The sequence below is a fragment of the Simochromis diagramma genome, unplaced genomic scaffold, assembly GCF_900408965.1.
Source record: "Simochromis diagramma unplaced genomic scaffold, fSimDia1.1 OVJJ01000646.1, whole genome shotgun sequence".
Classification (NCBI taxonomy): domain Eukaryota; kingdom Metazoa; phylum Chordata; class Actinopteri; order Cichliformes; family Cichlidae; genus Simochromis; species Simochromis diagramma.
The window spans coordinates 169,049-310,339 of NW_024387279.1; the positions used below are offsets into that span (position 1 = coordinate 169,049).

Sequence of the window (141,291 nt, forward strand, 5' to 3'; positions counted from 1 at the left end):
GCATCCACTTATTACTGGTCCCTCCTACTTCTGTCCCGCTGCCGAAACCAGTATCTTCCTACACTTGTACAGAAAAAAGTGGCCGTCACAACGAAAACAACGCTAGCCGTTGCTCAATAAATCCACTCCCGGGAGTTATATCCGAAAAATGAGCACCTTCTTTTTCTGTGATTTTAGCATTTATACAGAAGAACACTGAGACGCAGCCGAAGTATAACATTGTCGCCCAGCCTACTGCACACACTGGATATACAAAATCATCTAAGGGGATACATTTTCAAAAGATACAAGTACACGACGGATAATTTTGCCACATTTATAATCAAACTAGTCACGATGACGCCATTGGTTTGTTATCGTGTCATGAGACTCAGGAGCGACTTGGGATTGGCTACGGTGATAAATGCCAACGTCATTTGTTGCAGGGTCTGACGAACGACGAGATTAGACAGCAAGAATAACACAATTTGTACATTGTACTTTGGGGATTCTATAATAAAGTTAGCTCTTAGATACTCAGATAACAGAATCGAGAAAACAACCGACGTCAAAAGGATTTGACAGTTCTATTTTGGTTATATTTGACTGATTAGAGCAGTATACCACGCCCAGAAGTGCTTTAGAGGTACAACTTTGGGCTAAACTGGACATAAGAACTATGTTTTGTTCAAATACATCTGAAGGGTTAAAGTAAACGTCAAAGCCAGGGTTCCAAATTAGTATCAATCTACCTAAATACACAAATGTGTTTATGGTGAACAGGTACATAGCACAGTTGCAGTGTTTGATGTTTATCTGATTACTTAAGATAACATTCACATATCCCTCTTTGAACACTGAAATCATTTTTAAAAGCAGGTCTTGAGCTTATTAACAGATGGAAAACTACCAAGTTTCCCAGCCGCACTATGTTGGCAGGCTGTGGCCATACTTAACAGTACTGCTGTGAAAAAGCAGTGTCATGTGGCCCAGTCCAAACTATGCACTGCAACACTGCTGTGTTCAACCCTCCCCCACTGCCACAGCTTCAGTAAATCTTTCATCTGCTCACCGTCTCTGCGTGAGGTTCTGTAATGTGAAAACACAATGCACACCTTGTTACTTCATTTGGAGGTTGTCGTTGTTTTTTTTAATTGTCCTTATAATCTGAAGCACTTACACAAATCCATTTATAAGACAGGTGTTATCAAAGTGTGGACACATTACTAAAAATGACATAACCATAGGATCACAACAGTCTGTTCAATAAATATTAATACTGCATGCATGACACTACTTGCCCCCTCTATGATTGTTGTTACACAAGATCCTAAGTAATAAGCTCAGAACGGAACAGAAGGGACTTGCTCAAGATATATATATATATATATATATATTTTAGTGACAACATGGAAACATGACAGCTCACACAATTTTTTGTGTATTGATATTAATGTGCAGAAACTTATTACATGACAATTTGGCTTCACAGAACTATCATCAAACTCAAACAAGAAAATCCAAACCTAACTTTTTACCTCCTTTGCAAGAAGAAAAAAACAAAACATCAATGTCTAGTAACTGTGCATACTGTTTATGATGGCACACCACAGGTTCTAAGAATATGGCCCTAACAAGCAGGTGTATATAAAATATAGTTGTTTATCAATAAGTGGTTTTAGTGACTCTCTAGATCAGGGATCTTTGTGAGAAGTTGCATATAGACACAAAATCATTACATCATCAAAAAGAGTGTTCACATATTAGATAATAGATCACCCTCACTGAGGAACAGTGACTCGCCAGAAGTACTACATCTGATTAAGCTTTAACTTTAATGACATAAATGTGTGTGTCTGCATTAAAAGACCCTTTGAATAAGCATATTTACAATATTGGCTAACCAGGAAATGCACTGAAAGTGGCCAGATTAAGCATGTGTATACTGACTCTACTCTCTACTGAGACTATTCTTAGCAGGTTACTTTTTTTAGGTCATATTTCTTTTTCCTTTTTTTTGGGGGGGGGGGGGGGGGGGGGGGGGGGACAGGGACACTTTTTTCCTACTGTCTTTGTCCTATTCTTCAGTGAGGAACCAGTCTCTCTTCCTCTTGCTTTCTACTAAGCAGCTTATACAGAGAACAGAAAGGGAAACAAATGGCAGAGTGTTTGTTTTCTGGTGGGGAGGAACATGTTTCAGGGAGAGTCAAGTCCAAGACTCTCCCTACTGCTGGGAAATGCTGTCCTCTGCTGGCATCGTTGTGACACTGCAGAGCCATGCCTCTCCCGAGCTGTAGCTAGAAGCGGTTTAGAGCAGCTTCAGACTGCCAGTGACATTATTCACCATCTCTTCTTCCCCCATGATTGCCAGGACAGTGCGGGACCCAGACTCCACCTTCCAAAGACCAGAAGGGTTGGTTTAGAGCTCAGCTTTACACATCTTCATGCCAAGCCACTGTACAATACTGACAAAAACTGACTTTGTTTTTAAACCACAACTATTACTACTGATAATGTAACAATATGTTTGGAATGTCTACTTGCACCACCACAGATATTTGGATACAAGATAAAAATTCTTTTACCTGGGTAAGTCCCGCATCTTGGACAAGATATGTGGGCAGACTGAGGCTCATAGCCAGGGCTTGCAGTTCCAGCAGATGAGCCACATTGGTGCCCTGGACCACCACCTTCTTGGCCCTGTATCAGCAACATGAACATGTTTTTTTTCCCTCCGATTGTCAATGTAGATAGCAATCTGGAGCACTATTCTGACACAGGAGGACTTTTAATGAACAAAGAAATGCTGAAAAATATTTAAGAAGAGCTCCAAAATAAAGCATCAGGTCTTCTAGAAAATAATACTGTGGTCTTACCCACTGTGGTCCCACCTCCAGGCCATCTCCCTCCAGCTGTTCTTCTCTTGTAGAGCCTGGTACAAGCCCACAGCAGCATGACCAACCTGAGCAGCCACCTGCACACAAACAGTGTCGAGTTCAATCAATTCAGTGTTACATTTCTCACAAACTTAACATAAAATGACAAAAAACAAAAAAGCAACAACAATACTGTTTACAGTAACACAACATTAAATCTTATGTAACTTCAGCTGTCTCATGAGCTGACATGTGGAGAAGAAAAAGTACCTCAGCTGTAAGCGACAGCAGTATGTAGCAGCTTAATGACTCCCACTTTAACCCAAAATGAGACAAAAAAATATATACACTTTTTATTTTTTTTAGTGCAAAAACCAACAATGGATGAGTGATTCAGATGCGTGCAAGCAGACGTGCCAAGAAGACAGCTGCAGGTCTTTTGGAATTTTCCTTCCCCTTGTTTTTCCTCTTCCTATGGAAGGAAAGCTGTAAACCCTAATTTCATTCCCTTGTTTTCTTTGGTTTAGTAGCAGCTGTTAAAAATACAACATTTGTAATGACCACTCTTGAGTGCCTCCAATGTACATCACTGACCTCAACGTGCATTGTTCATGCAAAGTAATGATGGCTTCATTTGTCAGAATATGTGACAAAGACCAAAGAACTGATTTTGGATGTTAGGACGACCAGGAAACCTGTGGCCTCTGTTTCAATCCAGGGAGTGACAGTACGCAGTGCAACAGTTACACTCTTTTGCATATCCTCTAAGTAAAACCAACTAATAAGATTTTACAGTTTAGTGTAAAATTTCAATCATATATATGTAATCTCTGTAATATTCTAGATATTTGTAATTGAGCTATTTGCATATATTAAAGCTATTTGTTATATTTTGTAACTTTGTAATATATTCTTTCGTTTTATTTAATTCAGTCTGTTACTTTCCTTATCGTCTGGGCACAACTGTAACCACATCATTTCCTCAGGGACACACACACACACGCTGAAAAAATGGTCCCATTGAACTAACCTTCCCAATGCCCATGGCAAGGTCCATATTCACCACAAACACCATCTTGTAAATGAGGTCATCATCACCCTCCTCCTAAATAGCAGACACACAAAGAGACACTGAGATTTGGCTTTGGATAAACTCCACAAGGTCCAATGTACCAAGGTGTACCTGCAGGGATTAAGGCTAGCTTATGGGCACCTCATTCTCCAGCTTGTTGAAGTAGTACATGGCCGCTTCCTCGGCAGACACATTCCGAGTATGCAAGAGTGCCTACAGTGAAGAGGGACAGAAAAAAAAAAAAACGTGAAGTAAAAGTAGACTTTATTTTGGTAGCCAAGAAAATAAGTTTATAGAAATAATTGTCATCTTTTGCAGTTAGTTTCCTTATTGATTAGATATTATTAGGAATTATGTCCGCATATCTAATTATTGGTGAGTCCTTTTTGTTTTAGTTGAGACTGCAGAGCTGTATCCTCGATCAGTCCTTGAAGAAACTGTTCCTGAGGACAAAATAAATCAATAGTCCAAACACTGTAATCTTATTTGGAGCAATGAAGTTGCTATTGTGACTCATTACGATTTAGACAAAGTCAAAGTTAGCTTTATTGTCAAAACCATATGTACAGATCATACATAGGAATTTGAAATTAAAATGCTCCCATGACCCTCAGTGTACACTAAAACAATAACATAAAAAAAACATAAAAATAAAATAGGAGTCTTATGTACAATACATTTAGATTTAGAACAGACATTGGTAGACACATATACACAATGTGCAAGTATGGCTTTACGATTTCCAGTGTTTGTGACACAGCTGTGAGAAACATTCCTAAATTCAGACAAACATTATTTAACACAGTAAGTACCATCAACTTTTAAAGAAATGTGATGCTGTCACAGGATATAAGGTGCACACTGAGGTTATACAGCCCCACCTGTTTGGCCGCCTCCTCTGGGATGTCCAGCTCTCTGAGCTGCTGCAGAAACACTGGGTTGACATCCTGAGAACCTGAGTCTGGGCCTGATTGCTCCGATGGCTCCATTATATCTGCAAAAAGAAGCCGCGATGCTGAACAACCTCCACAGAACGAACCCTGTTGAATTAAGACCTCAGCCATAGCGGCTCACAGTGCATCTCATGATTATTTGCATACATACGAAAGAATGGCATTTGACAACAATTTGGACGGCTGAACCGAATGGCAACAATTAACGTCATGCGGTCTGTCACCTTTAAGAGTTAGGTCTGGTTTGAAAATGAATGAACTGTGATTTGAACATCCTCTATATGGAAGACTAGCGTATTAGGTTAACCAAAGCAGCGCTGTGCAGAACAGCAAAGTAGAATAGACAAGACAGGGGGTGTTAAGCTGTACGCTGGTGCAAACTACGTTGCACACCGTTCAGATTAGCAACCCTAGCCTTGCAGCGTGTGATGGAAAAAATAGCCTTATTCGGGATGTTGCAATGTGACAATAAATATGACTCGATAAATGTTTTATGTGAATATTTTGTGCCAAAGAAATCATGCTAAGATTTCTTTCTACTATTGTCGAGTTACAGGGATAGCTAGCTAAAATTAGCACTAGCCGCTAATGCTAACTTTGCTAGCAACCCAGCCAGTTCGCTGGAGTTACCTGTTCCTTGCAGAAAGCTTGACGACAGGAACAAAAATGGTGTCTGCGGTTTCTCAAAGTCTTAAATTTTCCTTGCGATGGAATAATGTCTGTTCGAATAATGAATTACATTACACGAATTCTCATCTAGTACTGCCTTCGGCACTACTCCATTTTGGTCGATTGTGTTGAGGTGGGGGGGTTAATATTTCTTCTGCCGCTTCTTTTTCTTATACTCTTTGGTTTAATGGCGGTTGTCAGACCAGCTAAAGGTACATTAGCGCCACCTACTGAATTGGAGTGTTACTTGACAAAAATAAATGGAAAAAAATTTTTTTTTTTAAAAAGCTTCTTTCTAATAAATCTATCCTTCTCATAACCACACCAGTTACCTATAGACCTGCAGCAGTGGCTTTCCAATGAGGTCTTCCAAAGTAAAACGAATCTTCAGCGCCTTAAAAGTTCCTATTATGATAATATACTTTTTCTTTCCTGATCAAAGGCCTGACGCTCCAAGTATACATGCTGGAGAGATTTGGGTTGCAGTGCATGCATAGACCAGTTGGATCCTTGTCTATTAAATACAATGTGTGCGCTACTCTGAAACAGGTATTTATTATTTCTTCCATTCAGATCCTGCCAATTTTTCTGAATATTGGCATATCTCATCAAATACTTAATTGAATATTAGATGTCTTCCTGGGTCATTGATGCTCCAGTGCTTCTGCCATACATTTAGGATCTTACCGTTTATCATCAACTAAAGTCAGTGCTTCCTAAATTCCATTAACATGTAGACTTTGTAACAAGGGGGGGATTTTACGCTGGATCTTGGTTTACACAAATATTCCCAGTGTGTACCGAGCGAAGCCCTGCCCTCGCCTCAGATACTCCGACTACTTGTCTGTTATGCCAATTCTGGCATACAGACCACATTAATCCACATCATCAAATTTGCCGATGACACGACTGTGGTGGGTCTCACCAGCAAGAACGAAGAGTCAACATACGGAGAGGAGGTGCAACAGCTAACAGACTGGTGTAGAGTCAACAACCTGTCTTTGAACGTGGACAAAACAAAAAAGCTGATTGTAGAATTCAGGAGAGCACATAAAGATCACTGTCCACTTGACATCGATGGATCCTCTGTGGAGGTTGTCAATAGCACCAAATTCCTTGGTTCATATGTAACATCTAGTCTGCATTGTTTACCTGGTGTAATAGGTGCTAATAAATTATCTGATCTAACAACTATATTCTTTTGACTCTTCTATTCAACCCATGGTGAACCTAACATCATGTCCACCAGGTCTACTGTACACTAATAGATTATCTAGCCTATAAGCTACAGAACAGTCAAGATCTCATTCAGGGCCAGTAACTGTTTTTCACTGACTGGCCAGATGCCCACCAAGAACAACCTGATAAACACTGCAAAAGATTGTTGATTTTATGTTTGGTTTTAATTTGATCTATTTAAGGTCTCAAAGTCAGCTTTCCATCAAATACACTACATGGAAATTGAACAATATGAACTTTCTCAAATGTTTGCCCATATAGTGTTGAGGAGAGTGGTTGATCTCATTTAGAGAATTGCTTGACTCTTTATTACAGACAATATTAATCCCCATTCATATGATGATTGTTACTTTACATTTATTGCTGTCTAGTGCTCCATGGCATGCATACAAAGAATTCCCTATTCCCTGCTCTTCATTTTATTAAATAACAGTGGACTACATATGCCTGTGGTGTATATGATTTAGAATAGTTACTGCTCTGACCTCTGTTGTTTCTCCAAACAGAAAAACAACCACCCAATTGTACAGTCTACCCCTTTGTTTACCCTACTTAGGCATAAAACAGTAATTGTACCTCTATAGAATCCAACTTGGGGAAGATGGGGAGGAGTCAAGGGTGAAGTCAGAGATGCTGGGTCCTCAACTTCTGCAACAAGGCACTCAAATTATACACAGCACCGAAAAGACAAAACAGAGGGAGATTCACAAACAAATATACAAGACCCAGGAGACGCCCACCATCCACGGCATCCAAGGGAGCTGAAGATCCGAGGCCACGCGTCCCGATGACAACCATGCGTCTAACCCAGCTGAGGGAAGAGGGAGGGCCCGGAGGGAGACCTTGGCCTTTTATATGGACTCAGGGACATCGCAAAGGGGAGAACAGTGATGACGATTCTAACAGTATAACTGTCAGTTTTTTGCTTTTTAACGAAAATTGTTAACCTTCAAGATTTGGTTTGGTCCAGGTTACCCACTCCTGGCTGATGCTGAGTGCGAGAGACTGTAGAATGGCTCAGTTAAAAGCCAAGTCTGACTATCCAAAAAAACAAAAACAAAACAAGCAAAAAAACCCCACAAGTGGCAATTAGACTCATAGCAAGGTCCACATGAAAGAAACTGCTTGACTTCCTAGTATTAGTTAGCTTACTTCATTTCTAGCAGAAAACAACATGTTTGAGTTATTTTAGCCAAGATGTAATCGGTGCAGGCAGACCCTTTCTTTCTACACAATACTAATATTGTAATAATAGTGATAATCCATTATCACTATAACCCACATAAAGACTGTTTTGGACAAGTGTGTATTGCTCTGCATATATTTTGCCTGTGACTGCTGCAGGTGACAGAGCTTTCAGTAAGCTAAACCCATCACTTGACTGGAGGCCTCTACAATGATGCTCCCACCTCCTTTCATGTTCTTGACTTGGTTAGACGTTGTGAAATTGCTTAACTATGGAAATAATTCTGTCATCATACATTTGAGGTCATCTGTTGCATTCCAGGCCTCTTGGTGTTGCTGAGCTACTCAGTGCATTTGTTCTTTATAAGAATATACTAGACCCACATCACCCCTACTTGTGGCCCGTATATCGATGTGAAAAATATACTGCAATTTGGCCCTTGAAGTTATTTGGCCCTCTTTGTTGCAGGGCTATGTTAGCTGGTAGCACAGCTGTTTTTAAGTCCTAACATGCCCGAGAGAGTTCATAGTGGTAGGTTTTTGAAATCAAGGAAAAAAGACAGCTTTCAGAATACTTTATTTCATTTGTGAGAATGTTCACCTTCTCTTATTAAACAGGTTAAATCACTACAGCTGCATCTTTAATCAGTATGTACAAAGATATTAACACACAAAATAAGAAACATCCTAAACCTGCTCCTTGCAGAGCCTGCTTTACATTGCCAAATTTATACAGCCTAGATTCCCCCCAATGGTTCTTTGTTCATCACTGAGCTCTCAGCTCAAGATGAACAGACTCCATGTGTTTGTAAAAGTCATTATTACCTGTGTTATGTAGTGTTGTAACAAATGGCCCACATTCTGACACACTGACCCTGGTAATTACACACTTCGGGCTCAAACTGATAAATCTTCATTTGAGTGGAGGGTGGGTAGAAAAAGTCTTTTCTACTGTCACCTTTTTTTGGGACTGGGTACTAGCATACTTCAGTAGTAGATACTCTAATTTACAACTTGTAGTACTTTGTGTATTAAAACATTAAACAACATCAGATTTGAGAAAACAAAAATCAAGTGCACTTTATAAAATATGCATGTAGACTACTCAAACTGTTATATCGTTTCTATAGTTGTGTCAAAATCTGTTTCCCCATTGATTTCCAATCCTACAATCACCTGAAACTAAACAAATTCCCACATAAAGAGCTGCTGTAAATATTAAAAGGAGAAAGAGAGTTCAACACAAAAAGCAGCATCAAAAAATATGTCCAACCATACCCAGCCCGGCTACGCTACAAGCAACATCTACTGAGCCTGGAGTAGTTTGATCACGTTGATCAAATGCCACACACAACTGCAGGACCATAAACTCTATATAGAAAGATAGATGCAGTCACTGGGCCATGGTGACTGCCTTTAAGTGCAAACCATTGATGCCAATACAAATGCAAACTGTATATAAAAGATGGACGTAGCCACTGGGGCTGCAAAATGAAGCCAATGGCACATGTCTCTTAAACCTATATTTTTTCTAATGGCCAGCAGGAGTTGACTGCTCTGGGTGCAAAAACACATCCAGTCGTATAAGAGTGTGAGAAAACACTTTCCTGGTGATGCCGTGGGCTCGTTTCAGGTCCAATTGAATAAAAAAAAGTTGAAGTTCATGAATCATTAGCCGATGAGCATATAGTGCTCCTAAGTGCACCAATCAAATCCAGCCCCTTGGTAAAAAAAGAAAAAGAAAAAAAAGAAAAAAAGGAAAAGAAAGAAAGAAAAGAAAAATGCTCAACTTGAGCTTTACAAAGCCAGAGGTGACGACATCTTTTATATACAGGATATGGCTACAAACCATCCTGTCTACAGACTCCCTTTCAAAAAACATCAACTATTATTTGGTTGTCATGTATCGCTGAGTACAGAATACAGTTTCCAACGCCAGCAATGATGTTTGAACCTTCTTTGTATCAGTTCTTTTTTAGTTTGCTTTGTTAATCAAGCAGTTAGATATTTCCAGCTAGTAGCTAGGCATCCAGCCTTTTTTGAAATCCACAAACAGCCACTTCCAGCTTCAAAGAGGCAACAACCTTATGACAAACTCAAGGCCTCAGGTTGTCAGTCTACCATCATCCATCTTTTATAAGGTCTATGTGGAACACACGAAACACTGTCCAGTTAAAGAACTGCACACAAAAAACATACCAGGAGTGTGATCTATACAATGTCCAAAGTCTAAAAAGGAATGTTAAAATGTACAAAATACAAAAACTATAAAAACTGTGGTTCACACGACACTGCACTTTAACAGTTTGAAGGCTTGTCTTTTAAACAGAGGGACTTTTTGCTTTCCTATTGACTTTCCAGTGACTTGTACACTAGAGACACATCCACACAAATATGAATAAAATCAAGAAACAAAAATGGGGTGAGGTTTAATGTGAGGTTTAAGTACCTTTAAAAAAAACAAAAAAAAAAACCACTTTCTGCTTCCAATCTCTCACATGGGTGTGTGTGTGTGTGTGTGTGTGTGTGTGTGTGTGTGTGTGTGTGTGTGTGTGTGTTTACAGCAGTCCAGTGGGTGTGTGCGATGCTGCAGTACTGGTAGATGGACCTGCCTGAAAGGTATACATGAGTGTTTTTGCTGCTGGGGCTGATAACCATATATCAGCTTGTGTTCCTACAGTACGGTATAGTTGGATTGCTAAGGGGGGAAAAAAATTAGGTCATTGTTTTTTTTAACCTTCCAGCAAAGTATTTGTCACACTAGTTAACAACTAAGTGTGAATCTGCAGCACCTCTGCTGTGCTGCAGCTCCGCTTAAAAAAAATCGTATTACAAATCACACAACATTTACATCAATACAGACAAATGTGTAACAGGCCAAGGTAAACTAAGCAGTAATTAGGCAGCTTCTACCAATGAAAATAAGAGCAGTTGATGAAAGACGGCAGGCTGAGGTAGAGCGTGGCAGCGACTTTAAAATGTTGCTTTGAGCAGTGACTACAAGTTCTAAAATGTGAAAAACATAACCTTAAAATTCAGGTCTCTCTTTTCAAAATACTCTTCATTCTTAGATCCAAAATATAAGAACCAGTTACTTCACCACTTTGTACTAGAAACATAAAACGTGGCAATACACGATGCAGTTTAACAGCCACGAGAATATGGACAACCACATGCACGCACACTCACACATCTATATATAAAGCACCAGACACACACCAAGAAATAACCATACAGCAGCAAAGTACACATGGCATAAGAGGTACCGCTTCATAAAACGGACTCCACAGTGATGGAAGGTTCCTACTTTCAGTCTGCAGACCCGGCTGTCCACCAGCTTTGCTGTACCTTTTGACTCCGGCACATATACTGTAGAGATAAAACACACACTGCTACCATCTCTTTTTCATGAAGTGAGCAGAGCGACAGCGGGTCAGACTGACTTTTTTTTTTTTTTAAAGCATCCACTGAGCTTTTCAATGTCCTGCACTACAGGAAGCTCACAGTGTCCGCACTGTAAAGCACTGTCAGCAGTCACCAAAACACAAAGGCTGCTGAGATGTGAGCTCTAATTTAAACAACAAAAAACATCCTCCTCAAGAGTCCATCTTCCCCTCTGTCCGTTAAAGTTAACTGCCAGCGTGCCCGAGCTGTTTCCTGTAACAGTGGCAGGTGTTACTGCAGTACAGCTGACACACTTCGCCTCCATCATAAGTCAGTGACTTTATTCTCCACAGCAGCAGCAATCTGCTGCAGTCTATAGCCGAGTTGCATCTTCTGGGCTGTGGTGTCCTCCTCCAGCGCCGTGATGATCTGATGGCAAAATAATGAAGAGGAAGAAAGACTGAGAATATAGAAATGACTAACATTAGCTGTTTCTCAGTGAAGATATTCTGTCATATCCATACGTTTTGGGGCAGTAATTCTGCCTGTGCGCACCACCGCAGTGAATTTGAACTCAAACAAACAAGATGTGACTGAAGTTTAGACTTTAGTTTTAATTCAGGGAGTTTAGCAAGACAATTTGTTTGAGTACATTTTCATAGGCTCTAAAGTAACATTGACAAATTTTCTCATCTATGAGAGAGACTGCAAACACTTCAGGAATGGCCAAATCAACAATTTGGTCCATTATTAAAAAGGAAGGCTCTGGCCAGCTTAGCACAACCAAAACACCTGGTAGACTTGACTAGATCCCCTAAAAAGCAGGTTCTTCAGATGAAGGCCAAAAAGAATCAGAAGTGGATGTTCTAATTCAATTCAATCTTTTAAATTTCATTTATGCAGTGCCAAATCACAACAACGGTCGTCTCAAGGCGCTTTATATTTTAAGGTAGACCCTACAATAATACATACAAAGAAAAGCCCAACAATCATATGACTCCCTATGAGCAAGCACTTTGGCGACAGCGGGAAGGAAAAACTCCCTTTGAGCCAAAAGCTCAGACTCCTCCCCGTTTCTAACACTTTCCCCACATTGCTTTTGTCCCCTGAATTAGTGCTGTTAACAGCAGTTTGGAGTAAGGCCTATAGTTACTGCTGTTAATTAGCCTCAACCTTACACTCAGCCACTTTATTGGGTGCACCTTGTTAACACTAGGCCCTCTTCAACCTTGAGAACTGCTTTCATTGTTCCCAGCACAGATCCACCACGGTGCAGGAAACCTTTCTCAGACATTTGGCTGGACTTGTTGTCAGAGCCATCTTGTCTCTCATTCCACTACACCCCAAAGATGCTCTATTAGACTGAGGTCTGCTAACTGTGGTGAGTACACTGAGCTCACGGCCATATTCAAGAAACCAGTTTAAATGATGTGAGCTTTGGAATATGGTGCATTATCTTGCTGGAAACATCAGACATCAGAAGATGGGTCACAAACAGATAGACATGGTAGATTTTGTCATTTTGCACCACCATTGCAAGCGTGAACACTGAAAGACATTAACCGCTGACCACCAAACGGTGACCCTAACTTGTTGGCGGAAGTTGCAGCAGAAATCAATACACATCACACCAGTGTTTTTTGTCATTGTCCAATTTTGTTGAGCTCGTTTCCTGTTCTTAGCTGACAGGACTGGCACCATGTGTGTTGGTTCTGCTTCAGTATCCAACATGTTCTGTAATAAAGCAATGCTCTGCTGCTGTCTGAGCTGCTGTTTCCTTCCGGTCAGTTCAAAGCTAAGGTGATCAAAGCAGGGTATGATCCCCTTAAGAACTGTCGCTCACTGGGTAATTTCTTCTTTCAAACCATTATCTGTAAACCCTAAAAAGATGGTTGTGTGGAAAGATCACAGCAGATCAACAATTTCCAAAATACTCTGGCACCAACCACCAGCAACCGTGCCACATCTAAAGTCACTTGAGTCACCTTTGAAATTCAGCAGCTTGCCCAGGCCCACATGACACAGTGTCAGCCATGTGATTGGCTGGTTAGATATGAACCTTGATCCGTTCACATCCCACAAAAAAGAAGCTGCTGAAACTAAGCAAGGGAAGGATTATTGCTTGGATGAAACGAAGCTCTGGAGTGAATCAGAGGCTCTTTTGTAATGAACATAATGGATTACTTCAGAAAAAGAACCGAATTTTATCAATGAAAAAAGACTTTTCAGAATTTTATGAAAATTTTCTTGATTAATTAAATTGTATTAAATGTGTTTTGCATTGTTAGACAGTCTCCACATTGTTGCATCATGGTGTACTGTTCCACCTCTAGTGGCTGGAAAGAGTAGAAACACACCTGGTCGTAGTATTTATTGATGTACTTGTAGAGCTCGTGCAGTGCCACCAGGTAGTTCAGTTCTCCCGAATAGTTCTGAAACACAAGGCATTGAAGTGAACGGCCACACTGTGTGTGTGTGTGTGTGTGTGTGTGTGTGTGTGTGTGTGTGTGTGTGTGTGTGTGTGTGTGTGTGTGTGTGTGTTCTGAGCCGTGGCTGCACTCACCCTGGACAGTTCAGCTAGAGCAGAGTTCATCTCCTGGTCACTGGCTGAGATGGTCTGCCTGATGTCAGCATAGTACCTGTAATAACATCACTGTAATCAACCTCAAACGTACAACTGATAAAATACGTTTATTTCACAAACACCTGTTCAGTGTTGTCTGAGCAGCTTAAGCAATCCAACCTTTCCACCATCTGTTTGTAGCGGGGGATATCTCTGGCATACAGCAACTTGTTGATGGGCGAATCCTGTTCAAAAAGAAGAAGAACGACATTCAAAGACACAAGAGTAACAGGAGGCTGCTGGAAAACTCGCGTTTTCAAACGTACTAACCCGGCCCAGCTTGTGCTCTGCAATCGTGCACGAGTCCATGAAGGTCTGGGCGATCACAGAGAGCACAGCATCCACGTGGTCAGATGCCTGGATGTCGAAGATAAACTGGGGATTCTTCACAATATTGATCCAGAAACGCAGAGGGAGACTGGAGAAACAGTACCGACAGTATTAGACATGACAGAGTCCCACTATCATCTGCCAGCAGCGGTCTCTATCAGACTATCGTCTACCTGTTGGTCTTCCAAATATGGATGGTCTCTGAGTCAGAGATGCCATGTTGTGCTGCCTGCTCATCCAACAGGTCGAAGAAGTACTTGACGGCGAGCGGGACAGGACGGCTCGTGCTCAGGATCACCGTGAAAAGATCGTCCACAAACTTCTGCAACGTCCCCTGACAAACACAGTAAAGTTCACATTAGAGCATAAGAAAGTGAAAGTGTCAGCACTCTGCTCTTGTCTAGCTAAAAGAATATGTGTGTGTGTCTGTTTAACTTTGTAGCGTTGTAGCTTACAAATTAGGAGAACAGCTGTGTGTAGTTTAAAAAACAGATTGATTTTTAGAAAGTGTGGTACTCCTGTACTCCTCATCTCCTTCCTACAGTCTCTACTCAATGGGACTAGACCCAGATGTGTGTGTTGTACCTTCATGGACAGCAGGCGGGTCAGGTAGATCTCAGGGATGGCCTTGGCCCTCTCTCTCTCCCTCAGGCTGCCTCTGCGGTGTTTGGGCAACTCTGGCTCCTCACTGGCTTTTACCAGATGCCACAGCCTCACTCCACCTTCATCTGCATCCTCCAGCATTGGCGTCTCTGCACACACACAGGTTTGATGCTTGCCTGTGACTCGCTCTCTGGTTTTGCTACTTTTGATTTCCTCCATCTGTCACTTCATGTTCCACATAAACACTCACACAATTTGAAGAACTGAGTAGGGAAATGATCGAATCGTTTTTACTGTCAGTGTAACAGTCAAATAAAGTCTAATGAAAGATGAACTGGCTGACAAGTTGATTTATCTTTTATTTTAACAAACTCACTCTCTCCTGCTATGTAGTCGTGGTTGTCATGGTGAATGTGTTTGGTATGACGAGGGACCAGTGCCACCGTTGCGCCATCTGGGACCTATGGAGGAACACAAACAGCCATAGGTGTTGGCCGTGTCCTATCCCAGGCTATGAAACAGTGTAGTTTGCTTTGTAAAGCATTCAGTGATAACTCTGACCTTGTAATGCTGAAGCGTGTTAAGGCGTTTCCAGTTACCCTGAACCACAGATGTCAAGTCCTCGTCTGACAGGATGAGATGACCGGCAACGCCCGACCTCCACTCTGCATGACAGAAGGCAGACGCACATCAGCACAGTGTTTGTGGGACATGCTCATCTTAGCAAACTCGAGCGACTTAACGATGTTTACAAATTCATTCAGGTGCTCCCATCATCAGCTCAGGCTGATGTTATCATGCAGGTACTGACAGTGCTGTAAAATTTAAATTTACCACGTTTTTCTCTCATCTTTGAGGAAAGTGTTGACAGACTGAGCAGTCAGTGAGCTTGGTTTGGATTTGTTTTTGTCACACTGTAGGGGGCGCTATAGGGCAACAATCATGAAAAGAAGGAACGCTAATTCATGAGCGCCAAATCACAACAGTCGCCTAAAGGCACTTTATATTGTAAGGTAGACCCTACATACAGAGAAAAACCCAACAATCATATGGTAGTCAAGGTCCGACCGATGTTTTCCACATCTGTCCTGCTCTCATGCCCCTAAACCCCAGTCTCTGAGAGCCTAGTCCACAGAAGCAAGAGATATTTATTCTTGTAACACTTTTCACGTACAAAGTTATTAAAACATGGTTGAGCTGTGGTTCAACTCTTGTCCAAGCCATCGACTCCTTGCAGAAAGCCTTTTCTGCTGTCCAGCACTCATTACTTCAGCTTAAACTTGTTCTCAACGCAGACAAAACAAAGCTCATGTTGTTTTCTAAATCAAGGAGACGAGCCCAAACAATCCCATCAGTAACCACTCTTGAAGGTAATAAAATAGAGTTGGTTCACACCTATAAATATCTGGGAATCTTAATTGATGACTCGCTTACCTTCAAACCACATGTAGAGAATCTTGTGAAAAACCTGAAGTTAAAACTGAGATTTTATTTTCAAAATAAGTTGTGTTTCTCTTTTAATACAAAGAAGCGGCTTGTTGCTGCAACATTCTTGCCTGTGCTGGATTATGGTGATATTCTATATATGAATGCTTCTGCTCAGTGTCTTCGAATGTTTGATTCTGTGTATCATGCTTCTCTGAGGTTCATCACTAACCATAAATCTCAGACTCACCACTGTGAGTTATACTCTCAGGTAGGACGGCCTGCTTTGGTGAGTCGGAGGAACTCTCATTTATACAGTTTTATATATAAGGCGATACTTGGGTTGCTGCCTTCTTATCTATGTTCCCTGCTTGTAATGAAACATGCTGGTCGGTATTCTCTTCGTCCGCGTGGCTACTTGTTGCTTTCTGTTCCATTTGCCCGAACTGAACTTGGTAAAAGAGCTTTTGTCCATTTAGCTCCCTCGGCCTGGAACAAACTGCAGAAGGAAAATGACTGAATTCATTTCATTAAGTGCTTTTAAATCTAAACTACGAATCCTTGAGGCCAAGTTCATAACATGCAACTGTTTCAATTAGATTGATTGTCATTTTAACTGACTTTTTTATTTTATTTGTATTCTTTCACTTATTGTTGCACGTGTGTTGTTGCTGCCTGTGTTTGAGTAATTTCTGTAACTGTGAGACATCTGCTGCTGCCCATCTTGGCCAGGTCTCCCTTGAAAAAGAGGTTTTTAATCTCAATGGGATCTTCCTGGTTAAATAAAGGTTAATAAATAAATAATAATAAATAAGATCATAGCAGGAATCAAACGACAGGCGTTCAATAAATTAAACATATCTGTCACAACCCTCAGAGGTGTCAGGCACCACAGCCAAAGCTGAGGCCCCTGAAGCCATCACACAAGTTTACTTGTGAGACACATTTGTGAATGACCTCCCTGATTCAGGTATTTCCTTTGTTGCGATGAACTCGTCCTTACAGCTCTGTGACTTCAGTTGGCTCGATGAAGCTGCACACCTGACTTCTCACGTCTGCTCCCAGTTTATGACTCCATATTTCTGCTGGTGTTTTAATGCAAATGAAGCCCTCTCTTTATAGCAGTCAGTGAAATGTCCTGCCTTTCCCCCCATTTTGTTTTATTGCTTTATTTAATTTGGAGCTATTCTGGTTGATCATACTGAACTTTCTAGTGTAAAGTAAAGTGTAAAGTGTGCGTGTTAGTCCCCGTAGGGAAATAGTTCCTCTGCATTTAACCCATTCACCCAGTGAAGCAGCGGGCAGCCACCAATGCAGCGCCCGGGGAGCAGTGTGTAGGGACGGTACCTTGCTCAGGGGTACCTCAGGGTAGCTGTTCAGTGGAGTCGAACCCCCAACCTTCCGATCATGGGGCCACCACTCTACCTACTGAGCTATCCCTGCCCCAATCCTGTGAAACTAAGCTCTCTCCTCTTCACTCATTTTACGTCGCTCAGCTAATTTGTTTGGTTATATTTTATCGAGCTGTTCCTTTATTTTATAAAGTTTTCAGAGTCTGGTGTGTCACGCAGTGTGTGTGGTTCTCACCCAAGTCCAGCGACTCTGCGTGCGGCCGGTGTGAGAAGGATGTGCCTTTGTACACCTGATCCAGTAGCTTCTCTTTCACCTGGGTAATGGTGTCGCAGTCCAGTACTTTGGAGGGCACAGGCTGGGTCTCATTGACCCCTCCACCCTGCACCAACACATTCAGTGTCTGCAGGGAAAAGAAGAGTGAAAGGAGGGGAAGACAATTAAAGAAAAATACAACCTCCTTGGGAATTTTTCATTAGAGCCAAAATGGTTATTTATTTCAGTCTAGACTCCCCTCACCAGGGTTTTGTACTCTACGTCCTCTCGCAGCAGGCGGTTGTCGTTCAGGGTGTACTTTGCTTTGCCAGTAACAGCATCCACCGGTCCTTTATCTACCTGGTGCTTTATGGCCCTGAACAGCATGTACAGAGGCTCCCCCGCTGAGTCCTACACACACACACACACACACACACAAATAATTAACACACTGCAATGCACCAATTCTTACACAGTGCTTCTCTACACACTTCATGTGTTAAAGAAATGTTCTGCTAAGGCAAACCTTGAGGAAAACCTGAGCTTCATATTTTCAGATTGGTGGAGCAGGTCTCCTGTGAATCAGGAGGTTGGTGGCTGCTACATTCGATAGAAAGCACGTAGGTGCAGAAATAAGTGCTTCTATGTATGAGTGTAAACAGATGAGACATAAAGGAGTAGAAAAGCGCTATATAAGAATCAGTACATGTACTAGAAATGTTTCCACTGTACTGGAGTGACTGGGAGGATTTTCATTCCCCTCTGTGTTTACTGCTGTGTTCAGCAGCGTGGGTAATTTTTCTATTTACATGTTATAGGATATCTAGTTGAGTCATTGGTGCAAATGTCAGCTTTATGCACTGAAATCCTTAACGCAACACAACATGCTCTGAGGGCTCTCTGAATAAACACAAGCACAAATATGTACTTTTCTATGAATGGTGTGATCACAAAAACAATAAATTAAGCATGTTTTTTGGGGGGTTTTGCTGTGGGAAATTAAAGCGTTTGCGCTTTAATGAACAAAAAGGACACAGGTCACAGCTTTAGTGGCTGCTTGTTGGAGCTTGGTCCTAATTTCAAAGTCACTATATTCCACTTTAAAATGCCCCCAAGTAAAATCTCAAAGTCTTAAATGTTTTATATCCCAATATTTTTTAAAAAGACTTATCCCTACTACTGTGCATCACTGCTTTTATGTTGACTCACCCTGAGGAAAGCATAGAGGCAGATAGACATCCAGTTGGTCAGCAGCTTCTCCACCACCGTCTCTGTTCTGCAGAGAATCACACACACTTGCAGCAGCATTGCAGCTTCTGAACATGCTAAAGACTGAATCTATGAGCAGCATCTTACCTTCGTAACATCAGTTTGGGGTTCTTGGCTACATACTGCTCCACCAGATCATTCAAGAGTGTCTTAAGGATGTCTGTGAAATACTCCAGCTTGCCATGAAGCGCCACCGTCAGCAGCGAAGCCACGTAGGCTCGGTCTCTGGGGGAGAAGGTCCGCTGGCTCTCCAGAGTATGGATGAACTGAGAGGAAAAGAGGAGATGAATCCTCGCTCTGCAAAGCTTCATTTTAGCTGTGATTGTGATAGCGACTACCTTGGTGAGGAACAGCTTGCTGTTGAGCAGGTTGGAAAGCTGCACCAGGCCCTGCTCCACCGTCTGCCGCCGACACTCCTGAACATCCAGGTCTCGTCTCAGAGGAGACTCTCGGTGGCCGGGGAAGAAAATGCGCTCGGCATACATACGGTAGTCCAGGAAGGGGATGCCTGAGCCGACCAGGTCACTGGACATATCCATCATCTCCGTCATCAAGTCTGGATCAAAGTGATTAAGAACACAAAGGTCAGAGGCTGCTGCTACAGGCCAGTGCCAGGAGGCACGAGCTTGTAAATAGCAGCTGGCAGAATAAAATCATCTGGGGGTTCTCTGCTCTCAGCCTATTGCAACTATAGAGGTGAAGAAAACTGATGAAACATGGGGAAAAGGCCCTCCTATCTCCCATCTTCATCTATATAGCCGCCGCTCTCTTTTTTCCTCATAATGCTGTACCTGTGAACTCTTTCTTGCAGCGGTCCCTCACACTGGTCTCCAGGTTCTCCAGTTGGATCTGGACCTTCTTATAGTCCCTAAGAGCCTGCTTACTCTTCCTCCTAACAGACGGGAAGAAGGTTTTACATACGATTAGTGGAAATCCAGTCAAATTGTGCAAGAAATTGATTCTGTGGACAGGTGTGTTTCAAATTCAGATTGGCAGTATCTGTAATTCATTCAGTTCATTTTATCGGCTATCTGCTACAGAATTCTGGCTCAGTTGTAGGGGATTAAATAATTATTTCACTCTGTGACATAAATCAATTTATAACTTTCATGTAACGTATCCGGGTATTCTGGGCTTTTGCCTTTATTTGATAGGATGGAGGAAAGTGGGGAGAGAGAAAGAGCAGGTCCAGGGTCAGACTCAAACCTGGGCGTGTGAACTGAGCCTTGAGACATGATTGCATGTCCAAGTGGGTGACCTAAACTGGGACCCAGTACTGCTCATTTCTTTATGTGTGAGCAAACATGAATTCAGCAGGTAGAGGACCACTGTAGCACTCATCTGCACACTAAACACACAAAAACACAGACTCTCAGTCCACCCACTGACCTGTAAATAAGCACAATTATGAGCACAATGAGGACCACTATGGAGGCTCCAACCCCAACTCCAATCTGAGCCTCTAGTGGGAAGGTGGACAGGCTCAGGTTGTCATACTGAACCTTGCCGAGATAAAAGTTCAGGTTGCCCATCTGGACCTGAAATACATGTTAAATAAAAAAAGTGAGGTGCTTTCAAACTTGAGTGGCCCATCAGGCGCTCACACGCTGGTGACACTCTCATATTCTCACAGTGAATTCGGGGAGATTGTCAGAGCCCTCTCGCTTTTTGCCGTTTGGTCCTGGTGCAGGCTGCTGTGGTGGTGGCTCACAGTACAGATGGTTGCTGGTCAGGGTTTTCACAGCACATACACCTTCTCCAATCAACACCACCACCTCCTCTTTAGTGATGGCTAGGTCCAGGTGTTCCCCCTGAGAACAGGCAATAAGACATAAGAGATATATGTTATGTCTGCTTATTTTGTCAGTAAATAAATAAAACTGAAACATCGCTGCTTCTCCTCTCACCTCCAGCTGGATGAAGCTGCCTGGGTTATAGCGATATGCCTTAAGAGGGTCCTGTTGGTTCAGGGGTTGCAGGGTGGGGTTACGCTCATAGCTGAATGGCTCAGAGTTCAAACTGCTGAAGTCAAAGCGCAGATTGTCTAGCAAGAACTCCACTGTGACCTGTGACCACCAGATGGTGGAGTCCACCATCGGAGAGCGGCACAGGATGAGGGAGGAGGAGTTTACCTCACAGCGCTCAACGAACTGATGAGAAAGGCAGATTTGGGTCATTTGGGTTAAAAGGTGTGAACGATCACTCGAATGAACTGCTCTGTGCTGAGCAGCACACACCGACCTGTTTGACGGAGCAGAATTGGTCTCCGGGACAAACGGGGTCAGGAACCATCCTAACAGACCTTCCCAGGGTTTTCTTCCATTGCTCTCCTTTGCTCCTCTTCCTCCGCCGTTTCCTCTTCTTGTTTTGGCCGACCGACTGGAAGCGGGAGAGAGTCACCACCATTCGGGGCTCCTGCACCACATCCAGGTTGGATCCAGACAGCTTGATCAGTCGACCGCCACTGTAACAATCCAATCAACCAGAGCAGGTTAAAATGTTGTGATGCATGCTCAATTGCCCAAGTAAGGAAATCCCAAAAAAGGTGATTCTGTTTATCTGGACGCAGCAAATTGTCATGTTGATCAATGGTCAAGGAACTGACCTCACAGCTCATTGTTCATTCAGTGGTGCTAGTTTCAGTCATTGTGCAAAAGTACTGTTTATAAGGTTGCAGTGCAGTCACAGTTACAACCCGCAGCCAGCTCAGACTGGATGAAAACGCTACGTCCAAGTGAACAGAATCAAGTTTTTAGAGCTTCAGAGGTATGAATACGTTTTGAAGGCTGAATATGTGAGGGCTTTCAGACTTACTGCAGGAAGCTCCTGGCTGGTTCGGCACGGGTGATGTTGGGGTTGTTGGTGTAGTGGTAGGCGGGGCTGCTGAGGTGACGCTGGATGCTGCCGTAATGCAGGGTGATCTGGTGGTCTCCTGTTTTATTACTGCTCCCCGTCACACACTGAACACTGTCACTCTGCACCTCTGACACACTGAGGGGGGAACAAAGAAATGATGAGATCCTAAGGTGACACGAGGAGGTCAAAGGTCAGTCTGACCTTACAACCTTAAATGAAGAAAAACAGTAGCACTGACTTTGCATTAACCACAAACAGGCCATTATACGTGTGTGTCTTACATGTTACAGGGGACGTCCCCGACAGTGATGGTAAGGTCAGCGGGGCGACCCGTTAGAAGGTTTTGGCCAGTGATGTTCAGCGATGTTCCCCCCGCCTTGGGGCCTCTTTCAGGTGACACTCCCCTCACAACTGGGTTCTAAGACGAAGGAGAGAGCAGCTGTATTTCACAGTGTAACACAGCTGTTTACTTCTTGTTGCATATTAAGAAAGTCTGTCGATAGTGAGAAACAAGGACTTTTGGACTGGCTTGTGTCCTTTCCCAGTTTGCCAAATCCAAGAACTTATTCTTACACTTGGATCCTCTCAGCCTTAATAAGACAGAGATCCAAGGAAATATATGGAAAGAAATTCCAGTGTTTATGTTAAACTATTATCTAATATAGGGAGATGTATTTACACAGATTTATTTAAAAATGTGGACTTGTTGAGAAATATTTGTGATTACTGATTGTGTGGTTAAAATCAATTCATCTTAAATGGTTTAAGAAAGGTAAAACTTGGCAAAGATTTCTTGTTTCTTAGATGTGCGACTTCTAATATTGTATGAAATATACTGTTAAAGAATGCAGCTCACATTATGTTATTATGGATATGTGGACCAAAGAGAACTAACAGAAATAATAGCAGATGTTCTCTGCTTCAAACACCTCCAGTGTTAGAACCACAATTTCATTATTTTATAAACAATTAATAAATAGAAAGAATATTATACTAAACTTTCACCTCTTAAAGTCACATTTTTCTCCCAGCATTGTAGGTTTTAGTGTCCTTTGATGCAACAAAAATGCCAAGTTTCACAGACAGGTCAACAAAATCTAATTTACTCTACCTGAATTTAATATACCTGGTAGCTGAATTTCTGTCTGGAGAGGCCAAATTCTCCTCCATTCACTCTCACAGACACATGGTTCGTCTTTAATCCGCTGGCTTTGGTCATGCACACGATTCTGGAAGACCAACATTGCTCTTCAGAAAACCAAGTCATGTTTCTGTAGTTTTCTGATCAGTACAAAACGAGTCTATGAGAAACTACAGTAGTGCATGCATACCTAGAGGAGACCTCATACAGGTTGGAAATCACTGTGCAGGGCACGTCAGCTACTAACACAGACTGGACGATGTCTTCAGCCTTCTGACCCAGGTTGGAGCCGGAGATGGTCACCATGGTGCCTCCTTCCAACAGGCCAGAGAGTGGGTCCACCTGATTGGAGGCAGGAACAAAAAATCCAAACAACCTTTCTAGTTTTTGACCAATGCAAAAGCATTCACAAAAGAAAAAACAGAGGTCTAACCAAGTGTTTTATTACAATAAATTCAAAGCAAGTGGTGAAGCCACAAATGCGAACACATATTTTTAACGCTGTAAGACCCAACCCATCAAAAATGTACCCATCAGAAAATTCTGATTATTTGGAACTGAGATGTTTATTAACCCTTATAACAAAATCCACAAACGGTCTTTTTGCTGTATCATGTTGTGAATGATATATTTTTATTGTATCACATTTGATACATTGGGAGTTTCTGGCAACTTTTTGTTAACAACAATGTTAATTTTAGACAAAAAAAAACCATTTTGTCTATAACATTTTGAAATTATGGCAAGTATTGATCACATTGATGAGAGAGGTCTCAGAAACTCGTGTATCAAATATGATACAAAGGGCATTATAGGGTTAAATTCAGTGCAACTTACACTCTCTGAGGGCATTATTATCACTGACGTTTAACACAAAGAAATACTCATCAACCAAAAACTTTTTCAGAGCAGGACTAACAGTATGATTTCCCTCAGAACCTTAAAGTACGTGAGCAACAGCTGTGTCACCATCTTTAACAGCTAATAATTCATTTTCCAAAATATAAACGGATGTAAACTCCCCATATCTTGCGTCTTGTTAAAGTTAACATCTGCTACACATATACTGCTTCACTGTTTCTGAAAAAACGTGGTCAGTCTGTGTCCAAGTAACCCCTGTGAGCCAAAAGCTCGAAAGAAAGCTTATTTTGAAGGCATAAAATCAGAATTGTGTTTGTACATTTAGCACTCAGATCATTGGGAAGCTTTATTTAAAGAGGATCTGCTGTTTTTCCTCATTTTCTATCAGACATACTGTTCCAGTTTTTACTTTTTTCTACTCTTGCCTCTGTATGATGTTAAAGAGAAGGGATATCCTCAATTTCGTTTTCCCATTTCCGACAGACAGCTCTGGCTTTGAGCAGAGAAGAGCCTTCCACCTGCTGTTCAAACTTGTGCTTCTGAGGGGCAGCCAATCAGTGGCAAGTTGGTGTAAAGCTTAAACAGATGAAGTGATGAGCTGATGAGGCCTAGTGTAAGATAAGGATGTATTACATCTTCGAATAATGACTCCACTAGAACACAAATGATCTCCAGTATTATAATATCTTCCACTGTCTCAAACCCAAAAGTATATCAACAACATGTTCCGTCTAACTGGTGATGGCTGATCATCATTTTTCTTGTAATTTTGGGACAATAAGTAGTAAGTGATAGTGATCAGAAGAAAAAGTGAAAACTTGACAATAAAGCCTCCAATTATGATTGTAAGCAGTTCAAATCTAAATCCCAGTGCACTGTATTATTTCCCACACTCTGAATACTCACAGAGTGTATGACGGGAGCAGGGCACGTCTGCTGCACAGGTTCACTGCACGAGTTTGAAAACAGGCAGCTGGCCTGGGGACCACCACACCACGCACAGCCGTATTTTGGGTCTGCTGTGTGGCAACGGCTGCAGTCAGATCGACCCACAGAGCAGTTGTACAGAGTCACTGAAAGCACAGCAGACATAGAGGAGCAGCAGACAGTTAACATGTGCTCATAATGAAAACTAACAGCAATATGTTTAAAGCACAACAAACAAACTTAATATGACCTTACCATAGAGATCACGAGAAGTGTCTACATGGAAGGTGTCCCTCCTCTTCACATACACCAATGCATTATACTCCTGCACTGGAGCAGAGTATGTGTACTGGACACAAGAAAAAGGTCCCATTTTTTAAGGTAACATTAAAACTAATTATTCATTATCAGTTACACTCCAGACAAGCGCTGCTTTACAAACACAGGTAGCAGAAGAAGGGAAATGTTCATCCTGCCCGGGGAGGGTGAACCGGCCTTCATTTAGTTTTACTTTTGCCTTTATTTAATACTGAAGGTAGCAATTTTATGAAGGTACTAATCCTTTATAAACAATATCAGACCTGGTGTAGCTGGCATGTGATGTCAAAGCTTGATGGGTTCATGTCATCTGGCTCCACGTAGGCGTCTACCACCACCGTCTGCCCTTCAATAACCAACACACACTCGTAGTCCAGCTCTGCATCCTGAACACACAAACACTGCATGAAAGAGTACACCGGGCAGGCAGCTAACAGGCTCGATGCTGTTGTGTGCTGTACCTGATACAGATGGAGGTTATGTGCCAGTAAAGTGATCTTTCTCTCCACTCTGACAGGGAGCAGTGACGAACCCTGGACCTTCTCAACACACGGACAAGCTGAGGAACCCCAGCTGACATACGAGCCCTCGTCCCCCTGCAGGAGAACAGATCACACGTGTTTATATTCACACACACGCAACATTTACAGTGAGGTGGATCGAACGAACCATTTAATATATTCATTCTTGTTCAGGGTCAGTTTTTACTTTCCCACAAGGGACTGCAATTGATTTCAGTCAGATGTAGGGAATCATGGGGGGGGATGTCGGGATGGGGGCGTGCTCAAGGTGGTGAAGATTTTTGTATAGAGATAATGCAATGAAAGAGAGAGTCTGGAAAAAGGAAAGGTGAAGATATTTAGACAAAAGAACAACTGCTGCAACTCAGGAGCAGCCGGGTTTCTTGAAGTCAGTCTGTGCAGTGAAAGGATACAGATTCCAGGTGTGAGACGGAAGAGGAAATGCAGGGAAAGAATGAGAGACTAGGGAATCAGTTGTGAGCTTTGTTCCTATAGTAGGACTCCAGTCAGAAGCTGGAAGCACAGGGAGGGTGCTCACCCTTTCCAAGAAGAAGAAGAAGTAGAAGCAGGAGGAGGATTGAGGCGGCTGAACTCACCGGGAGGAAGCCATCAGCTGAATCATACTGGTAGTCCAGCTCTGAGTCAGCATTCAGCAACTGGGGAGGGTAGGACTGGGACATGCGGTCAACCTCCCCATCACCTGAGAGCACGGTGGCAGCTGAAAATGTAGCCGTGTCATTTTCTGCCTGGACAGCACCCTCAGTGTAGTTTTCTGCTTCCTTTCGCCAGAGTGGCACCTCAGAATCAGCAGTTGGGCTTCCTGCCTCAGTGTGCAAGTCTTGCAGTGGTACCAGTGTGGGTGTCTGGGTCGAGTCCAAGTAAAGGGAAGGCTCAGAATCAGCCGGTTCACCCATATGGAAAAGTGTGGGCAGGGGAAAGCCGGGCAGCACCATGGTGGGAGCCTCTGCCAGGGTCAGCGCTTCTTTGGCTGCCTGCCGTTCGCTGGGGGGTAAGGCCGTCACCACCTCCGGTGGCGAGGAGTCTGGGATCATCAGAGGCACGACAGGGTCCAGGTCCCCACTAAGACCATCAGCCACGGTGACGGGCATCAGCTCTGCCGTGGCCATCGTGACACTCTGTGTAGCTACAGCATCTTCCCAGTCACTGTGTGTGACAGTCTCAGAGGCTTCACTCTCTTCTTCTTCTCTGGTGGTGACCTCCAGGCCTGGAGAGGTGCTGGGTGGTAGAGTGGGAGGCTGAGGGGGCAGGGTCGTGCCCAGGTGGGTTGGCTCATGGCTGGTACTGGTGTATGAAAGAGTAGGCGTTGTTAACTCCTTAGTGGTAGCTATGGTGATGGCGGCTGCGGTTGTTGTTGCTGTCTTCGTCGTGGCAGTAGTTGGTGTGGTAGGAGGAGTTGTGGGGGTAGCTGTTGTGGTAGTGGTGGCTGTGATGACTTTAATAGCTTTGGTTGTAGGAGGAGAGGAGGTAGGTAGTTTAAACTGGGGGAGGAGGAGGAAAAGACGAGGAGAAGGTGAGGCAGAAGGAAAAAATAAAAAGGAAAAATCAAGGAAAAAAGACAGACCATGTGATCTGAGGTTAATGTGGCTCATGACACCTGAAAGACAGTGATTTGTGTTAGCAGCACTGATTTTAACCCATCTTAAAATGCCTCTGGGCAACTGTTTTGAAGTGTTATAAAAACAAACAAACAACTAATTTCAGTCGGTTTTACTGCCCACAACCTCTAAAAGGTTGTACCACATTAAACAAGAGTCCACTCATGCAAAGTGTAACGACAGTGCAACTATTCTTCAGTTCAAGACTCCACAGGAAACCTTAATCAAAGAGAAGAATGCACATCTTTGGCTTATGGGTGATGAACTGACTGATGAATGCAAATGACGCTCCAGTTCAAACTGGTGATCAGTCGGTGCTGTTCCTACAATGTCTGCATGTGACGTCACGCTGCAGCTTACATGTTGGTTGTAGATGATCACTCCCTCCTCACAGGTGGGCTTGTGGGTACATGCATGCTGGTGGACGCACCAGTTACAGCCCCATCGGCTTAAAACACAACCGCGGCATCTGCACACAGACAGGATAGAAATTGCCTTAGCGACTGTACAAGCCTCTTTTCAAGATGAGAGGTAAACAGTGATGCAGGATTAGGAGCTATGAGAAGAACGGCTCTAATAGAAGCAGATCTAACTGTTGGAAGTCTCACAGATTAATCAACACGCACCAATCTGAGTGTGTGCGTGTAATTTATGACAACACAGGTTATTATTAACTCCTAAATACAATGAAAGTGTTATTTGGGATTTACACAACACTACAATCATTATAAGCCATATTTAGTGAAACAGGATGTACATGCTACTTCAAGTCTGGAAATTTATTCAAGTTTTAAAGATTTTAAATTTCTTTTATGTACAAACTGAAACCCAGTACAACCTCTGACTGTCATTCTATTGTTTTGGCTTCATGTGAAGCCATTCTCTACTTGTGTCTTTCATTATATGTCTTTCATAATGCATCTATGAGCCGCTGCTCATAGATGCATTATTCTGATATCTGATTGTTGTAGTTACTCTGTTGTTCTCACTGGTCATTTCTACCTGCACGACTCAATAATTTCAATAAAACTTGCCAATTGCCAAGTAAGCGAGCCTTACTTGGCAATTTCTAAAACCCAGGGTCACAGGCTTGAACAGGGGAATTAAAAAGAGGACAGTGAGTGGGCGGAAATACAGACACAGATATAATAATGAAGGGCGCAAGGTGAACTGATGGAGGGACAAAGAGTGACCTGGGTACTAAACAGAAAAGCACAGACTCTGATGGTGAGTGAGACTCGATTAAAGGGTCTGCAGCGAACAGCACAGATCAGGAGGAGACAGACAGAGAGCACAGCTGATAAATCATCGGCGATAACTCACGGCTGGCTGCCAGACAGCTGCTTAACGGCTGTGCAGTCGTAGAAGGTGAAATCCCTTGCCGTGACCGTGACGTTGCCAAAACGTAGAGACAAGGTGACTGTGACAAAATCTGACAAGAAAACACAGATAGGAGCACAGCCTGAGGAAAGAGAACATAACAAGTTTCTGCACAGAGCGCAGCGCTGAGGGAGCAGAGTAAGAAAAATATTTGGTCAGGCTTACCGTCTCTGATCCACCGAGTCTCGAGAACGAGCTACACAAGTCGAGGGAACATAGAGGCCTAATGAAACCCATGTGCACCATCCTTGGGGTGCACAAGGACGGTGACAAACAAACACAGCAGCTTTCCTACAAATGTTCAGTTTGATGGATGTTTAAAATGGGGAGCAGTTGTGTACCACATCTATCTCCTCATAAAGAGCAGAAACTGCGATCAAAAGGACTCAAAGTCCTGACCTGAGCCGTTTCCTTAAACTAGTACAGAGTCTGTTTGGGGACTAGAGAGAAAAAACCCAGTTTGTGTCACCACTCATTAAACTGTGTTTACTATGCCTACTGAGATGTGTGTTCAAAGGCTTCCTTTAGAACTGCTCATTCAAATTACATACAGTAAGTGAGGGATTGAACTTATTTGGTTCAGCTTTGGAAAGGCAAGAACAAAATTAGCTCACTTAACCAGAAAAAAACAACAGACCATCTGAGACAGTAAATTAAGGAAGAGTCACAGACAGAACCTTCTGTAGCCTTTAAGGGCCTGTTTGAGGGAGACTTGGCTGCAGATTTTCATCTTGTTAGGACTTGTTGTGATGAGGACACGGCAACTTTCAGCCAAAATAAGAACTGATCAAGAAAAAAATGTTAAACTCTGCCACGTTTGAAGTGGCTCCAATGAACAGCTGTTGAGAGAGACCAAGAACGGACATACGAGATTTCTTTGATCACTAGTAACAACACTGCCACAGACTCCAAACACTCGATTACACCGATGTTGTGCCACAGCTCCTAGTTCAGTCTCTTGCAGTATGAGGCTAATGCACAATATTTATGGAGCAATTATCAGTGTATTTACAACAAAAATGTCAGAATATAACTGTAACCCGACTGATTCCTCTTGAGCCCTACACCCTGAGAACAACAACAAACTGCAAGTTTCAGGAATGCAGACATGGGAACCACACTCTACGTGAGAGTTTCTCTCATAATATGAATGTTTGGGTGAATGTGTTCTCTACAGAGGCTTCGGGTTTTCTTTTTTATTTACAGTCTCCTCATTACCACTGACTTACAAGTAGGGATGGGTATCGTTTAGGTTTTATGTTTAACTGTTTTCCACTTCTTCTTTGGTCATTTTAGCCTTTTTGGCCAGGGTGAAGGGAGCATCTGCCATCACACAAGAAGACAGCTGCATGTAGCTGCGATGATGTTTGCTAGTTCACCTTACATGCATTAATGTAATAACGTGGTTAGCCTACTCAACGTAAATTACACACTAACAACATTAAGCTACTCACACAGAGAAGAACGGCTGCTGCTGCATCATCATCCTCATCATTTCTGCTACACTGGCAGGGCTAGGGGCCAGGACTCTGCTCTTCGGGTTCTTGGGGGATGTTGCTAACTCCGGGTCCGATAACAGGCACCACACCCGCAGTAGATGTGCTCGGTGTGAGGTCTCACAGCAAGCTATCTAATACGGCGCATTTCTCGGCTTTTAACAAAATGCTATGCGTCGCCAGGTGTTTCATCAGATTCGAGGAGTTACCTCCTTTGCACAGTATCACAGTATCAGCTTAAAGCACTTGTTGCAGGCTGCTGAGTTTGCATCTTTTGCTGTGAAGCACAGCCAGACTTTTGACCGCTTCGCCTTGGGCATTTTTAATCTGCTCTAAAAGAACGTACATACCTGGCCCCGCCTACTACGCTTGCAAAGGTAAAATGATTGGCTAGAATCCAAAGTGTATCACATCTCAGGGTAATAAAGCACCAAAAAAAAAAAAGCACCGAAATGTGCGCTGCTTTTCGGTCTGGTTACTACCGTTTATGTCAGAACGATACCGGTACCCATCCCTACTTACAAGCAGCCTTCACTGCACCAGACAGTCACCAAATCAGGAAACACAAAGCACGCATTTCAAAGCAAGCAGTCCGTGGATGAAACCGGTTTATGCTTTCAAATACAGATTACTCCCTGCTGTGTAAGATGGCCTAGAAAAAATGGATTTGGTTAGCCATTTTTTCTAGGCCATTCACTGGCATAATAATTGAACTGTAAATGGCATGTCTGGTCTGGTCATGCAAATCCTCCAGGGTGCAGGCAAATCCTCCAATCACAAAGTTGAAACATGCAAACGAGTGAATAAACGCCAACAGCATCAGATCTGCAGGGAAAAAACCCCAAAAGAAAACACTCACCTTGTCCTCGAAAAACCAAAGGCACCCTGCTGGTGTCGGGAGAACGGCAGGTGACCCCGGTCTCTGTGATGGTAGCAGGAGTGTGGCTGTCCTGGAAGTAGCAAGAGTACGACTCCCCGTTTTCTAACACTGGAAGTCTTGGGATGGACAGAGACACCTGAGAGAAATACAGAACTGTCATGAGCTGCTGACAGAATGTGGCACAGACCTGTGCCGTTTCAGGGTACAGTGAAGGTCATGCCGAGAGTAAGCGATTAAGCTGTCTGAACACATAAATCCTATCTGTTCTTTTGTAAACGTCCATGTGGAATAATTAGATTTGAAAACTAAATTGCACTCCCTGCTGATGGAGCATGAATCATACTGACAAAGGTTTGGTTTTATGTTTGGCTCCAGCTGCTGTGTGTTGCTTATTCACGTAATGTTTCTGCTCCTGTAGTACCGGGCGTCTCAAGGACAGGCAAAATTAATGCATTAGATACTTTAACAATAATGGATATCCCATGAATAGACCTCCATCATAAATACAAAGAGGAGCTGCTAACTAAAACAAACCTCCTGTAAACCAATATATTTCTGTCAGTTCATCCCAGAGCTAATCTGTATGAGCTGAGAGTCAGTTTTACCACACGGCACTCTCGTGTCACTTGAACATAGCATGTACAGAGCTGCTGTGGTCCTTAGGATTGATTCTCAGTTTGAATCCATGGCCTGCCAGAACTGGTTGAATTAGGTTATTTTTTGTTATCCACTGGATCAGTGGGCTTTTTTCAGCTTGTGGATTCTTTAGGCACTTTTATCTCACAGAGTAGAAATGCTACACGAGGAGCCTGTTACAAAACTAGCTCCCTAATTGGTCAGTATTAAAAGGTGTACCATGTGTGAGCTGCCAGAAGAGAAAATGATCCTCACTGCCACTACTGTAGCTGTCAGGCTATCACACTACCAGCTATAGGTACATTTAACTCATGCAGCTCCATGTTACAGTATTATTATTACATTAGTAATAAATAGTTACATTTCCATTTATATCCTCTAGAACTAGAAATCATTTAGAGCCAGGCAAACACAGGCTGATGGGAGAAACCACAGTGTGTCTGTGTTTCTGTTGCCATCTTTCACGCAGATATTGTGCTATACTAGGACATGACAGGACACAAGCCAGTCACCATCTCTTCTTGATACCCTCAAACTTAAACCCACTGACATCGTACCCACATGCCCAGGTACACCAAATCTAGCAGCTCAACTGATAAGGGATAACTTTGGAGTGTTTTGGTATGTGAGGAGACTATTATTACAGCCAGAGTGGGGATATCTACAGATTCTGTCATGAAGATTTTCTTCAAAGAAACTTCTAGGAACTTGATGTGGATGATCATGTGGAGTCAACAGAAACCACAAAAAGAAATGTGGGTCTGTAAACAAAGACCGTCATCCTCAAATCCGTTCTGTTTCGTTTTGCATCTCGACTAAAGTGAACGTAGACCTACCATCTTGCTCTCCTCCCTGCTGAGATTGGAGGGGACGAGGTCCTGGACCACCAAACACTGCTGCCCCATGTCAAAACTCCACAACCATTGCCCTGGGTAGCTCCCACGAGCACACTGTGACTGCAACACACACCTGCAGGGAAAGCAGAGTTAATTATATTCACTGTTTTGCAAGCTGAAGCAAGGCTCCCTAACTCCATTACATATGTCAAAAACACAAGCAGAAGGCCAGTTTCTATCTAGATTTAAACTAAATGTGGCTGAACCTGTTAGTAGTGGGAATGTACAGCGGCAGCACAAAAAGCAAAATTGCTCCTCTTGTTCAAATAAGATTCAGTCCAGTAGTATTTTATTTAAATAGACCGATAAATACTGAAGTAGTTAACGTGCAAAAGCTTGTAGGGCAGGTGGTAAGGCAGAGCAAAGGAGAGAGCAGGGAAGGAGAGTCTGACAGAACAGAGAGAGGTACTTTAATCATATTCAGACACAATCCCACCGGAGCAAACCGACTTGGCGAAACACTTCAAAAACTAACGAGCTTGCCAGGAGGTTTCTTGTTTGCTACCATGTTCCTCACATGCTTGCACTGTTCTTTATTTTAAGTAACAAGAAATAATCTAGCTTATATTACATATCATGATGTAAAACCTGAGCAAACACTGTTGTTTTACTTTTACTTCCTTCATAGTTTCTTTGATAAGCAAACTTTCTTACAAAGCTTTTCCCCCTGAATTTGTCTGGTATAATGTAGCCTCTAATGCTAGCTGATAGCTAACTTTAAACATACAGGTAGGTGCAAACTCAAAGCTCCTTATAAACTGAAACTTTTTCTGCAACAAAACTCATTTCTTATAGTTTAATGAGAATTAACTGGAGGTGTTGCTATTAGCATCTCTTCCCTTTGGGCCAACTTTGTCAGCCAACTTTGGAGAAATGCCATTTTGCTTTAATTTAAGGTTCTTTTTTAAAGCCATGTAATCCCACCGGCAACAATTGTTGCTGTTTTAACCCCCTATTACATTAACAAAATTAAACATACTGTGTGTAGGCTAAGTCAGTAAGGAGTAAAATGCATGATCTCATTTTGCTGGGAAAAATTTGGGATTTAATGGATTAATTTAGACTTTTTCTGCATGTTGAAACTGCTAGAACTCATCTCTTACATCACAGTACAAAGTGTCAAACGTGTGACCACTGTGGCTGCTGCTAAGGTAATTTAAACATTTTAAAAAAGAAAGAAGGAAAACACATTTCTGCACTTTTGGCATTTTCTTGGTTTATAATTATATTAATAAACAATAAAATGAAGCATTCTGAACTCCAAATAAATCTTGACTGTTGTATTTTATATTTAGTGTAGCCATAACTGCTGATATTGATCTCACCTTCCCTCCAGGACACACCAGCCACAGTAAGGGTCGTGGGCCAAGAGACAGGAGTGGCAGTCTGGATGCTGCTGACACTCAGCCACTGGCCTCTTCTGCAGCTGGAACCAGGACAACACAATCAAGTTCAGTCATGCAAACCATCCACACTAAGCTCCTAAAAGCTCCTGATTTAAAAAAAAATAATAATGAGAGAATAGGCAGCCCAGATTTCCCAGTAGTCATTAAAATAATCCCAAATACATGCCGCTTTAGCAAAAGAAGTGAGACTGGGTTAGACACAAGGTTTAAAATGATTTATCTGTAAAGAAATGAGGCTATAAGAGTTCAGTTACTGTGTGTGTACCATGTTATGGGTCATGATGAAGAGATGTTCCTGTTTCTGATCCAGGATGAGGTCTGAGCTGATGGCTGCATTCTGCTGTATGGGGATCACAGAGTACTCCTCAACCTCACCGTTTGGCCCCAAGAACACCTGCAAACATAAATATGAACAATTAGATAACAGATGAACCGGCTGCTGACATGAATATGCATCTCTTCACATGCTCAGTTTTAAAAAGGAAAGTGCAATTATAATGAAAACGTAAAAATAAACAGCTTATTTTCCCGTTTTATTCAGAGATGGAACTGCAAATCCTTCAATTTAACCGTTTGTCAAACTGGTAGCTCAAAATGGTCTTTTTAAGGTTGTTGGTATTGAAAGGTACTCTGGATTTTTTGCAGTTAGTTGTATATCTTTAAAACATGTAGCCCCTTTCATTATTGCTAAAATATTTTTCTAAAGCTGCAGATTCAGAGGCCTTTTTTATTCCACACGTTCCAGTCAAAACCTGATAATTACATTACCCACACTGTAAATCAGCCATAGTTCTGATATTGTTGCAGTGCCTGACGACCTGACTTCTTTCTGTTTACATCAGCAGTTCCTTTCCCCCCAACAGCTTCTGACTCAGACTCCTTTTATAGTTTCCCTTTGATTCAATGGAAGAACTCATTTAATGGAAGAAGCCTAATCTAGTTTAACAATTATATGAATCTAAATGGTTGTGATCAGGTATTAAATATATCAAGGCCCACACAACTGACGAGAAACTAAGGTCTGACAGACGACACTGACTCATTCACATAGTTAACAAGGTTGAGGAGGTCTCTGCAGTCCATCAGTGTGCGGGCTCTACGGCTGCTGTAATGTAGGTTAACACGAGTGCACAGCCTGACCAACTGCTCCACATCAGCAGTTTGACGTTATTTCAGCAGCCTGAACATCAGATCCATCCCACCCAGTGCCACAGTCACATATTTCAGTGTGAACAGAACAACACCTCAGCTCAGATACTCCGTCGCTCTTCTCATTCACACACTTGTGGAAAGTCTCAGTCTTTTTCGAAAAACAGCTTTAGATCATCTCTAAACAGTTGAACAGTGTCAACGAGGTTCTTCTTTCCACAGTGTTCTCTTTACTGACACACTGGAGTCTCCAGGTTTGTTACGCTTTCTTTCATGAATCACATTTTCTACAATAACACGCATACAGCTTTAAACAACACTTAAACATAGCAGCCATCAGGTCTGAAACTGAAGCTGTGTTCTCACACACAGCAGGAACAAGAAAGGAAACATTTTCACACGGGCCCTATCAGACCTCAGTGACCGGGACACTTGCCAGGTTTAACTTCTACTTCAACTGGGTGAGATATTTTCACCAGTGTAGAGCCGTCTGTAACTGGTCACCAGCAGGAAACTCTTACATCAGCAGGCTCTAGAGATTCAGAAATGATGTGGGTGGAACCTGTGAAAAACACCCCAGTGTGAGCTTGCCCATCTCTCAAACTGACTGACACCACATCAGAAGGCTGCGTTTTTTCAAAACTTTGCAGCAGTTTGCATATCACACTTAAACTACCAACACGACTTATCAAACCAAAGGTTAACTTATTTGTGTTGGGGTATTTTGCAACCTTTGAGTGTGAACACATCAGATTTGTTCAATTTCAGTGCGTTTTGTTCAGTACTGAGTGAATGAATACTAGCTTTGATGTTTTTATATTTATTTATGCTAGAAAGTTTAGGAGGTGAAGTTCACTCCACACATTGTGTTGGTACAGAGATCACACTGCTCACACTGTGACCAATGCACTGGTTGAAGAGCAGTACAGTTTCTGTGGGTGAAGACAGCATGTATGTAAACAAAGCTACAGTGCATATGTGAAAATGGCTTATGGCTACAAAGGTTTGTCCATCCACATATATTTAATCTGAATAATGAATGACAATCAATAAAGAAAAGACATTTTCTCGGCCGTTGAGGAAATCCAAGTTCCTGATCTGACAGAGAGCCTCTCGATTTCTTTGGAGATCTAACAGATCTAAAATGCAAATGAGACTGACTTTAATCAGAGTGTCTGAACAAAAACAGAGATCCCGTTTTGCACCCTAACACAGACAGTGTTTCTGTACAAACCACGTCTCAATCAGAAGATAATGCAGAGCTAAACCAACTCTGTTTATACCCTGCGATCATTTCTGTGCTTACATAGAGCAAAAGCTCGATTCCAAAAAAAGTTGGCATTCTGTACAAGATGTAAATAAAAACAGGATTCAGCTGTTTGGCAGATCTCACAAAGCCACATTTTAGCAACAAAGAAACACAAAAAAACCAATCAAATCAAAAAAGTTTAGTATCTTGCAAAAGCTCTTAGCTCAGTTTGAATTTGATGGCAGAAAACTGTCTCAAAATAGTTGGAGTGGGGGCACCAAGAGTGGTACTGAAAAGAAATGACTGGAAGCCCATTCAGTTCACTGGCAGGAACACGGCCGGGTATAAAAAGACCATCTTAGAGAGGCCAGACGGGCAAGGCTTCACCAATCAGGCCACATCTACAAGTATTTCCCATGATGCTGATGCTTGAGTTTGACTTTAGATTGTGACGCTCGCATTGGATGTAAAATGGATTTCAGTCCTTAACATTTCAATTTCATGTACTGCAAAAACAATTACGCAGTAGATGAAATTAAAAATCAGCACATTTCAACACACTTTGAGCACCTGCACCTAAAAACACTGTCATAGTATAAAGTCAGAATTTTGGCTGGCTTCAACAAACATACCAAAGATTTTCTCTCCATTTGGGAGTCGCCACATCAGATCATCCACCACAATCTGACCCTCAGACCTTCAACCGATTCCACGTGTTGGAATTTCCCCTTTTATTCATACAGTAAACACACACATACATGTGATATATATATGTATTTTGACCGTCTGCGGCTGCACAGACAAAGTGCTCATTAATGAAACTGACACTGTCTGCTGTCATGATCAATAACTCAATTCTGAATGAGGCTCTCTGTTTTGAAGTGCATGTGTCTGCCAGTCAGCGATGACCGTGCACAAAAGTGGAGCTCTAAGGTTTAGCTGGGTTAGTGTGACGTAATCGTACAGAAAACATGTTAATAGGAGTCATTGTGCCGTTTCTGCTTGTGCAGGGGGCCCTGACCACAAGTCACCATTCAGGAAAACCACACAAAGAGCCAACTGTGAGCAGACGAGCTCACGATCTATAAATTCCTCGTAACAAGGGAATTGCTGGGCCAACTGATCTTGTTGCTGAAGTTATGGTTTATCAAAATAAAAACATATTTTAGATCATTCTAACATAATTCTCTGCATCTTTTAGGCTTGCCAGCAACAAACAAAGTCGGCGTCATTCCTTCAATCGCAGACTCTAATCTTGTTGCTTTTTCTGATGGTCGTTTGCGCCAACAACAAGAATCGTCCGTCTTTCCTTATGTATTACCAAGTTTCAACCTGATCTCCCTCAGAACCCACAGCACTGGATGACTCAGGTACCTCTGAAATCCGACTGACAGCATGTTATCTCCACCGCGCTTCACACAATCTGGTCACTGAGCCGAAAGCTTACAGTTCGTTCAATATGAACTGTGTCTGTATTTCTCATGTTTGGTACCCACTGTCACAGAGCTCTGACAAGAAAGAGTTCACAGGATTGTACCAAATATCACACACATTTGCAGCTTTAACAGGTTTAATTAAACAGGGGCAATGAGCACAGAGGTGGACATTCAGCTTTAAGATGATTTTGTTTGCTTTCAGACTGAATGCTGTATTTTTGTAGCATCAGTAACAACACTGCTCGACACACAACAAAGACCAGCTCATTTGGGCTTCTAGTATTTATAATCCGTTTTGTCCCCCTGAATCTTTTAATGCAGCCATGTTAAGATGTACAACATACATAAAACAGGCAAACCAAGAAGTGGAGGGAGACCTCTACCAGGGGTCCGTTCTTCGTACCTCGCTTACTACATCCAAGATCAAATCATCGCGCCAACTTTGAGCTCGCTATTCCGGTTCTCCGAACACACCTGTTGTTGACGATTAGTATAGCTGGATGAAGTAATGTGAGATCACTGGGTGGCTTAACAGGGGCTACGCATCGATAGTAGAAACATTGATCGGCAACCCTTTGATTGGTCGGCGAAAATGTCGAAGGAGCGTGCTCAGTATTTTTCGGCAGCAGAGCAAGAACTCTTGATTGAAGGATTTCATGAGTTTCAGAGTTTAATTAAAAGGCAAGGGAACACTGCAAAGGCTGCAAAAGCAAGGAGAGAGGGCTGGCAGAAAGTTGCTGACAAATTAAACTCGTAAGTAATTTAATAATAATAATAATGGATTGGATTTATATAGCGCTTTTCAAGGCACCCAAAGCGCTTTACAATACCACTATTCATTCACTCTCGCATTCACACACTGGTGGAGGCAGCTACGGTTGTAGCCACAGCTGCCCTGGGGTAGACTGACAGAAGCGAGGCTGCCATATCGCGCCATCGGCCCCTCTGGCCAACACCAGTAGGCGGTAGGGTACATTTATTATGTTATATTATATGATATTATATTATATATTACATTACATTACATTATATCCTCTTTCACATTAGAGCCACGACAGGACCCACTAGAACATGGGAACAAGTAAAAGTGAAATATAAATATTCTACAGAATGGTAATATTTATCACTTATATTGCTTTTAGTCTCTTGCAAAGAGACCCTGAAATAATCTGTTTGTTTATAACAGCAACCAAGAAAAGGTCAGAGCACAAAAAGACAGGTGGTGGTCCTGCACCCCCTCGTCAACAAGTTGGTTAAGTGAATAATACCCTCACGGGAAAATCGATATCTCTCTATGAGCACACTGTCGCGCTGAGCTAAAGGATCCTGTCTGTCCCACAATATACGCTGAATTCTAAAACTCTCCTTATCAATCTCGCACCTTCCGCAATGGGCTGCTCGCGTATACGGACAGGACATGGCTGCGACAGACTTCCCAAATCCACCTTCGCTTTTATAGCCGTGGTCTCTCATCTTGATTACATGAAGTAATTTGCAATTACTACTCTGAAATATGAATTACATCTGAAATAACCAAATACATGAAATAGAATGATTAATAGTACATTTCCCTTTTTTTAGGGAATGACCTGTATGTATCTGTATGGAATCAATAAAAGGATCAAGTGCTGCATTATCTTTAGTTACATTGATAATATTTATTTATGGTGAAACAGTGGTGGAATATCGCTGTTGCTTTCGTATAAATGAAGCGGACATACCTGCGTGGCCGCGATCTAATCCTGTTTACATAAAGTAAACCTGCTCCCGAGCAGGTTTACGCTTACGGCTCTGTTGCTATGACAGCAAGTCCCGGATGAGCTTCGGAGAACCGAACGATCCAAGATCACGCGAAATCGTCAACAATCAAATCCAGCTAACTTACTTAGCGAGGTACGAAGAACGGGCCCCTGGAAAGGCACATATCTCTGTCTCCAGATGCAGGAGGAAATTTTAAACTCAAAACGAGCACGGCGTCTTTGAGGAAGAGGTTGGATTCTACAGCAACAAGGTTCAAAATCAAAAGTGTTTATGGACAGAAGTCATTCTCATGCTTTGCTATTTTAGAATGACACGGAGGTCCGGTTTATTAAATAATCAAATTCAAAACTTGTACACAGAGCTTAACAAATTTATTAGACCACCACCCAGTGTAAGCTGTGTGCCACAGCTGCCCTAAATTAACAGTAATGGTAATTACCTAAATTGATTTTTACAGTTGACACCAGATATTTACATACACTTCAGAAAAAAAAATCATTTTTTCTTTACTGTCAAACATCAAATCAGAGTAATTTTTTTGTTTTAGATTAATAAATATTAACATATTTGTTGTATTTGTGAAATGACAGAGTAAAGACAGAGAACATTGTTGTGTATTTTATTATTACTTTCACCAAAGTCAGAAGTATACATACACTAAGTTTATTAACTCCAGATTATTCCATAGAGGAAAAGGAGGGAACACCATCCTGACTGAAGCACGGGGGTGGCAGCATCCTGCAGACGGGACTGGTGCACTTCACAAAATACATCATCAGCCAGGAAGTTGAAGGAAGCTTGGGTGCAAATGTGTCTTCCAAATGGACAATGACCCCAAGCATACCTCCAAATTAGTTACAAATGTCTTAAGGACGACAAAGTCAAGGTGCTGAAGTGGCCATCACAAAGTCCTGATCTCAATCCCATAGAAAATTTGTGGGCAGCACTGAAAAGGCAAGAAGGCCTACAAACCTGACCCAGTTACACCAGTTCTGTCGAGAGGAGTGGGCCAAGATCCCAGCAAACTGCTGTAGAAAGCTTGTGGAAGGATAAGGGAAACAGTTTTGGGGCAATTCTCTCAAATACAAAGTAAAGTAATAAAAAAATACATTTTTTCTCTCCTTATTCTGACATGTCACAAAGACAAAAAAAAAAAAAAAAGTGAATATTTATGGATCTGAAACAAAAAAGTTCACTCCAATTTGATGTTTGACGGTAAAGGAAAAAAGTTTGTGTAAATATCTGGTTTCAACTGTATGTTTCTGTAATGGTTAATCCACCAGCACAAGCTCTTTAATCAAAATGATATTTTTAAGGCTAAAAAATTATTATCATGAATTTTAATTTAGTATTTACAAAAAGCAGAAAATAGTTAATAACATCATCATTATTTTTTTTAACCACATTAAATTTATTAACTTTAATTATTAAACAAAAAATAGTTTCAGTAGCTAAAAGTGATATTAATAAAGTCCAGTTACTGGCTCACATTTGCATTTAAAAAGGTGAACTCTTAGGTTTAAATAAACAGCATTAAGCAAGAGAGGAAAGATTATAAACAAATTCTCTTATGGAGCAGTGTGGTATTAAACATATGAATGGCTAAAAACACAGAAGCACATTCAATCTCAATAATGAAAGTATCAGTGGATGGATTAGGTGTTTTTCATACTGTTTATTTTTCTGCACTGGTCTCATATTTCAGCACACTGTTAAAAAGGTAAGACTGCAGCTAGAAACCCAACTCCACCGCCAGCAGGATGATGTTGTAGAGATTACTCCGGGTGTACCAAGTGTAGCCCGTCTGTCTGTAAACACAAAGATTTCAGACCTGACAGCAGAGAGCAGCCAGTGTCTGGAGGTGAACAGAGGGAAGACTTGAGCTCAATGTTTGCTGAGCTGATCTCTGCATATGTACTACAGTTAATACACCCAGCATGTTACTACGGTTTAGGGTTTGAACTCAAAATAACGAGCACAAAAGAACGTTCCACCACAATCTGTGCAGAACATCAAAGTTGGCACAAAATGCTCTTTCTTAAGACCAGAATCCAAGCTCAACCTGTCTGTGCATGTCCTGAAACACGATGGGCCATGTTACCTTGTGTAAGTTCCCTTTGGAGTCTCCCAGGAAGGCGATGGTATGTCCCACTCTGCTGCTGACAGCCACAGCAGTAAGACGGGCAGAAGGGCTGTCTAATATGGTTTCTACTTCCACAGGAATCCGGCTGGCCATGGGGCTGGGGGTGTGGTCGGAGCCGCAGGGGTAGGCATCCAGGGTATTCTAACAGTGGGGGAACAGGAGAGAAAAATCCGTTTGCAGTCCGTGTTACGTTCAAGCAAAACACAAATAAAGAACAAATTAAATGTAAACTCCTCAGTTAGTGTTGTGCACAAAGAAGCCCTCGGGTGAGTTGTTATTAAGCCAGTAGCCAAAAATATAACAGCAGCGCTCCTACTGCAGTAAAATCACAGCAGGATTTATTGTGAAAGCGCTGGGGTTTGGGAACAAACTAAAACTACTATAACACAATATTTGCTTTTTCTCCACAGTGTAGCTCTGGCTAGAGTCCTCGCTCTGGCTGCAGGGCAGTTGTTTTTTGTTCCAGGCCATTTATTTTTCCACAAGAATGTTACATCGGGGTCATTGCTTCATCACTGGTTGTCCTAACGATAGGAAATAGAGGGGATGAACCTGAGCCCGGCCTGTCGAGCGCTACTTGTTTTGATGGACTGTGTGTTGTTGGCTGGTGTGGTGTTATGAATAGATTCCTTTTTTGGCTTCGTCCTAAGAGAAGCTCAGTAAAAACATGTTTTCTGATGTAACCACTGCACACAGCTTTGAGCCTGACTGTGAACATGTCGCTGACCATATGGGGAGCTTCACAGAGGACTGATTAAGCTAATTAAGGGCCTGCTTTGTCCACGTCGGGAGAACCGAGGCATTAGGGGAAAACAAACAAAGAACACTGCATGCTAAGAATAGAGTTCTAAAGTTATGACACCCAGTCTAGGAACATGCCCTGGATGCTTGCATGCGACCTGCTGGTTTGGCTGATGAGTGCTGTGCACACTAGATCATCCGGACTTTTAGCCATAAATTATATGGACAGTAAAAGCACAAGAGAGTAACCATAAGGTCAAAAGATCACTTGAAGTGCATTCCAGCCACTAATGTCAGGCATGAGTCACAAATCCTGATCAACATTTTAAAAAAAAGCCGTTTCCAGTGGTTCAGAGCTGGTGTGAGACTCTGTCACTGCTACAGATGGAGCATTGTGGCAAACAGTGAACGGGGATGAAGGATGATTTGCGTGCCAGATTTGACATCCTCATCATATTACGCCTCTTTTCAGCTCCAGATGCCTCCCTACTGTTCGCCTATAACCATCTGCTTTGCTATGATTTACCTGGACTCAAAAACATATTTCTGTCACACTATGTGCCTGTATCCCTTAGTCTTGTTCTCTCTTTCGTCTTTCTTTATCCCTCTTTGTCAGGCCTTGTTAAACACTACCAACTCCACCCCACTAAGTACAGCTAATGCCTCAATCGATCCTCCCTGACCAGTAATTGTATTAAACTGCACCACCTGCTATAGATTCTCCCCTCAAGACAATCGGCTGTGTGTGGCTGCACGGGTTTCTCACATCTACTGCAAACGAGAGAACGATAACAGAGGGATGTCAAGCATTCTGTCCAAATTCAGTGTTCACAAGGATACATACAAAAAGTCAGCTGGATTTAAGAGGTCTAATTCGATACCTGATCTACAGCATTACATCCGTCTCTTAGAAAGAAATTACATTAAATTTCAATTCCTGTCTTGTATAGAGATCACTCTCTTGGAAGAGGACTGCTGTGCACAGATGCACTAACATTAGCTTTCACTCAGGAGAGTCATCACTAGAGTACAACAACATGTTCTTCTGCAAACAGAATGATGAAAACAAGGTGTGTGATGGTGCACTGCGTATTAGCTTTCACAGTTAATGGTTTACTGCGTTCACTTTCAGTTTGTGTGAACATTTCCATTCACAGGAAAGAAAATAGTCCAGGGAGAAGGAAGGTCTTCATAACCACAAATTACATTTTTACACAATATAATGGAAGGCTATCATTATTCTTGTAGGCAGTAATTTTTCCTTTTAGCAACACCCTCTCAGACACAAACCTACAATTACACAGTGACGCGGGAGCGGAGCTCCGTCACTGAACGCTGACCACTGAGCAGCTTCACAGAAGAAACTCACTTCCTAATGCAAGTTTCACAATATCTGCACAACAAGAGACAGTGCTAAGACTTCAGTTTACAAGCAAAGTGCGAGCAGAAATAGCAAGTGTTTCACCCTAATTTTGTGTCTTAAATAAAACCATACGACATTAAGAAGCTGAACAGAAACCAGCTGATTCAACAGGTGAGCTCACCTCTGGCAGATTGGCACAGTTGGATTTGACGTCATATTCAATGTAGGCTGCCTCCACTCCTGCTTCTTTACCCATCTGTGTATAGCAAAAGTCTCTGGTGGAGTTGATCCTGCGGTCTACATCTTCAAGGTTAAACATGCAAAGAGCCGACTCCTCACTGGGCCGAGCTGAAGCCAAACGAGTGGAGAAAACACCAACTAGAGTCTCTGAACCCCGGCCCCCTACGTCTTCTTTGGACACACCCAGCTGGACAGCTTGCAAGAGATTGTAAATTTTACCCGTCCTTGAACGACATGTCAGCGGTACTTCCACATAGGAGTAATAGGCCTGATCATCCAAACACACGCGAGAGATGTAGGTACGGTACTCGCGCGATGGCGACTTTAGGTCCCTTCTGTAGAAAAGGAAGTACACGTGCTGACGGTGGGCAAATGAGGCAACAAAATTATGATCGTACTCTGAGAGGCGGCCAGCCACGGCCAACTTGGCAGTCTCTTCGTATGAAAAGATGGGATCCTGGGCAAGGTTTCGCGTGGAAATAGGCGGATGGCTGCTGGTGTAACCCCGACCCACAAACAAAACAGGCTGCTTGTCAGGATGAGAGCGAACCACAAGCCCAACAGTACTAACATTAGGGTGATTAGCCGCTACGTACTGAGTATCAACCGGCCTCTCTGTGGAAAAAAGCACTTGATCCACAGAATCCAGGCTACGCTTCTGGCAAATTCCTTGGTTGACACTGCCGCAGGTTATAAGTTCCATAGAGTAAGGATTGACCAACAAGAGCTTGTTGTGGTTGCTAGTTTCTCGGGCCTGAGGACAGTTGGTCTCAGTTACAGGAGGTAAGCAATCCCGGCTGTCTGTGACGGGGCCTGTGTCATCCTGTAGCTCAGGTTGGAGGAAGGGATCCAACTGGAACAGGCGATTTCGGGCCCCGACGTAGACCCGACCCACGTCGGGGTCAGGATGCAGGGCCAGGTGCTCAAACAGAGTGTCATTTCGGATAAACGTAGGATAAAAATTGGATGGAAATGAGTCTGATCCTTGGACAGTGCCAATAGGAAATAAAATTAAGGGACAGCCAGTGGCCAGCAGCAGGAGAGAAAGCAGCGTTTTGACTGCTGACAATGAAAGACGCACCATCCCCAGAGGCATGGTGGCAGAGCTGAGGGAAAGAACAAAACACAGGATGTCAAAGAATTTTCCAGACACAGAAGTTATATCATGGATTCACACGTAACAGAACTTACTTTAGAAACCATCCACCCATCTATTTTTAATCTCTTTTTGACAACACAATTATGATTTGAAACACAAGACCTTACTGAACTTTAATGTTTAGTGGTATATATATTAATATTAATCATGACCAAAATAATGAGGTGAGCATACGAACAAGTAATCCTCCTCTAAACACTTGTACTCTTGAGTCTATACGATGTAAATAAAAGGGCTGGCTATGCTCTAGTTGTTCTTTATTTGCAAAGGACAACAAATCAGAAAAAAGTTTTCTCAACATGACAGTGAAAAACATCTTTTTTAGGCAGATGAGCTCAAAGACTCAACACCAACATAGATAAAGATAATTTTTGAATTGTGAATCATGCAAAGCTACTGTAGTGGAGCCCAATTATAAAACATCTCATGATGAGCTCTCTCAAGACCTTTGCAACCTTATTCTTGTAAAACATACTGATGGGATTTGTTACAGAAGAATTTCTAAACTGCTGAAGGTACCAGTGAGCATTGTTGAGGCCATAATCCGGAAAAGCCGGCCGCGACCAGGTGCTCCCCGTAAAATTCCAAACAGAAGAGCGAAAAGAATTACCAGAAGAGTCATCCAGTGCGTTTTCCCCTGTGTCATTTCTCATAATTACACATAATTTATGGACATCTATGGTTTGATGTCTTTGCATGTGTGGATTGGACGTGTGGTTACCAACATCTGGTAAGACTTTCTTGTCCTTGAGAAATATATTTACTTATACTTGTATATTATGGCTGCTGTAACAGTTACAGCATAAACCCATGTTAGCAAAGTAGAATGGGAGGGAGAGCCTTTGGTTTTCAGGCCCCTCTTCTGTGGAACCAGCTTCCAGTTTGGATTCAGGAGACAGACACTATCTCTACTTTCAAGATTAGGCTTCAAACTTTCCTTTTTGGTAAAGCATATAGTTAGGGCTGGACCAGGTGACCCTGAATCCTCCCTTAGTTATGCTGCAATAGCTGTAGGCTGCCGGGGGATTCCCATGATGCACTGAGTTTTTCTTCTTCAGTCATCTTTCTCACTCACTATGTGTTAACAGACCTCTCTGCACTGAATCATACTTATTATTAATCTCTGGCTCTCTTCCACAGCATGTCTTCATCCCGTCTTCCTCCTCTCTCCCTAACCGGTCGCAGCAGATGGCCCCGCCCCTCCCTGAGCCTGGTTCTGCTGGAGGTTTCTTCCTGTTAAAAGGGAGTTTTTCCTTCCCACTGTTGCCAAAGTGCTTGCTCATAGGGGGTCATATGATTGTTGGGTTTTTCTCTGAATGTATTATTGTAGGGTCTACTTTACAATATAAAGCACCTTGAGGCGACTGTTGTTGTGATTTGGCGCTGTAGAAATAAAACTGAATTGAATTGAAATTAGCAGAGCGATGAACCAATCAGCACCGTCTCCCAAGAATCTTCTTGGTTCAAACCCAAAGTGGGCCCTTTTTGTGGAGAGTTCCCTCTCTGCCTGCGTTGGTTTCCTACAGGTACTACAGGTTCCTCCCCCAACCCAAGGTCTGTGGTCTGTTAGGTTACATATGTGTTAGGCTAACTGGTAACTCTAAACTGAAAATGGACGTCAGATAAACTAAAGTACGGCGAATAAAGCACTCTATGAATGTGTGCTCAAATATGGCTCGTTTCTGAAGTGCTTTAAATGGTCAATAAGACTAAAAAAAATTTTTTTCTATAACTAGTTCATAACTAGCTAATGCAAGACTATTTCTCTCTCCTCCTAATGGGGTCATTGACTCCTTTTATTTTCAGGGAATTGTGTTATTAACGTTGACATGACACAGCCAAGAGAAATTATAGATATGCTGTAGTCGAAACAGGCAAAGCTTGCTCTCTTGTATCACCTGTGTGATCACGGAGGAGGAGCAGTGATCAACATCAGTTTTGTCCACTAACATAATTTAACTTCTGTCTCAAAATGACGGAGGCAGGACATGAAATGAAACAATGGGGGAAAAAAAACAAACAAACAAACAAACAAAAGACTGCTTCAGAGCACATAGTGTAGATAAAATCTAAATCTAATCATTCTTGTGCCACCCTTGGTGCCAAAACTTGCAATCAAGAATTTGTGATCATTTGCAACGAGTCTTTCGCATCTTTGAAGCAAGTCTGGCCCCCTTTAAACTGCAGGATTGTTTTAACTTCACTGGAGGGCTTGAGAGCATCAACAGCCTGTCTGAGGTCATGCGAACACACTTCAATCAGATTTCAGTCTGGACTATGCCAGTTCACAGCCATTCAGAGGTGCCCTGCTACTGGTCTTCCTCTTGTCCTGGTGCATAATTAAGTGAGCCTGAGCTTCAGCCACAAACTTATGGCCGGGCATTTTCCTTCAGGATTTTCTGGTAGAGAGATTCATGGTTCCAATTACACCAAGTCAAACTGACAGGCCCCCGTTTGACTGCTCATATGATGTTGTTTTTATGGAATGCTTCTGTCTTGTCAGGCCACAGAATATTTCCCAAAACACTTGGGTGATCATCAAGATATTTCTGGAAAACATGAGATGAGACTTTGTGTCTTGGATCTCTCCCACGAATGCCATTTTTGCGCAGTCACTTTCTTGCATTCATGATTGTTGAATCATAAACTGAGGAGTTGTTTAGATGCTGTTCTAGAGTCTTGACTTCTAGATGAGTCCTCAAGGTGCTCTTGGAGTAATTTTTTTTAGGCTTAGCCACTACTGGCAAGATCCACTATATCCACTCACCTGAGTCCCAAAGCCTCAGATATGGCTCTGTAACCATCTCCAGACTGACAGGTGTCGTTGACTTTTTTCTCAGTTGTGGCATGATGTGTAGTTTTTTGAAATTTTAAGCCTGCTTCACTTTGTCAAACAGGCTCTATTTAAATGGTTTCTTGATTCAACAGGTCTGGCAGTAATCCTGTCTGAGTGTGGCCAGTAAAACTGACGTCAGCTTTCAACAACATGTGGCTCATTGCAGTCAGGTCCCTTTTCCACACAGGAGGAGGTAGGTTTGGACCTTTTTTCATTTAATAAATGAATTGGATTTTGAATTTACTCGTGTTGTCTAATATTACCATCTTATTGATTATCTAAATCAAGTAAGTGTGACTAGGGCTGGGCCATATCATAATGTTCACGGTAATACCGGTATAATGTTCGGCAATGATAAGAAAATGAAATATTGCGATAGAATATGGGTGAAACGCGCATGCGCAGTGCCTTTGTTTACATACGCACATGGTGGAAAAAGCATGGCAGCGACGGAGAATGAGAAGAGCGAAAGCGGATCGTTGAATGAAACGATGAACCAGAACTGGTTTGTAAAAATGTTGCAACCTCAGTGGTGTGGAACTGGTTTAGCTTTCACCCATCAGATACACAACAAAGCACAATTTTTGGTAGAGCATGCTAGCGGGCCGTCGTTATTACCGTGGTTTTCGGAAAATAAGGCACACTTATCTGACCTCAGGAAATCGCATGATAAGGTTGTTTGTGTGTGTGTGTTTAAGCAATTTTCAGTTTTGTGGATATCATACATGGTTATGCTGAGGATATGTTGGCTGAAGAACCACTGTCCAGTTTATACAGTTCACTGTATATGTGTCAAGACTACACATGTAATTGTATTAGTCTAGTTAGTAGTCCTAACTACTAATTCTAACCTATATTAAATGCTGCTGTATGTAAGCCTTGTTTGTATGGAAACCTGTTCATTCCACCATGTAAGGGCAACTCATAAAACTCACTGTTACATAAGAAGACACCATGTCTATTTTTGGACTTTATGACCATCTCATTAAGTTTGATTATTTCAAACAGAAGGACTACTAGAAATAAACCATAGGACACATCAGCTTCTCACCATTTGTTTCCAGTGGTGTTTTATAGAGGCATCTCACCTCTTGACCTCCCAGCAGCTTGGGTTTAAAAACACATAGTTCTGGATACAACCTGCAACACAAAGCAAACAGAAGATATATCATTATTCTCTATTCTTAGACAGTGAGACAAGCGGAGCGACGACACATCTAAAAGGATATTAATGCAGGCCAATGAAGCATGTGTGTTTGCCTCTAGGGCTCCAGCACCTAGTATTTTTGAGTACCACCACAGTCCAAAGAATGCTGTGGGAAGCTCATTTTCATTGAAATTCCAGTCAGACCCGTATCTGACAGACTACATCCGTTTTTGTGTGTTTAAAATAAAACCAAAATCAGAAAAAACTACATAAAAACCTTGCAGTAGGGGCCAAGTCAAGTGATGCCAGTCCAAGAGCGGTTCTCAGTGTCACACACTTTCCCAGTACTCAATCCTCTCTTATTGCTAGGATACAAGGTACAAAACCTTCCAAGTCTCTGCCAGAAAAACAAGTTGGTAGGAGGTAAAACAGGACTGCATGGACTGTTTATACACCACAAACCCTCATTTCTACCTCAAGTCTACAGCGTTTACTCAGTTATAATTGTTAAATGACATTAAAAGCTCGACTTTCTTCTTCATACAGTATACGGCTGCTCATTACCTCTCCTCCTCCACAGCCTGCCTGCACTCCACTGCTGGCACAGATTTATCTCTTACGAGTTCAGGCTTATCCAAAAGGGAGATTGGGAAAAAGACACTATTCATTCCACTGAAGAGGCTGAACTTCAACCAGTGTACACACGCACGTACACACACGTACACACACACACACACACACACACACACACACACACACACACACACACACACACACACACACACACACACACACACACACACACACACACCTTTTCCCCTGCCAGATTAAGAGCATCAGAAAGCTTGCTTTGTTGGTGGAAATCTCCTATATATGAGAATGAGGGTAAAGGTCTGGTAAGAGGCCAAGGACAGCATCATCATCATCATCGTTATTATTGTTATTGTTATTAATACTAATAATACTAATAATAACATCATCATCATAATGGACACTTTATATCACACATTATATACACACATGTTACCAAATGTCAATTCTCATCCAAATGTTTCTGATTTTCCATCCAACAACATGCATCTTCCTGCACAGCCAATGAGGTCAAGCACACAGATTCATTTGGTGACTGAGCTGGGAATGATCACATATAAACCTAAACACAGGCTCCTTTGACCCCTGAGGGTGGGGGAAGCTAGTGTTTATATCTTATTTATAAAGCTGCAGCTCCCTGGTGGAAAAGTTCCCTGTGAGGATTATACTTGGAAAGCAGTTACGAGCCTAACAGAGCAGAGGCAGAAATGACTGGCACATTCATTTATAAAAGAATTATTCCAAAAAATATAGAGTGGCTTTCTTTTTCCAGGATTACCAAGTTAAACTAACATTACTGTAACAGCGTTAGAATTAAGGGACGTCTTCTCTAACCCTTCGACTTTGCAGGCCCCAGTTAGCAATCTACTATTTTCACAAAGCTGCAAAACAAAAAGCCAAAAGCACACTAAACTGGACCACTGTGACACTTACGGAAATGTAGAAAAGGTTTCCCATTCCTGCATCAAATAATCCAATCAGACTCAACTTCAAAGTTTCAGACACCTGAGAACTAGAAAATGGACTCCTGATTCAATTCCCTTACATTTGGACTCTGAGTGGAAGCCTTCTAACTTCAGCACGCCTTGGGCATCCGCCAGATGTAAGAGCGAAGAAATATGTGCCTGTAATTGCTTTTATCTAAATGTTCTTTTATGTAATGGACTCCAGTCTTGTTCTAGTCTCCTCACTCAGTAGCAATAAAATATGCACTTTTCCAGCAGTTATGAAAGATGCAGGCACCCAAAGACATTTGGAAATACAATAAAGCTAGAAAAAGACACTTTTTTTAAGCTTTACACCCAGAATATACACTAATACAATGACCCCATCATTAAAGCCTCGCTACACTGGAACTAAGACCAGTAGGTCAATGGCTATCTCACTAGTGTCTAATTAAAAGTGCTTTGAGTGCTCAGGTAGATCAGAAAAGTGCAATTTAAGGACCAGTCCATTCACCGTTCAGAAAGTTCACTCGCTACCAACAAGTAGTCCCAGTACTTCCTGTCTACTGTACAAAACTATTAACAAAAACAAAAGAAACCCCAACATAAAACACACGTTTAGTGCAAGTACCAAAGCAGACTTTGTGGAGATGAGCCCAATTATGGCTTTTATGACAGATTTCCCCAAACAGTAGAACTGAAGCCATTTCCTGTATGTTATGCTTTTGTTATATTTTAGTTTACTAAAAAAAACTTCTTCCACGCTTAGTTTTTAAGTTTTATTTCAGTTCACTATAATAGTTTGGTTCATATGCAAATTTTCTGAGTAGACCGTTCTGGAGTGTAGTAGTGTTGAATCATTGCAGTGTCAGTGGGGATCCATAAACCACAAATGGCTCCAAACAAGCAGCTTCCCACAGAGCTAAGAGACCATGACTACACTGAATATGATGAGCGTCCAAAGACAGCGCAAGCAAAAGGGACAGATTTAGTGTAAATGTGCAAAAAAATAAATAGTAAGGTAAATGTACTAATATACTGTTAAGGTCATGATAGTAGTGGGTGCTGAAGCAGATGAATGGGACCAGCAGGACAGATTCCCTGTAGCACAAACTACGCCTGCCAGACTCCACAGCACCACAGAGCATTAAACTGAGCCATCATCTGCTTCACTGAGTCCATCTTTTCATTCATTCTCAACTCAGTTATCCTGTTATACTCAGTTATTCTGAAGGAGACAGATGAGAGCAACAGCAGAGCAGGGCACAGAGTATATCTGAAGTGAAAAAGCTGGCCCAGGGCTACGGAAGGACAATCGTAAAATTGCGAGGAAGGGGGTGAGGAAAAGAGGAAGGGGATACAACGAGAGAAAAAAAGACCAGAAACAAGTGCAGACAAGCCTCAGTGCTCACTGAGAACTGATGGAATGTGACTAATGATAATAAGCCAGAGAAAGAATGAGAGGGGGCAAGAGGGGAGTGAAGCTAGAGGATGAGGTGACCATTAATTACAGCGACCATCCATAATGACCCATTCATTCACAGAACAAGGGGGAGGGAAATAAAGCAAGTTTCTAATTAGTGACATGATTTAGAGAATAAACAACCACGCAGGAGCACAAACACATGCCTATAATGAGAACTTCTTCCTACTACGCTTTAAACAAAAACACTCACTCCAAAAACCTCTACATCAACAAGCAGCATTTACAAAGGATGCTTTAAAGTAACAAACACATTTACATCGTGACCACATAAAGGCCACTTTGATCTTAAGTGGGCGGGACTGAGTGTAAAGCTTGATTACACATTTACACTGCATCTCACATTATCCAACACAACTTTTGGGTTAATCCATAGAAAATGTCTCTTGTGAGACCCGTTACCGGCTGTAAACCATTTCTCAATTAAATCATTTCATTTACTTGTTGAAGTGTGAAACGCCACAGCAGTTCTTTGTTTTCTTTTCTTTTTTAAAAAAAACATTTTTTGTTAAACTGCATTTTCACACATTTTAAAGTCCCAATTTATGCCATATTCTAAAAGCAGCCCGCTGGGCCAGATTGGAGTGTTTGCTGTGCCGATTCTGGCCCCTAGCCTTATGTTTGACACCCCTGGTTTGAAGTCTGTGAGAGCTGACACACATTGGCTGTCCAACATCCTCCTCCTCTTTGTTTCACTAGGTCACCAGCGTTACTGCTTTGCTACACGAGTGGTATAAACAACATTAATACACCTACGCCTCACAGCAAGAAGGTCCAGTGTTCTAATCCACCATCCGGGGAGTTTGCATGTTCTCCATGCGTCTGTGTGGGATCTCTATGGGTACCCCAGCTTCCTCCCATGACCCAAAGACATGTAGTTAGTGGGGTTACATTGATTGGTGATTTTAATTTGTCCATGAGTGTGGACAAACCCTGTGACAGGCTGGTGACCTGTCCAGGCTGTACCCCACCTCTTCCCCTACGGCAGCTGGGACAGGCGCCAGCCCCCTCGCAACCCTGAATTACTTAAGTGGAAGAGGATGGATGGATACATACATATATATTTATTTATGTTTGTTTGTTTATTTAAACCACAAGTAGGCCTGATCATGAAACTTCCTTTGTCCAGCATTGCAAACAGTATGATTATTAAAGCTAACATTCACTTTACAGTGAGTGCAGCTAGGGCTGCTCAATTAATCGAATTTTAATCACGATTACGATCTGGGCTTTCAACGATCATTAAAAATGACTGAGCCGATTATTAGCCCCTCCCTCATTTATCCGCGACACCTCAAAGGCCGGTCCGTGAAAATATTGTCGGGCATAAACCAGTCCGTGGCGCAAAAATGGTTGGAGACCGCTAATTAAGAGGAAGCTCGGAAAGCTAAGCAGAAGTTATTTGGAGAGGAGAGTGACTGCCGTTGGTTGAAAAGAGAGGTAAAAAAAACTTCAGTGGTGTTGCACACTATTTTATATTATTTTTTAAAGTCATTGTTAACCCTTTAAAGCCGGTCAGAGCAGCACGCTCTGTTTTGTGTAACTATTTTTAAGTCCCTGTAGAACCTGAACCGTGTAAGCTAGCACAATAATTTGTTTTGTATATGAAACCGGAGGAGTTGTACTTACATCTTATGCCATCAGCTTGTCCTCGGTCCCGTTTCCTTCCACATAAAGCTTTGCAAAAATTGCCATAAAAAGCGCTTGCAGGAACAAAAACATAATATTCCAGAAACACGCTTTGCCGATCCGATCAGCTGTTCATAACACTTCCCACAGTTAAACCAGACGTCAGCGCGAACTATCACATGTCCGCCATTTCCTCCCCGAAACCGGAAGTGACGTCATTTTCGGGAAATTGTAGTTTTTTACTCGTAGGCCTTAAAAGCCTATACTGGTCATGTTTGACTTTTCTGAATAGTTGCTGGGATGCTTAGAACTCGAATTGCACTGCTGGAAATAGTTTATTTTGATGCACATGCTGTTTTCTTTGCAAATTTGCATCATAGGATTGTTTTTTTTCGTTTTCCTGCAGTATAAAAATTGGTGTATCTCCAAATAAAACTATGAAGACACTCAAATAAATTTCCTGTTGTTGTAAACGGACTTGGTTCTATAGTAGGTCTTAAAGGGTTAAATAAATATCGTCAAATAATCGCGATCTCAATTTCAGTGAAAATAATCGTGATTATCATTTTTGCCATAATCGAGCAGCCCTAAGTGCAGCTGTTGGACACCATTCCTCATTTTCAGAAAATGCAATCATGGAAGAGTTTGATGTGAAAAACAGCACAGAATCGTCCGTTTTGCATAATAAAGTGGAAGAAAACTAGGATTTATACAAACAAGAAATACATCGACTTGGAACTTCAAATGGTTAATCAATCAAATCTGAGAAGCTGCTGCTCGCCTCTGCAGTCTTCTTTTGTTTCCAATAAACATTATAGAGTATATACCATATACCCTTGGAGTATGAACTGGACCGATCAAAGTGGCAGCGTATTAAGTTTACATTTGAATTTACAAGAAATGGACCCTGAAGTTTCTGCAGCTGAAAATTTCTGTGTTTCCTTCAGGAAGGATTGGGAAAGAAACTCGTTACTCGTAGTAGTCTTTACTTTACCTCTACTCTACTTTTTCCTTGGATGTGTCTTGTTGAATGTATATTGAGATAACAATGCAAATAAGAAATGTAGCTATTCGATGAACCAGCTTCATGTTCTGCATTCTTAGTAATAATGACACACAAAGCAAAGTTCAAATATCCAAGAGAAGGAGCATTTTTTTAAAAACCCTCTATTAATATGCAAATTTATGCAGAAATTTGCTCCAAAGTCTAATTAGATCACATGCTCCAATGGATTACCTGAGGTGAGGTGCCAACAACATGCCTACAGTCACAGAACACAATCTGTTTACCTAAAGCCAAAAACAGTGCTTCTATTTGACATAATGGATTTCCAAATAGTTATTTATAGAGAAACCCTCAATAATTGCCACCCATCTTAAGGAACGCATTTTAACTCAGGTGATGAACTTCATGGGGAGCAGGAATGAAAAGGGAAATGAGGAGGAGGGAAATCATTGGCCCGTGCTTTCTTCCGGAAGGAAACATCTTTCCAGAAATGAAGACATAAAAGTTCATAGGTTTCTGGGTCAGGACTATTTAAGGGATGAAGTTCCTCAGTGCCATAACAGTGAGCTTTCCTGGACACGTTTCAGTTGTCAGACAAGGGCAGTCACTTCTCACTGCCTCAGTACAGGAAGTTCCCATGGCTGTTAAACTTTATGACCCTGAGGAAATCACTTTAGGGTGACAGAGGATGAGCCTGGCACAGGAAAGGATCGGGTCTTAAAGATCACCTCTGTGTTTGGGTGGCCCTCGATGACTTTGACCAAGCACATGGACATGTGTTCCTGTTTCCTCACGATAAATCAGCCTCTCTGTATGTCAGACACAAAACGTTTGTTCTCAGGTTTTTCAGTTTGGCAGATTTAAAGATGCGTACGCTATCTTGGGCTCACCATCCATTAAGTACATCTTCTTCCAAAAACTACAACTTAAAGATCTAAATATCTTTTAGGCTCTGCCTTCTGTTGGTTAGCATCCTTTCAAGTTAACAGACAACAAAATAATGTGAAAGTTCAATAGCAAAAACATAGTTTTAAAACTAATAATAATAATAATAATAATAATAATAATAATAATAATAATAATAATGATGGATTGCATTTTTATATAGCGCTTTTCGGGACCCGTCAAAGCGCTTTACAATACCACTATTCATTCACTCTCACATTCACACACTGGTGGAGGGAGCTACAGTGTCAGTCCCTGGGGGGCAGACTGACAGAAGCGAGGCTGCCATATCGCGCCATCGGCCCCTCTGGCCAACACCAGTAGGCAAGTAGGTGAAGTGTCTTACCCAAGGACACAAAGACCAAGACTGTCTGAGCCGGGGTTCGAACCGGCAACCTTCCGATCGCCCTTACTCTCCTTACTGCAGTTATATTGACTGTTTCTCATCATTAAAAAAGGTCTTTCCAGAAGTAATTGGAAGGTTGCCGGTTCGAGCTCCGGCTCCGACAGTCTCGGTCGTTGTGTCCTTGGGCGAGACACTTCACCCGTTACCTACTGGTGGTGGTCAGAGGGCCCGGTGGCGCCAGTGTCCGGCAGCCTCGCCTCTGTCAGTGCGCCCCAGGGTGGCTGTGGCTACAATGTAGCTGCCATCACCAGTGTGTGAATGTGTGTGTGAATGGGTGGATGACTGGTTGTGTAAAGCACTTTGGGGTCCTTAGGGACTAGAAAAGCATGACATGACTTTAAGCTGTGTGACGAAGTGCCCGACTGTGGTGGAATTAAATGTTAAATGAGAGCAAGTAGCGAGCCATGAGGGCTATCATAAACAAACAGCAACAGCTGCCAGACAGGAAGCTATAAAAGAGGGTCTGTTTATCTGGATCGTATCTGGATCAGATGCAGCAAACAGGTGCGGCTGACAGTAGACACACCACAGAGCATCTACGGCGCTGCAAGGCCACGACTTCTGAATGCAATCCAAGCTATTATGTTTCAGGGTAATTCATATCTTATGCCTTCCACTCAGTTCTTAGTGTTGGCTAGGTGGGAGTGTTATCATCTACAATAAACTAAAACCTAGAGACACATAAAAAGTTCAGAGGATGAGGTATGATCTGCCACAGAGAAGAAAATGCACTGTGAATACAACCTTGATGCATGTTCCATCTGTTTGTGTCCATCCTCACACCGAGGCTCATTCACAAACAGTGAATACACACAAGTATTTGCATATATAAAAAAAGAAAAAAATCTGTGCAGACAAAAATTTTCACAAGTTTGATTCAGTGTTTTCTTTATACTGGTCCCCCCCCTCCCCTCCTCCAAAAACAAAGCAACCCCCACGCAAAAAAAACAAATGCTGAGAATTACAAATCAATGCATAAAGATATGAAATTACATTTACAAACATAAAATACCAACTAAAAGCGATATTCAGCACCTCTGGTATTTTAGCCTGAGCATCACCTTCTTTATCTTTTTAGACTACGCCCACACTAACCCGGATAGATTTGAAAGTGGCGTTTTCGTCTACACCAGCATTTTCAGTTGTTTTCACAGAGTTGTGCGTCCACATTGAAACGGTTGAAAACACTCACGTTCCAGTACTGCACATGCGTGAAACGCAAGACCTGCCTCATTGCTGTCTGCTGTTTATTTAGTGTCTGGTTCTTTGAAACGTCGCAGCAAAATGTCGAGGAAAAGCACAACGTTTTTTTAAATGGACTAACAATGAGGTGGAGTTGTTGCTGCGAGTAACACAAAAGTACAAAGTAGCAAAATATATTATTAATCTTTTTTAGGGCTGTCAAAATTGAGAGCAAACCAAACTGCTGTATAATGCCCTCCGCTGTCTTAGTTTAATTGGTCACATGACTGCATCATATGACTAAAATGTGTCATTGTTTTCAAAAAGTCTGTTTTCGCTGTCCACACTGCAACGCCAAAGCACCGTTTTCAAATGTATGCGTTTTCTAGAGCGAAAACGCCGTCTCAGTGTGGACGGGAGGCCAAAATGGAGAGAAAACGAAAAAGCATTAGTAGCCTTAAACTCTTCCAAAGTTTTGTCACACTGGTGAAAAAACTTTGGAAAAGTCCTTTTGTGACATCATTGACTTCAGTCCGGCTGTGCAGGCGTCTGTCTTACAATATCGTCACCACTTCACCTTGAGGTAAAAATGTTTCCTTGTTCACAGAAACTGGGGCATGGCAGTGTTTAGAGTTATTCTTATTCAAAGAAAATTGAACAGTGTTAAGAACAATATTGGCAACTGCACACATTTCATGAACCAAGCAGTAATTTTGCCAATATGTTAGGGATGAGATCAACTGTTCTTTGTACAATTCCCAATTTTTCCCACAGAATGCCTAAGTTATTTTAGCTCATTTTAAAAAAGTTTTATTTATTTACTGTCTGAAAGAACAGCATAATTTTTCATCAGTTTACTACAAATAATCCTCTTAATCTTACTTTGAAAGTTTTGTTGATACTAGTCAGCAAACTGCTAGCAGAAGGCCAAACCAACCAGAACCAGTTCATGTGCTACTGAACTCACTGAGGCTGCAGAACAGAACAAGAACTACCAAACTGCCAGCAGCAGTCCAGAAAGGTCAACATACAACCTGAAGACTCACTGAGGAGGCGGCGTCACAACGGATATATCCAATCGAAGGACCACTGAGGCCTGTGATTAAAGGACAAACTGTTGTCTTGCCTTTGCATGACATTATTGTTAAAATATTCAAGTAGCTTTCTGAACCATTTACCAGCAGAGAGAGAGAGAGAGTGTGTGTGTGTGTGTGTGTGTGTGTGTGTGTGTGTGTGTGTGTGTGTGTGTGTTTTCTCTGCATCACAGTGGGTTAGGTAAAGCATGAAGTGGATGGCAGCTTTCCAGTGGGAGACTCCACCCCACGAGGGCAACATCACGCCATTATTGCCATGGAAACACACTGACCCTGAGTTTTGAACGCTGTGTTTAACTCCTCCGGAGTCTGAGTTAAGATACACAGACCAGGTCAGACTGATTAGACAGAAGCAGAGCCATTGTTTCATAAGTCAGTCTCTGAGGAGCGTTATATAGCTGATGGACATGAATAAGAAACATTAGAGAGGAGAGAAGAACAGAAGAGAGATCAGGACACATTCAGTGTTTATCACATAGAGCCAACAGTAAAATTCTGGGTCAAGGCCCAGAACTATATAATAAAAAATAAATAAAAATCATTCATATTGTTACTTCGGTTCCACCAGGAGCCACAGTGGGCAGGGCAGCACCTATTCAGAGAGAAACCCCTTCAGTGAATAAAGGTTGTTCCATCCCAACAGCTCTGGCCCTGCTCACAGGACACTGTGGGATAGTTATACACACAGTTGTGTGTCTGCAGACTTTGTTGGGCCTAGTGGGTTTCTGAGCCATCAGTCAAATTGTGCCAACAAGCTGTGTGTTTTTAGAGGCCTGGGACCAGTTGGAGATAGTGAAGGGCAGCAAAGCTATTTTCTAATAGCAGAAGTGGATTATATAAATCGTATTTTAATCACTTTTTATACTTTTATCATACAGCTGCAGACACCTGGACAAGTCATTTTCCTGTTACACTCTTTCCTACTACTCAAGTGTGCTTCGAGTCCACCGGAAGGACACATGCAGAGTTGTTTTATTGCAGTGTCTCATGCTAGTCAACGTCCTACACAAAATGTCAGTGTTCGCAGAGGTCTACAGAGAGCCTCATGGTCACATTTGACTCGGGCAGGTCAATGCATACTCACAGATTCAGAGCCTACAATACAACATGTTATAAGAGGTTCTCACTAGAGGACCCCAATATTAAGAACACTTTGATGCAATACAACATCCAAAGGAGAAAAAAAAAACAAAAAAAAAAAACCAAACATTTTTTCTTTTCATATTCAGATTGTAAATTTATTTCCAGTCTGAATACAGTCATATTAACCTCCCCTCCCCCCCCCCTCAGAGCCCCCGATTCAATAGTTTGTGGAGCCACCTTCTGCAGCAGTAACTTAAAATCATAATCATTAACATGACTGTCAGTCTCCAACATTGTTGTGTTGTGATTTTGGCCCACACTTCTTTCTATCCTTTTAATGTTCAGTTCATTGAGGTTTGCAAACATTTGTTTATGCGCAGCAATAACATCAGCATTTCAAATCAAATTTAGGTCTGGACAGGGCCACTGCTGTAGATTAGTTGGGATCATTGTCACAGTGCATGGCCCAATTTCAGCCAAGTTTTAGCCAGAAGATAGCCTCATATTTCCCTGTAAAATGCATTGGTATACAGAGGACATCACAATGATTGCAAGGTGCCCAGGGTCCCGTGCCTGCAAAACAAACCCAAATCATCAGCCCTCTGCTGAGATGTTTGTGCTGACAGGCTGTGTCTGCTTCCCCCGCAGGTATGGCACTATGCATTATGGCTAAAGAGGTCTACTTTGGTCTCATCTGTTCAAAGGACAGAGTTCCAGAAGTCCTGTGATTTGTTTCCATGTTTTATTTAGAGAGAAGAGACTTTGTCTTGGCAACCCTTCCAAACAAGACATACTTGTTTGGCCTTTTCTAGCATTATCTAGATGCTACTTTCCTCTTAATTTGGAATGAAATAGTAAGGATGTACTTAAACTTTTCAAACGACTGCTGTGAAAAGGTTTTCATAAATAAACCGATCTCGACAACCATTGAGGAAACATGAGGACAGAGAAAGATAATTATGAGTTTACTGTGTGACTTTTAGAAGCCACGAGAAGCTACAGTCTGTGTGTCTCTCCTCCACTGGACTTTAATATTAGCTTTAACCACACTCAGTCATTGTGTAGCGCTGATATGCTGGGAAGTTAGAAGAAAAGCGTGCATGTGTGGACACTCGTGCACTGTTTTTTTAAATGAGGCAATGTCTTCACAGGCAAATTATAGCCTGTGTTTTCACATGCTGATTATGGTGAGGAAAACTATGCACACATTATCAGAAAGAATGCAGAAAATCCTCTGACGGAGAGCAAAAGTAGGAAGGACAAGCTATCGTTACCCCCACCAGTTCTATGCACCACAGTAACTGGCCTATATGCAGCTGGAAAACACAACACTAAGAGTGGGTGAACACCTGAATGGCAACTTCCTGAACAGGACTGACAAAGCAACAGCTCCTGGACACATACGTTTCTGAGTTGGAATATTTAAGGTAATTTTAGATATTACAGAATTCTTTTGTTGCAGCAGTTAACAACAACAACAACAACAACAACAACAACAACAACAACATTCGGCCATTTTGGCTGAATTTCTCTGGTTCATAACAAATTTGACAGAAAAAAAAAAAAAAAAGCGCTCTGTTCCAGCCTGAATTATACTGCCCGCCCAATTGTTTGATGCTGCACGAGTGACAGACACCCCCTGCTCAACATTTCTTCCTTCCTTCACAGGAGATGGAACAGATACACACAGCCCTTCAGCTTGTTAATGCCATTTGGCCTTGCAGTACAGAACACCAGAAGCACACTGCTGAGAATGAAACCAATATAACAGCAGCAAAATCAAGTGTCCAGGTTTCCCAGAAACAGAGAAGGTGGCAATAAGAAAAGAATAGTTCAAAGAAATTACTAAAATCCCCAAATGCCCCTGATAATCATGCCAAAGATGAGTGTATGCAAACTCCTGAGCACACTCCTATTATTGGTAACTCATTTTGGCTTTGTTGGGCTTTTTTGTTTGTTTACTAAATGAAAGAAATGAAAAAAACAAACAAAACAATCTAATTGCTCATTGCTCTTATTTTGAAAGGTCAGTCACTTTTAACTAGCAAGTAGCCCGTGCTATTTTGGATTCCACTAAGAGCCTATTCGCTGGCATATTCAGTGACTATGAGAGCTGTCAATATTTCTCAGTTCCTTTCCCAGAGAGGATCTTGTCCTGGGCTCCACCACGTTGTGCTGTAGGTGGCAACAGCAGTTCCACTTTGCACTGTGTGCTGGTTCTGGTTCATGTGCATGTAGTCTGCTGCAGACCAGAACAATCACTACTGGCAACTCATTCACAAAATAACTCATTTGAGAGTCAGAGGATTAAATTGCTCATTTGTGCAATCTTCAGGAATGCATGACAGACTATAACACGGTGCTGGGTCAAGTAAATGTGCAAAGACTGAGGTTAAACTATAAAAGGCTATATGTAAAAGATTTGTTCTTGGCAGTCGTATCTGAGTCTGCTCCACTGAAACTATTTAAATTCTTGGTTGAAACTGCTGTGGTCATTTTTACCATCGCTCTACAGCGCTGCGATTTCAGCCTGGGATAATCTACAGGCTGCTTCTGAAACTCGGCTCAACTTTAATGACTGAATATTTATGCAGTGTCATGTGCTCATAAAAAATGTGCTGCTGCAACAATGACAATGTCCAGTAACACCAATCACCAGATGCTTTTAGTTCTCATGTCTCATGTTATGTGACGATACAAACAGCTGCACCACATCATCACTTGACAATTCAGTGTTAAAATGATTACATTATTAATAGGGGTGCAACGATACACAAAATTCACGGTTCGGTTCGGTTCGATACTTTGGTGTCACGGTTCAATATTTTTTCGATACAAAAAAAATGTTCATGCCTTTTTAATTTGTCATTTATTAAAATTATAAATATATATTTTTAACTCAAAAGTACAGTTTTTAAATTTAACCCTAACCCTTGTGCGTGTTTTTTATTTTGACAGCTAATGTGCACCTGCGGACCACTTATGTGCAGCCCTGGTTATTTAGCTCATCATATTGCAGCCACAGAAATTCTTTTGTCCATGAAACCATAAAGCTGCACTTTCTTTTTGCCTTATAGTCTGATTTGTCATAACTTCTCCGTTTTGTGGTAAGCTTTTCTTTGGCTGTCACTTCTTCACCCTGACCTGTCTTATTTGACTCAGCAGAACTAAAATATATATCCTGCTGCTTTTACACACGCACTCACATAAGCTCAGCGATTCTCTGCGCGATCAACCTCTCACATGTTTAAGCTTGCTGCGGGAGATTTCACTTGTCATGTTTGCATAGTAAGCTAACGATTAATAAGACGATGTCAGAGGAATTGGTGCACAAATTATCATCACTCACAGATCAGTGCTGTCGCTCTCTATACACAGTTTCACACGATTGCAAAGTGAAAGCAAAAAAACAAGCGCAAATTCAAACGCCGGGTTCACACTTGTCACTCCTATGGCGCCCTGTCGGGGCCTGGGGCCTGGGGCTCGCTCGGGCCCCTATGGAGATGGGGTCCTCCCGGCCTCCGTTCCTGGGGCTCGGCAACACAGCTGGGCCGGCGGAGCTCTTTTTCGCGTCACTGCAACTCCCCCAGCGTCGCTCCGCGGGGCAGAATGAGTCCCTTCTGGGACGCTCTCAGCTCGACTGGAACAGTGCCGGCCCCTTTGTCCCCGGGTCTCTGTGTTCTGGGGGCCTCGGATGTCTGAGTTTGATCTCTGTCACACCCTGGGGACGGTCTGTGGCCCCCCCCACTTAGGAGATCACTACATGGAAACCTTTGGAATCAAGCATGTGATCCACACAGGTAGCACAGTACACACGGTTATTCACAGAGCGGAATAAGCTTCTTTGCTATGCCCAAGCACCTGTGCGCGTCTATCTTCTCTGCACATAGTGAGAATCTCTGTTCTACAGCTAGTTTAGTAATGCTGCGGCTAGTTAGTGATGCTTGTTGTTTTTTCTCATTGCACTTGGTGTTGTTGGTTGTTTTTTGTTGTTGTTTTTTTTTCTTTCCATACCGTGACCTGACCTTCCGCCCCCCTTTCACCGTCTCTTCTCCCTTGGTTTCTTCTTTCTCTCCCCTCCTCTCATCGCCCCGTCCATGTTGTAACAAAACACTACAAAAAAACAACCAAAAAAAAAAAAAAACGACACGATGAACTGAAGCTCTGCATCAGTCAGTCGCATACTGCTGTTCTAGTCCAGTACACGCTTACCAAAAAAAAAACGAAACAAAAGAAAACCAAAATAATTCCAAACGCCAGATCTGAATGAGGGGTGGGGGAGGGTCCATCAGTTGCAAGGAGAGCTTTAACTTCTGTCTCGCTAGCTTGCCCTGCGGCTCTTCCTTCCTGTACGATGCTGTCTGTGTTGAGCGCTCAGTGAATCTTGCGTGCGACTACTCCGCCTAGGCTTGACAGTGCAGCCTAGGCGGAGTAGTCGAACGCAGATTCACTGAGCGCTCAACACAGACAGCATCGTCAGAAGGAAAGTTGATAAAATAAATTACAAATGTTGTATTGTTCGATACATATGCGTACCGAACCGAAAGCACTGTATCGAACGGTTCAATATCGATACGAATATCGTTGCACCCCTAATTATTAATGAGTTCATGGATGTATTAGCCTATCCCAGCCTAAAGTAAAGAACAGATCTCAGCTTCATGTCACAAGACACTAAACATGCTCACACCACCATTCAGAAGCAGAGTGATGGAGCACTGCAAATATGTGTGATAATCTACCTCGATCTGCATATTTAGTAGAATGGTCACTACAAAACATTCACATGCTAGTCAACCAGAGCGAGAGGTATTACTCTGGCTATCAGAGATGTGTGAGCAATACAGCCAATCAAAAGATACAGAAGTTGTTGTGTGTGAAGACTGGCTAAACAAAGCAGTCAGTCAGTTGTTCAAACTTCATGCAGTAATGAGAAAGACAAATATTTGGGCTCTCATGGAGCAGAAACATAGCTAGTAGCAATATGGCACAAAAACAAGCTATTATTAGAATTAGTAGTGGGAGAGGGATACAGACAGTAAGCCACGGACTGACAGATGGCTGCTACGAGAGACGGAGGGAGGATGGGCTCCGATGCGAGATTTTAGATAAGCTGTACAAGGAAGAATGGAGGAATTGACCACAATAACAAATATCAGCACAAACGCGCTGACACGTTTATATTATATTAAGCCCAGTTTACTGGAGCCAAGTAGGAGGTTAACCACTGATTAACTTCACTCATTAAAACAAATATCCTCCTTCCTCTATGGGTCTCCACAGTGGATCATCCCTGTGTCACACCAAGACTCCTTCCTGGCAGCACCATCTTCAACGTCCAGTATATCCAGTATCCTTTCTCTACACTCTTAACAGATTCAACTCCGCCACCTCACGCTGCGATCCTGACCTTTTGTCTCCAAACCACACATAATAGCAGGTCTCACTAACATCTTGTAAACCTTCCCTTTTTCTCTGGTTACAAATCAACCTTGGCATTCGTCTCCACCCACCCTGCCTGCACGTTCTTCTGAACCTCTCTCATGCGCTGTCCTGCACCATGCTTTGGATGGTGAGCCCAGGTATTTAAATTCATCTACCTTCACCATCTTTACTCCTTGCATGTCAACCTTTTCACCAGTCGCCCTCTCCTTCACACACAAATTCTGTCTTTTGTTTTTTGTCGTTTTTTTTTTTCCCGCCTGTCCCGTTTGGTTCTTTTGCATCAGAATTATTGTCTAAAAGGCGAAGAAAGATGCCCAACGGATTTACTTTACCAAATGGACCATCCCAGCCTTGCCGTATTGGTCCATTTGATTCACCTTTGCTTTTATTGTTTATTTTATTTTCATTTGCTGAACACAGGACAGACTTGCCTGGGGAAAAGAAAAGGGAGAAAGAAAGAGGGAAAGAAAAACAGCGGTGAAGAGGGACGGTGATAAAGGACAAAAAACCAACAAAACAAACAGACAACAAATACATACATCGATCACCTGCATCACCTGTTGAGAAAGAAAAAAGAGAAAACAAGCAAAGAAAAAGAGAGCAACATAATAAACAACATCATCGCGATGATATATGGGAATATGACAGTAAATACTAAATATTAAACATTATTGTGCAGCACGTAAGATCGACAGCACACAGTGTGCTTTGAGGTAGGAGCCAAAAAGGGTGTAGTTTGTGTGTGTGATCACCCGTGTGTACACCTGTGAGCATGGACGCGCTTGTTTTTAAAAGGTTCCTTCATGTAATGATCTGCTAGAGGGTGTGGGGGGGCCACAGCCCCGGAAAGAGCTGAGGAGAGTCCCAGATGAGGGGTCACTCAGCAGCCGCGGAGCAGAAGCCAGGGGGGGTTGCAGTGACGTGCCCGTGAGCTCCGCCAGCAGCCAGCTGTGCCAGAGTGACCGAGGGGCCCGAGCGAGCCCCAGGCTCCAGGCCCCGACAAGCAGCCACCAGGAGTGAGCCGGTGGGTACCTGGACGCCCATCCCCGGACACAAAGAACCACCAACGCACCGATGTCTGAGGGAGTCCGCCACCGGCAGGGGAAGTGGTGGGAGGAGATAGGCCTGAGATGTCCCCAGAGAGGTGGCGTCTGATACCCGACCTGACATATAGACACAAACAAACAGGCACACACAGATACAAACATCCATTCCCACCCTTAGAGCTGGGCGATATGAGATTTTTTCATATCACGATATGTTTTTTTCATTTCAGGCGATAACGATATCTATCACGATATAAGCCAAATAACTATATTTGTGAGATTTAAATGTGCCGTTGCTCACAAGTAAAATGTGAAATAATCAGCAGCTTGTTTTTATTTAAATATTTATTTCCCATAATAAGTTCAACAGGGTAGATGTACTTAAGGAACATGAGACTTTTTCACATAAATAAAGGCAAATATTGCAAACTACACAAAAGGCAGCCGCTAAAGCGTTTAAGTTTCAAAATAGAACAAACGAAACAGACTAAATTGTCAATTCCACTTAGAAACAAAATATTAATTCTAAAAATAAATCTTAGTTTGTTTTACAGAAGAACAGACAAAACTGACTAACTTTTGTCAATATCAAATAAACTGAGAACTAAAAGGAAATTCTCGATCTGTCCTTGTTGTATAGCTGAGCTTTTCAAACAGTTTTAACAGTTACTTTAGTCTGACAAAAGCCGAATGACGAATTAGCGCTTCCAGTCAGAGACTGAGGCTACGTCCACACGTACACGGGTATTTTTGAAAACTGAGATTTTCCGTTTTCGTTTTAAAAAATAACCCCGTCCACACATAAAGGCAGAAATGAAGGAAAACGCTGCTATGAACATGCCAAAGCAGCAGGTGGCGCTAGATTCCTAACCGTGCAGAAATGTTGCCCAATCAGAAGTCTAGAAGCCTCGGTGGGAAAAAGTAAACAAAGCTGGGGCATAGAAGCAGAACCGAGTCGTATGTGTGGACGGACAGTAACTGTGTGTATATGTAAGCATTTAAACACTGCAGAGAGTAGAATTAACAGTAACAGTATTGTAGAAATTCATTTCACCGAAACAATAACGTGGCGCACAGTGTGACGTCAAAAAAATGCGCACACCTTTGACGCTGCGTTTTCTCCGTTTTTCTAGTCCACACGTAAATGCAAAAACTGAGTTTTCAAAAATATCCACCCTGGCCGGAGTTTTTAAACATCTTCGTTTTCAGTGACCAAAAACGCCGTTTACGTGTGGACGAAAGGTGCAAACGCATAGAAAAATCTGCGTTTTCAAAAATACCCGGGTACGTGTGGACGTAGCCTGAGCATGCACCAGTTTATTGTATTTCCAGACTTGCTTTCGGCACAATTTACAGTGCACGCTACTCTTTTTTTTGTCAGACTTGAAATAGCCGAAATACCTTCACACTACGGAACTTCTATGGCTCTTCCGTTCGACAATCTCTCCGGCGTTGGAACCATCATCTGTTTTCTCTTCGGTAACCTTCGGTCACGCTCTGTTGATTTTTCTAGTCGGCACACTCATTTCCTCCATTACCCGGGCGGTACGGTGGCTGGCTGCTTCCCAAACAAATACACATGTGCGGCTTGGCACTTGTGCTGTACGTAACAAGTCACGTGACGCTGTGATTGGTTCGGCTCTGCGCTACTTAATTTGGATTGGCTGTTTTTTTTTTTTTGTTGTTTTTTTTTTTTTTTTTTTAAGAGGACAAGAGCGGCGAGGTCTATCGCGATAGTTTAATTTTTCTATCGAGAAAAAGTTATATCGCGATACATATCGTTATCGTTCTATCGCCCAGCTCTACCCACCCTCATGCTCTCATATGCAATTACTCAACACTCACCCAACGTGGAGACAGACATAAAGAGACACTGTACATACAATCACACGCCAAGCGTACTCTAAGCCCCGGGTCTAGGTACCCTTGCCCCTGGGGGGGGGGGAAACTGCACCCAGACCCAGGTAGTGTTACCCTGGGGTGGAGAGAAGCAGACTGCCCCCGACTCCGCACAAATTCTTAGTAACTTTCATTCCTCTTCACCTCTCCAGGCTCTCTTCCACCTGCTCCCTGATCACCTTTAAACATAAGAGTCCATGGAGACGCCTGTTGACTTTATATATCAGTCCATCCGTCACTATCGCAAACACAGAGCTCAAAGCAGATCCAACCTCGAAGTAAAATCCTAATAACTCCTTTGGCCAATATTTTTTATTTGGGCTGTGGGAGATGGAAAACTGTAATCATGAAAATGTTTTTTTTCCTTCTTATCAGTAGATTGATTTATGTCCCAATAAGTGAAATTAGTATTTTTGTCAAGCTTAAAGGCTCATTTTTACTCCTCAGTGAAAATAAAATAACATTCTGTGTATATCCTCAGTAAATTCTAAAAGAAAAAAAACATTTAGATGCTGGGCGCCAGTATATCTCTGATGTTGTCTGGGCTGAGCAGACGTCCCACACAAAGTAAGGTCACTGCAGGCTGTTGCTCGCTTGAATCCACCCTGAGGCTTGTTTTCCTGTTTGTTGTCTACCCACAACTCTGTCTTCTCTCCACTGTTATTACAACAAAGACCATTGTACCTGTTGGGGGTCATGTTCAGTAACATTGTCGCTCATGTTTTTGATAACATTTAGTCTCTGAACTCTCTCACACCCCTAACGTACTGGTGTGTATGGCTGCAGTAACCCAAACATTAGCACACGTGCTAGTGCGTGCTACTCTTCCTACGCTCTGCATTATTTAGAAAATAATACAAGCTACTCAAGTAGAGTCCAAAAAAAGACTGATGTGAAAAATTAAGGAATTAGTGGGCAGCAACCTTTACATGAGCATACAGTGTCACAAAAGAACGGAGGAAAATAACAGGAATACAGCCCACAGATGCCGACATGTAGAGCACTCCAGCTCATGTCTGTACCGTTGAAACTAAATTCTTGTGAATAAGATGGCACTGTTCCAAGACAACAATGGAGTACAGGCTGGGATCATCAGTGTGTGCCATCTCCACAATGAATTGCAAAGTGCAGCATTCAAATATATTCAAACAAAAGGCAAAAAGGAATAACCTCCCACTGAATGTAAACACACCTGTAGAGCCACCACTTTCTCTTTGTCTACCTTTGGCATCAGCAGTCGCACATTCAAAGTACGGCCAATGAGCATTCAATTCAATTTTATTCCTACAGCGCCAAATCACAACAGTCACCTCAAGGCGCTTAATACCGTAAGGTAGACCCTAATGCATACAGAGAAAACCCAACAATCACATGACCCCCTATGAGCAAGCACTTTGGCAACAGTGGGAAGGAAAAACTCCCTTTTAACAGGAAGAAACCTCCGGCAGAACCAGGCTCAGGGAGGGGCGGGGCCATCTGCCACGACCGGTTGGGGTGGCAGATGGCTACTCCTCCTAACCCTAAGCAGTAGGGCTGGGTATCGTCACTGATTTCTAGAATCGATTCAATTCCGATTCACAAGGTCCCAAATCGATTCGATCCACGATTCGATTTAATTTGATTCGATTCAATTCAAATCTGGGAAATTTTGACAGTCAGAAATATTATAATTCAGATCAGCACATTTACATATTTTTGTATCTATTAAAAGGAAGCTGACACACGCAAGACTTTATCAAAGGTGTGAGCGTCACAGCAGAGGCCTTTGTGTCAAAGTAGCTGAAGATAAAACACAGAAAAACATGAAGGTGGTTTTCCTGGCCTGGGATTTTACAAAAGTATTCTGCAGTAGATCAAAAACGAAAGAAAACCATTAATCAACACATGAACATTACCTCTGAAGTTACAGCGGTTTTATTAGAGACACGGCTAAGCGTTTTGCATTTTGCTTAATTTTAAGAAGTTTAAATTTGTTCAGTATTGAACGGCAGAAATTAGGTTTACTTTTCGGAAGTAAGTAAAAGGGAAAAAAAAAAAAAAAAACGTCGGCCGACAGCCTGTAAACAACGGTAGACTTGTGCGTAACAAGCAAGCGAATAATGCAGAAAAAAAAAAGAGAGAGAGAGAGAGAGAGAGCTGTGCATGAAGTGTGATTTTTATCCTGAAAAGTCAGCAAAAGTCAGAGGGAATTCATGACGATGTTTATGTGAAGCGTAGTTTGGATCTTCTTTTGCTGCTGGTTCGGTCAATATTGTTTGGAGAGAGATAAAACTAACAGCCATATGATCAGCGCAAAAAGGGCGTAAACACACAGCGCGGACCCGCGGATCAGAATCAGCGAGCTGTCGGCTTTCAGCCCCGACCGTCAGCTGAGAAAGGCGACATCTCACTGATTCTGATCGCGGGTCGCGCTGTGTGTTTACGTCTTTGTGCAGAAGCCGTGTTCCTGCTCTCATTTACTGTCTTAGCTGTTTGGTGGTTGTTGAAATTTTGTGATCTTTCACCTGAGATTCTGGCATTTCGGGCAAAATAAATTAATATTAAAAAATCGATTCAGGATTTTAATGAATCGATTTTACGTTATCCAAGCCAGAATCGATTTTAATCGATAAATCGATTATAAAAACCCACCTCTACTAAGCAGTCACATGTTAGACCCTTGGCTGATTTTAACCTTTGAACCCTTAACACAACTATTGCTGTAGGTCTGGGACGGACTCATAGCCATTGAAGACATAATTATTACTCTGGTGGAAAAAAAACACAAAAAACCCCTACTGCTATAAAACAAAAGATTCATTTCCCATTGACATGCTATTCAAGTACAAACACACGCACACCCTCCTCTGTCTTCCTTCCTTCAGAAACCAGCACCATAATCCTCTTTTCCTCATAAAGCAGCTCTTTTTCTGAGAAGCAGTCAGCCGTTATACCTAAGGAATATTAAAGGCTTCTTGAAGCAAGGCTGTAGATGGGATTTTGCAAAACACAGTGCACTCTTCTAGAGAGGCAAGACAGACCCACACACACACACACACAAAGGCTCCTTTCGGTGCCTGCCTGAGCACTGACAAGGGCAGAGTGAAGGGTAAATGTTAGTGTGACTGCTGTGTTGTCTGCTCCTCTCTGAATGCTGTGTGTGTAAAACACACCGGTACACAAAGAGCTTCTTTGTGGTCCCATGCAGCTAATGCCCCTTTTCCATAATGTTGCCTTAATGAAACATAGGTGTGTGTTGTTTATGGAGCCAGGCTCGTTACATAACGTACTGAGGTGAGAATGAAGCCCTTAAAAAGTTTAAGGAGCCCTGCTGGAGCTCTTTTAATCAGACTGCAAAGGCATAAAAATTCAAGAGCTTCTCCAACAAAGTCGAGATGAAAATCATGATTCTGTTGAAGCTTGCAGCCACTCCACAGTTTTAACAAACCATGAAACGATAAGGAGCCTGGCAGCATTTCCACAGTTGTGTATTGGATAATGGGAGACGCAGGTTGATAACCACGACAAACAAGCGCTAACACAGCTGCATTTACTGGAGGGCTCAACCGACTAAACCTCAGCAAACAAACAAACTCAACAAAATATGTCACAGAATAGATGCTCTGTGAAAGTTTCCCCGTTTCCTTTTCTAGAAGGGAAAAGGGGAAACTTCAGTTCACAATCAGAATCAGTTCCATTCTGGGTTTTGTGCGGTTTTTGTGTGGTTATTTTTGTTATCTAAGGTTTGTTTCTCAGCTGCTGTGACTTTGTTCCTCTGGGCATTCTTCATTTTTGGACATGTTGCTCTTAACTGTCGATTCAGTTAAATTAAGCCAAGTAGTTTTTAAATAATTCTGCTTAAAGACAAGCAGACAAAAGTAAAAGCCACCCCAAAAAACAGTCTTCCACCAGGGCCAGTGCTCTATTTTAATAATGTTAAAGAGAGTGACATTTATTAGTGTTATTTATTAGCCCAGGAGCCACAACTTCCACCAGTTTCATAACTGTTGACAGACAGAAGAAAGGCACTCAATCGCCAAGGCCAACCTCATGATCCACCTCGGGAAAAAAAAAAAGTTTCCATGTTTCAAGAAATCGAACATTGATGTTCTTGCATAATCCTGTTGACGACACTGAAAACAAGGCAATGAAAACGGTCTTAAGACCATCTTGTTGACTTCCTCAGACAGCCTCCTATGATGGGCTCTGTTAAATGCCTGAGATTCCTCTTAGAATTGAGCATCAGCCGATGTTTTATTCCAGGTTCAGTGCTTCAGGCAGAATGTTATGCAGCTCAAGCAGGCACGGGACTTTTATGAGCTGCTTACCATGCAAATGTAGCCAGTTTTCTGGATATGTTATGGGGGGAGGGTAGAGTGTTTATACATATACACAGAGAGAGAATGAGCGAGAGACAGAGTGAGTTAATGAGTGAGTGAGTCTTTGTGGATGCATTTTTAAGTATCTGTGCAAGTTCATCTCTGCAGAAAATGCCTTGAAGGGCAGTTTAGCTGTGCAGCAGTGTGAATGTAGGCCAAAATGTGTCACATAAGCTAATGTAACACAATAATAACTGCAGCCAAAGAGAAAGGGCAATGTTTGAAACCATGAGTAATCCTAAACCAGAAACCTGCTCTGCCACAGAGGACCACCCCTGAAGGAGATCTTGCCTTCACTGTTTGGGCCACCCCTGGCTGCAGGCTGGAGTCAGTCTTGTTGGTCAAGCAGAGCCTGTGCACTGAGGCACATCATGGAAAGAAGTTCAGTTTTAAAAAAATGAAAATGTAGATGTGCATACATGAAGCAGAGACAGAGCATCACTGTCTGTCTCTCACTCTGTCCCATTTTATATGCCTGAGGTTTATAATAAGCTGCTGAAGGACACAGATATCAGTGTGCTTATTAGGCTGTAGGACTGCAACATATTTCAGTTTCTACACATCAAAAATCTGTCTGGATATTACATCCACAGAAGGGCAAACTTAATTGCTATACACACACACGTCATAATGAACATAAATCTACTCGAAAGAAAACAAATAAAAAACATTAACCACAGAACAAGACTGTGGTTAACTGGACTTCAAGTAGAAATCAGCATCTCTGTAGCAAGCTAGGTTTTGATCTCTCTGAAGCCATCACCACCCCAAAGCATCACTGAAGTGTGCAATGTTGTAGGAACAACTGCATCAGATTCCTTCCCAGCCTACATCCTCCGTCTTCATTCCCTAACCATAAATAGTGCTGGACCTCTGAAGCAGGTCTGTGTTCAAAGTTAAATGCTTACACTGGGAACATTCCCCTCCTAGCATCAGTCTTACCTCCTACAGGGAATGCACACTAGCAATCTGCACTCCATAGCATGCATTTTAAAGGGGAGCCACAAGGAACAGGGATTTAAATTATTTCTGGCTCACCAGACAATAGGGCTGGTAAAATTTTAAAAGGTCTTGTAAAGTTATTTGTGTGTGAAAAGAGGCTGACCTTTTCCTCTGGTAGCCACAGTGGTGGTGTGGAGTGCTGCTCATTCCATGGGAACATTGTTTAGTTTCTGGTTGTCCGTACAGTTCTCTAGGTAGATGTTAAATCATTTCAGTGGGTGTTTTCAGCTCTGTAATCAGCTGAAAAATGGACTGTTCACTGTGCGTTCATCAAATAAGAGGTCTAAGGAACTGAAAGCCATTCATTTGAAATGAGCAGAGGTGCTTTCATCTTCATTTTAGCACAGCTGATGACCTGGATAGTCTTTCTCCAGGACTTATGTTATATCAAAGCAGAGTGTGTGCACGTGTAGTGTTGGAAGCTTGAAGTCTGGGATGAACTAAACCCATCGTTCAACTGTGGAAACATCTTTGAACGCATTAAGTGCCATGACATATCTTGTCTCATATATTTCCAGTGGCAGATGCTCAGTTTAAACATGGCCAAAGTTTCAGTTTATGAAGTCAATAAATGTACAAATAATCCATGTGAGCCCTTAACACTCAGTTTCAAATGATTTTAAAAGTTAAAACTGTTAAGATACTGTGTGAGAGTTCAAGAACAAAAACATGGACACCAGGACCCAGAAATGAGTAGAATAAGTCTGATATTACATATGTAATATATGTAATATCAGACTTATTCTACTCATTTCCATCTCATAATTTGAATTCTTAGACTTCCAGAATAGAATAAAAGAGCAGCTTTGCATGATTCAAAGTTCATTAAAATGCTGTATTTATCTTACATTTGGCCTTCATCTGAAACAAGCCGGTTAGCGCCCCTCTCTCCAAAGGCTAAGCAGTACACTGCTGCCTGCTATTCAACTGCACTCTCTCCTGTTTAGTGGCCTGTTAAGTGATTTAAGTCACAATTTCATACTGTAGATGGTTATTTATACAAAGCTGTTATTTATTTAACAACAGAAGGATTTCAGTTGTTACTTATCTTTTTCCATTTAAAATGTGGGAAAACTTGGACCTAGCGATATGAAATTGTGAAAAGCATCGTTTTAGCATTGGGAATAAAACTCAAATATCACAGCAGAATCTGCTTTGAAAGAAAAACTCAACCACACCCAGCCGTGGGGATTTCAGAGAGTAACCAGGTGTCAGGAAATTAATGTACTGGATCTAAATCTTCCTCAAAGGAGTGTGTGTGTGTGCAGGGCTGAGAAAACCACACTGCTGTCACATCTCCACTCTTAACTGTCTCATTCATCATCATGCTCCAGACAGCACAAGGCTCAGCTGCCCCTCAATCTCCACAAAAACACACCTCATTATACATGAAGGCAAGGGATTACAGCCCCGCTCTGAATTTACCCAAAGCTCCGTTCACAGTGAAACAAAGTCTGAATGACCTGAGCTCGAAATGCAAGCAGGAGCCGGCACTTTGCTTTCTTTGCATCAGCAACGAAACTGATAAATGCCATACCTGCATGATTTTTAAAGAGAAAAGTGTATGCAAAGTGTCACCAGACATGCGGTACAGATACCATTTTCCTCTCATAACTTAGTATGCTTACTAAACTAAGAGTGAATCATGTCTGCTTAACATCAACATGCAACCTTGGGTGTGGTTTCATTCTTCTAACGGCGACTGTCATTCTCGATGGGCCGTGCAAGAAAGTGGCACGCAAAACAACATGCATTTGTGCACGCAGTGTTAGCCACCTGACGCTTTTGCAAAAGAAAAAAAAATTAAACAATTAAATAAGATTTGAAACAGCAGTGGTCTACAGAGCTAAAACCTAAGTGTATATAAAAACAAGTTTCAACCCTTTAGTAGTTTTGGACACAACTTGTCACTGTCTACAGCATCGATGTGGTTACCTCTACAGGACATTTCATGGTGTCTGGATCCCACGTCTCTAAGTCTTTTCCTGTGTTTACAGATCAGTGTAAGATTGGAAAATGATGCATTTTACCTCAAAATGGAACCATTTGTTGTTCAAGAGCTGATATGAGGATGTGTTGTGTTAACACTTCCTACTGCTTCAATCAGACATGCCAAGATCCTGTACCTAATATTTAGAAGTAAAAATAAAAAATTAGACAGTAGAGGAAGCTAAATGCATATTATTAGCATATTTTCGCTCCTCGTTGTGGTTACACTTGCTGTTTTAGAATGATGACAGGCATTAGCACGAAGAATCACTTCCTCAGCTGCTGTGCTTGGTAGGTAACATGTAGAAAACTAAATTATCAGCATGTCAAAGTCTTATCCTCATCTTGCCAAATGCAACTTGTTCTGTCTCAAAATCTTAAGTCAGGACAAGTGAGCAAAAATAAAATCAAACACTAAGGTGACAGGCAGTCGACTCGTCTTTAAGGACCAAGTTGACCCCTTAGCATAAATGCAAACAGCTCTGAGGCCGACGCACTGCTACTACAAGGATCAACGAGATTATACAGCATCAGTTACACAGCTGCTGGTGTGTGTGCATCATAATGTCTAACTCACAGTCAAGCTAAAACCCATAGAATAACCCATAATATTTTCATCTGAAACAACTAATCCTGAAGGGGGAGGAGAGTCACGCCGCACCTCACCCCCATCCATCTTTACGTAATGACAGACCCAGTCAATTCCCAGTACAACCAGTCCCAACCAAGCCAGGGTGAAAACACAAGAAGATGCTGCTGTTGCATATATGTGGGAGGACGATAGGAGCTGGGACAGGTCAGGGGTTTGATTTATGACTCACTCCAACCGTTGTGGCACAATCAAAACGGATCAGTGGTCCCATTTTCTGTCCTTGTCCTCCTCCCCCTGTGGCAGGAAAAGGGAGGCTGGGAAAGTACAGGAGGGGGTAGTGTGGGGCTTGTTCACACTGTGTGACCATCTCTCACCCCTTCTTTTGTAATAAAAGGGGGAGGACAGCTACATTAAAAACACAATGGACACCCTCCTAGCCCCCATGAGCCTCCCGCTGCCTGCAGTTAGCAAAAAGAAGAAAAAAAAAAAAAGTGGCCCACTAACAGTACAGCAGTTATTTAATGAGCAATAAGCTGCGTAGTGCACCACAAATTTAAGCATGAATATGCTTAATATGCTTAGTGTTTTATGAACATATAAAAACACTAACTGAAACTAGAACACACACACACACACACACACACACACACACACACACACACCAAATCGCCCTAACAAGAATGACAAGCCCAGAAATGTTTGTGAAAGAGCCGTGTGTCAGCCTCCAATGATATTAGTATCTAATATAAACTGAGCTACTTCAACAAGCTCCAACAAAAGCACAGTACTTTGTAAAATGTGCAGGAAGATTCCCTCAAAACACCACTTCAGGCAACAAACACACCATCAAGCACAACCAGGCTATGAAGGAGAAGACACTGGCAGCTGGTGATGTACGACCCAAATATAAACAAATGACTCAACCAGGATTTGCTGGAGTACTTGGTAGTTTCACTCAATATGACAGGAAGAGCAAACAGTGGTTGAGAATTACAGATGTGGTTACATGGTGGAAAAGCATGGATTTAACATACCAGGCAAAATATATTTTTCTGTTTTATTATCCACCGATATTTTACTGGCCCCTGACAAGTTACTGTTAAAGCCCAATCCCAGTCGTCGAGGGCTATTAATCTGCAGCTTTTAGATGCATCCCTACTCCAACACAGCTGAATCAGATGGTTTAATTACCTCTTCAGCATGCCATCACATTTGGCAAAGGCCTGATAACAAGAGAAAAACCCAACAATCATATGACCCCCTATGAGCAAGCACTTTGGCGACAGTGGGAAGGAAAAACTCCCTTTTAACAGGAAGAAACCTCCAGCAGAACCAGGCTCAGGGAGGGGCGGGGCCATCTGCTGTGACCGGTTAGGGAGAGAGGAGGAAGACAGGATGAAGACATGCTGTGGAAGAGAGACAGAGGTTAATAACAAGTATGATTCAGTGCAGAGAGGTCTGTTAATACATAGGGAGTAAGAAAGGTGACTGAAGCAACGCCCAGTGCATCATGGGAGTCTCCCAGCAGCCTACAGCTATTGCAGCATAACTAAGGGAGGATTCAGGGTCACCTGGTCCAGCCCTAACTATATGCTTTAGCAAAAAGGAAAGTTTGAAGCCTAATCTTAAAAGTAGAGATAGTGTCTGTCTCCTGAATCCAAACTGGAACCTGGTTCCACAGAAGAGGGGCCTTTTTTTTTTTTTCCCCACCCTGGCTGAGGAATACTCTTCACCTCTACTAGGAGACTTGTGAGACGATGTGGGAACCAGTCTGTGGTGAGGAAAGGACTGCGAGTGAAGGCGTTCTACATTCCTGTATTCAGCTGTGGCCATGTGCTGCACTCACCTTTAGAGATAGGACAAGGAGCTGAGAGTAGAGCTACTACTCATCTGTATTAAAAGGAGACAGTTGTGGTTTAGGCAATCAACAAGGATGCCTATTTGATTCCTAAGGAAGGTGCATAGTACAAGTGTAACCTGAGCAGATGGAAAGCACACTGCAGAGGTTTGGCTGACCTAGAACCAACTGGGTACAGAGTGAACAGTGAATTAGGAATTTCAAAGCTGCAAGACTGAAGAAAGGAAACGTATAGGTGCATAGCAGCACTTCACTGTGTTCATGTGGTTCAGTCGCACACCACAGAGAAAAACAGTGTTTATTTCTTCTTTGTCTGAAACCCTCACAGGGCAGAAAATATTTGGATTATCTGTTTAAATCTCCCCTATACTTCATCTTAGCTTTGTGTGTACTGTGGATATGTGAGTCAAATTGACAGTCTACTTCCACAGACTCTCCCACATAGTTATCAGCACAGTAGCCTGACTGCAGTCTAAATACTAGTCATTACTGTCCTCCCAGCTGGCTGGTCCATATAGAGCCAGACTCATAGCAGCAGCTCGATGCATCACCAAGACCGACGAGGCACAGACAGTGACATTAGTATGGCACTACACATGTAATTATAAATTATATGGTAAATATAAGGATTTAAACTTCCATCTTCATTTCCATTAGTTTGTTTACATGAAAGCCATTTCCTCAGAGCTACAGTAGAGACAGATAACAGCTCAGCTCAGATATGGTGAGTTCAGAAATTCATGTCTTCTCCTACACCTCATGGATGTGTGGATGTGCTCGCTCAGCTCCTAAAAGAGAAGATTAAGATTTAAAGAGTATTTGTTTTGACAGACTGCAGGTCTCCACTTCTTTGGATACGTAGGCTTTGAAGGATTCAGGTAACAGATGCACAGGCTGGCACTTAACTAGAGGCCAGTAATTACACACGCTGAAGCACACACAAAAACATCTAATCAGCATGTAAGCACACACAGTCAAACTACAGTGCTGCTCCAATTCCCAAATGTCTTAATTATTTCTTCTTTGCAGCAGCGAGTCCTCTGTGGTCAAGCCCGTTATCAGAGCTCTGCGACTACAATTAGGGCTCCTCTAGAACCAGAAGAAAAGCCCTGAAAGTGACGGCCTTCAAGCCACGCGGTTACACAGTTTAATCGAGTGCCCGGTTCTCCTGTGAGGCTGAAGAAGAATATCCACTTTCATTAGACAAAATCATTACGGAGACTCGGTAACCACCCCCACCCGCTGAGTGAGGAAGGACACACCCTTGTTTAATTGACCCACTATTCTCCCAGCTTCATCCCAGCTGGGACATTCATTTATTAACAAATGTTTGATATTACAAGTCTTACACTATCAGTGTCCCAATGAGACAATACGTCACTCTGTTCTGCATACTAACCAGGAGAAAGGCAGGGAGTGGAAGCGTGAGGTAGGAGCACCTCACTGACAAAAAAAGGAGAGCCACACAAAACTGGAAGGAACCACCGCCACAGAAGGCTCTACTGAGGCAGAGATCTTTTGCCCTGAAGTGGACACCATGTGTGGTGGAGCTCCACAGTGGTCCCAAACCACATCATTTCAAGTTTCTGGCTCCAGCTGAGGTAACGCCTGAAGCCAAAGCAATGCAAGTGCAAGAAAGTAGAAGATCCACCCGGGAAAGTGCTATGCTATCTGCAACCACTGCCAAAACATATTAAAGTCTGAAGGGAAAGAATGCAGTCTGGGACTACAGCAGCAACAAAAACACCCAAATATCACACCAAAAAAGAGAAATACTAGGTAGGTAATGAAAAAATAATAAGAATAATTGCCAGGGAATGTGGATTTGAATACGAGTGTGATTTCACAGAATCAAGCTCAGGGGCTGAGAGAGGTAAAAAAACCTCAGACTAATGGGTGTTAGAGGTATTTTTAATGTGAGTCACATTTTCCCATGTAGTTAAGTCCTGAACAGTGTATTTTATCAGTACCGTGTCAGTGCTGACCAGTTTTAACCCATGAAATACTGATTTCTTTTTAATTTTTACTTCTTATGAAAGAAACAGCACTTTTGGCAGCACCACAGATACGTTTTTAATCACAACACGCAGTGAGTTCAGTCATCTTTAGTTCATAGAGAAAAACAATTGTATTTTATTGTGGAGTATAGCTTTAAAATAATATCCTTTTTTTATTTTCTGCAGCCACCTGGAGGGTTAAGAAAAACCTGGATGAAGCAAAAAACTGCAATCAAAGGGAGCTGCTGAATTTTGAGTAGTTTGGTATTTTTTAGCAGTTCAGCATGTTTTACTGTTTAGTGATGACACGTGTGCGTTTCTTAAAATCTAACACTGCACTTCAGCACTCCATGATCTCATCTCCTTCCCGTAAACTGTCAAAACCAAGTTTGATACTGCAAAGAGAAGCGCGTGCAGTCTACTGTGACAGAGCTCGTACGCTCCAAAGTCAGTGAAGTCAATTCTAGTAAATTCTACTGAGCTCAGTTGACATAACATTTCAGTTCAGCAGCAGCACACAAAGCAGCGTCCCGCTCGTCAAAGGTTCATTAGCTGGTGGGTTAAAAAAAAAATAAAAATGCAAGGAAATGCCAGGATCTGATTCGTTAACTGCCTCAACCCCCAAGAGAACACTGATGGTGTTGCTGTGTGAATGTATATGTAGTGAGGTGAGGGGGAAGGTGGTGGAAGTGGGGCCTTCCATCCCCTGAGGTATACGTGTCCCTTAGGCCAAGCACACCTTATTGATCAGCCTCATGTGTTTAACCGTACAGCTCAGTATCATCTGGCCTCCATCCCCAATATGTCCCTTGTCTCATTCAATCCATTCTCTTCATCTCATCACTATTCTACCTCTGTTACATCCATTTCCGTGTATCAGCAACCCAGTATTGCTTCTCTCGGTGTCTTTGTCATCTAATTTAGCTTTGTGCCTTTCATTGTCTTTGCTGTCTTTCAGCCTGTATCACTGCAGACTTGGACAGATAGGGGAGGGGGGCACAGGCAGACAGCTGCTTAAATAAGACATGTATATATTATAGGACAAGCTGGAGGACAGAAATTGTTGAGGCAGAGAGGAAATAAAGCGTCATTTCCATTTATCTGTTGGCTCTGTGCATGATTGGCCACCTTTCTGTAAAAAGTCTGCACAACCTTACCAGATCAGACCTAAAAACATTTAAATACATTTTTTCAAGCAGTGTTATGACAGTTGATCAGCACATGGAAAGATATCGTTTTAGTGATTGCCATCAACATTAATAATGTGGAGTTACCAAACACTAGGCTTAAAACACTTCCTTTCATTCTTGGGCTCTCACTGTGCTCACACCAACGTGGAAGCAAAAAAATGGCTTAAGCAAGAAAGTTTATCTAGATAAACTTTCATAACAAGTGAAGGGAGACACATTTAAACTGAAAAATAAAATCTTTAACAAACTGGAAAATCCGATACATCTGCTAAGCCGATATCAAAGCAACGCAAATAATCAAGACTAACCCAAAGGAAAACAAGCAGACCAGCAACTTGAACATTTTAATACATTTGATTAGCAAAAAGCAGTGAGCGATGCAGGCTATGGCCCAGATGCGAAGACCACATTAGGACTACACCGGAGATGTGGAGTCACATTTCATGCTCAAATGTTTTTATTGGAATTTTTTTTCATAGGGATTTGAGTGAATTTGCATTCACCTATTTGGAGTGTGGAAATTAAAGATTAAAATAGAAGCTCTGTTGATAATCTTCAACAGTACAATGTATTAAAGCTCTCATTCTAAATCATTCTTTTTAAGTAGATACCTCTCAAAACCAGGCACACTGTGGAAGAGTCGCTCACATCTTTATCTGACAGCACAGGAGGCCAACATGAAAAGCTTTACAGCAGCTGGTAAAAGCACTCATCGCAGTCTGTGTTTAATATCATCACGGTTTGGAGCATCTTCAAAGAGCAGGAGGACGGCGGCATTAAAAGAAAAGCATTGAGAAAATCTTCATCTGACCGAAACGTCAGAGTCAGTGAGTGAAAGTCACAGAGTGGTCATCAGTGATTGAGATTCTGTGCGTCGCTCTGTTTGTCTGGGAAGCCTCAAGATTAATGTAGGTGACTTTAAATTAAAAAAAGAAGAAGACGAAAAGGACACAATCAGTGAAATGAGGGACGGACCCTACTCTTCATTCCTCTGTCATTGATGGAAGTTCAGGCGTATCTCATGCAGCTTGGAGACAAAAATATAGTTTAAAAGAGAGACGAGAGACACACACAAAAGACGAGAGGAGAGGGCAACTAACTGGTATCATTTCATTATATTGTTGTGCTTGCTGCCAGTGCTCCAAATGGCTCGATCCAGGAAAGTCATCTTGTCTGAGGGTAGAGTTCGGTGGGGTTCAACTCAGCTGTGCTTTATATCAGTTGTAAAGCTCATAAATGTCAAAAACCGGTGGCTCAGTCTAGGGCAGGGCAACATGACCAAAAATATTTGTCACGATATATATTTGAAAAGTTGCGATAACGATATAACTGACGATATAATTGATGTGAGACAAAACACTTTACAACTTCACAACTTTATTAGTGCAAAAAAAAAAAAAAAAAAAAAAAAAAAAAAGATTTAACAGTGCAAATTCCTCGCTGACAGTTTAACCAAAAGGCATTTCCAGTGGAAATGGGCTGACATATCCTGAGCATAACCATGTATAATATCCACAAAAGTTAAAGAGGTGCTTTGCAACATGAAACTGCAGTTAAAAAAAAACAACAAAACAACAAAAAAAAAAAACAGTCAGATAAGTCTAACTCTACTCATCTCATTCTTCTTGCTTCCTCCACGTCTGTACCATTGATTCATTAATGCTGAATTCTCTCACAGCTGCTCTATTGCCATGTTCTACTGCACGACTTGAGTTTAAAATCCACTTCATACGCATGTCTCGTAACAGGTGCCATTTTGGGGTCCACACACACACACACACACACACACACACACACACACACACACACACACACACACACACTACCCATATTCTATCGCGATATTTCATTTTCATATCATTGCCTAACATTATACTGGTATTACCGTGAACGGTATAGTATGGCCCTGCCCTAGCTCAGTCCATCTTTTATACTGTGTATGGTAACACAAAGACAGAATCAGAAATGAGCCCCACATCCTGCCCCACTGGAAGAAAATAAATAAATAAATAAAACAAAAAACAAATAAAAAAAACAAAAGAAAAACCCACTATCCCCACCTGAGTGAAAACCGTTTACACAGTGAAACTACTGTTAAAGAGCAGATTTAACAGCTTCCTGAATAATTACAACAGTTCCTAAAAGGCAACTGAATGTCACAATGACCAATTAAAAAAATAAAAAAAAATCACATGTTTAACTGTTAATAAAATTGCTTGTGACCGTCCATGTTTCTCGCCTGAACAAAATACTTGACATGTAATGTATACAAAATTATTATCATCATAACAACAATTACATTTGGCTGCATCCTTCTAAGCATGGGTCCAACTTCAAGTTGGTAACATTGTGGATTTTTATGGAGGTGAATTGGGCGCTTATTGACATGGAGACATGGAGCTGATCTGACAGGAGCTTTACAAAATCAGCACCTTTGTTATTAGAACATGCATTTCCTCCACCTGCAATTTACTGCACCACAGGGACAGGATTTATGATAAGCAGACACTTTCTGAGCCAACCAAAGCCCTTGTGACACTGACACACACACACACACACACACACACACACACACACACACACACACACACACACACTACAGAAGAACGAACTACCTAAGGTACTGATTATAAACCATATTACATCTCACGTGATCACCTCTGTAGGGAAATGATGCCATTTGCTTTCACCTCCTGAAGTAGACGACGGCTCACTTAGTAATCCTTCAAAGACGGCACAGTCTCGTGTTTATCTGTAATCACCAGTTTTGCCATTTTTACATCTGGCTTCCTATTTTGTTCATCTGTACTACAGAAACTGCTTATTCAAAAGACAGTGTGATGAAGGACAGAGACGTAAAGATTTTGGCCCATAGATTATGCTTATATCTTCAAGCAGACTTTTTACAATGAATAAAGTCCAATTTTTCACAACCAACCAGTTCATGCTTTAATATCCTTCCAACAGCAGATGGCGAATGCAAAGAGTGAAATCCAAATAAGGTAAGGATGATTAAAAAGCTTTTGGGGACAATGAACCAAAGTTATTACTAAGTTTGCATTTTTATGCTGACGACACAGTTATTTACTGTTATGGATCATCTCTTGCTCAGGCCATTGAAACCCTACAGAAAGCCTTTGTTGCTTTCCAGCATTCACTTATTCAGCTAAAATTAGTTCTCAATGCTGACAAGACTAAGCTAATGTTGTTTTCTAAGTCAAAGAAGGTCCCGGAGCCTATTCCAGTGGTGTCCACCCTTGAAGGAAATGTCATAGAGATAGTTCATCTCTAGTCTGGATTGATGACTAGAGATAGTCATCAATCCAGACACCAAAACCTTGGTGTCTGGATTGATGACTCCTTCACCTTTAAACCACATATAGAGAGGCTTGTAAAGAAACTGAGACTTAAACTTCGTTTTTTCTTCCGTAATAAACAGTGCTTTTCTTTTGCAGTGAAAAAACGTCTTGTCACTGCAACCTTCTCATCTGTGTTAGATTATGGTGACATTCTGTATATGAACGCTTCTTCTTCATGTCTTCTAATGTTGGACACGATGTATCATGCTTCCTTGAGGTTTATTACCAACTGTAGATATCTGACCCATCACTGTGACTTGTACTTAAGAGTAAAATGGCCTTCTTTGGCCATTAGAAGACAGGGGCATTGGTACACTTTTATTTACAAAGCTATGCTTGGATTGCTGCCTCCTTATATTTGTACTTTGCTCACAAGGACAAATAGTGGTTCTTACTCCTTGCGTTCAAATGATCAGCTGCTGCTGTGTGCTCCCCTTGTCCGCACAGAGCTGGGTAAGAAAGCCTTTGTCCACTCTGCGCCTTTTTCGTGGAACCTGTTACAGAAAGACTGGAAACTGACTGAACTGTTGTCTTTAAATGTTTTTAAAACTAAACTCAAAGGCCTACAGACTGCCTCAATAATGTGTAATTGTTTTGTGTAATTTTAACTTTGTTTGTTCGTATGTATTTGTTTTGAAATGTGCTGCCTCTTGGCCAGGACTCCCTTGAAAAAGAGGTTTTTGATCTCAACGGGACATTCCTGGTTAAATAAAGGTTAAATAAATTAAATAAAAAAAGTTTAATGTCATTACTTACTCAACTGCTTTCACTTCTATGTAGCACACTAGGTTTGCAGGCAGCACAGTTAACATCAGTCTACAGGCTGCCTTGTCTGATTTATCTGGAGCAGCAGACACCTCTGTCTAACCCTGATCTCATTACTAGACAATGCACAAAGACAAAACAGTGCATACGTGTTGTAAGGCACAGTGAACCAACAAAGAACACGTCAACAAGTGCTGTTGTGGAAAGAATTCGCAATACTACCTCATGATGGGCTCAGCGGGCCTGCACAGTGCTCAGATGACTCCAGCTAATCTGTGGATGAAGTTTTAGCTCATTTAAGCAGATTTAGTTTGTATCACTCCCCCCATGACCCCCTGCCTCACCCTCCAGTCATAGTTAAGATGTCTGATACGCTTACATGCACACTAATCTGCAGACCCCGTCCGTCCCTTTGAGCAGATGACACCTCTGGTTCTACACAACCTGCTGCAGGTATGATGCGATTCACATTTATAGTGAAAAGAGCGCAATAACATCCAAAACCTCATTAAATGTTTTGGTTTTTTCCACAGGAAAAGATTCTGATGTTGTGCAATGACCAATTAAAAATGTCTTATTTTAGCCATTTGGTTATTTAGAGAAAAGACAAATGGCTTGGAAACTTATGTTCAAAAGTGAAGTCGTTTAATTACTGTCAATAAACATTCTGGATGCTGTTATTAAAAGTGAGCCGTGGGGGGAAAAAAGAAGAAAATATCAAACAAACGCCACCATGTCCAAGGTGACACATTTACCATGAACTCCGTAACTGCACAAAGAAACACTTTATTTAGCTCACATTAACCTTCAACGTCAACTTAATAAATTATTGGTCGAAAATTGTCAAGAAGCCGTCAAACAGGTGTAGTGTGTCAACAAATACAAAGTACTGTATAAAGATTTAAAATATGATGTCACATCTGACCTCTGACCTCTGCTTTAAGGACAAAGTGATCATAGTGCTACACAGAGATATTTATTAAAACTACGCTTATTGCTGCCATCGTTTGTATTAATAAGCATATGGGGGTTGATATATGCGGCTTCTAAATATCACATTACTTTGAGCATCTGAACTCTTTTTCAAGGTCAAACTTCCATAAAGCATGTAAGAAAGAAAATGAGCCCCATAGTTAGAAACATATTGCAGTATAACATAATATCCATCCATCCATCTTCATCCGCTTTATCCGGGGCCGGGTCGCGGGGGCAGCAGCCTAAGCAAAGAGGCCCAGACCTCCCTCTCCCCCGCCACCTCCTCCAGCTTATCCGAGGGAACACCAAGGCGTTCCCAGGCCAGCCGAGAGATATAATCTCTCCAGCGTGTCCTGGGTCTTTCCCCCGGGGCCTCCTCCCGGTGGGACATGCCTGGAACACCTCACCCAGGAGGCGCCCAGGGGGCATCCTTGTCAGATGCCCAAACCACCTCAGCTGGCTCCTTTCGATGTGGAGCAGCAGCTGCTCTACTCTGAGCCCCTCCCGGATGGCCGAACTTCTCACCCTGTCTCTAAGGGAGAGGCCAGCCACCCTTCGGAGGAAGCTCATTTCTGCCGCTTGTATCCGCGATCTCGTTCTTTTGGTCACTACCCACAGCTCGTGGCCATAGGTGAGGGTAGGGACGTAGATCGACCGGCAAATTGAGAGCTTCGCTTTTACACTCAGCTCCCTCTTCACCACGTATAACATAATAATCTCCAGTAATTTACAAATAATTATCTATTACCTATTCCTACATAATGCTCATGTAATCAAAGTAAACACCTGTCATATTAATGCTTATCTGATTTTTACTGGACTACAAACTTCTTAAACTATAATTAAAAAGAACAGAAAACAACACGCTACCAAACTATTCCCTCTAAAGTAAATTCTGCCCACAGTGAGCGGCCTCGGCGGAGCGCTGCACTCTTGAAGTGCTTCTTGTTATTAATAAATTTAACCCTTCCATTGTCCTGATTCCCAATTATTTAAAATCAAGGTGTAGGCCTACTTTTCTGAGCTCAGTAACAGCAGTTCTGTAGGTGCATAATGATGCATTACGGGAGATTAAACAGGATATAAAGTATTTAATATGATCTCCAGCTTAGGCATGATTACTGCCATTGATGGGAAAACATTTTTCTGCAGAAGAATTACAATTTGCCAATAAAATGTATTATGAATAGTGTTCGAAACAGTGCTGAAGGAATAGTTTAAAGAACCTCCTACACTGCTCATCATTGTCAGTTTCAAATCAGTATTTACTAATACAGCAAATCTTTATTTAACCATAGAAGTAATATCATTTAATGAGTACAGACAGCTGTTCAGGAAGAGTGCAGCAAGCTGCAGAAGTCTGTCAGCATATATAAAAAGAATAATACAGTATGTTTAAAGCTGGTGCAATATGTCTGAACACACGAAGAGAGTAGGACTGAAAGATACTGACCCTTCAGTCAGGAAAGGATTCAATATCTCTGGGTATTATTTGAATGCAAATTCAAAAATATCAAAACTATAAATCAAGCTGTAGAGACTGCAGGCTTACATAGAAAACATGTAAATAAATAAAAACAACAACACAGAGCAGCGCTTCCCCGTCTACCCTGGCTGATCAGTTTATGGCTGCTCTTCTGCAGTTAGCTTTAGATTTTTAGCTGCGAGTCTACGTGCGTGTTGGCTTTATTTACTTAAAAAGAAGCTAGTGACTGAATAATGAAACGAGATGGCTTTAATAAACTCTGCCCTGCTCTTAAACTGCCTGCACTGTGTGGATGTTTATGTTTAAAACTGTTAACATAAGCATATGTATATTTCAATGTTCTGCGTAACACACAAGGTCAGGTGTGTGACCTATAAAAGTAAATGATGCACTGTATGTGTGAAAGTGGAGGAGTCTCCAAACACAGCTATTAGGCTCCTTTAAAAAGTGACCCAGTGTTAGCATAGCATTCACAGGCTCAACTCACATACACGAGATATGACTAATTATGCACATGTCTTGTTTTGCAGTTGTAGAAAAAGTGGTGAAGCAGTAATTCAGTATTGTTTTAGAGTCAGTGAACATACGTGCATATGACGCTTAGATGTTTCTGCACTGAAAATATTCTGGCTGCAGCTAGAGACACCAAGTTCCTGGGATAGCAGCTCATGAATGAACAGACTACAGACTCTGATTACAGTAGATCTACAGAGCAGGAAAAAGCCATCACTAGTCCAAAAGCATACAGATGAATTTTCACTGACTGCAGAAAAGTATACGATGGAAATCAGGTTAGTTGATTAGCAACTGAACTTTCAAAATATGACCGTGGGGACTGTCCGGTAGTAAATCAGTGTTACCAGAGGAATGTTAAAAAAAGATGAAAAAAGCTTAGCTAGGGCAAAACAGCTACACAATTACGTGGGATCATCTTCTGTGCTTATTCAAATATATGTGTCAGCTATTAGGAGATAACCTATTAAACAGAGACTGAGGCCACATATGTGCAAAGTACATTAAAACAAAAACAGGACTACCAAAAAGTATTTAGGAAATCAGCTTATAATCACGTATTCAACCATTACCAACGTTCTGTTTCTGATTGGCTAGTGCTTACTGAGCTGAGGGGCTCTCCCTCTCCCTCTACCGTTATTAACTCTAAGGAGTTAATAACTGGATGACACATCTGGCCACTTTTAATCAACTGCTAATCACATCATATTATTTACACAGTATTTGTGAGGGACTTGGATTAGTACACATCTGGCGCTGTAGGGAAGGATTTCTGACAGCAGGACGGGGTATGTCGGATCGAGTAGAGCATTAACTGTCCTGCATGTGTTTTCATGATAACGGTGACTCTAGGCTTCCAACATAACCAGAGGGCAAAATGCTCAGTAAAAATTAAATCAAGCAAAAGTTAATTGACCAGCTGCTGGCCTACATGGCCCAGTGATGCCGTTTCCCGCCAGTCGTGCATTCACCCAGAATGTTCACTGGCTACTAAAGAATCGGTGATTGTGTGAGACTAGACGGTGCGAATGTTTCACTTGCAATTGAGACTAAACATAGATGTCCGTAAAGTGTGAAATGTCTCCTAAACATGGCGAGTGTGTTCAACCAGCGTCCGCCTTCCTCACCACAGATAAGATGGCACCATCATAGTCGATGATGGAGCCTCTGTCTGACTCACAGACACAGCAACCAATCTCTTAATGTGAAGAAAAGCGATCTTTTCAGCAACTCACATCCAAATAAATTAAATAATTAAAGATAAACTTAAAAAAAAAAAAAAAACAACCCATACGGAAAAGAAATAGTAAAAACTTACATGATTTACTCATGAAAGTGGCCACTTTCTCATTACTTTCATATATTGTTTTAGTAAATATCCAAAACATACAAGTTTCATTATATAATTTTTCAAGGGATCTTATATCTGTTTTCACTCTTGTATGCTTTTCATACAAGTTTCACACAAGACAGGTACAAACTTTATAAGATTTATATATATCTTTTCCATATGGGAATACTTGTTTATGCAAGTATTTTTTTCTTAGATGTTTCTAATATCTCCTTGCTCTCGCCTCCTGAGCACACATACAGATGTTTTAGCATTATGGCTCAGGCACAGCTATAATAATACGCACTCCAGGAGAGGGTAGACAAAATGTATTAATATGCAGTATTAGGATATAAACAAGTAGGGGGTGAAAAGAGGGGAGTGAAGAAGAAGTTCTCAGTGCATCGTGAGCTGAGCACTGCAGCCCTCCAGCAGCACACCTACACCGTGTTTAGGCATCACCTGTACCTGACACCGTATTGACCACACTCACAAGAGTTCCCTTTATTGTTTTGTTTATGATGTGTACTTTGAAATTCTTTTGCGCCAATTTCAAGTATTTACAAACACTGCTGATGATTTGCTTTGAAGGACAAGATTTTGCCGATTTTTGTTTTTATATATGCCTTTCAACTATTATTCTTTTGTAGCAGTGGAGTTGTGCAGGCATGTGGGCAGGTGCTGATTTAGTGAGTGCTTGATTTGCCATTCTGTATCACTTAGTTGTGTTTAGGTTTGACTTTGTAACAGGGTGTGTGATTCCTTGTGCTTCCTCGTCCCGCTGAAGAGTTAGAATGTGCCTGGTTAAGGGGAGCAGCTTAATGAGGTTTGGATTACCCATTCAGATCCCCCCCTAAAAAAAAGAAACATCTGGTTGTGAGAATACACAAATGGTTCACCCTCCGACACCATCCGCCCAATCCCACCACAGCAGCTTCCTCTCTCCCCCTCTCTGGCTTATCCTTTGACCTGGTCGTCCATGCTACCCCAGCCTGGTAATAACTAGACTTGGCTCCGTTTTCACCATGTAATCAAAACACTGGGCTTTGTGGAAGCACAGAGGATAACAGACTGGCAGACTGGTGGGACAGGGAAGAGAATCGGAGGGGAGAAAAAGAAAAGAAAAAGAGCCCACAATAATCTTCACAAAGAGGGAAAAAAAATAACAGTAGGAGAACAGAAGAGGGCTGACCAAAAGGAAGGGAGGCATGAAAACAAAAAACCTCCATTTGCGTGGCCTGAGCTTCTGGTTTGGTGTGGGGAGGAGTAATTGGGAGCAGTCGCTAACACTTTAAATAGCTGATGAGTGCGGTGGGATGCGGTCTGGGGGGGAAGTGGGTTTGACACCACAAGAGGAGGAAAGTCAAATCCCATGAGCAATTGTGTAATTTGAATGAATTGACAGAAATAATTCAAAAGCTCCGAGTGATCCTTCTGCAGAGAGATCTCGCTGTGGATAAAGTCAGCACCGGGCAAAAAGTTTTACCCAAGTCAGTAGAATGTGCTTCTTATTTTTGGCTATGTGGTCAGTTTTAAAATGCAGGGAGTGACCATTTAAATCTTTTTCTTATTTTATTAAATCTAATACATAAAACTATCAAGTTAATTTTCAAGAAATGCCTTAATTACGACTTTGACCAAGATCTGGCTGTTATTTATTTAGGCTTTAGCCGAAGCAAGCATTGAGCCTGAGCGTACATTGAGCTTAAAATAGACCACTGAATTTAAACAAAAACAACACAGAACACTGAAAAATAGATTTAATTAAATGAATAAATGAAATCCAGCATTTTAACCTCCATAAATTTTCATTTTATGCTTGTCTTTCACTGCAAGTGCAGTTAAAGGTGCATGATGATCCTAATGGCAAACATGTCCTAGGAATGCTGTCTTAAAATAGACGACAAAAAAAAAAAAAAAAAAAGTAAAACCTGGAGATTTTCCCATCTGCTCTCAGGGCTTTAAAAACAGAGCGGTTTTAAAACATACAGGTCTCTGCCAGCTGATCCCACAGCTAACTATGCCCTCTGGCTGGGATTCGTTGGGTCTTGTTTTGTGGTAAATCCCCTCTGGTGAAAGATCACTTAAACATTATTCAAGGTTTTCCTTTGACCCAGACTCCAAGGGTGAGGTTTGGAGACAAGTTTGAAGTTGAAACTGTGGAAAGGAGTTTTTGTAGACCTATAGGCAAGATTGATAGGCTGATAAGCTTGATGTGGCAGGAACAGGAAGGACTGTGGTCTATGCTCTGATGTTTGTTCTCCTCATCCCATTTCCTATTACAGGATTAAAGTTGACCTGAATCACACTGTGGTTCATCAGTCTAAGCAAACAGGTTTCATATGCATTATCAGACAGTCTACAGCACTGTTACTTTAGGTAGGTACATTCAGCTGAAGTTGGGTTCTTCATCCTGTTTCGTTTGACTCAAGTTCAAATGAAGAAACCTGTTTAAACAACATTAACACAAGAACAACCCCCGTTTCATGAAAAGGGCCGTGACAAGAATCAACCAAGCTTTTCATAGCTAAGAAACAAAACGTGACTCGACTGGTGACACTGTGCGTTCGCTTAGCAGACCAGGGAGTGACCAGCCAAAACAGGCAGGCTAAGACCAACTCCTGTCCTCCTACAAACTCTACAGGAGGAGAGATTACAGCATGCCTAATACTACAATTACAAAAGCACAGAGAAAGGGGCAGAGCAGAGAGGAACCTACCTCAACATTGTACAAGGCCCAGATTAAAACTGGGGGGCGGGAACACTGTCACATTCCCATGAAGACGAACAGGACACATTCAAAGCAGCTGTCACAGAAAGGTTCTCGTATAAATAGAGTTCCAAAGACAGATGTTACCAGCCAATATAAACGCCTAAAATTAGGAGCAGCGCTTTTGGCTCACTGAAGACTGAATTTTGGTAAACATGGTAGCAAGGTCTTGGCTGCTTTATTTTGTCTGTTCATTGGAGCTGGCACATAATCATATCCCAAACACATCAAAAAACCCAGCTTTTCACAGGAGGAAATGACACAGCGTCACAAAAACCAACTGTGCCACCATTCCTAAAGTTGTTAAGCTGTCGGCTTTAAAACTACCACTGACTGTGTGCTTTTGGCCATGGCCGCTCTGTAATTAAATACCAAAAATTTCTGTTTTTCCTCCATCTCCGTTTCTTGGAAAATATATACAGCATCTAAATACAACTCCTGCCCTGCCCTCTCAGGCTCGTACACACATTGATGATGCTATCCTGCTCCATTCCTAAAGCCACATCTGGTTATTGCACTTCAGAATGAACAAAGGTTATACCCACAAAGTGCAATGAATAAGAAAGGGGAAAAAAGTAAGCCATGCAGTCAAAGTGAAACTGAAATAGCCTTGTGGTTGAATTCCAGAGGTAAATATGTTCCTGTACCCCTCTTCCTTGGGAGAGTAGTGCAAGCGTAGGGATTATTCTTTTAACCTTGTAGTAAACCAGAAAAGACTGGGTCTCTCTCTAGGATGAATGTTTCCAGCCACAGCTCAACCATTAATTCTAAATGTGCTCTCACACTGAAAAGGACAAGTAGTGTGCCATCTCTTTGGCCAGTTCTCTAATTGCATGGAGAAAAGGATCAACTCATCATCATAATCTGACAACAATGTGTCATGTGGGCCAATTTCCCAATCCCACTGTGATTTTAGCTGCGAGTCAGTAGTGGGAAAAACCATAATGGTGACCATTCCTTACTCTTAAAAGTGTTAATTATCTCATATCTATACAGAAAACCTGGTAAATATTGCATGCATTAAATAAAGTAGGTCAAAGAGGAGCATGGCCATCCACCTACATTTTCCAGTATATTTCATATTTTTTTAACTTAAAAAAAAAAAAAAAAAAAACCACCATCTTAAACCATGGCTACCTATTAACTTCTGCAGTCAAGAGTTTACATAGACTCCCCATAAGCATGAATATCATGAGAATTTCATTTTTTAATAAATTATGTGAACTGTTCTATTTTGGGGGGGTGGACTAACTGAACAGCATACTTCCTAAATGACTTTTAAAATGCAAATACTCCTTGAAACATATAGCTCAGTCCTTCTCTCGTCTGATCATAACACATTTCTCCAGAAGGCAGCTGGCTTGTAATCCGTGCTGTAACGATTGCGCTTGGCAGTCGATACCGATGTAAAACTTTCACAGTGGACAGTGACGATGACGTTCCAGCAGTTTGGTGGGTTGGTCCTGAACATCCTAACCAATTTCTTCTCATCTGAGCGTGACAGTGTGGTTCTTCCAGACCTTGGTAAAGTGTTGGCACATCCAAATCCTTTGTGCTTACATACAATTATCATCTGTTAAACTGTCTGAACTGGTATTAGAAACTGTAGTGGTTATATAAATCTACAAAGGTCTACAAAGTCAATAAATTTTTTTTTTCATTGTTCTGATTATTGGTCAGTCCACTGAGTGCTATCATACATTTTTTCAGGCAAAAATAAAGTACCAGTTGTGATCAAGCATGAACATTAACGAGAAATTAGCACCAGACACTAGTATTACCAATTGAAGCCACTCCATCAGATGACTGCTCATTTGTTAAGCGTGCACACATATAATCTGCTTTTCCCATCAACTAAAATCAACTTAGTAACTAAGTGCTTGATGAGGTGCTAATGCTGTTATACTAGCTATAAAAAAAATAGTCTGGTAATAACATAATGTAGTGGGATAAAATTGACTTCCTGAAGCCCAGGATATCTTCATGAAATTCCACTAAAACATCAAATCAAACTGACTGATGTATGACATCATGTATGTCTGCAGCTAGCAGCTGTTAGACTAATAAGTCAGAGATCTAAAAAGAGGTCACTGCCTGTTGATTGAATCCTACCAGCGCAGGGCATCGGGTCATGAGGCCATTATAGTAATCAATTTGTTGTCTACGATCAGCAGGCAGCACAGGGAACTCGTTTAATCGATAATGGCCATGAGGACAGCCTCACTGTAACCGGATAGCATCCTGGGTTATCCAGGCCTTTAGGCCAAGAGTTTGAGACTTTTTTTAGGAAGCATTTAAGTTTTATCTAGTTTTTATTTATTATTTAGTGGGACTACATTGCTAAACAGCATTAAGTCACTCAGTTTGGAAGCAAGTAATCAATGTACATACTAAAGAAGACTTATAGTTTTCCTTTGTTTTCCCGGTCATATACATAGTGTTACAATGGTGAGCACTGACATGAAACATTGCCAAGGTTTCAAATAATGACAAATAATTAAGCAATTCAATTAATTAGTTAATGTACAAGTAACCCACATGAGGCAAAAACAAACAAACAGGCTTTGTTCTGCTCTAAATGCTCCATTTCAGTTTTTTCTACTGTTGGCCAGTGACAGCCAGTATCCCTGATAGCTAATAGTCATCTCTACTGCACTGACTTTCAGCTCCAGTTTATTTTTGGATGCTACTAGAGTAGCTTTGCAAACTCTAGTTATTCACAATAACCCTTCTTTATCTTGCTTATCTTTATCTCTTCTGTCTGAAACAGTGCTAACTTCCCCGCAGTTAGCACTGTACTGCTAACACCTGATGAAGGGGAATAAGCTGTGCAAAAACATGGATGGTGTGAATGTGCCTGCTTTTCAGCAAGTAGAGGTCCTGACATTTTATTTCTTTTTTGTAAAATCCACTCCTGCTGTACCCCACATGTACACTCACATTTCATTGTGCTCATATACTATGTTTGGAAAATATAATATCTATGTGAATGTGACCAGTGTGTCAAGGTTACCATCAGCATCTCATGGAAAACACTGCTTGTAAATTGAGATTTGTATGCTTAAGGGCCGTCTGATACTATTAATTACTACTGTCAATAATTGCATTATAATTCAAATGGCTTGGAAATGTGGCACAGTGTATAACACCGCACACACAAGTCACACAAAGTATTTCATTCATGTGCAGCCAGTTAAGTGACTAGTATTCCTCGTAAGTAGCCAAGTCATGGAAATCTGTAGTGTGAGCCAGAATACGCATATAAGAACAAACCCGATAACATGCAATCCATTTTAGATCCAACTGCATGCTCACTGCCAGGACCCAAATCAGTGTAACACAAGCTCATTGTAAGCAAAGGGCACATGATGACTAACAACTGTCAGCTACTCAAATAGAAACAAATGTCTAATGTGCTGCTGTAAAACAACAAAGTTGAAACAGGAGGGGTAGTTGGTGCTATAAAACTTTTATAGCTTCTCCGCTGATAATCGCTCCTGCTGAAGAACACTTGAGGTAAACCACCTACACTTCACAGCCCAGCTCTTTGCCTGCACACACACCAACTAAATGAGGGGAAGCCAAACTGGGTACATTTTAAGGACGCAAAACGGCAAATAATGGTCCATCACAAAGCATTTTTAATTTTATTGCAATAGCATCAATATTTCTATTTTCCAGTAGTCACCATTGTATTATTCTACCCGGTTTGTGTATCACTACACACTACAGTCTTTCCAATGTCTGCAATTTGCAAAGGAAACTTTTTAAATTCCATTATTTCTCTTTAACCAATGACTCTTTTCAACCAATGAATTTTCTGTAAGAAAACAGATCAGCATAATAAACACATGTTGCTTTTTAATGTTCACAAAAGCTCAGAAACATCTCTAGCAGCTCTGAGGGACTTCAGTTTTATCAGGCAGAAGCTTGCTGGTCTCAGGACTTGGGCTGACATTTGAGTGGAAGGAATGTTAATACCCTGTTGGGCCTGAGATAGTCCTGCCTGTTTACAGGGCAGCACAGGAGGAAGAAAATCCAAACTGAAAATAACGTTCAAGAAATACATTTAGGATAGAATTTTTCCCTAAATGAAACTAATGCTGACAAAGTTGCGATATTTACTCACATCATCATCAGTTACATCACTTTATAGCCTGTCATTCCTCATGGATGGTGTTAGGGCCATCCTGGTACAAGCCACTACTTAGCTGATCATGCAGGACGCAACTTATTTTAGGTGTTTGGAAAAAAAAATTACCATCATCCTTCAATGCTGGCTTATTAATTCTTTTTAGCCACTTTTTCATTCAAAATTCCAGCAGGTGCAGCAGGTACAAGACATTTTAAGAGTTTTCTTGTATACAAATCATTTCACAACATTTACATAGGATTCAAATTTGAGCATTGACCAGGTCATTCCCTGAGGCTCAATTTAATCTTTTTAAGCCAAACACAGTAAATGGATGCACTAATAAAAAAAGTAACAAGGGAATGCTTGTTACTTTCAAAGATAAAGGCACAAAGGTAGAAAGTTTGCAGCAGTTAGTTGGAGACACACTGGACATAAATCTTTAGATAATTAGAGTTACTCAATTTCACTGTTTGCTCCATTTTCACAATATGAAAATAGCCATTTATAAATATTGATGCTATTTGTTAACTGAAGCTATAAGCATACACTGCAATCACATATTGTTTGATTTAAAATCCGTTGTAGTTACACACAGAGGCAACATTTTAAAAAGTTGTACCACAGTCCAAATACATATATACCCAGCTGTACACCACCCAGGGAATAACAATATTAGTCGTGAGCTGCTGTTAAGTTACATGAACTTGAATGGTGTGGCTTAAAAAAAAAAAAAAAATCCCACAAACTCACCAACACACAAACCCCTTCAAGGAGCTAACAAAGGCCTGGTTCATTTGGAGCCAGATTAAAACTACCGAGGGGGAAACATTATTCCTGGTAAGCAAGGGGGAAAAGATCCCCTCCACTAAAAACATGAGAGGTCCAGTATTTTGTGACGCAAGCTGCTGCTTTACAGATGTTATACCAGCCCACACATGCAGACGCTGTTCACAAAATGAAGAATGAAATCAAAGGTTCACATTGAATTAGATATCCTTTAAGTCAAACAACACAGTGAAGAGCTACACTTAGGCCAGTATACTGCTACACTTCAGCTCATCTAACAGCAAAGGCTGCAAGGAAACATTGTGGGCTCACACGGAGTTCACACTCACACACAGATGCAGTTACATCTTATTGCAAACATTTTAACCTCAGTCCCCTGCTTTGTTAAAACTGAAAGCCCTGCTGAGGGAGGATTATATCAGTGCAAGGGTAGCAGAGCCCCATGACCTGTAAGGGAGTATGAACTAACAGGAAGTGTCATGGTAAGAAGACGCATGATAGGCAGCTTGTAAAAATACTGCTGTGCTGGGACAACACATTTACTTTCTGCACATGACGAGCAGCAGGATATCGTAAGCGCACCAGTAGCTCCTGCTGCCAACAAGAGCAAAGATAACAAGAGCACATGGTCATTTGAATCATTCAGCTTCACAGCTTTACAGATGTGGGCCTCGTTGCTAAGGGTAGCCGAGATAGCATTAGCATTAAGTAGGGTTGCTGCTAGCAGTCAACCAAACCGTCAATGAGGATTTTACTTTTCATTGGTCGGTTGTTCATTATCCCAAACTTAGAAAGCGAATATACACCTTATACATATATATAAGAAAGTTCAACACAGTGAAGCTTTCTTTAAGGTCCCACAAAATTCTTATATTGCCAAATGCATTCACTCATGCATCCAAATCACTGAATTCAGGTGTTCCAATCACTTCCAGACTGTTCTACAAACATCTGTGAAAGAATGGGTCGCTCTCAGGAGTTCAGTGTGGATGGATACCACCTGTACAACAATTCCAGTCATGAAATTTCCTTGCTACTAAATATTCCAGTCAACTGTTAGTAGTATTCTAACAAAAAGGATGCAATAGAAACGACAGCAACTCAGCCACTAAGCAGTAGGCCATATATAATAACAGAGCAGAGTTTGGTGGAGGGGGGTTTAGGGTGATGGTTTTTTTAGGAGTTGGCCTCAGTCCTTTAGTTCCAGTGAAAGGAACTCTTAATTCTTCAGCATGGCAAGCCATTTTGGACAATTTCATGCTGCAAACTTGGTGGGAACAGTTTGGGAATGTCCCCTTCCTGTTCTAACATGACTGTGCACCAGTATGTCCATAAAGAAATGGATGAGCGAGTTTAGTGTGGAAGAACTTGACTGGCCTGACTCTACCTTTGTGATGAATTAGAGTAGAGACTGCGAGCCAGGCCTTCTCGACAACAACAGTGTCTGAACTAACAAATGCACTTCTGGATGAATGGTCAAAAATTCCCATAAATGTCCCTAAACCTTGTAGAAAGCTTTCCCAGAAATGTTGAAGCTGTTACCGCTGCAAAGGGTGGGCTGACATCATAGTAAACCCTATGGATTAAGAATGGGATGTAGCTCCAGTTTATGTGTGTGTGAAGACAGACAAGTGAATACTTTTGGCAATACAGTGCATGTTTGTCTGCATACAGACTTCAACTTGGACAGTGAACAGAGCAGGGTTTTCACCCATGGCAATCGTGCTCCTGTGCAGTCCTCCAAAATTCAACTGCAAATTGCTGGATGCGGATGATCACTCAAATGCTGATTAACAAGCTGGACCAGAATAGAAGGAAAAAAAAAAAATCTAAAATAATAATGCAGCATGAAAAAGACTGATAGTAGCTGCAATGGATACTTTTGTTTTTAATACTTGGTTTCACTTTAGCTCTTTGTATGTTCTGTGCTGATGATAAAGGGTAGCCAACAAACTGGCAGACATAATCTGTAATCGGCCTATATTGACAACAAATACACTGCAGATACTGCCTTCAAACTGCCTGCAGACTGTGTTCATGCTACATCTGCTCAAACCTAAAACAAGCCTTAGCTGGCTCAACAAAACCTAAGACCACTGTTAGAAATACCGGGTAACTTTCTGCTTCAGGCTCTGTGTGTGCTCACACAAAAAGGGGCATTTCACAGGTAATATGACTCTTCTTGCACACAAAGTGAACCGTGGGAATGCGACTCAGTCCAGTCACAGACATTATGACAAAATGGTCATTAAAAATAAAAAAAGTGAACTATACAAGTAAAATGCAACATGATAAGAAACTGATAAATCATTGAATTGAAATTATTAATCTGGTGATCTAACAGACAGTAATAAAATAAACATTTTAATTCAAGATATTTATTATCTTGATACAAGATATATACAAGACATTTGCAGAGCTCTCAGTCATAGTAAGCATGTTAGAAGAATAGACAAAACTAAAACATGACAATACAATACTAATATAAATTGCGAATTATAAATTATACCTCTTTTACAAGAGGGTGGCACACAAGGAGAATCGAATTATATTACAGATATTGCACATTTCTCACTGTGGGGTTATTATTGCACATGGTGAGAAACTTTAGCTTTTTGGAAGATCAAACAAAACTTTTTATTGATTGAACAGATACTCCTGATGGTGTCCCGTCTTCTACTTACTTCAATTCCAGCAGTGTAAAACCAAACAAATATAGAAACATTTGTACACTAAAATGACTAATGTACAATGTCATCATTTCTATGACAATGTGTAGACCGTTTGCGCTTTGTTCAGTGGTTTTAGTAAGGTACGGCTTAATAACTTGCACATATAAAATCTCTAACAGAAAATCTGTATCGCACTTAAAACATGCTGTCAGTAAAAATCAGTAAATACATGGCGCTTCTAGACAATTTTAAACCGAAATTTAGACCAAGTCTCCATGGTAATATAGCCAGGTAGAAAGAGAGCAACTTTCAAGTCTGACTTTAAGCTTGACATAGCGTGCTAACATGCTAATCTTGCTTTATAGCACATTCCTCAGGTGTGGGATCATTGCAGGAGGGCAAGAAAGTCAAAAGTACTTTCTGCAGGCAAACATTCACTTATCATTCATCAGGTTTATCCACAGCTTTGCAACATACAAAGAGTCCAATGTCAGCCACTTAGCATGGTCATTCAATCTGACATTAACAGTATCCTTGCTGGATACAATCATTACCACAGTTCTATTTGTGCATCCACATGCAGAGTAGTAATGGGAAAAGATGACTGATAAAAATATTCCAATTAGGTACTCCCAAAACCTAAGGTCATATGTGAAAACAGCCTGGGATTACTAGGAAAATCTTTAGTTGACAGACTTAATTTAAGTACTTGGGTACTTAAATTAATACTACTCTTCTGAGACCAGAATTTCTTAAGAAATTCATAATGAATTAAATGCTTGTTACAGACCCTACTTTGTTAGCCTTGAAGATTTAAAAAGCTAGAAGTTCAGGTTTTCCAGTTTTGTACCTGAGTCCACCAGCAGCTTGCCAGGGGCCTGAACTTTTAACATGCCTGTCCAACATTCAGCTTTGGCCTACCATAGCAACCTCGTTTTCCCAGGACTCCCCCCCCAGGGGGTATAATGGGACTTAAGGGGGTGGGGGGAGTCAACTTAGGGGAGGGGAAAAAGGGTGTTTCTAGGGAAACTGAGCGTTCACTGTTCTCCAGCAGCCTCCATGGTTGCCACTTGGCAACAGTTGACTGTCGGCATTTCAGAATGCTGCTTTTCATGCTTGTCTGTGTGTCATGAAAAGACGCGCGCGCACGCGCGCACACACACACACACACACACACACACACACACACACACACACTAAGAAAAGAAACCCAGATAGCGTCATCACAGCGGATGCTTCTCATATTGTTGCCTCTGGAGCCAAAAACCAAAGCTGACTGATGTCATGTGGATTATATTAAATTCTTCTCCCTTCAAATCACAATTCAGGATGAATGGCCACCTGACTGCAGCTAAGCAATGCAAGGAACAATACAGAAAACCTTAGGAGATTTCTAATTGCCATCCCCTTAATCTGCTACTAAATCACCACATTTCAACATGAAAACAGTCATGTATGCTCAAAAAGTTTGTTTTCAAAAGCAGTTTTCTCGATATGAAAGCCTGGACTCACAAGGTTATCTTCCAGATGGAGGACACTCCCTCTTCCACCACACCCACTCACCTGTCGTTTCTCTGAGTCTACAGCCAAAACACCAGCTGTTTTCCAGCTAACAAACAAGAGAACGGAAGAGACACCCGCCCCCCCCCCCTCTCTCTCGCCCCCCCCCCCCCTCCTCGAGGTATGCCTACGTGTCTCTAAGCTCCCACCCTTTCCTCACAATCTCCTGTCTGGTTGGCCGGTCTTTTCAGCCTCCTCTTCAACAAAAGAAACAAAAAGAAGGCATGGCCACGTTCTCTTTCTGAAGAGAAAGAAAAGCATGGGGAATGCAGAACACCATTTTTAAAGCTGCAGAGACCAAAAAGCAGAAATTATCTGCAAGCGAGACAAAAAAAGTAAAAAAAGTTTTCTTGCATTTCTGTGGAGCATGCAGAGGAACGACCAGGTAACTTCAGCCACAAAAAGCCAGAAACAAAAAGCCTCCGTTTCATTTTGAGTTGAATTCTGGATCAGTTTTCAGCCAAAGCATGCAAAGTCCGGCCCAAAGTGAATTTAAAACAATAAATAAATAAAAAATTACGAGTATGCATGTGGCATGTTCATACTGCTACAGCTGCAGGATACCTGGAATTTAACACCATGCTGCCAAATCTTTTTCACTGCAGGAACATAACGTGCAACAATTATCTCAGGTTCTGTTTCCAGTGAAAGCCAAATTGTTTTTAAACACACTGCATGTTAATGTCCATTGTGGCATAATTATTTACCCTCACATACTGATTACACATATCTAATGATACATGCCTGAAGACCAATTAAATGTTGTACTGCTGCTCTATATTTCAATCCTGTCATTTTCACAGTAAAGTTCTCTTATTCTGTCACCATATTCTTTGGTTTTGTGATTTCATAACCACAATTGTACTTTGTGTAACAGTATTAAGTTTATAGTTTGTTTTTTAAATTTCTACAATTTTATTAGTCAGTTCTGCCAGCAAAGCTCACTGTGGTATAGTGATGTGTTAACGTCTGGCATGGTGGCAGCCAAAACCTTAACAGTGAGACTTCAACTGAATCCAAAACCAGTGGCTGATGTCATGTTACAAAACAACAGTGAATATAAATAAATCTTGAACACATTGAATATCATGCATCTCCATCTCCAGTTGTGTAAAGACAGCACAAAAGAAATGTGAGCATCTTTCATTCTGGCATGTTTACTTTGCCTCAGGTCCATTTTGGCTCACATACCAATATGACTTGAAACAACACCCAGCACTACACACAGTTTCCAGACAAGGAAACTGTGTGTAGTTTTTGCAGTTTCCTACAAAAGCCTCTTATCTTGTGTCTACATTGATGTGGGTTTATAATTAGGGTCTATTACAACCAGACTTAGATTGGAGGATTAAAGCCCAGGTTAGGTTAGGCCTAAAAAAAAAAAAAATAAATAAAAAAATTCTTCCATACTTTGGACCTCACGAAGGTACAAGAACAAAGGCCAAGTGTGAGATTGCGTGGTTCAGGTAAAGGCAGAGGTCATATCTTCTCTTTGTGAGTACACTGACAAAGCTCTTCTCATCCATGTCAACCTATTGCACAGCAGGGCCTCGTTCTTTCAGGGCCTTCTACAAACGGCTGCTTCAGCGCAGAATGACAGGATGCTGAAACAAATGAGAGCTGCAGAAAGTGTTGAGTGCTGAGTTAGGAGCAATGAATGGAGAGGAAGAGATGGACGAAACTGCAGAGTTATGGCATGAATTAAAGTATGGCATCACTTTTCCCACAATTCAGACAGACAGTGCTGTGTTTATGGGTTAGCTCCATTATTACAACGTTGTTTTATCAGATTAGTAAAGAAAACTGCAGTGAGAATATGGTGTGAATAGAGCCTGAGGCAGACAGAGACAAGCCAGGTTTTGTTTATACCATACTGCCTGTAGCCGTCACCATCGGGTCGCACGTTTAGCAGCAAAATCATAAATGGTGCCACACAGTGTACAAACATGAACAGGAAGTAAATGCAGACCGATTTTTACTTCTGTATTTGTCACAAAATAACAGCTTTCATTCAGAATTAGTAATAAAAGAATATTCTGCATTGCAATTGGGAACTAAATGTGTAATGCAGCTGCAAAACTCCTGTAAAAGCTGATCCAGATCTGACAGTGAATACGCACATTTTAAATCTGCTGCCATCTCACTTAAACAGTAAACTTCACTTGATTCATTTCAATATTCTTTAACCAATTGAGTTTTATTTGCATAGCACCAAATCACAACAACAGCCACCTCAAAGAGCCAACACTAAACTACTATATCAAACCAACATGAGACCTTTTCATTTTTAGCTCGATGTTCGACATGAATCCCCTCGTACGCCACATACGTCTGTGATGTCAGGCAGCACAAGAGTTCGGTTGTAGTTTTCAGTTACTTCACTGCAACTCAGGAGGTAGACTGTGTTTGGGCAAACCACCGTGTCACGTGTACTCCTGCTTTGAGACTGACCTTGTGCAAACACACTAGCCTCATTCAAGAGGGAGCAACTGTAAGCACATACACGCACACGCCAAAGAGCAAGCGGTGGAAGCACACAGCCCATTGTAATAAGTTAATAATCCACGTAACTACAGAGCACTTCACTTGCTGTTTCAAAGGGCTTTCGACTATCAAATCTATTTTACATTCCATAGCACTGCGTGTATCTGGGTCTCCATTTACATATCTGAATAATGAACAAACTCGCCTGTCTAATTAAATCCAGAGGCGCTCCTCAGTCACCAAAAAAGGCTTTTCAGAGCCAGATAATGTGTACAGTAGAGCACAAACTGTCCAGTTTGGGGCTTCGGATTAATGTCCGCCATAACCATCGTTAAAATGCTGGTAGGTTAAACTAGGTTACAAAAATCGAGAAGTGCATGCCTAGCCCAAGCGTCAGAAATATTGTGCCATGTGCCACAGAATGCGATGTCAAAATCACGGCGCAACAGAGCAAGCATAAAACATCATTGGGGTGAGGGGAGGTAGACACCGTGGAAGAGCGACACACAGTAATAATAAATAATGATCAAATGTGTAGTGTTGCATAAATACATAGGAGGCTTTATGGGCAGCCCCCAGCAGATTGGGCCTATTACAGCGTAACTAAAGGTCACCAGACTCATCAGCCTGTAAGCTTTATCAAAAAGGAAAGTTTTAAGCCTAATCTTAAGCACAGAGACTGTCTCCCAAATCCAAACAGCTGGTTTCACAGGAGGACCAGCTCTCAGGTTCTGGAAACTGAACGCTCTGCCTCCCACTCTACCTTTAAACATCCAAGGAATCAAAAGTAAGCCAGCGGTTCGAGAGTAAATAGCTCTATTGGTGGTGACATGGCCCCATGAGGTCTTTGAGATGAGATGGGGTCTGATTTTTCAAGACCTTGTAAGTGAGGAGAGGTATTTTAAACTAGATTCTGGATTTAACAGGGAGTCAATGAAGAGAAACTAATATGGGAGAAATCTGCTCTCTTTCTAGTCCCTGTTGGTACTCTTGCTGCAGCATTTTTGATCAATTGGAGGCTTTTTAGGAAGTTGTTAGAATACCTGATAATAATAAATTAGTATCCCGGCATTTCTGACCAGTTACCCAGCAGACAGTGTTGGTGTCTGCTGGGTAACGTTGTGTGACAGCTGGAGGAGGCAAAGACGGCATTCTTGGTATCAATACTGTTGCAAATGAGTATCTAATGTAATAGTAATTTTTATCATCAACTTCTGATTCAACCTTATATAAATAACCCTAGCTGTAACACTACGGGATCTCTTCAATTAATTTGCATCAGTCTGTGGTGAAACGTATGGCACCGCGCAGTAGGGGCTCATGTATCAGATTCCATGTCTGTCTTTTATCCCTCCTCTCAGGGTTTGCAACACCAGCATATAGTCCTTAATCTTGGTGCATCTGTTGGCCCACAAAGCTCCATTAAACAGCCGGACCACTCTGATAAGGTTATTGACTTAATGCTCAGTGACATAATTAAATTGAGTATTTAATCTGGCCACTGGAGTGGAGGAGCCCTCGACCCCCGCCAGACAAGAAGAGTGTTCATATCTTGCTGCCATTACAAATAATTTCTACTCTGATCGCTATTGAGGTGACCAGACTGGCTGAGAGTTGTCCTTTCCTGTCATCTGCAATAAAAACTAGAGCTGTGCCATATCATACCTACATGCCTGAGAGCCCTGTGTCAGCCTCTAATCACAATTCAGTACCTAAAAGAGAGCCTCCAACAAAGCACTGTAGTCTGCAAACTATGTGAGAAAACTGTTCCCGCTGAAGGTGGAAGCCATAAATATGTTTCACCACTTCAGGCAAAAATACGCCATCAAATACAACCAGGTTACAAAGGAGAAGATTCTAGCAGGTGGTGATGTGTGACCAAAATGAATGACTCAAATGAGCATCACTGGAATAATCGCTAGTTCCACTCCACACGACAGGAAGAGCAAACGGTAGATGGAAATCACTGATACATAAGTGGAAAACCAAAACTTTAAGCAGATTATTAAAAGCTTCACCTACAATCCCAGTCAGAAATATTTTACAAGGTTACTTTAGCCACTGTTAAAGTGTTAAGCAGTTATTTTTCACTTAAAATGTCCAGGGAAAAAACTGGCTAGACTACTTTTGTGCTTACAGTTGACTTCAGTGGGAAATCTATGTTGTCCCTTAGACCGTAGCTGGAAACCCCTCTTAACCCTCCACTCAACCTGACGTGCACTACCCAAGAAAATTAACTATAGGTTGGGTCAATGCAACCTGCAACGATGTCCGTGAGCGTGGTGATTTTTCCTTTATTTATTATTTTTCCAAACGGTGCAGACTTGTCCGCAGACAATTTACATTACAATGCATCTACCATGCTGACCAGGCGTCAGACTTCAAGCGGATGTCAAAAAAGTGTAACAGGAAGGACGACTCGGCCAACAGGTTTCCAGCAGAGTATAATCTAGGCTTAACCTTCAAGCTGTGACAAGGCTGCCAATACAGAGGTGACAAAGTATAAACTTCCTCCTCTTTTTCTACATTTTTCACAACCAAATGTAAGACTTCAAAGAGAAAACAATCTGAAAATCTCTTCCTTTATCCCATCTTTAAACTAAAATTACACCTTCCCCCTGCCTTCCTTTAACCTATAAACATTTGTTGATTTCAGGCATACCCCAACAATAACCACTTGGTACCTTTTAGAGAAAACGTCACACTTTCCGTACAGTATTCACAGATGCTTCATCAACGCCTAAACTGATGAGCTGCTGCTGTGAACAGCCATCCACAGTTCATCAAACCTTCATCCGGCCTTGAATTCTCCCCACCTGTTCATTACAAGAATGACAGCAGACACTAACCGATACAAAGCTGTTCCTTTATCTCGTAAGGCAGTGTTTGCCTTCACTTCAGCTGATGACACCACCTGACAATGGTTTGCTGTGAGGATATTGGTTTTGACACCACATGCTCCTCCATTTGCCAGACACAAAACGAGAGCATTCAACACCCAGCCCCCATCACCTTTTGACCTCTGGCACCTTGCCTGTGAGAGAGTTTGTGAGGTGAGTGTTGTTTATTAGAGAGGCACTTAACAACCTCTGTTGCTACAAATCCTGGATGTTGAATGCTGACATCTTTTAAGGTGCTTACCAATTATTACTTAAGTCAGTCCTGTTATGCATGAGACCTGTTCAGTTATACCGAGAAATCAAGTTAAAAAGCTGTAGGTACAGAAAAGTAAGAGCACACTTGCTACTATATTGCTAGAATGAAACATCTGAAGAAAATGGCAACCAAGCACTGATATTTTCATGAAACGTTTTCTCCTGCGCATATTCTAAACTAAAATTACTACAACAATAAATAGCTGTTCATTTATCTTGCACCTTTTTAAAACTCCAATTTTCTTCCATTTTTGGCTGCTGGAGGTCGAGCATTTATACCCCATAAGGACCCCACAATGAGGACATTTACAAGCTCATTCCACAAGACCAGAAAGCTCCGTTTCCTGCTGACTGACTATATCCATGTACAAGCAAGAAAACATGTCAGCTACTGGTTTTGCTGGTCAACAGCATTTCACTCAGGGACAATGAAAATAGGTGCCCCACTTAAGTCAGCCAGACCCTACTTTAGCTGTTGTAATACCAACACATGATGAAAGAACTATACAAAGACTGCAAGAAGTGACGAGTTTTATCAGATGGGGAAAAAGAGAAAAACAAAACTTTGTTGACTCAGTCAGCTGGACTACACCAGAGTCTGAACTAAAGTCCATGTTTGGTTGTTGTTTTGCTGTACCGCCCTGCATCGCTGCAGCCTCTGGCTTTCACAATTTAGCTGCTTGAAAACCTGAAGAAAGACTGCCAGTCACTTTTTATTTCAAGATGCTAACAGCAACAAGCAGCTCATGATAGTTTTCCCAGCCTTGGCAACACTGAAATACATGAGCAATTATTGCCATTATAATTAGAAGGATCATAATAAACCTTCAGCTCTGTGATGAGGCAATAAAAGACACTACACAAGAAAGGCCGAGCATGATCCATGTGACAAAGGTCACACACTCACAGTCCCTCTTTTGGAGAGCCCCCGTGACACCTGTACCAGAGTGTATATTAATATCATAATGACATTTTAGACAAGCAGCTACAAACTAACACAGACCCAGATCTGACCTTTGCCATTAAAGAATATCATTAATAGATGAGGACAAGATCTCTCTCTTCTGGTTTTCTGATTAAAAGCCTCTCCAGGCAACACTCGCGTTGAGAACAAACTGTTGTCTTATGATGGGATTAAATATTTTTATTCTAGTTTGGGCTCAAAACTGACTCTGACATTTTATTTTGAAAAACTAAATTGTTTCGTCAATGAAAAATAAATTCTGTTTTTGTTTTTGTTTTTTAAAATCAACGGACCGAACACTCAACAGATAAAAAAAAATAAAAAGGGGGTGACTTTTAAAAAAAATATATATTTGCACTCAAGTAATAAAATAAAAAAAGACCCATAATGTCCCATAAAAAGCAAGGAGTGGAGCAGCGGTTCCTGGAGGACGTGTACGGAGTGAGTTCACTTCAACGCTAGCTAACCCAACTCTCATCAACCTGCTCCAACTGCTCCACCACTAATAGCTAAAAGTCTGTAAATAACCAATAAGGACCACGTGTGTGTGGATTTGTGTAAAAGCCACATAAATATTGGTAAATAAAGGTTTTCACCCATTTCCCCGACATTACTGATCACAAGGCAGACGTTTGAACACAAACAAGTGGGAAAAAAATCCCATGCAGTTTGATTTCAATGGGACTCACAGCACAGCCCTCACCCACACTCACCTTGCTCTGTGTACAACTCTTCGGTCACTCAGCTCTGGTTTACTCCTCCTTACAGCGAAGTTTTAGTAAAGTATCCAATTTTTCCGCAGCCGGTGCTTGTGCAGACAAATTAGCGGGCAAGAAAGCGATTCCACCTCGATACTCCTGCCGCTCAGTCCATGCTTGGAAATTTCCTGTCAGGCGTCCAACTTTCACAACTTTACACACCTAATTTACTGATGAAAAACAGCGTGGTTACTCCATGTAGCGCAAAAAAAAGTTTCTCCTGGTTCTCTGCTTGGTTTCATTCAGCAGCTCTCTGCCTCCACATGCGCCCTGTAAGCAACAGTGAGAACACTCCGGTACTTCGCTCAGCGCCCAGCTCTCCACAGGCGTAAAAAGGGGGCTGGCGAAGGGAGGATACATGACGCTCCCTTCAGGTGCTCCTCGTATTTTACATAACCACGTGCGAACGTAAGGTAATCTGTGTTAAATAGCAGTGACCAGCTTTAGCTGCACAGTGAGAATGTGAAATTCACAGAGAAACCCCGGGATCCCCCCACTGACATGACCGCTGCAGACAAAATAGAAGAAGTCTGTTGCTTTATTACGCATTCAGATTGTGCATCATGTTTTTAAAAAGTAACTTGTAATAAAGTAACTAATTACTTTTGAAAATAAGTCATCAGTAAAGTCGTTACTTTCTTGGAGAAGTAATAAGTAATTAGTAACTTATTACTATTTTCAAGTAACTTGACCAACACCAAGATGTGCTTCTTAAAAGATTTTGAGTGGTTTTGTCTTTTGTTGTTCACCAGACCACAACCTGCGAATTTAAATAGATAACTTTCACTCCATTTTCATAATTGTAGTACAAAAACCAGTGACTGTTAGGATGGAAAGTTTACTAAACGCAATAACAATAGTGTAAAGTCTGTACTTCCACCAGTTCCTGAATGCAGCATCAGTTGCTAAAGAGCCGGCTGATGCATGGCAGACCCCTTCTGGCCAACAGGAAACATGCATGGACTACACCTGCCAGTGTGACCCATAGACTTTATTACATCAAATAGTCCTGCTTTAAGAAAAACTGACGTCCATTTTTCCAGCCCCAGGAATCTATCTGAGATCAAATATATTCAGAGAGACTCAAAGGGCCAAATATGTGATAAAAACACAATCATCAGAATAACTCTTTCAATATTGAAAATGTATGTTGCTGAGAATTCATAAAGTCAACATACAGAAATATTAATAGATAATCTTTTGCTGACTGGTTTGAAAAAACCCAAACAAGCAGCAGTCGTTTACTATAGTGAACCATGAAACAAACATTCACAACACATTAAGTCAGCGTGACTGGAACTGTTTGTTGTGTGGGATGACTGTGGTGTTATTCAGGGTGCAGTTCTTATCCACTGTTCAGTTTAGAGATGCCATGTCACACTGCGGATCAACAGAGACCACACAGAGATCACAAAACCCGCTCCACACACTTTTTATCCTCAAGGAGAGTCTCTCTCTGAATCTTTGTCTTCTCTTGTGAAAAGAAGCCTTTTATCTTACCCTTTTTAATTCTCCTGTAATGAGGGTTGAAGCTAGATAAACTTCAAAGATCACACTCAGCCCCACCCACCACGGCACTTGTTAAATCCCCCCGAGCTCTAATACAAGACAGTAGAGTCTGTTCTGCTCTCACTATGTACACTCATATTATAATAATCATGTATATTTATCAGGGACATTTGCATCCAGAGCATGGAGCTCTTTTTGTGTCACAAAAGAGTTGTACGCGATGCACACACTACAGCACAGATGAAATTAGTGCAAAAAAATAAGATCATATTTTTTAGACATTGCTATTTCAGATAACTGAATTATTTCTTTTTGATTATGCAAAGATCCTCAAAACCTCACTGAAACATCAAAGAAAATATATTTACATATAGTCTACACAAGAATATCTCTCGAGAAGATAGAAGCCACACTTTATTAATATAGGGTTGGGTTCCTGTTTTCTTTTCATGCCACTTCATAGTCTTAGCTTCTTAGCTTTATATCATGCACATTAAAAATATTAAACATTATTGTAATTTAGCACCCTTCTCTGGCTGCTTGCATGTACAACACAACCAATGACTGATCAAGCACCTCTCCTTCAGGTGAGTGGTCCAGAGACATCCAGTGCCCTTGGGTCCAAGCCGTTCTCAGGTTTGTTCCCCCGTTTTAAAAAGCCTTGTTATCCTTGTAAGGAAGAGTACTCCCTTACTTGTATTATAACTTGTACAGCACTTTAGGAGCACTTTATGTAACATCACACTTTAACCCTCTGGGTTTGTTCAAAATCACGACCCTTTCAGCTTGTTTGTGGCCAAAAGTGTCCACCAACAGATTAGGTCTGTAGTTTTTATTACTTTTATGTTTTTGGGGGGTTTTTTTGCCATTTTTTCTGCATAAAGCTTTTAACTAACTTCAGTTCTTTTCATAAATATAAAATAGTTATTACTTTTCAAATTTTTAACCCTTTAAACACCAGTTTGTTTGTCCACTGCACTAGCTGAAAGACAACATCACATCTCGCAATTTTATATAATTGCATTGCTACTGAAATTTCTTGTATTATTAATAGTAGAGTCTGGGGCGTGTAATTGATTCACATCAACATTGATTATAATGCATTGTTATTTTTGTGCAGGGAGAGCAAAAACATAAAAACTCCCTCTCAGCTTGTTCGTGGACAAAAATGGCCACCCCTTGTTTACGTTTACAAAACGTTATAAAATTCATATATATTAACAAAAATTTCCACTTTTTTGACTTGATTTTTTAGATTAGCATCAGTGCTGTTCATGAAAATCAAAATTTCATTCAAATTCAGAATTTTAACCCTTTAAATACCAGTTAAATCAAATAATCCTAGGAACTCATATATGGAAAAAAATCGTAAAACCCCAATTTTTTTCCAAATAAAACATGCCATCTGATTTATTTTCTAACCATGGTGGAGGTTAGATGTATAGCAATAATTAACAGTATGTATGCATCTTTGTTTTTTTGTGCAGTGACAGAAAGACATAAAAACTCCCTCTCAGCTTGTTCGTGGCCAAAAATGGCCACCCCCTGTTTACGTTTACAAAATGCTATAAAATTAATATATATTAAGAATAATTTCCACTTTTTTGGACTTGATTTTTTAGATTAGCACCGGTCCTAGTCATGAAAACCAAAATATAATTCAAATTCAGATATTATACCCTTTGAAAAGCGTAGTAATAATATTATGTATTATTACTACGCTTTTGGGGGAAAATAGTAATAAAGTTCAAATTTTTTAGCATATGAATGATGAAATCTAATATTTTTTTATCATCATTGCAGGTCAGTAACAGTAACAGTAACAATGATTTACTTTTTTTTTTATATATTTTCTTTGGGGAGGGGATAAATGGCCAAAAAGAAAATCACAAATGGTGTGTTATTGGCCAGAAAGGCAATTTAATGACCAATAACCACTGAAATGACCAATAAAATGATCAAAATTTATATTCTAGTGTGTGTGCTTCTGTGTGCATCCTCATTAGCAGCAGGATGTACTAACCACAGTAGAGTGGTTTTTGTAGGCACACTTTCTACACCTGGTACAAGGGGCTGCTGTTCCAATCCTGGAGGTGCGCCTTTTGCACCTTCTTCTCATTTCGTTGGTGGGGTGTGGGTCACACTCTGGGTCACACTCTGAACCCTAACCCTAACTGCATACAGGTTGAGCCCTGGTTTGATACCAGTGGGTACTGGATTGTAGAGCAGTCTCTCTTCAGTGGTGGGACCCACATGGTTTTCCTTTCATGAGGGATCCACTCAGTCACCGGCTCCTCGGTCTCAGAAAATGCTCCTATGTTCTTTTCCATCAGCTGCTCGGCCTCCACCTCCATGTCCCCCAACCCCAATCCTCCCCCAAAGAAGAGGATTCAGGCACTGGCTAGTACTCTTCATCAGTGGTGATGCAGTCAGCTTCTTTGGAGATTGTCCCCTCATCTTCTGGAGAGGAGGTTTCTTCATCTTGGGCAGATGACTTTTCTTCAAGGGCAGAGGACTGCTGCTGTCCTTGCTCTCTGACCAGATCATATAGGCAGTGCTTGAAGCAGTGATGATCTGGAAGCTGTTAGGCTTAATTACAGCAGTAGCTCTGTCTGCACCTGCATAAACTCCAGGACACGTTTACAAACAGTGTTTGTTGTTGTTTGTGCTCCAGCTGCAGGTTTGAACTCTGTAAAATGTCCTGTGATTGGGTTTTTTTTTGTTTTTTTTGTTTCTAGAGTTAATATTTTGGCTATGGTATCTTTTTATGAAAAATACAAGAGTAAAACTGCTTTTAACATGTGCTTCAAAGCTAAGTTTGACTGGGAACCTCAAAGCTCAATAACCTGCATTCACAGAAATTCACTGCAGCCTATGTAATGTTTGATGCGTCATTATTTATTCCAGTCTATCTTGCAAATACATGTTTGTGCTGCAATGTCATGCACAAACACAAACTATTAGATCCTTAAGATCAAACCTATGTCAAAATTGTTTCATTATTCTGGTCCATTGGAGTGTGGTAAGCCATCAAAGGCCGCTAGAAACTAGGAATGTTACACGAAATTGCTTGTTTGGCCAAAAATGGGTAAATGATGTAATTTGGTAAAAAACATTAAAAACTACAATTTTCATGTGTTGAGTTTAGAATGAAAGCAATTTTACCTAAATTGCATGATATAGTGTATGTGGTGTATAGTGAATATTATTGATATTATTAAGGAGCTGATGTTGAAAATTAAAAAATCTGAAAGAAATACACACCTTTGGGAAGTTTCATTCCATTTGCATTAACAGAACGAAAATGGTTGAAAAAAGAAAAGTGAAGTGGCCACAAATGGCCAGGATAGAGCCCAGAGGGTTAAGCATAGATTTGCACATCAATAACATTTGCACACAAGAGGTTTAATTATTTATTGAATATTTATTGAGTATTTTAACAATTCGCAGGTAGCCTTTGTTCCAGGTCCTGCACAGCTGCTCCTCATCAAGAAATGTAGTGGTTGTCTGTGAGAAGGAAAGAATTGTCACTGGGAGCAAATAAGGTTTACCATTTAGGAGAACTTAGGCAAATGTGTCACATGTCTTTTCTGTGTCCTCTCCAGGGTGTTTGGGCAAATGTTAAGGTGTACTAACATTTGTAAGGGTAAAGTGTAGAATATTTCATCTAAAATATTTAATTGTATGAAAATGGTCAAATGTATGTATATATTTATTTAATTAAATGCCGTATTGTAGAATGTTGGTGGAAGGTTGGGATTTGGAGTTTGTGCTGTGAGAAGGCTTGACATGCCAGTAATTGTCATAGCCTCAGAGCTATATGGGCTAAATGCTTCCACCATACTGTACCATTCAACACAGCAACTTCAGTGACTACAGACAGCCTTTCCAAACTAACTTTCACGAGTCCTTCCTCCAAACTTTCAACATGTCTATCAGACTCCATTCTAACTAAACTGACCATGGATAGACTCGTCATTAATTCATTGTTCAATTTTAAATATGATTAATTCATCTCTACTAGCAGGACATGTACTCCATGTTTTAAAGCTGGCTGCTCCTAGTTAAAAAGCTTTTACTTGAACCGGCTAAGCTTCAGTCAGAAATGGCACTAGTGAAGGCTACAAATGACTTTTGTGGGGTGATTAAGCTCTTCAGGCTGTGATGCTCTGTTCTCCATACAGCCAAAGACATGTATTCTACCACAAGGTCTTCTTTGTGTTGTGCTTTTTTAAAACGTAACTCTTGCACAGCTTTTAATTCCACTTTTCAGTTTTTATGCATTTTATTGTTTTTATTCTTCTAGTTTCTGTATTGAATTTCATTCAGACTTAGACTTTTATTCTGTTTCATATTTCAATATTATTTCTTTTATTTCACTTCATGTAGTGCTGCTTTTAATTCCACTATGATATGATGTCTATTGGCTGGTAGTTATGGGTCTGGTAATGCCTTGGCTTTTGTGTGTAAAGCAGTATTTCTATATTTCTGGTATTAAGTAAAGGATCTGAGTACTCCCTGATGATGGTGGAAGAAAATGCTGTGGACACATTGCTCCAAAGTAGGCGTTCTGATTAGTTGAGATCTCGTGTTATTAAGGCTATAGGATGAGATTTACACTATTTTCACACTGAAACTAATCAGTTTCAGTGTGATTTATAATGATTTATTATCTTTCTCACCAATTTATTCAACTGTTTCCTTAAATTCAACTCACAGAACACTTTGGTAAAAAGAAGAAGTCCTGAAAACTGTTTGACTAAAGTGGGATGGATTCTGCCAGTGCCTCAGCAACAGAGAAATGAAGTAAAAGAAAAGGGCTGAGACAAGTTGGAACGTGTCCTAATATACTCCTGCAGACCACGAAGTGTTTAGTTTAAATACACCATAAAACGGTGTGTTATTGTTGGACTGCTGTTACCTTTTAAGTTAACACTTTGGTCTGTGTAGATATTTGTGTAGACTGTGTGAAGGTTTCCGAGCACAAGCCTGTATTCATAACAGGATGACAGAGAAATGAGATGGAAAAATGGGAAAGCAGAGTGTGAATGAGCACGCCTGTCGGTCAAGAGCAACACATTGCATTCACATCCGTGTGAAAAACACTGAGCCATTCATCTCCAAGTTTTACTCTCTCTGTGTCTTTCACACACACACACACACACACACACACACACACACACACACACACACACACACACACACACACACTTCCAGGCTCTGCTCTGAAAGCCACTTGTCCTTAGAGGAAAGAGGAACTCGGTGGCTGCCTATGATGGGGGATGGAGGACTGATTGGGAGACTGGCTGGTAGGCAGTGCATGACTGGGGGAGGTGTGGGTAGGCGTGGAGCAGAGAACAACCTTCCCCCATCCCCAGCATGTTCATTACTACATACCCAAATATGTGACTCGCTGTCCAGTCTCATCTCTATTGTGACTGATGGGAATAAAAATTCAGAATATAAGTAGCTGAGAGAGAGAAAGAGAGAGTGGACTCCTACAGGCTTGACTCTTTTACATGAAAGAACATGCACTGTTTCCATCCTTACTTCTGCAGCGGGTAAAACATCACCTTTACTTTCTGCCTAGGGATAATTCCTCTTGTGCACCTGCCTACAAGAAAATGAAGATGTAGACAACCCTTTACAGTAAACAACTGAGCTTTACCACAAATTCGACTCGATTTAAGAAAGAAGAAGATGGTATTATCAACGATTTTCTGGAAATGTAAACCATGAACACTTATCCAACTCCAATTTTGCTGGTAAAAAGTATTCAAATTCAGTGAAGCACTGAATAAAAAAAGAAAAAGTAATAACCAATGTTCCCTCTAATTTTTCATGTGTCTGAGCGAACACACAAACTCCCTGAGCGGTCCCTTGGACCACTGTGAGCAACAGCAGGCGTGTGCACTGTGGTCATGCCAGCATCCAAGTTACGTGGTTTATTAAAATAATCAGATTACAGGATTTACATTTATGTTAGACTACTTTTAATTAACGGCTTTAGCCCACTTACAATGAAAATGTAAAAAATCTTGTTCATGACCTGTGTAGGATGTTAACACTATTGGAAGCAAAAAACAAAAACAAAAAAAAACACCCAGCACGCCCCTGCGGGCGGTTTATCCTTCAAGCTCGGGTCCTCTACCAGAGGCCTGGGAGCTTGAGGGTCCTGCGCAGTATCTTAGCTGTTCCCAGGACTGCGCTCTTCTGGACAGAGATCTCCGATGTTATTCCCGGGATCTGCTGGAGCCAATCGCCTAGCTTGGGAGTCACCGCACCTAGTGCTCCGATTACCACGGGGACCACCATTACCTTCACCCTCCACATCCTCTCGAGCTCTTCTCTGAGCCCTTGGTATTTCTCCAGCTTCTCGTGTTCCTTCTTCCTGATATTGCTGTCATTCGGAACCGCTACATCGATCACTACAGCCGTCTTCTTCTGTTTGTCTACCACCACTATGTCCGGTTGGTTAGCCACCACCATTTTGTCCGTCTGTATCTGGAAGTCCCACAGGATCTTAGCTCGGTCATTCTCCACCACCCTTGGGGGCATCTCCCATTTTGACCTCGGGACTTCCAGGTTATACTCGGCACAGATGTTCCTGTACACTATGCCGGCCACTTGGTTATGGCGTTCCATGTATGCCTTGCCTGCTAGCATCTTGCACCCTGCTGTTATGTGCTGGATTGTCTCTGGGGCATCTTTACACAGCCTGCACCTGGGGTCTTGCCTGGTGTGATAGACCCCAGCCTCTATGGATCTTGTACTCAGAGCTTGTTCTTGTGCTGCCATGATTAGTGCCTCTGTGCTGTCTTTCAATCCAGCTTTGTCCAGCCACTGGTAGGATTTCTGGATATCAGCCACCTCCTCTATCTGCCGGTGGTACATACCGTGCAGGGGCCTGTCCTTCCATGATGGTTCCTCGTCTCCCTCCTCTTTCTTGGGTTTCTGCTGCCTGAGGTATTCACTGAGCACTCGGTCAGTTGGGGCCATCTTCCCAATGTATTCTTGGATGTTCGTTGTCTCATCCTGGACTGTGGTGCTGACACTCACCAGTCCCCGGCCCCTTCCTTCCGCTTAGCGTACAGCCTCAGGGTGCTGGACTTGGGGTGAAACCCTCCATGCATGGTAAGGAGCTTTCTTGTCTTTATGTCAGTGGCTTCTATCTCCTCTTTTGGCCAGCCTATTACCCCAGCAGGGTACCTGATCACGGGCAGGGCGTACGTGTTGATGGCCCGGATCTTGTTCTTACCATTCAGCTGACTCCTCAGGACTTGCCTGACCCTCTGCAGGTACTTGGTGGTTGCAGCTTTTCTAGCGGCCTCTTCATGGTTCCCATTTGCCTGCGGGATCCCCAGGTACTTGTAACTGTCCTCTATGTCTGCAATGTTGCCTTCTGGTAGTTCAATCCCCTCAGTTCTGACTACCTTCCCTCTCTTTGTTACCATCCGACTACACTTCTCCAGCCCGAACGGCATTCCAATGTCATTGCTGTATAGCCTGGTAGTGTGGATCAGTGAATCGATGTCTCGTTCACTCTTGGCATACAGCTTGATGTCATCCATGTACAGGAGGTGGCTGACAACTGCTCCGTTCCGTAGTCGGTATCCGTAGCCAGTCTTGTTAATGATCTCACTGAGGGGGTTCAGGCCTATGCAGAACAGCAGTGGGGACAGAGCATCTCCTTGGTAGATCCCGCACTTGATGGTGACTTGTGCTATGGGCTTGGAGTTGGCCTCTAGTGTTGTACGCCACATCCCCATTGAGTTCCTGATGAAGGCTCTTAGGGTCCCATTGATCTTGTACAATTCTAGGCATTCCAGTATCCAGCTGTGGGGCATTGAGTCATAGGCCTTCTTGTAATCAATCCAGGCAGTGCACAGGTTGGTCAGTCTGGTCTTGCAGTCTCGGCTGACTGTTCTGTCTACCAGTAGCTGGTGTTTTGCACCTCTGGTATTCTTGCCAATTCCTTTCTGTGTCCCGCTCATGTATTGACACATGTGCCTGTTCATCTTAGCCGATATGATGCCTGACAGGAGCTTCCATGTAGTACTGAGGCAGGTTATTGGTCGGTAGTTGGAGGGGACTGGTCCCTTCTTGGGGTCCTTGGGGATCAGGACCGTCCGACCTTCGGTTAGCCATTCCGGGTGTCTCTCGTTAACTAGCAGCTGGTTCATTTGTGCTGCCAGACGCTCGTGGAGTGCAGTCAGCTTCTTCAGCCAGTAGGCGTGAACCATGTCGGGCCCTGGTGCTGTCCAACTCTTCATACTGGAGACCCTTTCTTGGATATCTGCCACTGTGATGGTTACTGGACCCTGTTCAGGGAGGTCGCTATGGTCTGCCCTCAGATCCACTAGCCACTGAGCATTGCCGTTATGGGTTGCGTCCTTCTCCCATATGCTCTTCCAGTATTGTTCCGTCTCCAGCCTTGGTGGTGCTGTTCTCTTATTATTATTGTTCCCTTGCCACTGAGAGTACACCTTTGCTGGTTCTGTGGAGAACAGCTGGTTTATTCTCCTGCCTTCTATTTCTCTGGTGTACCTCCTCAAGCGGCTGGCCAAGGCTGTGAGTCTTTGCTTGGCAGTTTCCAAGGCCTCAGGTATGGACAGCTTGCTGTATTTCTTACACACCTTCTTTGTCGCACCTTTCTGCAACTCCGTTAGTTGGCTAACCTCCCTCCGTGCTACTTTGATCTTGCCCTCTAGCCTCCTTCTCCATGGAGGGTACTGCCCCTTGTCGCTGTTCAACTTGTAGCCAAGCATCTCACTGATCACTGCTGCCGTATTGTAGATCAGCTTGTTAGTGTCGGTAATCGTGGTTGTAGGTATTGTCTGTAGTGCTGCATTAACATCATCTAGCAGACCTTCTGAGGGTACTTCACGTAATCTTGGTAACCGGCTACGGGGGATCCAGGTTTCAAGCTTGGCCATGATCCTATTTTTCAGGTCAGTTCCTCTCGCACTCAACGATCCTTCTTGTTCCAGTAGCCCACTTGTCGTCAGGGTGCCCTGGTTCCTCAACACCTGACATGGACCTTGTTGATCCGGGCGACGTCCGAGCCGGCATGCCTTCATATTACGACTTTTACGCACATTTACGACTGTGCGTGAATCCCCCCTGATATTGGTATGATCCGAGCTCAGGCACTAAGCGACTGAGCGAGGGGGCGGGGCAGCTGCTGCCTGTGAGTGCGCTGTTGGAGAAACGGAGCCAGCCATACTAAGGAGAGCTTAAGTTTGACCAGGTACCAAAGCAAATCATTCATACCGTACAAATGACAGTGAATCACGAAAGATTGATATCAAACTGATCACTTGACCAATATTATGTTACTTGCTCTTCAAGTGAATCAACAAATGGCGAAATGAAAAGCCGAACAAATGCTTTTTTTTTTTTTAATAGAGTCTTATCTTACGTCTGTTTATTTCATATTTTCAGTTCTTACCCCCCCCAACTAAATCGGTTTCAGTTATGTACTGAAATATAAGAATGGACATTAGAGGCTTCTTTCAAAGAAAAAACTCAGGTAAATGTTATTTTATATATTATGCTTTGTATGTTGTTCAGTATATTTCTATGCAAAACAAGAGGGATTTCAGTACACAGCAGGATATTCACATTTGTAACCAGATATTTACATACACTTTAGGGAGAAAACATAAAACATTTTTACTGTACAACATCAATTTAGAGTAAACTTTTGTTTTAGATAAATATTGAAATATCTTTTGAATTAGTTAAATGTCAGAATAAAGAGAGAGGGATCTGTCTATTTTTTATCACTTTCATCAAATTTAGGAGTACATATACACTAAGTTTGTTAATTAATAAGAAACTCCAGATGATTCCATTCTGAGCTGAAGAAGCTTCTGATAGGTTAGTAGAGTCCATGTGAGTAAATTGGTGGCACAGCTGTGGATGCATATAAGGCAAAACACAGAGCCTGTTTCTTTAACATGGGAAAATCAAGAGATGTCAACCAAAACACCAGGAAAAGAATTGTGGAGCTCCATAAGTGTGGCTCAATTTGAATACAATTTGGTGCCATTTACAATTAAGAAATACAGACAGTTTATCTCTTTACTCTTAAAGTTAACAAATGTGTTTTTTATATTTATCAATCTAAAAAAAATAAACATTTTGTCTGATTTGATGTTACAATTAAAAAAGTGTTTGTGTTTTGATCTGAAGAGTAAATATCTGGTTTCAACTATATTTGATGATTGTCAGCACAAAGAGGGAGAGAGAGGAGCAGAGAGGGAGAGAGAGGGAGATGGAGAATGAGGACAGAACAGAGATGGAACAAGAGCAGGTGAGACACACATGTTAGTCAAATGGTTGTTTACCAAAAGTATCACCGTATCATAGGTACTCATGTATCTCGTACCTAGTGTTTCTTTTTAGATTTGCTATTTTTCAAATTCTACACAGCAAATTCAAAAGTGTTAAATGTTTTGGTGTTAATAGTCTTCTTGCAAAAGTAGAGTTAATTTTACTCTAAGCAGAGTCACATTCTTTTAATGTAACTCTGAGGTGTAAAATGATAGTAGTTAAAATCGAGTGTTAAAAATGAGTGTTTCTATGTCAAATCTGGAGGTGTTACAATGGAAACATTAACTCTTGACCTCTTAACTCTGAACTCCTACAGGGGCTATGACACTAATAGAGTAAATTCACAGACTCCGCCCCCAGCACGGCTCCAATCGAAGCTGTAGTGAAGCTGTTTCAGAACATTTTGCTCTACATATTTGAGTTGTTTGCCATGCTTGGTAAGTCATTTTTTCAAAGATTGTTTCAATTATTATTATGAGCTTTTACTTCTGTGGCTCTTTGGAGTTGAGACAAAGCTGTGTGAAAGGCATTAGCCATGTTGCTCGGTGATAGCATAACATTCTGTTTTAGCTAGCTAAAAGGTATTGTTTGCGGGCAAATACCACAATACTTGAAAAAAAGCTTGCATGTGAATTTTCAGTCAAACTTTTGGTCAAATACACCTAAAACAATGTCTAGAATGTGAAATGTTGGTATAATGGTGCTACTTGAAGCCTGAAAACGATCGCCCATAAAAAAAAACAAAACAAAACAAAAAAAAAAAAACACGAGCAAACAGCAGTAGCAGGCGTCCTGACTGGATTCTACGTTAGCATTTAGATCCCTCCAGAGTTTTGTCCACACGGTTTAGGTAAAAATTAAAAAGGTTGAGGTTTTACATTTAGTTCAGTATTACCTGTTGCCTGTGTCTTTGTCTTTTGGGAAAATACTTTACACAAGTAATGGCTCAAAGAGGATTCCTTTTTTTTTTTTTTACTGCGCTGCAATTGTTTACTGGATTATTTGTGCCATTAATTAGTGTCAACTAATTTTTATTCAATCTCCGCACAGGATATGCTTGTGAAGATGGAATATGGGGGGAGAGCAGAAGTGCGTTGAAGTTCCACAAAGGGATGAATGAAGGACATGCATATTGTATTGAAGAAATAAGTGATGAGAATGCTGTTATTTGCATTTACCAGCTCACCTACGTCAGACCTTCTGATAAACAAAACTCTAATGAAAGTGAGAACATGTATACTGTTACATCTTTCAGAAACTGTTTTGAAATTGTGGTGCACAGTTCAGAATAAATGTTTTTCAAAAACCATTGCATCTTTTTAGTAAATGTTTATTTCCAAAAGAAATTTCTAGAAGTTCAGAACAGGAAAATTCCCGCTTTTTAGAATGAATTAGAAGATAACTCTTACGTAGTTAAACTAAAATACTCTTTGAGAGTTAATATATAAACTCTTAACACCAAGTGTTAAATTATCAACTCCAGACAGATTTGGTGTTTAACACTAAATCAGAGTTAATGTACCAACTCTCCAAAAAGAGTTAAATTAACACTCTCTGGTGTGGACCCATATAGACACTTTAATAGTGTTGAAATCAAATCCGACAGTGTTAATTTGGACATGCTGGATTTGCTGTGTATATTTATTAAGTTATGCAGGCTTGTTTGCACAACAAGGCTAAATAATTATATAAACTTTTCTGAATCTAAATAGTGGACTTTGGTAGAATTAAAAAATAAGTGTAGTGCAGGTCTATGATGATTTTTAGTGCTACTATCATCTGATTCTGGTTCTGTCTTGGTTAAATCCTAAGTAGTCCTGATTTTGAACTGTTGTAGTCCTGTTTTAATTCCAGATCAGTTCTGGGTCTGGTTGAATTGGGGTTTAGTCCCTGTGTCTTGATGCAGCCCTGACCTTGTTCTGCCTTGCTGCTTAATTAAAAAACTAGTTTAAGTGTCCTGCACATGTGATATATATTTTTCCCTATATGAAGTCATTCTTTTTTGAACAAAACTCAAAACAGAGCCAATTAATCTTTCAGTCATTTCTACCCCCCCCCCCCAAAAAAAAAAAAAAATCCCACATGCATACTACCCTTTAGGGCTAAGCCCCGGGTGTTTCAAATGTCTGGCTCCGCCTCTGGGTGTGATCACAGACTATGTGTAAATGATGCACATAGTCAACATATCATGCTGCTGAATGTGAAGTCCTGCTTTAAAGTTACAACTTTAATGTTACAGTGTTGTACACTGTACACTGTCACAGTACATTAAAGCTAATGCTATGTCCTCATCAGACATGACTGACTGTAGTTTCACTCACCAAGAGTCAGAGGTGCAGCTCAGTAATTATAATCACTGAAGTGATGCCTAGCATTGAGCTTGGCTATAGCCATTGCTGTTGGCATTAACTGTCAGTTATGAGGCCAAACCCTTACTATTCCAGAGTTGAAGAAGGAAAGCAAAACTATTTTTGTACCAGACTGTAAACTTGTTTTTTTCATAAGTAAAGTTAGAAATGTTAAAATAATAACTCAAGATTAGATTTTGTGATGGTCCTTGGCTTTGAGATTTATATCTGAAGTTTTGTTATTCAATGTTGTATTTGATTCCCGTTGTTGCTTCCCAGTGCTGACCTAAAACTCATTCCTCACGTGTCAGGTATCAGGTCGATAAGGTGGACTTGTTGGTAATAGTGCAGCTGTATCTGGATAAATCATGTGCTGTATTTGAGTCTCAGTCCTCATGAGGTCACACAGACTGCAAAGTGATTTCCATCAGAAAACTTGTCACTTATATCAAAAACATTTTCCTTCACCCTCCTCTTGCGGATCTGAATTGTTTTGCTATTTTCAGAAAGAAACACATGCACTTACTTTGTCTTATTGTAGTTAGTAGGCCTACACCACCCTCTCCCTCATGTACTCTCTTTGGGTCTGCTTTTTGAGATACTAATTTACTGGGTATGAAGTGACCGGCTGGATCTTTGCATATAGATTATATCGTACTGTGAGTAAATCCCCCTGCCACTGGCATCACAATCATTTGTAGTAATTAAACCATATCTACCCCTCAACCCATAAAACTAAATGCATCTTTTTATTTTTCATATTTACCAGCTGGATATGTTCCAGTGTGAATGAGTTTCCATCCATCACTTATAACAGCTGACCTAAAGTAAATACTGATATTGTAATGATAATCCTAAAGGATTCAATATAACAAACTGCATTGTTAAATCAAACTGAATCAAACTTTAAACATACTTTGATCAATGAATCGAGGTCATAATGTTGATTTAGAGAGTGTATATACATTTATGGTTGTGTGATGTTCAACTATAGTTCATCAGCCCGTTGTTGAAAATTAAAATATATTTTAGCAGATTATGGTCTGAAGTGGAAAATGAAATTACAACAACGTGTACATGTAGCTTTGCCAGTTGTGTAGATCATTTTCATAAATGGTCCGTTGCTATGAATTATAGGACCACATTTTCCCCCCTCCTTTCATAAAGAACGGTATCCTGTGCTAAGCGCTCTAAAGATGTTCTGGGGCAAGAAAATGTGAATTTAAGACTATTCCGCAAGTTTACATTGGCGATATTTTACCAGTAGATGGCGATGTCGCATGCGAATTAGACACCGGTGTTGGTGGCGTGAGCTATTCCGATATTGTACCAATATTATTTATATTGTTCCAAGACAAATCAAATGTGAGTTCAGCTCGTGTTCTGGCCTTCAAATAAATAAATAAAAATAAATAAAATAAAAGTGTCGATTAGTTCTTAAAAAATATTTGTCGTGAACAAGTTATTAAAGAGGCAGTGTTAGAAAGCTACCGCTAGTTTATGTCGATGCTTTTTAAGGTAAGGAGTAAAATAATAACAATAACAATAATAATAATCACAATAATACATTTCAATTATTTTTCGGGCGGGCATGCGCAAGCGATATTTAACATACGTACGCGCTTCCGTAAAGCAGTGACAAAGATGGCAGTCGCCGGACAAGGTAAACCGACAGTTTACGTGCTATGTTGGCGTGATTTGCAGTTAGAGCGAAAATGCCCAACTTCCCATTTAGCACCAGAGTAGATGAATGGTTCCTAAGCGTATCGCTGTAGTGATATTTTGTTTGTAACTGGACTTTGGTGGCAAGAAAATGCTGTTACTAACGCTGGTTAGTTAGCTAAAGGACTCGCTAATTTGGCCCACGGTCCCTGAGCGTTACTCTGCCGCCTGCAACACCCACACTATATCGTTTTGTAATCATCGGGGGTCTCTCTAGTGAAAACAATTAAGTTTTCATCCCAGGTGGCATTTATAGGGTCTACTATGACGTTTTTGTGGTAATAGTTGAGGTGACGCCCGTAGCTAGCTTGATGTGTAGCTAGATGAGTATTTTGCTCGGCGCTAGCTGTAAGCTCAGTCACCGGAGACACAACATTCCGGAAGAAGCGCTTGATAACACAGCGTTACAAACAAAATGAAGCAATTGTCTCTGTTTACTCAACGCGTCGAGCTTCTGTATTTGATTACATTTAATTTTATTCAGATCAGTGTAGTTTTGTTTCTCCTTCATCCTGGTTATGTTGTGTTGAAAAATGTGACCAGATTGATTGAAACTAAGCTAAGCAGTATAATTTATTTTTTCCTTTCTAAAAGAAATCAGTGGGTTATCCTGCGTCGTGTCATGGCACAGAAGTCGCCTAATTGTCATTTGTTTTGTGTGTATCTTTGTAAAGGCGTCAAAGTTCCCCGCAGCTTTCGGCTGCTGGAGGAACTGGAGGAAGGTCAGAAGGGAGTTGGAGACGGTACAGTGAGCTGGGGCCTTGCAGATGATGACGACATGATGCTAACTCACTGGAATGGCATGATCATTGGCCCTGCCAAGGTGAGCCACGTCAAGCACCTGCTCTAACACTTCAGTATGTAATACTGATCTTCTTCAGTGGGCCACTGGGCTTTCTGCCTTGGAAGCTGACTAAAAGGGGGTTTCTTTTTAAACATCACAAGACAATAAAATGCAAACTACACGGTAAAGATTCTGTTTGACCATGTGGCTGTGCTGCTCACAAGCAGAGATTTCATGAGCCGATATGATTTGTTGAAGCTGTGTTTGTCACACCCTTGTGTCAGCAGGAAGATTATTAATTCAACAAGATATAATGTGCATGAAGGTGAGGCAGGAAAAAGTCAAATATTAGAAAAGCCAACTTTGAAAATCTTAACAAGTTGTAAGCCATACATGCAGCTTTACAGTGCCGTGTTTCTGTGTGGAGAGAAACAGCACTGTAAAGCTGGTACTTGGATGAGCCTTTTCCTTTTTAAATTTTATTTTTATTAGAAGCCATATTCACACACACATTCCCGTAGCTCTTATTTCTAACTATCACACACTCACTCTCACTCTAGTGGATGCATTGGGGACAATTTGAAGTTCGGCAATGTTCGGTGTTGCCCAGGGAGACTTTGACATACAGCCAAGGAAGGAAACATTGATTTTCCAATTGGAGCATACTCAGCATTTCACTTATTCCAAACACAGTGGGTTGAGTTGATGCCAGAGAGCTCTATTTTGGTTTCATCTGACTACAGCGCTTTCTCCCAAGCCTTCTCTCAATTATTTAGATGTTCAAAAGCGTCTTACCTTTGAAGGTCTTTTTCCCCAGTCCAACCTCGTGCAGCTCTATAATCTTGTCTCTGACATCCTTTAACAGCTTTTCGGTGTTGTCCATGATAGTGGAGAGGTTGGAATGGAAGTCATTGATTCTGTGGACAGGTGCGCTTTACAAACATCACGAGTTGGGTCCAAAAAAAGAGGTGAATGTGGAGCTGCCTAAAAAGTGTTACTCTCCTTACATTTATATGTTAAAATGGCCATCTTTACAGCATACCTGTTTATAGCTGTGTTAAGCAGTGTTGACCACTGTGTAAATTAGAGGTGGTTGTTTTGATTGACTGATGTCCTGACACAAGGAACTCGAGCTAATCGTGGTCTAGTAATTCACCTCTTGTAGTCCAACCTCTCGACTTTGTGTTGTTGTTGCCTTCTACAGCATTTTAAAGAAATTGTCTGACAAATAATAGGAGAAGTCCATGCTTCAGTTTTGGTGAGTGATATTCCAGTATTTTGTGATTTTACTAAATGGCACTAATTAGCAGAAATGTGTGTCTATGAGTGCAGTTTGCTAGCTGTAGCTGCTGAATTAGCACTCTAGCTGCTTGTCCACATATAGTCATTTCTGAAACAGTAGTTACCCAGTGAATGTTCCCTGAGTAACTGAGCCTCAGGTTTTGGAAACTCTGTGTGCTGAAAGCTGGAATATGCATTTTTATTTATTTTTGTTATGAGCATTTGTTTTAGGGGCTTGTGCTGCCTTTGGTTGCACCTCCATGCTTTATTTTGCCCCCCCGAGAGGTGTGATGATGCATCACTTCTGTGTGTGGTTGACAATAACGAGAAGTCTGAACTAGTTAGCTTGCACTTTTTCCAGCACTGTTTATGGCAGCCTTGCTGGTTTACCACAGCATATTCAAATGTTGGTAAAGTGTGACTCCTGTGTGCCAAGTTTTTCTTTTCAGCGATTTCACCTCTAATGCTGATGGCTTATAGAAAATGTAAACAAAATGTAAACAAACATAAATTTTAAAAAGAGCTGCTGTCAGCGTTGAACCTTATTTGATTTCATCTATGTCTCTGCACCTTTTATCAGCACGTCCTCACTAAAGCTTTGTAGTGACAGATTTAATATAAATGTTTATTTTTTGAGCCGAATTCTTTTATCAGGCTTTGTAAAGCATGCAATATGTTTTTTTTTTGTTTTTTTTTTTTCCCCTCTCACAGTAGTCTCACGGTTCAGAAAGAGAATAAAAAGTTAAATGGGCTCTAATGTCAGCAGTTGTTAATTCCAGAGAACTGGTGACAGTAGAGCTTATTAGAGTTTGTTAGACTTTGATTCTTTGAGCTAACCAGTCTTCTGTTCTTTTCATTGCAGACTGTCTATGAAGGCAGGATCTACAGTCTGAAAATAGACTGTGGATCCAAATACCCTGAGCATCCTCCTCATGTCCGCTTTGTGAACAAGATAAACCTAACTGGTGTGAACAGCTCAAACGGTCTGGTAAGTATCCCTGCAGATATTCTTGACAGAGTTATAATATTCACTCACACGTTTTTCTTGGTAGGATTCTGAACTGTAAATGACTTGTGCAGTAAAAACATAATTAACCAACAAATAGTCTGCTCCTGGTTGTAGCTGCTGCTACTGTAAGTATAACATATGGCTCGAGTCTCAGGAGTAGTAGGAAGTAGGTAGCCTCAACAGTTTTCTGCTTTTGTGCTGCGCGGTTATGCAGTTCAATAAAATATTTCACTTCCAGTGAAATAAAATAATTATCATGTTGAATTCTGTTTCACAAAGGTGCTTATTCTGTCTTTCATTATAAAGCTAGCATGACTTTTAGCTTTTTAGTAGGGCTCCTGTGTCTCTACAGAGAACTCAAAAACTCACTCGCTGTTTAGTTTGAGCAGATGGAACTCGAGGAATTTCAGGGGGAAAAAAGTTGGAAAACTTGCATTTGTATCTCATTTGACTGGACCCTCTGCGGTCCAGGGTAATAATTGGCAGTTTTTGAGTTCTTTTGATTTTACCTCTATATTCCACCTTTAAAACTGTTCACCTTGCCTTGTTTGGTATCATTCTTTTCAGCACAACCTCATGTCTGAATTTACAGTTTTATTGTCATTTTGACATACTGCATTGACACAATTGATCAATCTAAAATCAAAAAACATAAAATCCAAGTAGAAAAAAAGTTTTATTTTTTACTGTAACAACCACAAACATGTTTAACGAATCATTTTCATAACTTGAAATCTAAATGTAAATAGTAAATTTTAAAAACCTGTGCAGACGTTTTGCAAACAACAGTTATTTGCAGCTATTTACCTCTCCATATGAACTTGTGGAAAGGGTGGTTGCATCTGTTGCTATGGCATCTTATTAAATTACATCATGGTATTAAAAAAATAATAAAAATTATGATGGGGGAAAAATTATGAATGTTTGTTTATAAATGAACTTTTTGCAGATGCAGGCTTGATGAATCCTCAGTCTGAAACTGGGATTTGGACGTGACATGTAATAGACTACATGTTTGTCTATGACAACAACAACAACAACAGACTTTATTTATACTGTATAGCACATTTAAAAACCAGTGGTGTACCAAAGTGCTTAACATACAAGAGGGTAAGATGAAGTAACAGGGGAGGATGAAGGCTATGGCAAAGTACCAACATGGTAGCAGGTTAAATGGCATTAAAAACACAGAAGCAAAAGAAATGCATATAAAAGCATAAAAGAACAATATATGTAAAGGATAAGACAGTCAAACATTTTTTTTTTTTTAAATGATTAAAAGTATTTAAGAATAGACCGAAGATAGAAATAAGCATTAAACTAACTAACAAACAATCATTAACTGGTAGAACAGGCGAGGCTAAATAGGTGGGTTTTTAACTGCGATTTGAAGGATTGAATGGAATCAGACTCGCGGACAGCGATGGGGAGGTTATTACATAGATCAGGTGCAGCCAAGGCAAATGCTCGGTCACCTCTAGTCTTCAGCCGGGATCTCGGCTGTACCAAAAGTGACTGGGAAGATGATCTTAGTACTCTAGCAGGGGTGTATAATCTAAGTAGCTCAATGAGGTAGCTTGGAGCAATATTGTTAATAATTCAGAAGGTGAGCAACAGGATTTTGAATTGAATGCGATACTTAATGGGAAGCCAATGCAGGTCGGCAAGGACAGGGGTGATAGAGACACGGCGTCCACTACCAGTAAGGAGATGAGCGGCCGCATTCTGAACAATTTGCAGTCTATGGAGAAGAGTCGAGTTAAGACCAAAGTAAAGGGAGTGACCAGCAATAGCTTAGCGGAGGCCAACTGGAGCAAACGGTGGCATCTGCTCAGTGTGTACGCAGGGTTTCTGGAAGGAAAGTTCTTACACCCAAAAGCTTTCAAATGGGTGTTACAAGATTTTGGTACTAATTAAATTCAAGGAGGGAAGAGGGAGACTGAGTCTAGGTAAGATGCGTTGTCCACTCTGAAACACTACATGGGATCAAGCATTCGGTCGTGACACCAGTTTCTTTTCTATGTAGATTGAACCAAGGGTCATTGGTTACTTAATAAAAAACACCTCCACCATCTTTCTGCTCATTTCCCTTCAGGTCGACCTAAAGGCTGTGTCATCACTGTCCCGGTGGAAGAATTCCTACAACATCCGGACAGTGCTGCAGGAGCTCAGACAGCACATGATGATGAAAGAAAACAACAGGCTCTCCCAACCACCTGAGGGCCAGGTGTACAACAACTGAAGTTCCTGCTGCTATTCATTACTCTCTGACACACACATACATACATGTGCACACACACACACGCGCATGCGTGCATGCATGCATACTACACAAGACTCTCTGCTCCCACTTCCTCCTTCGGGAGCCTTCCATTGGACGGAGAGAGGGATGTGCAGGTGAACCCCGATTCCTGACCTGGTGCCCAATCATTCTTTGAGGTTCACAGTGCAGACCAGACATTACAAAACAAGAATACTGTACATCTTACTATAATGTTATTTTTTATGATCTTTGTGTTCTACATCCAGATTGTAAAATGACTTGAGTGTACCAATTATGTGTGTTTTCTGGGCTTTTCACATGTGGTGACAGTTAGTCCCTGATGTATGGGTATCTTGAGCCACTTTTCCATTCAAAGTACTTTAGTTCCAACGAATATTTTCATGGTTCCTTCTTACTGTTGGTAGCTTATCATTCCAGTGTCAAGATTAGAGAAATGTAATCCACGAATGACTTTACAGCTATGATGCTGTGACAAAACAAAGGACTACAAGGACAGTGAGCATGTCTTGCTGCTGCTGTTCACTGTAATTTAACACACCGTCAGTGCATTGAATAAATGTTGGGAAATAAAAGCAGCAACAGCAGCAAATCATGTTCAAAATGTCTATAATGGATTGAATGAAAAAACAAACCACTTCTGTAACCCCAGCTATAATAGCGCTCTTCATTTTTGGGATACCTCAATACTTGAAAGATTTCCCTGAAATAGAAATAAAAATCTACCCTTTGCTTCTGCGATATCCCGATGATGTGAATTTGAGGGGCCTTCCTTAAACAAGTGTATATCTGGTACACACAATTAAACTGCTACTAGACATTCGTATCTATCAGCAGGGTACTGCTGGCTCATCACTCGTGTTCTCAGGCTTGTCTTCTGTGTGCCATAGCGCTTTGTGATGGTAATTAATTATTAGCAGCCTGTGGGATGAGGGAAAGGAAGGGTGGGGCGGGGGGGTCGACGCTGTGGGTGGGGTGCTTCGGGTCCTTGTGCTTTCCGTGGACGGCACTTTTTTCGGGATCGTCACTGTACTGTGGAACAGGAGCAGCTGTGATTGTTGTTGTTTTGTTTTTTCCCTCCCGTTTTGGGTTGTTCACTTTCTGGGCTGACCTGTGTACATTCCATGGAGTTGTCTGCTCTCATTCAGTGATCACCCACTGAACACAATGTACTTGGATGTTTATTTTATAACGGGTTGAATCTAATCAGGGTTATGGTGACCTGTTGCATGGTTTTATTTGAATTAAACATTATTACTTTTCCACAGGCTTGTGTCGTCATTGTCCAAATGGAAGTTTTTGAAGAAAAAAAAAAAAGGTAAATTGAAAATAATGATTCACTATTTTGATTATGTGGTTCAAAAAGCCACAGATGGCTGAAAATTGATCAGATTCATACTACTCATCCTGACGACATGAGCAAATAAAGAGGAATTATTTTTGTTCACCTGAACATTTGCACTGTGTACTTAAGCTTTAAAACATGGTTCTTCAAATGGTGTCTTTGGTCTGTTTGAAATTTCTCAGTTATCTTGAGTATGACCATATTTTATAGGAGAAAACCGCCATAGGTATGGTAAAAGAAGCACTCAGCTCACATAATCAGCTCACATAATCAACTCTCCTCCTCAGAACATTCTTTTCTTTTTTGAGTATTTTTTTTAAAATACATGAGGGGTGACAATACCTCCAGTGTATGCGTAGATTATGAATACTGGTGTGTGGTGAACAAATACCAAAGACGCCACGTCCCAGTGGCCCCCAGGATTACAGGCCCGTGGCACTGACCTCCCACATCATGAAGACCCTGGAAAGGCTCATCCTGGACCAGCTGCGACCCATAGTAAGACCACATCTGGATCCCCTTCAGTTCGCTTATCAGCCTCGTCTCGGAACTGAGGACGCCATCATCTACCTGCTCAATCGTGTCTACACCCATCTGGACCAGCCGGCGAGCACTGTGAGGGTCATGTTTTTTGACTTTTCTAGTGCTTTCAATACCATCAGGCCGACCCTCCTGGGTGATAAGTTAGCAGTGATGCAGGTGGATGCTTCTCTGGTGTCCTGGATTGTTTATTACCTGACAGGAAGACCACAATATGTACGTCTCCCACAGTGTGTGTCTGACAAGGTAATCAGCAACACAGGGGCACCACAGGGGACCGTCCTCTCCCCCTTCCTCTTCACCCTCTACACCACAGACTTCAGCCACTGCACAGAGACCTCCATCTTCAGCAGCTTCCTGATGACTCTGCGGTGGTTGGATGCATCAGCAGGGATGATGAGACAGAGTCCCGGGCTGTGGTCGACTCCTTTGTCACGTGGTGTGAGCAGAATCATCTGCAGCTCAACGTGGCAAAGACCAAGGAACTGATCGTGGACTTCAGGACATCCAGGAAACACTTGACCCCTGTTTCAATCCAGGGGGTCAGTGTTGACATTGTGGAGGACTATAAATACCTTGGAGTACACATTGACAATAAACTGGACTGGGCTAAAAACAACACGGCATTTTACAGGAAGGGTTAGAGTTGTCTCTATTTTTTGAGGCGACTGAGGTCCTTCAACATCTGCCAGAAAATGCTGAGGATTTTCTACGAGTCTGTTGTGGCCAGTGCCATCCTCTATGCTGTTGCATGCTGGGGGAGCAGGCTGAGGGTCACAGATGCCAACAGACTCAATAAACTAATCCGTAAGGCCAGTAATGTTGTGGGGATGGAGCTGGACTCCCTCAAGGTGGTGTCGGAGAGGCGGATGCTGTCCAAGATAAAGACAATGTTGGATAACACCTCCCACCCACTCCATGACATGCTGGTCAGTCACAGGAGCTCGTTCAGTGAGAGACTGAGATTACCCATAATGCACCACTGAACGGCACAGGAAATCTTTCCTGCCTGTGGCTCCCTGTACAACGCATCCACTTAACACACTGGTTACTGCTACAACTACACGTTTCTTTTTCAGCTATTTAATAATAAGTGACTTATGTGTATATTAGGGGTGCAACGATATTCGTATCGATATTGAACCGTTCGATACAGTGCTTTCAGTTCGGTACGCATATGTATCGAACAATACAACATTTGTAATTTATTTTATCAATTTTCCTTCTGACGATGCTGTCTGTGTTGAGCGCTCAGTGAATCTGTGTTCGACTACTCCGCCTAGGCTGCACTGTCGAGCGCAGATCCACTGAGCGCTCAACACAGACAGCATAGTCAGAAGGAAGAGCGCAGGGCAAGCTAGCAAGACAGAAGTTAAGCTCTCCTTGCAACATTCAGATCTGGCGTTTGGAATTATTTTGGTTTTCATGTGACGTATGACCCTGAAGGTAAGCGAGTCATGGACTAAAGTAAAACAGTATGTTGGATGTGCCATGCAATGCTCAATTACATTGGTGTGAACTAGTGTGTTAGCGCAGTTAGCTCGTTAACGTGTTTGCCGTCTAGCCCCATGCACGGAGCGATCGGCGGTAGCTCGTTAACGGAGATTTGCCGTGTTGTGGCGTTAAGGTCATTTCAACGAGATTAACCTGAAAGCACTAGTGGGAACACAACGAATATGACTGCACATTTACGCCGACATCATCCTAGTGCAAAGACAAAAACAACAAGCATGCTACTAACTTTAGCCGAGTCATTTAGACAGCTGTTAGCACATGATTCTCCTTATGCTGCTGAGAATATAGCCCAGAAGAAGCGGATAGTATAGCTTTTATTTTGGAAAGAGCCATTTCTCTGTAATAAACTCTCTTTTCCAAAGATGAGTGATTCCTCAATCAGATACAGGGCTTGCAATATCGCTAGCCCGACGTCCCGGAGCTAGCGATTTTTTTCAGTCGGGCTACCAAAATCTATCTCTGCCCTGCCCGTCGGGCTATTGTAGGAAAAATATATGTCAATGCTTTTGCATTCTTTCAGAAATGTAGCTGGGTAATTATGTCATTGGCATCGGTGAGCCACTGTCAATATGTGACATATTGAAATCGCGTTTGAATTTGCGCTTGTTTTTTTGCTTTCACTTTGCAATCGTGCGAACTGTGTATAGAGAGCGACAGCACTGATCTGTGAGTGATGATAATTTGTGCACCAATTCCTCTGACATCGTCTTATTAATCATTAGCTTACTATGCAAACATGACAAGTGAAATCTCCCGCAGAAAGCTTAAACATGTGAGAGGTTGATCGCGCAGAGAATCGCTGAGCTTATGTGAGTGAGCGTGTAAAAGCATTTCAGTTCTGCTGAGCCAAATAAGACAGGTCAGGGTGAAGAAGTGACAGCCAAAGAAAAGCTTACCACAAAACGGAGAAGTTATGACAAATCAGACTATAAGGCAAAAAGAAAGTGCAGCTTTATGGTTTCATGGACAAAAGAATTTCTGTGGCTGCAATATGACGAGCTAAATAACCAGGGCTGCACATAAGTGGTCCGCAGGTGCGCATTCGCTGTCAAAATAAAAAACAGGCACAAGGGTTAGGGTTAAATTTAAAAACTGTACTTTTGAGTTAAAATATATATTTATAATTTTAATAAATGACAAATTAAAAAGGCATGAACATTTTTTTTTGTATCGAAAAAATATCGAACCGTGACACCAAAGTATCGAACCGAACCGAACCGTGAATTTTGTGTATCGTTGCACCCCTAGTGTATATATACACACACATACATATACACACACACACACACACACACACACACACACACATATATGCTTTACGCTGGTGTGGGTCGCCACTGAGTGCTTGTCGTCAGTCGTTCTGTGCTAAACAGCAAGATGCTTTTCTGAGAGGAACCAGACACATCATTGTCGCTTAGCAGCTGTTGTTTCATTGCCACTTCTCTAGGAAACAGGACAAAGGGTGACACGTGACCTGAGTCTGTGGGGGAAAACACTGGTGAATGAGTCACAGTGGGTGATACAGCTGGGTGCCAGTCATTCTCTAATGTGCTATAGAAAGAGCTTTCAAGGAGAAGCAATCAACTAAATGCAGTGCTATGTGTAATTAAATAACCTCACTGTCGTAGTGATCTTATATATTAACCCTCAGTCAATCCACAGTGAATGAGGCTTCCACATTCAACCCCTCTATCAGCTGTAATGTCAGCTTGCTCAGTGTGTGCTGAGAATCTCTCAGTCACTCTGTTGTGATCTGCTGTGATCAGCTGGATCATTTTCATTCTAATATGGATAAAAAAAAAATTACAGACTAAAACATGTAAAACACCCTACATGCAATCAATACCAGAATAAGGAGCTTTCAAATCAACCAAGCCCAGGACCATCTCCAATCTGCAACAAAATGTTATGGTAGAAAATCTGAATATTTATAAGAATAGAATTCCACTTTAATGTCATTGCACATGTCACAAGTACAAGGCAACGAAATGCAGTTTGCATCCATCCAGAAGTGCTTTAGCCATAATATAGATATATGACAAAATATATCTATATTATTGGTGATGTATTTGATGATGAATTGCTGATGTATGTTCTATTTCTGACAGAGCATTGCATTTCAGCCCTGTTTTTTTGTTTCTATTGATTACTTGAAAAAAGACCAGGTAGGACTTTTCCAAGGCATGCTTTTGCACTAATGTTCACACTTCCATAATGAGTGACAGAGAACCCCCAAATCATGACGTAGAGTGATACCAGTTTACTTACAAGACCACTGACCTCATCTGAACAGCAAATCCACATGCATAGAGTGCAATCAGCAAAATTAAAATAAATTGTACAAAAAGACCTAAAGGAGGATGTCTTGACCTTGTGATATGTAGTGAACAGAGACAGTGCTGCCTAAAACATGAATTTAATCTCCCCTCTAGCTTTGAAGTGGTCCAGCTCTCGCCCTTCTTCGTTCCCCTAGTTAGTCCCTGATTATCATATGAATATATGCATTCACACATCATCCTAATAATTAATTCCACCGGCTTGATTACACTGCATTTGTTACATTCACATGTAAAGCGTAGTGTTTTAGCGATGGTGGTGGTGAGGTGAGTTTGTGCAGTTGTGGGAGCTGTCAGATGGTCACTGGCATACACACTCCCAGATGATCTGATGTGTGTTCAGGCCTGAGTCAGGGTGCTGTGCAGGCGCCCATCTGCTTGCCAGGTTAACACCAGTTTCTCTCTCTCTCTCTCACACACACACGCGCGCGCGCACACACACACACACACACACACACACACGCGCACACGCACACACACTCATGTTGAGCAGGCTAATTACCTAAATTAGACAGATTTTTGCTCAGTTTGATTTGCATTTTTTTAAATTAATAAGCACATTGTTTCCATATTTCACATTAAGAGGTTAAAATTAAATTAAACAGAATGTTTACAGAGGTTCTGACATTATGAAGGAAGGAAATGACCTCTTTTTCCTTGGCCATTTATTCAAACTCTCAATTCTTGATATTTGTTCACAAGAGTAAAATCCATTTACAAACAGTCACAATCCAAGGAATAGCAAATGTAACCAATATGTATTTGCTGCTGGACTGTTCTTTATTTCATTATGTAGACTTGTATCAAACTTTGAGTGAGTTATGTTTTGTAATTGTTTCTCTATTCAATTGATCATGTTTGCTGTGAACAGTATGAGTCAGGCCTAATTTATGGTCTTGCAAAAGTGTCTGCATACGTGTTTCCCTTTGGAAGGGGGGCTATGCTCTGGTGCACTCCTTGGGAACAGGAGAACTGCAAAAACAAATCAAAACTCTGCACCATAAGAAGACAGACAGTGGCTGCACTGAACACTTTTTGGAAGTCCTCTTCTTGGAATCTAATAAAAATTGAACAAAATGTATTGGTCAAATGCCACTTACCTTAAAAAGCTTTTCAAACATCTTGGCCAAAAAAAGTTATGAATATTTAAGAGCTCATATGAGGTGCCAGTGTGATGAATGGTGCCCCCATAAAGCTGCATTCTTCATTCTTCAGTTCAGCGTGTTTTTATAGAAGGAGTTGAAACAATAGATGTAGTTAAATTAAGTTGTAATAAAATACATGTCTCAATAATTAATTGTGTCAAAACACTATACAACAGCTATCATCTTGATTTCTTGCATGAAGTGAGCAACAGCAGAGAACTTTCTGCAGAAGAGGCAAACTGCTTCTTTTACACAGATGGCAACGTCTGTTTTGATATCTACAGTTATCATTTGTAAATTTGGGTGGCATCAGTATTGTGGCCTGTCATAACTGTTGACTGAACAACTGACTTGCATTAGCAAAATGCATGTCTTTTTTGAAATTTTGAAAGCAAATTGTGTTCTTCACAAAAGTTTTAATTTAGTGCACATTTATGAATGCATTCTGGGTGACAAGGGCATTGATTAATGGTCATAATGTGACTGATACAAGCCAGATCTTTTATTTAGCAAAATTGTGATTAATAGTTAAATGTTATTGTTGAGGGGCACAGACAGAACTTCACATGCACACACCCATTGAAACAAAATGTCTCAAGAAAAGGGCACTTGGGGCATCGATCAGGAAAAAAAGCAGGTGCTCATTGAACTACCAAATAAACACATTGTACTGTCTTTCACTCCAGACATGTGGCAGTACTTCTGCTATCATTTTGTTCATATTTAACAAATTCAAAATGCAGACATGCACATTAATTTTTAACACAGCCAATCCCTCCACATGTTTGTACTCTCTGCTCATATTGCCTTCATACTAAATATCTTTTTGCTTTTTAAAGAACTTATTTTAACATTACACTCAACAACAAATAAACCCTCCCCAACAGAAACATTAACTTCAAGGCCAAATTGCATTATATTTCTTCACGTCAATATGCGGGTCCTAAGTAGGGGTGATGTGGGCCCCAAGTTTGAGACCCCTGGTCTAGATGTTATTTTGAAATTTATTATACATTTTAATTGCATTGCATTTTTTTAATGCTCAGAAAAAAAGAAAGAAAAACGCCTGCTATGGAAAACAATGAGGATTTTTGGTTTTGTGTAGTGTTTAAAATGTATTCACTTGAAAATGTGCTGAGCAGTGCTGTCATTAATAACTTTCCCTAATAACCTTCCATTCTGAAAAAAGCAATAAAGCAGAGTGAGTATGTGAGAAATGGGGAGTCATCTGAGTGGGGGTCACGGAAGCTGTAAATTTTTCTCTCTCAGTGTGATAAAGCACCTACAGCCTCCCGTCGCCTGGCCTTACTTGGCTCGGCTCAGCTCAGAGTGGATGATTGTAAGGTGACGGAATGTACTCCCCCACACACTTACCCTCCCCTAGTCCAGCTCAGTAACCCCTTAACCTCCCCTCCTCGCATACTCACCCTTCCCGTCATTATGAAACCCTAGCAGATGGCCGGAAGACAAAGGGTGTGTGAGGGTGAGAGTACCCCACCTAGTGAGCCCATACACTGAATCTTGTCAAACAAAGAGCAGGCACCATGTTTCACTCCAACCCACCCCCAATGCTAAAACATGCACACGCTTTTAACTACAAGCCTCTCAATTAAGACAAACATCGAGTGCTTGCAGATGTGGTGATTTAACCTTAATTCCACATTTATAGGGCAAGAGCTCCTTTAATGCAAAGGCATTAGCCTAAATGGTTCCCGGTGTGTTTTATCAATTGAGAGATTCCATTTGGGAGCATGCGGCAGGTAATTCTCTGTCTCATAGTGCAATTGAACTGACCAATGCTGAAGGGCTATTTAAGGAAGAGCCATTTAGTGTAAGTGCTCTCCAGGCCACAAATGACACTTGTAGTAACAATGTCACCACCAGTGACACCATCAGTTGATTGTGTATTTAACAGAATTGGCAGAACATGCAGAAATATGCAGCATTATTGAGAGGGCACTGATTCATTTAGACACCACACTCTCTGTCAGTACCAGGTACCAAGGACACCAAGGCACGGCCCGTGTGATGGTCAACTGGCTCATTTCACTGTGTGTGATTTTTTACTTTAGATGAGTACTTACACTTATCTTCTCCACATGCCAAGACAATGCTCTTGTACAGAATGACCTTCTCTCAATGGGCAACAGCTCCACTCCATCTGTATGCAGATAGAACTTAATAATACCAAATCTATCTCTGAAATGTCTGTCTAATGCACACTGAATTGAAGCATCTTGCTAATGTTTGTAGTGTAATGTGCTATATAAAGGCCAGTCCGTTCTATTGCCCGGCATACTGTTATAGTCTGTTGGCAGTGTTGGGGAGTAACGGAATACATGTACCGCCGTTATGTATTTAAAATACAAAATATGAGTAACTGTATTCCGTTACAGTTACCGTTTAAAAAGGTGGTATTCAGAATACAGTTACTTTGTTGAAATAAATGGATTACACTGCGGTACTTTCCTGTTTCATATTGTCGCGGGTCAGGACTGTTTGGGTTTTGTTTGACAGCTACGTTCTGTTGTTTCAGGCGGCAGCGTTACGGTTGCCATGGTTACAGGGCGACGCTCTCTCTCTCTCTGCGACTGTGTGTTTCCTGGGTGAGAGAGCGCCTTTTCGTTGTTGTTGTTGTTGTGCTAAGCTAACAGGCAGAATGCTACAAGCATAGCTCTAAAGAATGTAGCATCATGGGCAGTGTAGTCCGTGTTGCAGGGAGAATGGACTGCCATACACGTTATGTGTCTGTGAGCGCGAGGAGGGAGAAAAAGGGGAGTGGAAAGGTACGAGTTGTCATCGAGGAAAAACGGGAGCTGGAAGCATGTAAATATAATAATAATAACCACTTCAGCCAAGAAGAGTGCCTGACGAGCCCAGTTGTAAGTAAGCTATTAAGACTCGACTGTACACAGTGTTCGTGTTTTCCTCCGAAACAAGAAGCTCCGTTGGAGCCTTTCAACGCCTCTCTCTGTCAAGAAAAGTTGACCCACACAACAAAGTAAAGCTATTTTTCGGCTACAAGCCGACAGGGACCCCGCCGTATTAGTCAGAGGTCCCTTTACTACAGTTCGGAGTCACGGACCTTCAGCAATAGTAATAAATCACACAGCAATAGTACATTCACGTTGTTGTAAAAAGCATGATAATATATTAAGTAATCCAAAGTATTCAGAATACGTTACTGTCATTGAGTAACGTAACGGAATACGTTACAGAATACATTTTGGGGCATGTATTCTGTATTCTGTAATGGAATACATTTTAAAAGTAACCTTCCCAACACTGTCTGTTGGCAGACTGCAGGAAGCTACAGACAGCCCATCCAGAGGATCTGTTGACAGATGCAAAGTGTTCCAAACAATGAAAGTGTCCACTGTAGCCACTGTCTTTGCATATTCTGTTACTTGGTCTTTTATTGGGGTGGGTTTTGTGCTTTTTTCATTTCATGTGAACCCCCACTGTCACACTTGCCAATCAATCAGAATATGACCCAAGAACAACTGAGCTGTTGAGTTTTTAGAGTACAGCACATTTAGTAATTGAATCGTGTCAGAAGCATTTCTTAAAAGCAGAATGAAGTGACTCAGTAACAAGATCAATACCAATCTCATGCAAGTTCAGAGATGAAGTCAGGATGTGGATCGTTTAGCTTTGCTTTCCTTTTCTTGAGTTTTGTTTTGATGTTTTGAGGCACACATCCAAAACTCTCAGAGGGAGAAGACAATGTCAGGTCCGAATGGTACAACCAAGAGCCAGGGCTTCACTAACTAGGCAGTTCAACAATGAATAAATGGACGAATGATGAATGAAAGCTCTGGAGCTCAGATAAAAACAAATGATAACAGAAAGGGAGAGAGAAGCCAGGTTGGAGAGACAGAAAGAAAACAAAGAGAGACAACATCAGTGAGCAGGCGACATGGTTTTTATAGTTATTATATTTCATCTAAGGACTTTCTTTGAAAGGGGTCATGAGAAGAACAAGAAAAGGTAGGAGGAATGCAGTGGTGCAGTAGTCTAGTGATGTGTTTGCCTGAAATCTTCAGCAACACACCTGCATGATGATCTGCAGGAGAAGCTACACAATCTTGGCTGATTAGCTTGTGTGTCGTCTGATGCAGACATGATGTCATAAAACACGTTATGAGTGGAAGCATGCCAAGAGAGTGAGATTCATGAGAATGTAAAAAAACAAAAGGTCAGGTTTCCAACTAATCATGCAATCCACTGGGGCCCTGTCTGAGCTTGAGACATCGTTTACTGTTTTTTTTTTCCACCTTTCCTTAAATGTAATTAACAAGAAGTCGGAATCCTATA

The 141,291-nt window shown here is 41.5% G+C and overlaps 3 protein-coding genes across 4 annotated transcripts; 1 reads left to right on the forward strand and 2 right to left on the reverse strand.

Annotated features, from left to right (window-relative positions):
* Positions 1-1,997: 1,997 nt before the first annotated feature.
* On the reverse strand, positions 1,998-5,710 carry si:dkey-19e4.5 (UBA_like_SF and PTH2 domain-containing protein). Its single transcript, XM_040003078.1, has 7 exons — positions 5,511-5,710; positions 4,809-4,921; positions 4,069-4,140; positions 3,886-3,960; positions 2,856-2,953; positions 2,565-2,679; positions 1,998-2,374 (listed from the first exon to the last, which is right to left on the reverse strand). The coding sequence occupies exons 2-7, from the start codon at positions 4,914-4,916 to the stop codon at positions 2,288-2,290; spliced, it is 555 nt and encodes a 184-aa protein (XP_039859012.1). The 5' UTR covers positions 4,917-4,921; positions 5,511-5,710; the 3' UTR covers positions 1,998-2,287.
* A 2,823-nt stretch (positions 5,711-8,533) lies between these two features.
* Positions 8,534-109,169, reverse strand: plxnb1b (plexin b1b). 2 transcript variants are annotated; one of them, XM_040003069.1, is made up of 38 exons: positions 108,777-109,169; positions 49,275-49,363; positions 44,170-45,334; positions 41,843-42,025; positions 34,412-34,540; positions 34,066-34,166; positions 32,681-32,813; positions 31,188-31,344; positions 28,776-28,884; positions 27,813-27,921; positions 26,433-27,335; positions 25,777-25,911; positions 25,579-25,701; positions 25,253-25,346; positions 24,977-25,143; positions 23,400-23,551; positions 23,195-23,297; positions 22,350-22,486; positions 22,027-22,203; positions 21,454-21,676; positions 21,120-21,362; positions 20,844-21,023; positions 20,602-20,750; positions 20,004-20,104; positions 19,551-19,768; positions 19,300-19,478; positions 19,153-19,219; positions 18,208-18,354; positions 17,926-18,091; positions 15,475-15,578; positions 15,290-15,374; positions 14,896-15,062; positions 14,484-14,644; positions 14,251-14,398; positions 14,101-14,165; positions 13,921-13,996; positions 13,715-13,789; positions 8,534-11,786 (listed from the first exon to the last, which is right to left on the reverse strand). In XM_040003069.1, the coding sequence occupies exons 3-38, from the start codon at positions 45,322-45,324 to the stop codon at positions 11,682-11,684; spliced, it is 6,726 nt and encodes a 2,241-aa protein (XP_039859003.1). In that variant the 5' UTR covers positions 45,325-45,334; positions 49,275-49,363; positions 108,777-109,169; the 3' UTR covers positions 8,534-11,681. The 2 variants fall into 2 exon arrangements, with proteins under 2 accessions (XP_039859003.1, XP_039859004.1); XM_040003070.1 differs by lacking the exon at positions 8,534-11,786 and having other exon boundaries at positions 13,921-13,978; positions 14,064-14,165.
* A 15,387-nt stretch (positions 109,170-124,556) lies between these two features.
* Positions 124,557-131,358, forward strand: ube2v1 (ubiquitin-conjugating enzyme E2 variant 1). Its single transcript, XM_040003077.1, has 4 exons — positions 124,557-124,679; positions 125,413-125,561; positions 127,666-127,791; positions 129,908-131,358. Exons 1-4 carry the CDS (start codon positions 124,661-124,663, stop codon positions 130,052-130,054), a joined length of 441 nt encoding a protein of 146 aa, XP_039859011.1. The 5' UTR covers positions 124,557-124,660; the 3' UTR covers positions 130,055-131,358.
* The last annotated feature ends 9,933 nt before the right edge of the window (positions 131,359-141,291 follow it).

Coding starts and splice junctions, on each gene's coding strand:
- si:dkey-19e4.5 (XM_040003078.1), bottom strand. CDS start 4,916: ATGGAGCCATCGGAGCAATCAGGCCCAGACTCAGGTTCTCAGGATGTC. Junction 4,141..4,808: donor CAGAGGAGGCGGCCAAACAG/GTGGGGCTGTAT, acceptor TCTTCACTGTAG/GCACTCTTGCATACTCGGAA. Junction 3,961..4,068: donor TCAACAAGCTGGAGAATGAG/GTGCCCATAAGC, acceptor TCTGCTATTTAG/GAGGAGGGTGATGATGACCT.
- plxnb1b (XM_040003069.1), bottom strand. CDS start 45,324: ATGCCTCTGGGGATGGTGCGTCTTTCATTGTCAGCAGTCAAAACGCTG. Junction 34,167..34,411: donor TCATCATGACCCATAACATG/GTACACACACAG, acceptor TCCTGGTTCCAG/CTGCAGAAGAGGCCAGTGGC. Junction 20,105..20,601: donor ATAATTGTGCTTATTTACAG/GTCAGTGGGTGG, acceptor CCCGTCTGTTAG/GAGGAAGAGTAAGCAGGCTC.
- ube2v1 (XM_040003077.1), top strand. Junction 125,562..127,665: donor TGATCATTGGCCCTGCCAAG/GTGAGCCACGTC, acceptor TTTTCATTGCAG/ACTGTCTATGAAGGCAGGAT. Junction 127,792..129,907: donor TGAACAGCTCAAACGGTCTG/GTAAGTATCCCT, acceptor ATTTCCCTTCAG/GTCGACCTAAAGGCTGTGTC.